Source organism: Toxotes jaculatrix, chromosome 12 (assembly GCF_017976425.1).
Source record: "Toxotes jaculatrix isolate fToxJac2 chromosome 12, fToxJac2.pri, whole genome shotgun sequence".
Classification (NCBI taxonomy): domain Eukaryota; kingdom Metazoa; phylum Chordata; class Actinopteri; family Toxotidae; genus Toxotes; species Toxotes jaculatrix.
This window is the reverse complement of record NC_054405.1, coordinates 16,897,892-17,042,070: the sequence shown is the minus strand read 5'-3', so window position 1 is coordinate 17,042,070 and position 144,179 is coordinate 16,897,892. Positions and strand designations below refer to the sequence as shown.

The 144,179-nt window shown below is 40.1% G+C and overlaps 3 protein-coding genes across 4 annotated transcripts; 2 read left to right on the top strand and 1 right to left on the bottom strand.

The window, feature by feature from the left end:
• The first annotated feature begins 60,707 nt into the window (after positions 1 to 60,707).
• LOC121191018 (leukocyte cell-derived chemotaxin-2-like) lies at positions 60,708 to 65,384 on the top strand. Its single transcript, XM_041052068.1, has 5 exons — positions 60,708 to 60,765; positions 61,335 to 61,646; positions 62,116 to 62,206; positions 63,076 to 63,221; positions 65,218 to 65,384. Exons 1-5 carry the CDS (start codon positions 60,708 to 60,710, stop codon positions 65,382 to 65,384), a joined length of 774 nt encoding a protein of 257 aa, XP_040908002.1.
• Positions 65,385 to 67,284: 1,900 nt separating this feature from the next.
• Positions 67,285 to 104,009, top strand: sh3pxd2b (SH3 and PX domains 2B). 2 transcript variants are annotated; one of them, XM_041051767.1, is made up of 14 exons: positions 67,285 to 67,602; positions 70,818 to 70,898; positions 80,113 to 80,188; positions 85,480 to 85,556; positions 90,429 to 90,520; positions 94,801 to 94,826; positions 95,258 to 95,293; positions 96,765 to 96,896; positions 97,174 to 97,275; positions 99,188 to 99,305; positions 99,587 to 99,801; positions 100,211 to 100,257; positions 100,366 to 100,491; positions 100,676 to 104,009. In XM_041051767.1, exons 1-14 carry the CDS (start codon positions 67,531 to 67,533, stop codon positions 102,218 to 102,220), a joined length of 2,745 nt encoding a protein of 914 aa, XP_040907701.1. In that variant the 5' UTR covers positions 67,285 to 67,530; the 3' UTR covers positions 102,221 to 104,009. The 2 variants fall into 2 exon arrangements, with proteins under 2 accessions (XP_040907701.1, XP_040907702.1); XM_041051768.1 differs by lacking the exon at positions 95,258 to 95,293.
• Positions 104,010 to 105,112: 1,103 nt separating this feature from the next.
• Positions 105,113 to 143,469, bottom strand: stk10 (serine/threonine kinase 10). Its single transcript, XM_041051313.1, has 20 exons — positions 142,970 to 143,469; positions 133,556 to 133,720; positions 126,880 to 126,928; positions 125,897 to 126,046; positions 123,113 to 123,185; positions 121,876 to 122,070; positions 121,182 to 121,263; positions 116,450 to 116,584; positions 113,722 to 114,072; positions 113,038 to 113,466; positions 110,406 to 110,530; positions 109,494 to 109,617; positions 108,952 to 109,131; positions 108,618 to 108,710; positions 108,326 to 108,455; positions 108,043 to 108,167; positions 107,672 to 107,860; positions 107,464 to 107,589; positions 107,186 to 107,299; positions 105,113 to 107,023 (listed from the first exon to the last, which is right to left on the bottom strand). The coding sequence occupies exons 1-20, from the start codon at positions 143,126 to 143,128 to the stop codon at positions 106,883 to 106,885; spliced, it is 3,135 nt and encodes a 1,044-aa protein (XP_040907247.1). The 5' UTR covers positions 143,129 to 143,469; the 3' UTR covers positions 105,113 to 106,882.
• Positions 143,470 to 144,179: the final 710 nt, after the last annotated feature.

Below are 144,179 nucleotides of genomic sequence, written 5' to 3'. Positions count from 1 at the left end.
ATAACTGCTGGGCATACACACAGAAGCACAGCAGAGACTCAGGAGTGTCATACCTTATTACCTTGAACAAGGCATGCATATGGATGAAAGAGCAAGACCGAGACATAGGGCTGACATTGACAAGCAACTAGAAATGGGGAAGAGAAGGGTAGAGGAAAAAAAAAACGATTTCAACAAATCTCCTTATTCCTTTGACAACTAGTCTCATTCATGACCAGTGATAGTGTTTATCTTTCCTGCATTGAGAGGAGCAACACAGCATTTTTGGGATGTTGTCGCTGATTGACTTTGACAAGGAGCTCTTATAGTGGTGAGCAATGATATGGAGAAAAACACAGCAGAAGACAGACAAGGAAGATTAGGTCTTTTTTTTCATTAACTGTTATTGTGCCATGTATTTGTTGGTCTCAAACACATGAACCACAGTGCTGAGAAAGACAAACTGAAAATGTAGAGAAAGAAAATATGAGGGACGTTTATTCCTGTTACCTTTTACAACCCAAATACATAGACTGACAGACAAATGGATGGCTGCAGGAGTCAGAAGCAGAGTGTCAGAAAAAGACCTGGGACATGTACACTCTCAGGGTGTCAACTGAAAATGCAAGCATCTGCCAGCCAGTCTCGTGTCTGTCTGTCTCCTTTATCCAGGGAGAGGTATTATTTATGAATGCCGGAGTTGTTTATGCACTGCAAAATAACTTCCCATGTAGGTCAAAATGAAACCTGCACGGGAGACTGTGGTGGGTGCTGTATTATTTTCATTACATTTGCTGAAGCCTGAGCTGTAGCTGGCAAAGAAAGCAATGTGAAGTGAGACAAACACTATCAGCGATTCACATTAAACTGCTTGAACACGCTGTTCTTTGACACAGGTCATATTAGTTATACGACTGCAAAATTGTGGCTTTAGAGCTGTGAGTTCTTGCATAATTGCCAATAAAATTATATGACTTTGTTGGTTTCTGAAAGATCACTCTCCCCTGGTTTTCTCACCTTTCCACGGAGGTCAGGACAGTTTTAGCTGCAGACGCATCTTGTATAGCCACACTTCCACCATAAATGATCCATGTCTGCAGAAATTCTTGACAGAAATGTGCGATAATGAGATACTACCTAGCCAAAGGCAAAAGAGTGACAGGCTGTGAGTTTGAAAGGGGATTCTTGCAATTGCTCCAGGAAGTGGCAGCTATGGTTGGCTTATTTTCCAAGATAAATATGCTCCTATAACACAAAAATATACCAGCTCTCTGATGCAAACTTACATTTGCGTTTTCATGAAAAACAGCTTTAAAACCTCTCCATCTCACTGGCATTTCAATTAAATTTTATTTAAATGCTGTGACATTTGACATATGTCTTTGAAATCCCTTGCTTAAAGTGTTAATCCTGGCATTTTTCTACTGGCTTGAACTAAAGCGTTTGGACTCTGCCTTCCCATTTCTATTTATTCTGCGTCCTGACAAGGCCCATGTTACGGTGGACAACACATTCCATTATGTTGCTTCTGTCATTGCAAAGGGTACAGGTGTTGTGATTTTGTCAGGGTTTTCTCGGTCGTCTTGCTTGTACTTAACCTCAGTTGCTCCATGTGTGTTTCACTCTGTGTCCATACAATCATCTCACTCAGATTTGTGTGCCTTGGTTCACATCAAATCAAAATGTGATTGTTAACATAACTGGAATGATTTGATACTAATCTATGGTTGAAGTAAAAGTGTTATTATAATTTATTCATTATTGCCCTATAGAATGTATCTAACAGACTTTGTAAACATTTTCGATGACTTACATGATGCTAAAAACAAAACTATATATGGATTTCACAGTCTTGGAGTTCACACTGTGTAGAGTTTGTTGAAATAACATGGAAATAACCACAAATCTAAATCTATCTTTCCCAAAGGAATGAGGTCCAAATGGTGCCCCTATCTGCGGATTGCAATTCTATCTATTCAGCTATGCACACACACACACACATACACAGGCATGTATAGATATACACACAAACATACTCATTTACACACACAGATGAGCATCTAATTCAGAATGGACTATTTTCACAGTGCAGCAAAGCCTCTATTACTGCCAGAGCGGGCATCTTGATTATTCAGTCTATTACAGCGGCACAGCGTGGCACCTCTCACCATTGCTCCCAATGGACCACTTATTATCATGCGGTACTCTACCGCCAGTTCAACTGGCCTGGTCCCGACTGCAAAGATGATTGCAGTGCTTCATTGCATAGAATGACAATAAAATCTGCTGTTTTTGTTTCTTTCATTGCTGTTTTTCCGTTAGAGAAAGTGACAGTAATGAATCAGGACACATTGCAGAGGTCAACGGTCACATTTGCCCTCTTTCCAGTGAATTTTTCTATTGGATAAGAGAACCGTGCTTTTCATTTGCCCAAAATGTCAAGTCAAGTTTCAATCAAATTTTCAGTTAAACTTGAAGAAAATGTTGTGGATCTTTGCCAGCTAACCAGCTAAACCTTTTCAATCATGTCTATGTTAGTTATTAGTTTGTATTTCATATTTGATTATCTGATAGCCCAGCTCGTGATTCAATGCTTTTCAGCTGCCAGTTCTTAATTTTCAGATGTCAGAGCTTTATACAGAGCTATTTGAGCCTTTGGCAGGTCTTGCACTGTGTGCTGGTTGCACAAAAAAACTGGTAGTGAAAAAGAACACTTGTTACACTAAATGCATATGCGAAGGATGGAATAATGTGCATCTCTAATAGTAAGGAAGACCCAGTAGTAATTGGAGTATATTCTGGTATTGGAGAATAAAAATGTGCAGCACTATCCCATTTCTCTGTGACAGCAAGCTTTTCACTTCACTTCCAGTGTGGCCAAACTAGTTCTGTTGAAGCATAACCTAACCCCTAGCTGCTCCTGGTCCAAGTCTAAATGCAGCCCTGCGATAAATTCTACCTTCATGAAATAGTTATGGCCACTTTTTGTTTGAACTCATTTAAAGAGGTGTTAGTTCAACTTTATGGCCATTGTGCAGGCTGTACAGTAGTTTGTGCAGCTGTTGAATTTTATTATGTTAGGCTGAGGTGTTTATAATGTTTGGCCCACCACATTTTTAACTTTGAGGGTAGACTCAGAATTAGAAACACATCCTCATCATAACACGCCATGCCATGACCTCCTGCTCACTTCAGAGATGAAATTGCTGTATGTTGTACTTCCGTGCGTGAGTGGCATAAGAAAGAAGTTTTAAAAATGCCTTTCTATTAATTATTCTGTAAACTATAGATTACAGTCCTGCAACAGAAGAATTCAGACAGGTTATCAATTCTTGTTAACTTGCCACTGAACCATGCTATGGGAGTTCAGAGTGTCTTTCAAAACATGCACATTGTTCATCTCCATATGGTCCGGCAGTTTGGCCTTAGCAGCTGACCACAGGATCAGGGCTCTGTGGCGCAGCCCCCCCTCAGTCTGGGCATATGGTCTCACTGGCTCCACTGGGCTCAATGATACACTAGCCACTGCCGCCATCCAGCTCACTGCCAGGAAACACCCACCCACAGACACTGAGGGTTTTGATAGCATGGAAACTGTGGTTGTTTTTGAGCAGTTTTGGCTCATGCAGTTTCTGTCATGTTTTCGTTTATTGGCCTCAGGCGTCATCCCCGCAGCAGGTTGTGCAAATGGTGTGAAACACTGTATGACGGAGACGCACTCTATGACGCACTACAGGACAGCAACACAAGCATCTGTGTTCTTTTCAGGTGAAATCACTCAGCCTTTCAGTAAAGGAAAGAAACTTCTCAAGAACAGACATATAATCACCAGTGCTCTTTTTAACCTTTGCCACATTATTTGGCCTATTGTTTACCAAGCCTGAACAAAATTCTTCTACTGACTCCAGCAATTTGAAATCAGTCATGAATTATGACTTAAATGGGCTGTATTGTGTAACCGCTCTGTCAACTCTATGAGTCAGACAAGTATTAAAAATAGTAATTTAGTCATTTTTCTTTTAATCAAAGATTTATGGGGTATAAGGCATCTGTTAAAAATAAACATACAATAAACATACATATAACACTGGATGTGTTTTTGATTTTCTTCATTGGAGGAATGTATAATGATCTTTATGGTAGCCCTGCCCTGCAGGCTCTTAGCTAATTACTGACACATCACAGCAGGAGGACTGGTCGAAAGGTCAATAAAGCCATGGACATGTGCTGTAGTGTGCCAAAGTTAAAATAAACATTATACATAGCAAAGGTATAAGTAGCATATAGCTACCGGTGTATCGCTTTTATTCATCTCTCATACTGTGAGATGAAGCCTCAAGCTGTTCTCCTTGTGTCAGTCATTGTTTCTAATTAGTGCACATTTAGAGGATGTCCTGACACACTTTGGCTGAGCCCACGCTGTGCCTTTTGATTACAAACAGACAGCGCTGATTGTGATGATAAAAGAGACTTGACCCATCAGTGCCCTTCTCTCAGTTGAGCTCGCTTACACCTTGCCAGACTTTCTGTGGATGTTTGTGGAGGTAATGAGGAGGCTTCAGCAGAGGCATTTAGTGAGACTGTAATAACAAGCACCGACTCTGCCACTGCTAAGGCTTCTAATGCCTCTAATTCAGTTAATTAGTGTGAACTTGAATGAGTAATACCCAATTAACTCTGGAGCAGAATCAATAGAGCCAATGAGTTATCAATATGATTAACTCTTAACCTTTCAGTTTAGAGGTCAGGGAGGCTTAGTGCAGAATCAATGAGAGCGCATGCGTGAGGTTTGTGAATGTGAGCATGTAGGTTTTATGTTAGCATGTTCTTTCAGTTTGTTTTGAAAAACTAATAGGTGTCATAATGTTTTTCTGAATTGGGCAGCAGCCACAGTGATGAGCAGGTTTTACTTTGGTGTGTGCAATCACCCATTCCCACACCTGTATTTAACCTTTCTCTCTTATGCCTGACTAATTGTCATTGTTGCCATAAAACACATATGATTAAAGACATAAAATGTTTTACTTCAGTGACACTGATAAATATGAAGCTGTACTCCAACACAAAACATAATGTATTAGAAAACATTTTGGAACCAACATTTTATTGTGACATTTAACCTGGTTGATAATAGTGTCTGTTTTCAGGGAGCTTAAAGCACTTGAACCAGACATTGTTCTCAAATTGCCAACTTTAAATCGTTCGTTTCAGATTCTCTTTCCTGGATACTGAAATTGGATTTCACTTCAACTGACGTTTACGTGTAAAGTCACTTTGAAACATTTTTACAAGTGGAAGATAAACATTATTGCAATCCAACAATGTCATGGCAGAGTTGGAGCTGGAACTCTGCTACAGAGGCGTATGAGTGAGTAACTGCATGATAGTGTCTCAAGCTATGATTAAAACATCTAAAAATAATTTAGTTTATGTTATTGCTGTTTGCCATCAGTTCATTCAACATGACTGCCACTGTAAATGAATGTCCTCTGAGTTCTTTGAAGTGCTTCTTCATAAGAGGTTCTTATTTCAGAGCTGTGAAGGGAGTGATCAGAGAACCTAAAAATCAAAGTGAATGAGATGACTGTTGTTTGGTTCTTTCTCTCTCCATCTAATCTTGTAAAGTAATTAAAAGAGCACTACACAAAATATGGTATGCACACACATTCAAACACACACACAAAATCAATCACTGCACATGTCCAAGGCCAGACAGAGGCAGATTTTTAAAGTTTTTAGACATATCATTTCCACTGACAAATTAAAGTACAATTTTAACAGGACTGAAGAACAATGAAAAACATTCACACAAACATGGTAACATGTTTTCATCGACCAAAACACTACCAAACATAGAAACATTCTAAACCATAATGCATAAGGCCTCTCTCATGTCCAGTATGCTTAGTTTGTTCCAAAACTACTATAATAAAGTGACTGAATATACTGTTTCTGTCAGTCCCTTGTTAATGAGCAATCATGCTCAAAAGAATGATTGCCTCAGGAGTAAGGAACAAATGGAGGCATAACTTTTTAATAGCATCATTTTTTATCTTTGGATTTGGGGAGGACATCAAGTCATTTCAAGTCAAAAAGCTAAAGTCAGAGTGAGGTCATAAGTCTTTGGAGTTAAAGTGAAGTTCCAGCTGACTGGTGTCAAAATCACATGACCCTGGTCCACGTGTGTGCACACAAACACACATGCACATGAATTTGGCAGAGATGGAGTCTGGTCACGTCCTGTAGTGGCAGCAGTTCAAAGAGATGTAACTGGCTTTGCTTGCTGTGCATGTCTCACTTCGTGCTCCACCTGTTCCTTTGCCCTGACACCACACTACGTTGGCACAGCATCCATGTACACAAGCACACACAAACATGTACTTGCACGCACACACACGCAGCATGCACGTACAATGACACACATGTGCATTAGCAAACACCTACATATGCTCACGTAGACCTTACATAGGCACTGTGTGCACACCCAAACACACACACACACAAAGTTCCCCTCTCCAACCTCCAACAGCTGCGACAACAGGAGGTTAGGGGAGTAAAATAAATGAACAACATCTGCAGACTGCAGATTAATGGGAGAAATCATCTGTAAATTAGGCATGGAGCTTATTCATCTGCTCACTCATGCATTGAGGAGAGAGAAAGAGAGAGGGAGAGAGGGAGAGAGAGAGAGAGAGAGAGAGAGAGAGAGAGAGAGAGAGAGAGAGAGAGAGAGAGAGAGAGAGAGATGCAAGTCACAACAAGGCAGCCAGCTCATCTTCTGGAATATTTGGAGAGTGTTAATTTTTCAGAGGCATTTTTAATGGTTTTAATGTCTCATAAATTCTGATTTGTTTTCCCATGAAGTGGAAATTTTCTCTCAGAGCTGCTTAAGCTGACTTATATATGAATATTCTTTCACTGTGATTGAAAGTGCTTTGAGAATGTGCAACAACAGATGATTTTTTTGATCTTCTGATCTTATTCAAAGTATTCTGCCTTAAAGGGCACACACAGTGGGTGAACAGTGTGATATAATTCACTTGAGGATGTGCTAAAATGAATGCACTGATATTCGGCTTAGCACACACATCTGCAATGATATTCAAGAGCGGCAATTCTCCAAGCAACTCCACTGCCTTAATATGTACAGTCATTTCAAAACTGTCCTCCAGCTTTTCATATCAGTAAATACAAATAGACACATTTTTGAAAAGTATTTTTTTGGGTACACTTATATTACCACCACCATTTGTCCTAGTCTGTTTATGTCTTAGACATTTTAATAAATAATAATAAGAATAAGAATAAAGTAGATCTGATTCTGGATACCATCAGATGCCAGTTAGGAGGCTGATCTGCTGTACACAATTATTTGTATAACAAGGTAAATGAATTTCAATAAACGTCTTTTGATGGCTGCACTCAGCAGCTTATCGGTTAATTATGCTTTAAGAATCTTAATCTAGAGACATTCATTACTGACTGTTGTCATAGTGTCATAGTGAGAACTGGGGGTTTCACTAAAGAATGTGTTCATCTGGGGATCTTGGAAGTCAGGGGGAAATGTGTGCCAAACCATGGTGAATGTCCATGATCACTATAAAATGTAGTACCATAAGCATCAATATGTGTTGTGTAAGAACAACACAATCAATCAATCAGACTTGGGTTGATTGACTGAGGTAATGCTAAAACAAACTCATAAAGTTTGTTAAGCACTGTAGAACAAATATAGAAAAGTGTGGAAGACGAATGCAGACAAATAAATAGATATTTGACTAACCTGTGAAAAAAAGGTCAAAAAAAGTCAAATAAAACCAATAAAACAGATAAAAGGCAACAAACACGATAAAAGTTGAAAATGAAATTATGGCTGTAGAAAATTAAAAGCAAAAACCAACTGTCAGAGCCCAGCTCAAGGCTGGATAAACCCAGGAGAATGAGCTGTAACTCAGTTATTTTAAAAACTTTAATTTACATAACCAAAAGAGAAATTAACTGAAGACAAAAATAATTTCAACAAAACCAAACAGGAAGCCAGGGGAGTGAGAGCAAGTGGCTGACCTAGGGTCTGTCTCAATAACCACATTTGTGGTCTTGAGCACTTAAGTCACACGTCACACCAAACATTACAACTAACTTTTAAAACACACACAAAAAAAACAAAGTTTAACTTCCACTTCCATTATTTGATTTCAAAGGACTATATTAATAAAAATGAAATACCATATCGAACAGATTTCTGACATTTAAAGTAAAAGACAGTGTGTATGGAGAGAAAATCCTGTAGCTGCTCTACAATAGGTTGAGGATTAACTGGATGAAAGTGAATTAAACTCTGTGAGAAAGTTATGAGAAAACAAAGTAGAAGAACAAAAACGGCAGTGTTGTTTCTCTTTTGATTAAAAGTTAGTGGGCAGTTGTGGCCCTCAGCAAAGATCATCTTCTGAGAAGAACCAATAATTGCCTCAATGCTGGAGGTCAAAAGAGCAGACCAAATAATGGAAGATAAAATGAGTTACTTCCAGGATCGAGACAAAGGACCTGTAGAATCTGTCCGAGTCTAACTTTTATTTCAGTACTTAAGAAAACATAACTTTAATTAAATACTGTCAGGCCAGCTCCAGTTTGTTTTGAGAAGCCCACCAAAAATTACTTCTTCCTGTCATTATACTTTTGTTATGAGACAAAAAAAATGATAAAATAATGAGTGTCTGTCCAGTGTAAGTCCCTTTGGGAGCTAGACTAAAGTATGAAAGTGACACTAACAAGCATTAATTAAAATTTCATACTAAGAGACATTGCCTGATGAAAGTAAAAAAATAAAATAAAATACATAATACAAAAATAAAAATACAGAGAGCAGTTTTGAAATAGAGCTAACAGGGAAAGCAATGATTTTCCCTTTATATTCAAAGTTCTGCTCTCCAACTTGTCAAAAAGAACCTACTTCTTTGGAATAAGGACTGCCAATTTAAACCATAACAACACCTACATGTCAATGTCATGTAAAGCAAATGATCCACATATGTGTGTACATATGTAAACTGTAAGATTGATTTCATACTCAAATCAAGATCTCACTGAGAGGCTGTGTGTGCACTTATATGAACAGGACAATACGATATCTAACACAGTATGTTGATTATTGTAAAGTGAAGGATACTGTGCCTTAGCCATTTGTCTCTGCTATTGAACAGTCAGTTCTGTTTTCAAGTTACATATTGGTGAGCAATTTACATTTTCAGAAAATATGCCAGCATAGAGATGTCAGTAGTTTATTTATTCATTCGAGGTAGATGGTTTCAAAGAATGATGGACGTAATAAAAATGAACGTAACAGGCCAAATTCCTTATTAAGTCCCTCATTACAAGTTTTCTCACATAAAAATTGAAAAATATGATGTATGATCTGGTAAATTGTATGTTTTAACAATGTCTGTAGGCAACCTATTTCTTCGCTGTTATTTATTACATTAATTTTATGTAAATGGATTGAGGAAAAAACCCAGAAGAAGTTGGTCCTAGAAAGCAGGGGCTGAAAAATTCTCATTAAACCTGAGGTGACATGTTGACAACTGAATTAAAATGGTACTGAACATGTAAAAGTAGGCATCACCTCCCACTCAAAGTCACTGTAAACTCTCCCAACTTCTAATTTTTGCCGTTCACACCCCCAGCCATACTTGTGCTCAAGAAAAATTGACAGGCAAAGAGGGCCGAAACTCCTAATAGCACAGTGACTCAGCCTACATATTAAACTTTCACCCTAAAGAATTGAAATCTGCTATGCAAATCTCACATATTAGCATATGCACTTGAAAATAAGAACAGCTGTGATGCTTATAACTGAAAATTCAGTATGATATGTCTGCAAATCCATCAGCACATTTGTAAAAGTTGATTGAGGTCACACTGTCCCACAGTAATGCATATTCAAATACAGCCATTTGTCCAATTTTATTGATTCTGCTGTGGCACCTAGACTCTTTATTAGTTGGCACATAATGTTCCCCCTGGCTTGGCCTTCGAAAATGAGCTACAAGCTTAGCAATGGCCCGTGGCCAGTCCCCGCCTTCATGAAGAATAGGCAAGTAGCAAGGGGCCAAGCCATTACCATAGCACAAATTGACTTTGCTTGACAAAATCATTTTAAATTGAACACTGTAAGAGATTTTTTTGAGCCAAATGAAAACACTGTCGGTGAGAATTTGAATGGATGGATGGCCGAATGGAAGGAACAATGATCACACAGATATATTGTGCACTAAGAATAATTTCAGCTAGTGTGACAAGGTTTTAATTGTAACATTGTACTTATAATGCATCCTCCTTAGCGGGCTGACACCCATCGACTGTAGTCATGCAGAGCCAATTATATCTGTGGGTCATTCATGACACGCTACAAAGGTCAACATCATCAGTGTATTCCAACCTGTTCATCTACCCATCTCAGCATGAGTCTGGCCTTTAATACAAGTATGCTGTCATCATTAAGTAGAGACTGCCACAGAACATGAGCCAACGTCTATTTTGATAGTGTCCTAAAGCATGCCATCAATGGCAATTATTACTGCTGTAGGTCCTTGGGATGAAAATGGTAAGGGCCAAGCTAATTATATGGAGCCTGAGCATATTGATCCAGTGGGACAAGCTTTCTAATCATTGGCCTCATGCTGATAAAGTGTACACGGCTGCTGAAGTCAGTCTGTCAATTCCATTTCAGGTAATATGCTGCACCAATGAGCTCTCCTTAGGTGTCTTCCTGCAGCAGGAATCTTATTTTAAAGGACGTATGCTCCACACATTTTAGAGACTTGAGCTGGATCATGTTCTAAAAAATGTCATCTTTATTTAAATCTGGTCTGTTTCATTGTAATGAAGAGTGGTTTTACAACGTTCCCTTGTTCCAGCTGCTAATGAGAATACATGGGGGAAGTAGTGAAAAACTTTTGTCCTTCAAGCACGAAGCTGAGAAGATTCACATTAATTCACATAAAAATGCATGTAAGGAGTGTTCCGCCTTCTTACTCTGTCTTGCTGACCTTTATTAAATTCTGTCTGCTGTTGCTCTGTCAGCTCTGCTCATTATTTGTCTTTCCTAACTTTGCCCTCATTTTTCACTGACGTGCACTTTCAAATCAAGTTTACTTTGAATGAATTGTTTGATGCTAATAAACCATCACAAGACTTTGATGAAAAGGAGGAAACTGAGTAACTCTGTATTCCCTCTGAGCTCAAAGCTAAATGCCTTTTAATTGATTGCTCTTAGCTTGAATGCAGCTTGTTTCACTGTCGCGTTTGTGTTAGTCTGAAACACCCTGACTTGGTGGGTATTGAGATTTTATTGTATTTTTGCTTTATTTTAGAGCAAACGCAGAGGAGACATTCACATTCAGGATAGTTTGCATGGTAACAAATCAATTTATGTTTCATGCATTTGTTTTCATTTCCCATGATCATCCAGTACCCTAGAGAGTTAGAGTTCACCCTATCATAGTTTTTTTATCTGGACAGTAGACAGTAGATGCTTAAAAAATATAAGTTTTTATATCTTAGGTACATCTTACATCAAATCATTTTATATAAATAAGGTGTCTACCTCATTTGATGCAACAGCAGCTAGTCTCATCCATCATTGAACATATGAGAAAAACAGCAGTCCAGTACCCATGACAGAGCATTCAGAGCTAACCTTAGTAAGCACCGCTAGTTAAATTATTGTTGCATCAACGTTTGTGCACTTTCGGGAGACCTTATTAGCCCACTACAGCTTGTAAGACAGGTATCAAGTGGAGAATCAACCAAGCACTACAGCTAGCGAGCTAATGGTTAGCAACTGGTCGACCACCACCGATATTTGAGACCATCAATAGCCATGTGTTTCACCAGTAAATGATTACATTAACTCAAGAAACGTTTAATGAAAATTTAGCTTGCTGCTGTGGATAATGGAAGGCCAGCAGTCAGGTTGGTTAACAAACCCTTTCATTTTCCTGTGAAAAGTTGGGGATTTTACTAACTTTCATGGACAGTTGTGTTTCCAGCTTTTCCACAGATGACCTAGTTCCAGATCAGGCTTTACAGTAAAAGTAGCCAGGTTAACCTAGCAAACACAAAGTATCCCACCAAAGCATTTTCCTGCTTCCATCAGTGCCCCCCTGCCCTGTTCGGATGACAGTCTCCAGTGTCACTGCCCTGCCTGGCCATTAGCATAGAACAAAGTTTTTTTGAACAAATGAACTGAATTTTACTGAAATCAAAGACAATCCAATTTTCTTTTCCTCTCTTGCAGTTTTTGCCCTCATGCTTCAGTCACACAACTTTCTTTAATCTGTGCATTCGTGCTGCTCAAACTGTATCCTACATTAGTAATGCCTCCTTCCCTTCCTTGTGTGCTTGTATTTGTCTGTGGTTTGCAGTATATCTGTTTGGCGAACTGCATGTGTGATCAGATATGTCTCAGCATACTGTAGTGCCCTGTGTGAGCATCTACAAGTTTGTTATATATATATATGCATATGTGTATGTCTAGGCGGACCCTGCCCCTGTCTCAGCAGGTCACTGGTACACTGGCTCCAGTGTCTGGTGGCAGCTGTCTCTCTGTGTGCCCCCGTTTCAGGTGACAGTGTGGCTCTTCATGTCATATCATTGTACTGCCTCAGAGCTTAGACACCAGTCTTCTGGCTCAGCTGCTCACTGTGAGACTGGGTAGCTCTCCCTAAAGAAGGAAGGTGCTCCAGAGATAAAAAAGCACAATGCTTATTCACACGCCAGAGAGATGCTGAATGTGTCTGTATGTGTTCATGTAGGGGTATGCATGTTCTTTACTGTGTCATCCCTCCAGTATTTTGGGATAGAGGTTTCCAAAGCTCACAGCTCACAGTAGGATGAGCCAGAAGAGACATTCACTTCTGTTTGTATATTATGTTACCCAGGGGCATACTGATATAATGAATACATCCTTATCTGGAGTGAGCAGTACACTTGCTGATACTTTTTGCTAAGTGTACTTAGACGATTTCACATTTAAAAACGTGCAGTCCTCCCTTTGTACACTGCAGTAGTAAATCTGTGGCCCTCTGAATTTTGTCTGAGGAGTAAAACTATGTCAAGGTAATGTGAGTCTGTCCATCCGTAATGTGAGTCTGTCCATCTGAGGATGTCAGTGTGTCTGTGTTGTTAAACAAAGAGAAAACAGTGAAAAACTTTTAAATTCTTTTTGACAGTCATATCAAGGCCTATTCATTGATTTTAAAAAATGAGGGCTTCACTTACCCCTGTACACAGACAAATTTTGGTCATCTCTTACTATTGTGGATTTAGAGAGAGGGCACTTGAGATTAGAAAAAAACGCATTTGCAGGTGATGGCCTTGGTACTGCAGACACATTCAGGGTTCCACATCGCCCAAGAAAAAAATTCCATGATGTCTGCCCTGCACGCAGCTTTGCTTCTCAGTTTGTATTCAATTACTACACTTTTGCTCACTGGCCCACAAGACCAAACTACAGTCTCTACTTTATATGGTCAGTTTACTTTTGAAATTGTTTATTTCTCTGCTCCTAACTTTTCCACAAAATGCAGACCTTATCTTGAGACACAGAATGTCTATTTCCATACAAATTAAAGTTTGACAAAGGCTTTTCAAAGCAAAATAGAGGTATGTTTGAGGGAGGCAATGAGGGAGGGGGCGGGGGGGCTAAGCCTCTGAGAAACTGGCCCTGTGGGAGGGAGAGGACTAGAGAGTAGGACACCAGGCAATTCATCAGTGACTGAGAAAGCTGTGATCCATTGCAACCACCAGCATACTAATGTTCTTCTCCTGACTGGATATGTCACTCTCCTTCCTGATGTCAGTGCATGAGGGTGCCAGTTTAATCTCATATAACAGATGTTCGGAGGAAATCTGTCGAATTTAACTTTCACTGTGGCGTTGATGAAAAATTCATTCTGACAGGTTTATTCCACATCAGTAAAAACAGTTGCACAATTGATGTCTTCATGCAAAAAGCACATAAAGGTAGCTCTCTGAAGAAGACTGTTGGTTTTCATTATCTGATCAGTCATAACCTCGGGCTAAAACCACAAAATGCACTTTTTCGCACTTTTTTTCACAGACAGACGCACTTAACGGGCATGTAGCCTACCTGTGAAGTCTGGAGTGCCAACTGGGGTCCTGCTGTTGACGTCAAAGCCTCAAACAGCTGCCATTCTGCTAGTGTTATCAAGGAAATTTCCACTGTGCCAGACACGGGATGTACAAAAAAAATCTCATGAGCAGAAAAGAGAGATTTAGATTTGAGACCAAGATTAATGGATATCACTAATTAAAAGTGAAGGAGGGGCCGTTGTTTGGGTTAAACTTGGAGCTGATGGAGATCTCAATGCTTTGCAGAGATCATGTTCTAAACGATGACTCATACTTTCAAAAGATAACTGTAGACATAAGCTGTTTTGAAACAGATTTGTTATAAAAGGTGAAACTTGTACAGTGCAGTACAGTACAGCGAGTAGTAAAACAGACTATTTTTGAAGTTACTACTGTAACTTTAGTTCATATGTTGACTGTTTATTTCAGGCACCAATCCTTGTGCAATCATGATTATACTGAACAGTGCCTGTGACCAGTGTCTTTATTGATACGAAATTATGGCCATTTGAAGCCTGCAGCAGAATAGCTAATTAAGAAAGAGACAGACTCAGACTCATTGTGTAGCTGATGTTACTGAACTCATATGGATATGAACAAGTGGACACGTCAGTAGTCGGTTGTCATATACTGTAGGGGAGATGCCTGTTCACCAATTCACATAAATGCGTGACCACAGATGGATACATTCACTGTTATGTGAGACACGGTGTCAGAGGTTGACAGACATCTGAAATCTTGTCTCATAGCACATTTTATACCCTCAGACTTGATGCAACATGTGCTCTTCATAAATGTCATACTACATTCAGCTTGTGTCTCACATGGCTACAAAGTCAAACGGTCTAAAACATCCACACAAGACAGCAACGGCGTTCTGAACACCACGATTCTGATTGCCTGAAGAACTATAAACACTTGAAATTTTCTCCACTTGACATCTACCTCTCCTCTATTTTGTCATGGCCTTGTACCCCACATGAGTGCGAATAGTAATCAAACACAAGCTTGCAATCCACATTTCCAAAACACCCATCAACCCCCTGGTGTTCAGTATCAGCACGCATTATGATTGGTTGAAGAAAACAAACAATCAGAATTTTTTTCTGAAGCCTCTGTTGGTGCTTTATTGTTCCTTCATCTCTCCTCATCCAGTTATACTGATGGTACTTGAAGTTTTTTTTTCCTTAATCAAAAGGCCTCTCTCATTTCTCCTTCATGTTTCAGGAGCTTACACCAGGCAGGTGCAGTTCAAATCTGGCATTTCCATGTCAAAAGAAGAGTTCGTACATAGACGGTGTTTTCTCTCAAGACAGCTTCAATTAAAGTTGTGTTAACTAATGTACTGGTTCTGATACTGTAAAGGCATTGCTAATTGCTATACTCAACCTTGCACTGATGACACTTGCCTGGATTCTACTTTTCATGTTAAATTAATTCATCTGCAGATGCATTTTTGAGTCCCAAGGTGCACTGGGCTTTGTACATATCTACAGAGGCCTCTAGACACATCACCAGTGGTGTTCCTGGAATCATTGTGTGCTTTGGGCTTACAACACCATATGCCCTCCTATTGGTGACCCAGCCATGGCTGATCATAGCCCAGCTTGTGTCCAGCTGGGGTCTGACTCCACGGCTCTCCCCTTTTTGGGACACAGCCATCTTGAAGCCTACTCTATCGCATCAGTGGTACTGCAAATTGCTCTCCTCTTCCTCTCTGCCTTGATGTCCAAATTGCTGAAGGCTCTGGCTAACAAATGGCCTGCAAATCCCCTGCACCCACCTCGCTCTCCACCCAGCCTGTAGGCAATTACTGACCAGTACTGTGTTGCGGGTCCAAAGACCAGTCCCACAGTAACAATACAGAATTCTATTAAATACAGAAGACAGGTAAGCAGCAATAAAGAGAGAGAGTTATCTGTGCGTCATCCAGGTTGCTTATTTCTATTTTACAGCAAAACACATAAACACATTTACACAATTCCACTGAGTGTCAGTTTCTGTTTCAGTCCATAACTATAGTTCAAGTGCATGAAACATCCAAAAATACCAGTGCCACAATATTACTACACAGAATCTATTCACAGTCATAGTTATCTCACATTTCTGGGGTAAATGTGTTTTCTACCACACACAACATTCCCATACACATTGTCACCTACAAATAAGTGAATCAAAACTACTGTAACAATATAGTGCAAGTCACTACAGTACCAAACTGTATCTATGCCAAGCAATCACTCATTTTCCATATTCTGGATGTGCACAATTAATAAACAGCTTTCACTCCCAGAGGAATATTCAACCTTTCCAATGTAACTACCATATTTTATAGTATTCTTCACAAAACTGCATCTCTGTAGCTTTAAAATACTTAACCATGAAACACTTTAATTTTCCTTTAAACTGCCACAGCTTTCTTCACGTACAGGAAACCAAATAAAATAGTTTGCAAAACAAATAAATCTTTAAACCTTAGCGACCTGCCAGTAAGACAAGGTAAAGGGTGAAATAGACCCGCAGCGCAGCGTCTGCAAACCGAACAGCTTTGAACCTGCCGCCTCGGCTCTGGCGGGATTCTTCAGTTCTTAAAGTTCAACAAAATGCTCTAATGACATTCAAGCGTCCTTGTAACAACTGCCAACGTGAAGCAAAGCTCTAGCGAAGTGATATTGGCGCATTTTACCGAGTACTGACCTATAGAATCCAGAAGAAAGCTGAGCAGCAATGAAGAGGTGGCGATATCTGGGCGTCGTCCAGGTTGCTTCTGGGGTGTGGGCGGAAGTTCCCCCCCTTAGACGAACCTGGGCGCAACAGTTCCCCTGCCAAAAGTTCCACCTGCCCCGCTCATAGATGCCACAAGTGCGCAACAAGACGCCACCGCTTCGCCGTGATTATGGAGGCTTGAACTTCTCAACAGCATGCGAATTTCTTATTAGAGATTTCAGCGAAATCTACCCTAAGTGGACTTAACTGGCCAAGATAGTTTCTCTCTGCAGAACCGCATCAAAACAGCGCCCATGGGATAATGCGCATTGCAAGTTGCGGAGAGACACTGCATACTTAATTTTAATTCAGCTGCAGTAGCCTACAATACACTACAGCAAAAAAAAATGCATTAAAAAGCCTGAGACATGTCAAGGGATCTTTTTCAGTTTGTTAATATAGTTTTTATTGCATATATATGCTATTTGAAAACGTATATAGCGAACTTTTTTTTATTTCAAGTTGGCAGCACGCCGCCTTATTAAAATAGTATGAGCCAGTCCAGATGGGGTTTTTTTTTCAAATTGTTTTATCCGAGAATACTTTCTTTATATTCATGTTAAAAGAGCGCAGCTTTGTGCAATATGTATTTTAGAAGTTACGCATGGGAGTCAATTGACGGCACTTATTTTATTTGATACAGCCTATACTTTTCAATAAAAAGATTCTAAATTGACATGCTTTGATATCATTCTCATATATCCCGCATATCATTTCTCATCTTAAAATCAATAAATTTAGATAATAGAAACATTTAATAAAAACATTTGTCCTGCCGGTCACGTTGCCCGGTGCCACGTTTTTCTAGTGGAAACCCTGAATTAAAAATTATGAACGTGAGGCTCAGACGGCGTCACCAAAGTGTCGGCTTGTGCCTACACCGTTCATAAACTGAACTGTAAGGACGTCACATTCATAAACGTCTCCAAAATGAGTGTCCCCCTCTGTTGCCTCCGGCTATTGCCGAACTATGCCCACGTGACCCAAACTTAGTGCATCACCATGGTGACCAGACAAAACCAGTCGATAAACCAACAATCACCAAAAAAGAATATGGCTCCTACAGATGGTATTGAAACTGGTACCATTTCTGTTTTTTAAGACCCCGGGGTATACCATATTACCATCCAACCCCAGTGCCTATCACCATATTATTAAAGATATAAAAATATGTCTGTCTGTTTAGTTACTTAAATTAAATAATACAAAAGCGGTTGCACAATTTTGTGGCGTACCACAACCGCATACTTGGAAAGCTTCCTTTCAAAGGCCTCTTAAAAGCAATCTTCCCATGTGACTGTCACCTCTAGCAGTACATCTTGCTCAGTGTTCTCAGACACTAGGGCAATGTCTAGTGGCACGGTGGTGGCTGCAGTATGGTTGAAGAACAGCTACTGTTCGAGGTCCATTAACAGCTGCCAGTCTTTCCTGAGGTCAGGATTCCTGTAGATTTTTGGAGTTTTGGCTGCTCCCCATCTCAGACAAAGGCGATGGCCTGCTGGGAGTGTCAGGACCGCTTTGCCCACTGGTTTTGTTATCAGGTAATTTGTTGGGATTGGAAATGCTTACACTTTTGGTTTCACCTCAGCTCTTTCGTTGCAACATGTTTGGTATTCTATCCAAGTCTGAGTGAGGAATTGAGGATGCAGAGGGCAAACACAAGGCAGGATTTATGAGAATTTAGTACATTGCATCACTTGTTTACTCAACTGCTATGCAATTATGCAAACCTGTAGGAGCTTTAGAAAACACAGTGCCAGTGTTTTGGCCTAGAGCGACAAATGAGCAGAGAAATAAAGCACTTGCACAATACACTGATATTTTGCAAGGATGATTGTTATTGGTATTATTATTTTTTGCTTCTTTGATTCTAGTTTTAAAAAGCAACAACATTGAATGCAGCATAGCAGTAAATTTGTGCAGAAAAAATATCAACTGAGATTTTGTCTCTATTACATTAATTTTTTTGTCTTTATTAGGTTTATACATTTTCAAGCTTATCATTCTGTTGCACCATTGTTGCCCTCCAGTCTACTGTTCCTATGTCTATGACTTGTTTGTTTTTGTATGCTCACTGATTTATGTTTATTTGTGCATATTTTAAGTATGTGCTGCACTGCTTCTTTTATTTTTAGTGGCAGCCACAAAGCAAGTTTCCTTTGAAGGAACAATAAAGAAAAGCGATGTGACATGACACAATGCAACATGAAGTCTTTTGCTGAAACACAAATAAAGATTTAAAGACATCTTAAGAAGGATAGCATAGTGGTGTATATCTGATGCTTGAATGAGCTATGACCGTGCGCATGTGTTATTCCACATTTTATGTAACCTGGATTTTCACTTCATTCAGTTGTATGGATCCAGAGTAAATGAGGACTAGGAGTAATCAGATGGTTCAACCTTTCCTATTAAATGATAAGAAGGCCATCTGCTGACAGGTCTGCATGTTAAGAGACTTGCCACTGACAAATACAACACAGTCAATCCAATTTCTCTCTTCTGCGTCGTTGTTCATCAAAGGCAGCCCAGGGGTGAAGGTTACAAGGGAGAAAGTCTAATGATGTGTGGACCAAATCAATCTATTTCCACTCCACAGTGGCTTTTCTCAACAATATAAATTGAGCGGGCTTCTATTTCCCATCTGTACTCCACATGTGTTAATGTGTTAAGCAAGGTTTAGTCAGTGAGTGAGGTAAAAACTCTGATAATGAGACTTATACACTGAAGGTGTTGCTGCCACATTTTCAGTTGTCTGTCTGATACTGTGGTTCACGGGTATTCACTCGTCACGCTCACAACTGTGACCCTGCTAAACTTCTTTTAAAATATGGTGCATCAACCGTATTGCTGCAGTATAGTGGTGGCGGTGGAGGAGGAGTATTACTTGGACATATCCAGTGTTCACATTATTAGCTCATGCTTGATTATTCCATATAAAGTCCTTTACACTAAAATGAATACATTTTTAACATGCACAGCTGCAGCGTTAGTGTGAATTCACACCAGAAGACATGAGCTCCCATCCATTCAACCCACGCCAACTCCAACCTTGGATATGAACTGTCACTGTCCTAAGAACCAGCTGTCCTGTCAGCAGCACAGCTCCTGTTGAGCTGACAGGACAGCCGGTGACCAAACTGTCCCTACCAGGCTGACTAATTTCAGAATTCGGCTTCATTAAGAGTATGCAGGAGGGAAATTGCTTTTTATTGTTATTAGTATTGCTATATCTAGTGTTTTTCACTGTAGCTCTACTGTACATGACCATAGTGAAACTAGGTAGCTTATGCTGACTGACACAGTTCTCAACATAGAGATAGCAGGTAATTTGCGTGATTTGAACGGCTGCCTCTGGCTTCACCAAGTGCATTGGAGGAAAAAAAAAATAGACTGAGTGCAAAATGCCAAGAGCCACATGAGGCATGTCACACTTGCTTATCTGTCAGAGTCAGTGTGGACTGTTACATTTAATAAAATATAAGGGTATCTGTTCCATTGGGGGGACGACTGATCTGGTACTTCAAAATAAAGAAAATGTGCCCACTGTAGCCTTTTAGTCACACTATGACTGAATACAGAGAATGTACAATGCATATGTGTATATAGCCAAAAACTCCAGTATATTTGTCAGTATTTATGTTACTTTAAAAGATGAGGTTGGCAAGATTCTAGATATTAAATTTTTAGCCAAGAAATCCCACGGAAAGACCAAAACCAACAATGATTTGATCTTACTAACAACTGTTGTCTCTGTAACCAAAGCCTGATAAAGCTTACTCCTCTGTGCCAAAGTGCTCCGGTGTCCAAAAACTATTAGAAGTGCATTAATGAGCCACACTGTGACACTGGGTGGCACGTTCTTCCATTACCATGAAAAATGGGCTCTGTAGTTTGAAATGAGTCAATCCCATATTCCTCATCATCCTGTTGTAAACGCCAAACATATTAATCAGCTATATAAAAACTGTTTTAGGAAGTCATTTTTTTCAGTGAAGCTATTTTGAACTGTAAGAGGTACATCTTACTTACATTTTAATAAGCAGGTATTTTTATATACCTTTTTTGTGCCCTGCTGAAAAATTTATGTTCATAAATTCTGCTGTATAATTTGTTGATTTCTAGATGTTTGTTGGGCTTCAGTACAGGTTAAGAGGTTAAGATGACCAATCTTGAGAATTGTCAAAACTGTGGCTCATTAGGGCAGCTGTAGGCAGCAGCTGTGGCTTGACTATGAGCTGAAGGACACATCCTTGGTTTTAAGGTCAGCAGCCCTGTTAGTCTGTCGGTCTTAATCACCTTTCACATTAGCATGTGGGCACGGCTGGGGATCGATCGTCTTCCCACACTCTCCATGTGTTCTGGCCTTTGTTCAATCACACTTGTCTGATTCGAATCAACTATAATTTATTTGTCTTACAAGTGGAGGAGACGCATACCAACCCAACTTAATCAGTGTTGGAAAGGAGAAGGCTGGTAACGATCGATCCCTTTTTCTCCCATCACAGCCTTGGCCTTCGGGTTAGGCAGCACACCAGCCAGAGACAGATATACTTAGCAACCATGCATTGTTTTTAATTACATGTCTCCAACAAATAAAAACTACAGACTTTATGATATCAGTGTGTTTGTTTAAAATCCAACCACACTGTCTATGTTGATGGACAATATAGACAGTGTGGGGTGTTGGGAAGCATGAACAACATGTCAGAAGGCAGAAAGAAAAGGACAGGTTTGCTCACCTACATTAGATGGAGAAGAGGTAAAATCCTTTTTTCTGTATATCTCATACACTTGTGAGTGTGTAGTGCAGCATGGCTTTGTGTAACTGTTATAGACGACCACCCAATAGATATTTAGTTGGACAAGTTAAGCATGAGACAATGTTTGTATATTAAGATCCTGGATTATGCGGTTTGAAAACGTGTAATTACTTGAAGAATTCCTTGAGGATTCTTTTACAAAGTGCTCTTTTATACCACCACAGATTCTTTGGCTTCAATTTTGATGGTATCAGTGTCTTAAAGTTCCCATATGAATGTCTTACCATCTGCTGTGTCTCAGCTCTGTAACTCAGCCTACATATATCCACCTGTTAGACCTGTGCAGTGTTTTGAGAGGCTGCCTGATTTATTCTCATATGGCGTAATTCCTAGAAAATTGTTTTCACTTTACTGCAGAGAAATGGGTCAGACAGTTGAAGGATTTATAAAGCTATGACTATATAAAATGTTGCATGTTGTATGCTCTCCCGAATTTACAATCATAATTGTGATAAAGTTTACTCTTACCATGTGACATTCATGTTTTTATGTGGATGTTTTACATAATTGTCTTTGTGTTGCACTTTGCACCGCCCAGTGGTTTCCAATAGAGAAGTCTTTCACACAAAGATACTGAATAATTTTTTTCCTGAAATTTTTTTGTAAATACATTTTGCACTAGAGCTGCCAACAAGTACAGCATACAAATAAGCTTAGCACTTTAATGAGATGAGAGTGGAGTTCAATAAACATATATATATATATATATATATATATATATATATATATACACACACACAGACATGATTCAAATGTCGCCAGGCCAGTTTGGTGTCAGTTTCACTAAAAATGTGATACTGAACCCTAGCTTGCATTCAGCAGCATTTTTCCTTGCATACAAACAGCACGTACAATGTGTTTGCTCTTATGGGTACAGTATGTGTCAAGTGTAGTGTGTGTGTTTGTGTGTGTGATTAAAATTAACTGGCATGGTTGGATGTAGTAAGTGATGGCAATATGGGATGCATGGAAGCATCAGTGTTCCCTGTAGAGAACCAATTAGATGGAAGCCTTGGGAACCCTCACAGCCATACGTTAGCTTGCCAGCATGTTATAGGCCAAATGTAGGGAGGGGGCCTTACTTTCCACACACACACAACAGCACACACTCTCACAAGCACACATACATAATAAACAGCACAGACACACAGAGATACAAACAAGAGCACATATGCAGCAGCCATAAACAAATTGCCATTTCTAAGTTTCACTGCAACTGTTTTTCAAGTGGTGACTTGAAGTGAATCACATTCTCAAGCTGCTCTTTTCATCCCTTTATGTTTTGATGTTTGAGGGCTGCTTAAAATGTCAAAAGCACTCAAGAACAAAGTATTCAACACTCAAGAGTTGTGTCAGACGACGTGGATCTGAAAGAAGGATGCAAACAAGGAAAAAGTTATTAAACGCAGTTTGCTTTACTTTGTACTTCAGTATTTCTTCTTGTATAAAGACTACTCTTATGGAATTGGTGCATAGTATGGAATTCAGTAGAATGAGTAACATCTATCTAGCATTACAGATTCATCTACAGATCATTTGCAACATGCATGTATAATGCTGTTTGATTGGATATGTAGCCTACATAGGCCATCAATACTGGCTTCAGTCACCTGGGCCCACTAAGCCACTGCTTCCGGCAATCCATTCAAATGATCAATATCACTGGTGCTCTGTTGTAGCTAGCAGCTGTTCTTGGTGTGTATAGGATTTTGTCTCAAAGCCCGCACAAATTAACATCATTTAGTTCAGTTCTTTACATGCACACACACATTTAAGGAAAAAAAAAAAGCTAACTAATGTTGGTGTAACTATACGTTCCCCTCTCTGTCTTCCATGCATGCTGAGTTGGTATGTGGTGGGATGGTAATTAGTCAAGCAGGTGGGAAGTCATTAAGGAACAGACGCTCTGTTCTCACCAGAGGAGAAACCTGAGCAACAGAAAATAAGTTACTGTTGTATGGAAGATGTATAATGTAGTTACGTGTGGTATCCATTGTTTTGGAAACTGTATTTATTGAGGAACTATCAAACCATAAAACACTCTGGCAAGTGCTATCTGTAATCCAAAAATAAACATAGCTGTTCAGGCCAAAATTGATTTGGAGAGGATAATCATCTCATGCAAGACAATTCAGTTAGCACTGGGAGCAGTCATAGATAGATTTTAATGGTTGCCTCACTGGGAATGGGGTGTCAAGGAAATCAGTGCTACAATAATCCAAATTAACCTTTCCTCATATAATACTGCAAAACACTTTCAGCTTTTAAAGTAGTAATAATAGATATTTTTTGCCACTTGGGGGCAATGAAACAAATTTTCAACACAACACTGATTAACACCTTTTAAAGCTGAACATGCTAGAAAATCAGTTGTTTATTTATACATTGAGCAGAGACAGATCATCATTATCATTTGAGAGTCCAACAATCACTCTCCTTTTAGCTCTGGTTTGGTTTCCAGCTCTTTAGCTGCTTAATGATCCAACACTTTCACCAGCTAGTTGTGAACATGCTGAGTAGTCTGCAGTGGATTTATCAGAGGTTTTTCACTGAAAACAGCTGCCTGCTGCTGCTGCTGCAAATAAGGTTGAAGAGAGCAGTGAGACTGAACTAAACTGTATGACTGCAAGTTGCTGACTTAAAAAAGGAGATAAAAAAAAAAACTAGACAATTCCCCTGAGGGAAATCACGAGAGTGGTGCGGTGTGCTGTGCTGTTACTGTAAAGCAGAAACCAAAATATATTCATGACCTTTGTAAATGAAAGAATGATAGAAGAGGGGGTGGGAGAAGAAGAAGAGAGGGAGCGTAGGATGGATAGAAAAGGGTCTGATTCACAGAGGGGAGAGGAATTATAAAAATGGGCTAGTATGGAAAATCACTCTAGGAAGGAAGGGAGGACAGAAGCAGGAGAGTGTTTGTCCTCTCATTTCAACACTAAAAAACAGGTGAGTTTGATCTTCATCACAGCTCTGAGATCAGTCTGACTGAAGCCTGCAAATCATTGCCTCTGATTTCAGAGAAGCCTCAGTCCTTCACGCAAATCACTGGTCTGTCATTCTCTCATTTTATTGCAGTTTGATGCATAGTTCCTGACGACCCCGTGCTGTGTTCTGCTTCACAGTCAGACTCTGGACCCTAACACGGTGTTGAACTCAGGTTTATTTCTGGTTTGAGTCCAAAGAGAACAAAACCGTTTCTGGCTTCACAACAACAGGTCTCTCACAGTCAAGTTCAACTCAGACCAACTCAAAAGATTTAAATAAATTTCAATAAAATATGAACACATTACTTTGGGTCTCTAATTACATCACATTCAGTTATATCATGAACATACTTATCGCAGTTCAACACAGACTGACCAGAGACTGGAAAAGACACAGAGCATCAGCTAACAATAGGAGAGAGCAGAGCTAACTGAAATTCATTCATAAAAAAACACACTTGGTAAATATACAGCTTTAAGACAGAGTCAGAAACAGTCTAAATGAACAATAATTACTTACAACAGCACTATGTCATATGAATCACCTCATTTTGACCTTATTCACTATACATTGGAGAAGTTCTGGCCTGTTAATGACACCAAATTACTGCCAAAATGTGAGAACTAAATAAAAGACAATACAAAGAATGAAACACTAAAAAGTACAAGATTTTCTTCATCCAAGTGACAAAATTAAATGAGAAACATACGAGAAAAGGGACAAAAAAATCATTTGACTTCTTTGACATTTCCTTTAAAAAAAAAAAAAAAAAAAAGTAGACAAATACCAGCACATGTTCAGACAGCTTCTCCAGGGTTTGGATTCAGGTGTTCAACTTCAAGCATGTCACAAGCACATAGCTCAGTAGGAGCAAATTAATCATTATTGTTCAACCTAGTAAACTTGACACATCTATTAGGGTTTCACAGTGGTCACTGCATTCATCATCACCACTAGATGGAAAATGAAGCAAATATACCCAAACTGGGTGCATCTTTACAGTCATCTGAGCTATCTGAGTCGTCTCTCTGCCAGGCTTTCTTCCCTTACCCTATCCACCACGCAATTAAAAAAAAAAAAAAAAATGTACAAACCCACCTACACTTAAACCTGACCCAAATAACCCCACATCGCTTGATACTGCAGTAAATCTTGTCCGTAATTGACCGTACGTAGCGCTTTACAGGGGCGGATAAATTCCCCTGCCGGGAGGCCTCCCTATGTGCCGACGCCAAAAAACATAAGAATCGCAAAACTTTTCCTCATTGCACCTAACTTCAACCCAGAAAGGTCCTACTCCAGTCTCCCCTTGGAACGAAACTTGGCAGAGCGAGACGAGCCAGTGCTTGACCTCAAAGTCCAACTCACCCTCTCTGTACAATACAGCTTCTATCAAAATTTGGCTGGTGATGATGGACGGCAGTGCAACTATGCTAAATCAATAAATTCCATTTAAACCAGTCATCAGTCTGCTTGCTCACACTGTACCTTTTTACATTAACAGTAATCACTTCTATAAACAAAACAGACTTTGATGTACATATGTAAATAAAATATGTATGTAACATGTTTTTATTTTTTTTCTGATTTTGGGGTATATGCATATTCTAAGGGATGGGTATTGTAGTTTTGTTTTTTTTGTTAATTCTATTTATTTTTAATTTAAATTTATCTAAAAAATGTTTTTGTCTTACTTCTGTCTTCCAACTCTTCTGCATACTACAATGCATTTTCTTCACTTTCCATTGGGAGTTTGATTGTAACTAAAGAATTTCCCTTCAGTGATTAATAAAGTTTCTCTGATTCTGACACATACAAAGAACATTGTGTTTGCTTTTGAATCTAACAAAAAACAAAAGAAAAAAAGCTGGAAACAGCCATGTCCTCTTGAGGCATCACAAGTGAAAAGCTGGAAAAACTTCGGTTCCTACAACAGAGTTAATAAATGGTCACAGTCTGTATTTAATCAGCACTTGAGCTTCACTACACAGAAAATCAGCCCACCCACCTCCTAGATGCAGCAAACTCACTTCCTGGTCATGTCCTGTAGTTTGAAAAGCAGCTTGCAGACTTGTGTGATGTGGACTGCAACAGTCCTTCAGAGGTGAGGTCCGGAGATCTAGGTGGTGTCCAGGGCTTGATGGATCATGTCAGGCCACAACATTCCCCTTCCAGCCTTCCTTAAAGTTGGAAATATGACTCCAACTGAGAAAAACAATCATTAGTAATAAGTAAAAAGCAAACAGACTAAACCAAACCTACGACATGACCTCAGATCTTACCTTTGGTTGCCGCTCTCCCTTCCTCTGACTCTGGTGTCTGCTGCTTTCACAGACTGCTGTGGAACAGTCCAGTGCATCCATCTCTGCAGGGTGGAAAGTGTGCTGGGAGTCTTCGAACTCATCTATCCATCAGTCCATGAACTCAAAACTTCATCACATTCCAGTTCTGTATTGCCGGTAGAACTCCTCCTCAGCATGTTCTGCCATGGTCTTGTGATTTTTGCAAACCCTTCCACAGAGGCTCAGCAGTATTTAGCAAGTCCAATGTCTTGACATACATGGAGACAGTCTGAAAAGACACAATTGTCTTCTGCTGCACTTTACACCTTTTGCAGACTAATCATATCAACAGGTTGACAGCTCTCTGTCTTGGGCTCAGAGACAGAAAAGGCCAAATGTAAAGCAAGAAATAAAAAAAATACAAACACGAAACACAAATTATCAAGCACTACAGAGTGCAAGGTTTTCTTCATCCAAGTGACAAAGTTAAATAAATTCACAATAACGGAAAAGGATAACTATGAAAACAAAAGAATGAAAAAAAAAACATGTAATGGTTTACACATATGTAAAGTCAAACTAAAATAAATAAGTGTAAGAAAAAAGTGCTAAAGGACAGAAAACTGACAACAAGGGAGTAATGTGTGCAATAGACAATAGCATGGATAAAGAGAATAACACCATCACTGGAGGTTCAGCCACAGAATAAGGCCTCAATTCACTCATAATCGAACTACAGCAGCCACAGAATCATTTAAGCAGAATTTATGGACTGTCCAAACTTCAACATGTCTTCGTCACTCTGTTCATTCAAGCACTGGAATGAAGCCTTAACTGTATCTTCCCCTCTAGTGTCTTTGACACATGACATTTGTTTATAAAGATTAATAATTCTATTTCAAGACAGAGCCTGTTATCCTTAAGTCCGTCTCTTCAATTCAGCCCATGACAATGTCTCATTTCAAGTATGTCAATAGCACGTAGCTCAGTAGGAGCAAAATAAATCATTATTGTTCAACCTGGTAAACTTGACACATGTATTAGATTTTCACAGTGGTCACTGCGTTCATCATCACCACTAGATGGAAAATGAAGCAAATATACCCAAACTGGGTGCATCTTTACAGTCATCTGAGCTATCTGAGTCGTCTCTCTGCCAGGCTTCCTTCCCTTACCCTGTCCACCACGCAATTAAAAAAAAAACAAAAAAAAAACCACAAAAGTTACGAACCCACCTACACTTAAACCTGATCCAAATAACCCCACATCGCTTGATATTGCAGTGAATCTTGTCCGCGATAGACCGTACATAACGCGTTACAGGGGCGGGAAAAATTCCCGTCGGGAGGCCTCCCTATGTGCCGACGCCAAAAAAACGTAAGAATCGCAAAACTTTGCCTCACCACACCTACTTCAACCCAGAAAGGTCCTACTCCAGTCACTGCTTGGAACGAAACTTGGCAGAGCGAGACGAGCCAGTGTTTGACCTCAAAGTCCAACTCACCCTCCCTGTACAATAAAGCTTCTATCAAAATTTGGGTGTTGATGATGGACGGCAATGCAACTATGCTCAGGACACAGGCTGAATACTATTAAAAAATAACTCTTACTTTAGAGAATCCTCAATCTACTTCAGACCTGAATGTGATCACAAATGTATATCAGATGCCAATACAGATTTTAAATGCATTCATAAAACATCATCCATGGGCTGAATAACTACTTGAGAAAGGTAACATCGCAAACACAATTACAAACATCGGGGTATATGGATATTCTTAGGGGTTGGAATTAGATTGTAACTAAAAAATTTCACTCCATGGATTAATAAAATTTCTGATTCTGATAGACAAAGAAGATTGTGTTTGTTTTTGAATCTAACAAAAAACAAAAACATAGCTGGACAATTCATTCATAGCATGTGACCTATGAGCTGAAAAACCACTTGAGAAAGCCAACATCACAGTTTCAGCTGTGTTTTATGTGCACTTTCCAGAGACCGTGTCCTCTTGAGGCATCACAAGTGAAGAGCTGGTAAAACTTCGGTTCCTACAACAGAGTTAATAAATGGTCACAGTCTGTATTTAATCAGCACTTGAGTTTCACTACACAGAAAATCAGCTCATCCACCTCCTAGATGCAGCACACTCACTTCCTGGTTGTGTCCTGTAGTTTGAAGAGCAACTTGCAGACTTGTCCAATGTGGGCTGCAACAGTCCTTCAGAGGTGAGGTCCGGAGATCTAGGTGGTGTCCAGGGCTTGATGGATCACGTCAGGCCACAACATTCCCCTTCCAGCCTTCTTTAAAGTTGGACATATGACTCAAACTGAGAAAAACAATCATTAGTAATAAGTAAAAAGCAAACAGACTAAACCAAACCTACGACATGACCTCAGATCTTACCTTTGGTTGCCGCTCTCCCTTCCTCTGACTCTGGTGTCTGCTGCTTTCACAGACTGCTGTGGAACAGTCCAGTGCATCCATCTCTGCAGGGTGGAAAGTGTGCTGGGAGTCTTCGAACTCATCTATCCATCAGTCCATGAACTCAAAACTTCATCACATTCCAGTTCTGTATTGCATGTAGAACTCCTCCTCAGCATGTTCTGCCATGGTCTTGTGATTTTTGCAAACCCTTCCACAGAGGCTCAGCAGTATTTAGCAAGTCCAATGTCCTAACATACATGGAGACAGTCTGAAAAGACACAATTGTCTTCTACTGCACTTTACACCTTTTGCAGACTAATCATATCAACAGGTTGACAGGTCTATGTCTTGGGCTCAGAGACAGAAAAGTCCAAATGTAAAGCAAGAAATTAAAAAAAACACAAAACACAAATTATCAAGCACTACAGAGTGCAAGGTTTTCCTCATCCAAGTGACAAAGTTAAATAAATTCACAGTAATAAAAAAGGAAAAGGATAACTATGAAAATAAAAGAATGAAAAAAAAAAAACACGTAATGGTTTACACATATGTAAAGTCAAACTAAAATAAATAACAAGTGTAATAAAAAAAGTGCTAAAGGACAGAAAACTGACAACAAGGGAGTAATGTGTGCAATAGACAATAGCATGGATAAAGAGAATAACACCATCACTGGAGGTTCAGCCACAGAATAAGGCCTCAATTCACTCATAATCGAACTACAGCAGCCACAGAATCATTTAAGCAGAATTTATGGACCGTCCAAATTTCAACATGTCTTCGTCACTCTGTTTATTCAAGCACTGGAATGAAGCCTTAACTGTGTCTTCCCCTCTAGTGTCTTTGACATGGTTTTTGAAAGACATAGAAAGGTTTTTCTACCGTCTGTAAACATCTTTTCAGGTTTGCCTTCTGAAATGGCTGTCACTCTGTTCACATTTGTTTATAAAGATTAGCAATTCTACTTCAAGACCGAGCCTGTTATCCTTAAGTCCGTCTCTTCAATTCAGCCCATGACAATGTCTCATTTCAATTATGTCAATAGCACGTAGCTCAGTAGGAGCAAAATAAATCATTATTGTTCAACCTGGTAAACTTGACACATGTATTAGATTTTCACAGTGGTCACTGCGTTCATCATCACCACTAGATGGAAAATGAAGCAAATATACCCAAACTGGGTGCATCTTTACAGTCATCTGAGCTATCCGAGTCGTCTCTCTGCCAGGCTTCCTTCCCTTACCCTGTCCACCACGCAATTAAAAAAAAAACAAAAAAAAAAACACAAAAGTTACGAACCCACCTACACTTAAACCTGATCCAAATAACCCCACATCGCTTGATATTGCAGTGAATCTTGTCCGCGATAGACCGTACATAACGCGTTACAGGGGCGGGAAAAATTCCCGTCGGGAGGCCTCCCTATGTGCCGACGCCAAAAAAACGTAAGAATCGCAAAACTTTGCCTCACCACACCTACTTCAACCCAGAAAGGTCCTACTCCAGTCACTGCTTGGAACGAAACTTGGCAGAGCGAGACGAGCCAGTGTTTGACCTCAAAGTCCAACTCACCCTCCCTGTACAATAAAGCTTCTATCAAAATTTGGGTGTTGATGATGGACGGCAATGCAACTATGCTCAGGACACAGGCTGAATACTATTAAAAAATAACTCTTACTTTAGAGAATCCTCAATCTACTTCAGACCTGAATGTGATCACAAATGTATATCAGATGCCAATACAGATTTTAAATGCATTCATAAAACATCATCCATGGGCTGAATAACTACTTGAGAAAGGTAACATCGCAAACACAATTACAAACATTGGGGTATATGGATATTCTTAGGGGTTGGAATTAGATTGTAACTAAAAAATTTCACTCCATGGATTAATAAAATTTCTGATTCTGATAGACAAAGAAGATTGTGTTTGTTTTTGAATCTAACAAAAAACAAAAACATAGCTGGACAATTCATTCATAGCATGTGACCTATGAGCTGAAAAACCACTTGAGAAAGCCAACATCACAGTTTCAGCTGTGTTTTATGTGCACTTTCCAGAGACCGTGTCCTCTTGAGGCATCACAAGTGAAGAGCTGGTAAAACTTCGGTTCCTACAACAGAGTTAATAAATGGTCACAGTCTGTATTTAATCAGCACTTGAGCTTCACTACACAGAAAATCAGCTCATCCACCTCCTAGATGCAGCACACTCACTTCCTGGTTGTGTCCTGTAGTTTGAAGAGCAACTTGCAGACTTGTCCAATGTGGGCTGCAACAGTCCTTCAGAGGTGAGGTCCGGAGATCTAGGTGGTGTCCAGGGCTTGATGGATCACGTCAGGCCACAACATTCCCCTTCCAGCCTTCTTTAAAGTTGGACATATGACTCAAACTGAGAAAAACAATCATTAGTAATAAGTAAAAAGCAAACAGACTAAACCAAACCTACGACATGACCTCAGATCTTACCTTTGGTTGCCGCTCTCCCTTCCTCTGACTCTGGTGTCTGCTGCTTTCACAGACTGCTGTGGAACAGTCCAGTGCATCCATCTCTGCAGGGTGGAAAGTGTGCTGGGAGTCTTCGAACTCATCTATCCATCAGTCCATGAACTCAAAACTTCATCACATTCCAGTTCTGTATTGCATGTAGAACTCCTCCTCAGCATGTTCTGCCATGGTCTTGTGATTTTTGCAAACCCTTCCACAGAGGCTCAGCAGTATTTAGCAAGTCCAATGTCCTAACATACATGGAGACAGTCTGAAAAGACACAATTGTCTTCTACTGCACTTTACACCTTTTGCAGACTAATCATATCAACAGGTTGACAGGTCTATGTCTTGGGCTCAGAGACAGAAAAGTCCAAATGTAAAGCAAGAAATTAAAAAAAACACAAAACACAAATTATCAAGCACTACAGAGTGCAAGGTTTTCCTCATCCAAGTGACAAAGTTAAATAAATTCACAGTAATAAAAAAGGAAAAGGATAACTATGAAAATAAAAGAATGAAAAAAAAAAAACACGTAATGGTTTACACATATGTAAAGTCAAACTAAAATAAATAACAAGTGTAATAAAAAAAGTGCTAAAGGACAGAAAACTGACAACAAGGGAGTAATGTGTGCAATAGACAATAGCATGGATAAAGAGAATAACACCATCACTGGAGGTTCAGCCACAGAATAAGGCCTCAATTCACTCATAATCGAACTACAGCAGCCACAGAATCATTTAAGCAGAATTTATGGACCGTCCAAATTTCAACATGTCTTCGTCACTCTGTTTATTCAAGCACTGGAATGAAGCCTTAACTGTGTCTTCCCCTCTAGTGTCTTTGACATGGTTTTTGAAAGACATAGAAAGGTTTTTCTACCGTCTGTAAACATCTTTTCAGGTTTGCCTTCTGAAATGGCTGTCACTCTGTTCACATTTGTTTATAAAGATTAGCAATTCTACTTCAAGACCGAGCCTGTTATCCTTAAGTCCGTCTCTTCAATTCAGCCCATGACAATGTCTCATTTCAATTATGTCAATAGCACGTAGCTCAGTAGGAGCAAAATAAATCATTATTGTTCAACCTGGTAAACTTGACACATGTATTAGATTTTCACAGTGGTCACTGCATTCATCATCACCACTAGATGGAAAATGAAGCAAATATACCCAAACTGGGTGCATCTTTACAGTCATCTGAGCTATCCGAGTCGTCTCTCTGCCAGGCTTCCTTCCCTTACCCTGTCCACCACGCAATTAAAAAAAAACAAAAAAAAAAAACACAAAAGTTACGAACCCACCTACACTTAAACCTGATCCAAATAACCCCACATCGCTTGATATTGCAGTGAATCTTGTCCGCGATAGACCGTACATAACGCGTTACAGGGGCGGGAAAAATTCCCGTCGGGAGGCCTCCCTATGTGCCGACGCCAAAAAAACGTAAGAATCGCAAAACTTTGCCTCACCACACCTACTTCAACCCAGAAAGGTCCTACTCCAGTCACTGCTTGGAACGAAACTTGGCAGAGCGAGACGAGCCAGTGTTTGACCTCAAAGTCCAACTCACCCTCCCTGTACAATAAAGCTTCTATCAAAATTTGGGTGTTGATGATGGACGGCAATGCAACTATGCTCAGGACACAGGCTGAATACTATTAAAAAATAACTCTTACTTTAGAGAATCCTCAATCTACTTCAGACCTGAATGTGATCACAAATGTATATCAGATGCCAATACAGATTTTAAATGCATTCATAAAACATCATCCATGGGCTGAATAACTACTTGAGAAAGGTAACATCGCAAACACAATTACAAACATTGGGGTATATGGATATTCTTAGGGGTTGGAATTAGATTGTAACTAAAAAATTTCACTCCATGGATTAATAAAATTTCTGATTCTGATAGACAAAGAAGATTGTGTTTGTTTTTGAATCTAACAAAAAACAAAAACATAGCTGGACAATTCATTCATAGCATGTGACCTATGAGCTGAAAAACCACTTGAGAAAGCCAACATCACAGTTTCAGCTGTGTTTTATGTGCACTTTCCAGAGACTGTGTCCTCTTGAGGCATCACAAGTGAAGAGCTGGTAAAACTTCGGTTCCTACAACAGAGTTAATAAATGGTCACAGTCTGTATTTAATCAGCACTTGAGCTTCACTACACAGAAAATCAGCTCATCCACCTCCTAGATGCAGCACACTCACTTCCTGGTTGTGTCCTGTAGTTTGAAGAGCAGCTTGCAGACTTGTCCAATGTGGGCTGCAACAGTCCTTCAGAGGTGAGGTCCGGAGATCTAGGTGGTGTCCAGGGCTTGGTGGATCAGGTCAGGCCACAGCATTCCCCTTCCAGCTTTCCTTAAGGTTGGACATATGACTCAAACAAAGAAAAAAAACCCAATCATTAGTAATAAGTAAAAAGCAAACAGACTAAAGCAAACCTTCAACATGACCTTAGATCTTACCTTTTGTTGCTGCTCTCTCACTTCCTCTGACTCTGGTGTCTGCTGCTTTCAGACTGTTGTGGAACAGTCCAGTGCATCCATCTCTGCAGGGTGGAAAGTCTGCTGGGAGTCTTCGAACTCATCTATCCACCAATCCATTAACTCAAAACTTCATCACATTCCAGTTCTGTATTACCTGTGGAACTCCTCTTCAGCATGTTCTGCTGTGGTCTTGTGGTCTTTGCAAACCCTTCCACAGAGGCTCAGCAGTAATTACAATGTCCAATATCCTGACGTACATGGAGACAGTCTGAGAAGACGCTATTGTCTCCTGCTGCACTTTACACCTTTTGCAGACTAATTTCAACAGGTTGACAGCTCCATGTCTTGGGCTCAGAGACAGAAAAGTCCAAATGTAAAGTAAGAAATTAAAAAAAAGAAAGAAAAAAACACACACAAATGATCAAGCACTACATAATACAAGGTTTTCTTCATCCAAGTTACAAAGTTAAATAAATTCACAATAACAAAAATTTTAAGAAAAAGGATAGCTTTAAAAACAAACAAAATAAAACACACATAAATATGTAAAGTTAAATTAAAATAAATAGCATGACAAGTATATGAGAGGTGCTAAAAGGCAGAAAACTGACAATTTGGGAGCAATGTGTGCGCAACAGACAATGTAAAAGTGAACAGCATGGATAAAGAAAGTAACACCATCACTGGAGGTTCAGCCACAGAATAAAGCCTCAGTTCACTCATAATCGAACTACAAAATATTTTAAGCAGAATTTATGGTCTGTCCAAAGTCCAACATGTCTTCCTCACTCTGTTCATTCAAGCACTGGAACAAGGCCTTAACTGTGTCTTCCCCTCTAGTGTTTTTGACATGGTTTTTAAAACATAGTGAAAGGTTTCTCTACATCTGTAAACATCTTTTCAGGTTTGCCTTCTGAAATGGCTGTCACTCTGTTCATATTTGTTTATAAAGATTAGCAATTCTACTTCAAGACAGAGCCTGTTATCCTTAAGACTTTCTCTTCAATTCAGCCCATGACAATGTCTCATTTCAAGTATGTCAATAGCACGTAGCTCAATAGAAGCAAAATAATCATTATTGTTCGACCTGGTGGACTTGACACATCTATTAGGTTTTCACAGTGGTCACTGTGTTCATCATCACCACTAGATAGAAAATGAAGCAAATATACCCAAACTGGGTGCATCTTTACAGTCATCTGAGCTGAGTCATCTCTCTGCCAGGCTTCCTTCCCTTACCCTGTCCACCACGCAATTAAAATAAATAAATAAATAAATAATAATAATAATACCCACACGAACCCACCTACACTTAAACCTGACCCAAATAACCCCACACCGCTTGATACTGGAGTGAATCTTGTCCGCGATTTACCGTGCATAGAGCTTTACAGGGGTGGGAAAAATTCCCCTGTCGGGAGGCCTCCCTATGTGATGACGCCAAAAAACCTAACAATTGCAAAAAATTTTCCTCACCACACCTACTTCAACCCAGAAAGGTCCTACTCCAGTCTCCCCTTAGAACGAAATTTGGCAGAGCGAGACAAGCCAGTGTTTGACCTCAAAGACAACAAACAATAAAGCTTCTATAAAAATTTGGGTGTTGATGATAGACAGCAGAGCAACTATGCTTAGGACAAGGGCTGAATACTATTTAAACAAAAAAAACAAGTACTACTTTGGACGATCGACATCACACCTGCCCATGTACCTCCACCATTTAATGATGGAAAACTTAACTTACTGGCCTAACAATGATTTTACTCAATATCAAAAAATGTGATCACAAATGTATCTCAGATGCCAATACAGATTTTAAATGCATTCAGAAAACGTCATCCATGGGCTGGAAAACTGCTTGAGAAAGCTAACATCAGAAACACATTTACAAGTCTTGGTCCTAATCAGTTATGACGATCTTAGAGACATTATCACCAGGAAATAACAAGGTTAATCAACAGATTAAAAGAATTTACAGGGAAGCAAATGTGGAGACAGTAAAAATAAATAAATAAATAAATTAATTAATTAAAACATTCAGATTCTGATTAAACTAAAATACAGCACCTACTTGGAAGAAACACCATCAGAGAATAAGGGACAGCCAGCACACCAACGAGGCAGCTGTAGATGCCTCCTTGCTCACATTCTACCTTTTACCTCAACAGTAATCACTTCTATATACAGTAGACCTATGACACACAAATTCTTGTCTTACTTTAGTTGTGAGGACACACTTAAGCATAGCACTTTAGCTCGTCACCCTAACCTGACCTTAACTATCCAAACTGAAAGTTGAAAGGAGGGTGGGACTTATCAAAATGCCTGATTGTTAATGTTTTTCTTTAAAAAAAAAAAAACAGCTACCTGTTTTTTGTCCTTCCAGAAGTTCATTTGTCTTATTTGAAGTTTTTGTCATGTGACATAACTGCTGATACATGTCACTGTATGTTCTGCCAATGATCTGTATGCTTTGGAAATTTGGTATTTAGGTTGATATGATCTGCCAATAAAGCTAATGGGGGGGGGCCTAAACAGCCCCAATGCTGGGCCCCCAGATCAACCCCTAGCAGGCTGATTAGAGGGAGGGAGAGAGAGAGACAGAGGTGTGAGTGTGAGTCTGTGTGTATGTGTGTGTGAGACTGAGAAAGAAGGACAGAGACTGGCACAGCAGCCCAGACAAGGTAAAGTGATGGTACGGTGGCTGAGCAAACATCAAATACCACATACTTCTTGAAGACTCGGACAGCAGCCAGGTTGGAAGGATGGACAGGAACAAATTCTGTAGGAGGAAAAGTTATGGCACGGCGGCCAGACATCCCAGCATCGAAGAACTGAAAGTCGTATACCTCGTATAGCCTCTTGATCCCACGTGGTCAAAATCGACGAGCAAACAACAATCAAACAAACAATAATCAATCAAACAAACTAACAACCGCCCGACCAACAGACCAATAGAGAAACAGCCGATGGCAGCCATATTGGATGGGCAGGAACAAATTCTGTAGGAGGAAAAGTTATGGCACGGCGGCCAGACATCCCAGCATCAAAGAAATGAAACTAATACCTCGTATAGCCTCTTCATCCAACGTTGTCAAAATCGACGCTAAAATGCTGAGAGAGGGTTAGAGTGCAAGAGAGTGTGCGTGGGAGAGAGAGTGACAGACAGGCAAACGGTCGGGCGGTCAAATAATTATGGCATGGTGGCAGTGTGTGAGACAGAAAGAAAAAGAGGGTGAGACAGATTGGCACAGTGGCCACATATGTGTGTGTGTGTGTGTGTGTGTGTGTGTATGTGTGTATGTGTGTATGTGTGTGTAAGAGACACACACACACACACAAACACACCCCAGCAGCAGAATAAAAACTTCACTTACAATTAGTTGATTTCTTGTTATGCTGATCTGTTTGTGGACCTGAAAGAAGAAGAAGAACCAGCTCAGTCTGAGTCTGCAGGTCAGAGCCAGCTCACCTGTGAAGACATGGAGTGGACTGATCCTGTCCAGCACTCACACTTTGTGGATATCAGTTCACTGAATTTAAATCCATCTGTGTGAAGTCTTATACACACCTCACACTGATCAGGGAATAATAATTTCTCCTGCTGTGATCGAGCTTATGGAACATTCCTGTCATAGTTATTGATCATATTGGAGACTGTGATGTGTGAGTGAGGATGACTGTGGTGAAGCTAAAAGATGAATATTTTCAGACTGACTGCAGGTGGTTTAGAGATCGGCAGCATGTTCTCTTCACTGAGCAGCCTTTCACAATCTTTAAATATTGTTTATTGATTAAATTCTGCTCGAGTAAAACGGAAAATCAACACTGCTCAAACTGATGATGGTATTTTACCGTCCGAGCTTCACTCAGAGCAAACCATGGGCCTCAGGTTCACCTTCACCCAGGCCGCTGCTACACCTGTGAGCCAAACCTGCAGGTGGGCTCCAGACAGCCACAATCTGAGCACACAGACCTGCAGTTCTGCACTCTAATATGACTAATAAATGTTTATGTGGGTAAAAACTCTGAGGACTTACAGGCCTGTCTCCACATAACCCTGATAATCTGAGCACATGGGAGGTGAAATGAGGGTTTACTAACGTGAACTGAGGAGGCCCCTGAGGCCTAATTATCTCTGTGCAGCTGCGCTGTCCCGCGTGTCATATTCAGCCATTATCTTTACCACATGAACCACATCACGGTCCAGAATTTAAATATGTCAAACCACCAAGACTTATTTACTACATATATAAAATATGAAATATTTACTACAGAACCAGGTGAGCTCCACCTTAAAACATAACCCCAGGTGGCACCAGCGCAACATGGCACCGAAAACTGTGACGACTGAAATCGTGGATTTAAATGTTGTGTGTACTCACTTTTCGTAAAAAGTCCATAAAGCCGTTTCCAAACCGTCTGTCCAAGCTGAGCAGTGCGATGGAGACGCGCACTGAGGCTGTGTGCGCGAGCGTGTGCGCGGGCGTGAGCACAAAGTGGCGTCTGTGGCTCACACAGGGAAAAGGCCTCTGTCGCAGCATCTGAAGTACAGAGATTCACAGGCTGATACACCTGGTCTGTTTCCCTCAGTATGCTCACACTGTCTCCATACTCACTCGGAAACTCGGCGGAAGTCTGCGTTCCGCGCACACGCGCTCCCCTCTCCTCCAAACCGGTGCGGTAATGGCGGACTCGGTAGATCGCGTGGTGGTCGCAGTAGTACCGTGGTTTAGCTGAAATACGAGCTGAAACCAGCTCCAACACACGGCTCAGCGTCCGCTTTTATCAGGTTACACTTTGACTCAAAGTCCCGGATCTTCACCTGATGAACAACAGTATCTCACAGATTTGAATGAACTCACAAGCAGCATCTCCATGTCCACCTGTTTTAGGCAGCCTGGCGGCATGCACCTACCGCTTTTAAGTCCCACCCCTCTAACAACCAGGTGGGTCGTCATCTCTGATTGGCTAATGATTGGCCAGTGATAATTGAGCCAGACCATAGTATCACAGGTCATGTATTACGAAACAAAACATAGAAACCAATAGAGGTGTGCCATACTGCAAAATTTGGTATGATCAGATACCAAGTAAATACAGGCCCAGTACTGTGTGTGTGTATATATATATATAGTTATATAGTTATAGTTATAGTAACACTATAAAAATCTAACAAAAAATTTGCTTGCATTACACACAATTGTTTGTGAAAAATAAAATGGGCAAATAAAAAAGTGCAAATAACCAAACAAAGGCAAAAACCTACTATTGACTGTCATTCACCACCTTTGGCTAAGGTCCCCTTTAAAAACATCTGAAACCAAATATTGACAGACTATAGCAGACTGAAGCTGACTGCTCAGCATGACGACGTGAATTTAAAAGGATTCAGCACCGTGAGGCTGCATAAGGGGACTAGAAAGGACAGGCAGTCTTTACTCCTTTGTTGCTATGGATACTACTGGTGTAAAATCTCAGACACTTATCAAATGTGCACTGTCACCATAAACATATTGATCCCTTTATGCATTTAATACACACTTGGGGTTAGATCTGATTTACTGAGGCAGCAGCTCATTACAAAATCAGCTCGTGGACTGCACCTGGGACAGACCTGCAGATGCATCTTTCTCAGTTTAGCTCAGTTCAGATGTGAGATTTGTCTATGTTCATCTGCTTTTAAGAACCGGAGAATTTTCCACGCAAAATTAAGCATTGTTCATTGTATCGTAAATCCAGGCGATTACAGAATCATCCTCTGTTAAAGGCATATACAGCAAGTAAAGAGATGCACTTTGCAAACACTTGCTAAAAAGACAAACTGCATACACTGCATGTGTGTAGGCCAAACCTGCCTTTGCAGACAGGTATAAATATAGAAGTAAATCTGACCATTGATGTTGTTAGAGGCAGGTTTACCATCCTGTCCCACAAGTGCTACCAATATACAAAGCAGAAACAGTTTTTGTAAGTCATAAAGTAATTAACAACAGGTAATAGTTCCTTAAAAGTCTGCAGTTATTTGAAAAAAAGGACAAACCTTCATGACAAACCTCCACATTAAAGCTGTTTTGCTGGCCCATTAAAGATCAGATGGGGAAAAGAATTAAACCAAAATAAAACCCATATTTGGAAACAGTGTTGCTCATAACACAGCCAGATAAACACTCAAATGCACCACTGTGACCCATTCCAACTCATTTACACTTTATTTAACAACTGCAGTCTACTGTTGAGTAAATGTGATTACCATAATAATGTGCCTCTGTGTGAAAGACACAGACTAAAAAAAAAGAATTTGGCAGAGACATTTTGAGGATTTGGCAAGCCTTCGTGAATTCATTAATTATATTCAGTGTAATAGAAAACTGATGTTAGATTTGTTTTGTGGTATCAGAGAGCATCACCTCTGTCAGCAAAGTGTTTGTCTGCGAGCTCTGTAGCCATGAAGTGGAAACACTGCTCTGAGCAACATGACATTCAACTGTCCTGCCTGGAAAAACAAGTTATGTCAAAATTTAATTCACAGGTTCCATCCGCTCATCTGACCCCCAAAGCGAGTTAAGCAATAGTTTGGGAGCATTCTCTGGAAGATTAAATTCCCCTGTAGCTAAATCTCCTTGTATCCTATTTGATTCCCGGGGCTGAGAAGAGAGAGACATAACCACCTGCTCAAATACTGCGCTCCATTCCTGCCAGGACTTGGTTTTGGTGATCTAAAACGTGTGTGGTAATGCCAGAAGAAGTCTCATTTTTGTGGACTGAATTCACTGAGCTGTAAACACAACACTGACACATTATCACCAAATAAAAATTATTATGGCTAAAATGTTAACAAAGAGCTGCATACTCGCATGTCCAGCTTACATGGAGCAATTGTTAAAAAGGCAAACTTAATATTATAAAATGAGATAGCTTGAAATCAAAGCAAACTATCTTCTAGGTTTTCAGGTTGAAAAAAAACTTTTAAAACTTTTACCAATCGATATGATCCTCATAATTATTGGGTATGTTAATGATATATATTACTGTATATAATAATATACTGTTTATTCTTTTCGTTCGCCTAAACCATTAACAATGTATCATTCTCTTCAAGATTAAAAATGGTTGTTTCTTCATTGGCCATTTCAGAGACCATTAACTTTTAAAATGGCTATTGTTCCGCCTGTGCACGGTGATCCTGACACCTGAGGACATCATACAATTAAGTACAACAATAGAGAAAGGGAAGAAAGGAGCTCTCAATGGCTCCATCTAATAAATCAACACTTTGCTGACAGAGCTAATGCCATGATCCCTGACATTTCTTTGGTCCATCTCAAAGCACTGGTGGACCAAAACATTTCACCAAGGGATGGTTCCTTGTAAAATATTCCTTTGGGCAGTAATAGAGAATTTTGTCTGTTCTGTCTGCACAAAGCTTATAGTATGGGTCAGTATGGTTGCTATCATATTCAATCCCGAAAGAGAACAGTGTTATTCATTTCATTAAATGTTTAAATAGGTCAAAACAGTGCATAGCTCCTTTTTATTTTTTACATTTGTTTTTCTGTTTTGTTTAGATTATTTCATTGCATTCCAGTGCATCTGATGCTCATGCAATATTCTGTGTAAAATGTGGATCCTTATCACCTCAGAGGCAATTTGCCCTCAGCGTCCTTCAAGAGCAGTGCAACATCAGAGATTAACTGCACTCATATCTATCAGAACCCCTCAAGATAATATATTCTGGTTTCCTTGCCTTAAGTTAGCCCTGACATTGGGCCTCTGAAATGTAACAGCCCGTGGTCACCAAACTCCCCAGTAATCAGCTAACAAAAGAGGTGAACTGAAGGATCAATGTGAGTTAGTGTTATCTCCCTTAGTGCCTGCAGCTCGTAACACAAGCAGGAAAAGTCAGCGAGGTAAACTGATTCACATTCAGAGTTGGAACATTGGTACGAGCTGCAGCATCTACAGTGTGTGCAGTTCTGAGAAGGATTCAGTGCCGATACTGTGAAGGTTCAAGCCTTCACCAACCAGAGGAGTATCTGCATTGGATCATTATCAAAAGGTACTGTGCTGTAATTCAGTCTATGAAATCCTACAAAGTGGATGTCAAAAGTTTGCCTGGAACACATGTTGACCTTGATCTGCCAGGTGCGATTTATGACCACCAAACATCCCAGCTGTTCATTAGTTTAAAAAGTACTGCGTGAACGAGTTAACCTACATAGAGAATGAATATGATGTATGATGACATTTGATGATGATGTTGTGTCTGTGTCAGGCTAAGCAAGATGGTCAAGTGAAGTCAAATTTATTTAATTTAAATTGTGTCATACAATCAAGTTGTCCTTCTGTCCAGTCACATCCTTGGGCTCTTCCTGTATCCTGAGGTGTTTCCAGGCCAGGTAGGATATCCCTTTCAGAGTGTCATGGGCCCACCCTATAGTCTTTGGATGCACCCGGAATACCAGGTGGATCTTCATCATTCTATTGAGATTGTATGCAAGTGTGCCTCTTCTGACATTTGCTTCAGTCTGGACACTCTTTGAGAATACGCCCGGACACCTGTGGTTGTGTCCACTTTTATCTGCTCATTCTTATTCTCATTTTCATTATCTCATTCTTTCAGTGACTACCTAAAGACCACAGGGCCAGAACATGATCACCTGGTAAATCAAAAGCTTTCTGTTCGGGGTCTCCCTCTTCACTGCACCAGCCTGGCATGGCTGCATAATTGCAGATATGAATGTGTTATTGGCTGCTCTGCCCTCCCTTCCCCCTCACCATGACCGCCTCACTGCATACACACTCAAAAACACAGTCACATTTCTCAATCCCAACGCTAGTCTGTTACAATGGCTCAAGAGACTCTCCTCAGGCCTTTGTTATACCCACTTACTATGTCAGAAGCAGTGCTCACTGCAATCTGTCTTTCAAGATGCACAATGACAGCTTCTCCTGTCTGCTCTGGACAATGTTCCCTGTAATGTGAGAGTGAAGAAGGTGGAGAAGTGCCAGGGTAAAGGAGTAGAGAGAGAGAGAGAGAGAGAGAGATGGTGTGAGACAACAGATACTGCGAGACAGAGATGGAGGTTGGGTGCGACAACACAGTCCTCTATCTGTTAAAAAAACGTGAAGGGGAATAAATGTTGAACATCACAAGGCTGTATGTCACATCAGCAATACATGTCTTGGCACAAAGCAATGTGAGGCAAAGGGATATTTTTCTTTTCCTGGGGAGAAGAGGTTTATGGTCTTGGTGTTTGACTGTGCTTTCAGCTGAGGAAATGGGAGAGATACTGGACTCACTTCCAGCCTTTTGCTTGAAAGATGTGACTAAGAGACTGAAAAGATTATGGGGTCCAAAACAGTGTGACAGTAAAATTTCAGTGGTTTAAACTGAAGACATTACAGAAAAATGTGGTGATGTATGGCGTGACAGAGGGAAAGCATTTTATAGGATAATTCTGGCTTGTTACAGCTTTAGTTCTATTTTCCACTTGACCTCCTGGATTCCAAGTCCCACACAGTATATAGTGTAAATAAAAATAGAGTAGTAAAAAAGATGTGTGCATGAGGTACAGGTGCAAAACAAAAGCAACAGATAAAATTAAAGACAAAAAGCACAACAATTCATTCTTTTTTCTCTTAAACTGAATTGAAACTCCATAATAAAGGCCCAACAAAATAAAAGGCCCAACAAAATAAAACAAAAATAAATGTCCAGTGGTCATTTTCATGCTCATTTTATCCTGTGTAGTGTGTTACAGTGGAAGACAACAGAGGTCAGGAACATTTTACCCAAGGAGTCATTCCTATAGGTGTCTAACCTAACATAGATCATCACAGTCTTTTTACTGGCATTTGGTTACATATCTTCTCAAAAGTCACAATGCGCACCTCTCCCATGAAAAGGTCAAAGCCAAGTACTGTACTGACAGACATTGTGGATGATAAATACAGGATTACAGCATACATAAGATTAAATGGGAACTGAAGGGCAGATTTGTAAATGAGGGATTATAGGGCAAAGAGGAAACGAGAAAAAGAAACCATGAGGGAGGGAGAAAGAAGCTGAGGAGAGAACAGAAACGAGGGGTCTTTATCAGAAAGGAGAAGAGGGGGTTTTAAGGACAGGGAAAAGGAAAACAAAAAGAACATCACTAGAGAACATATATCAAGATGGAGGTATAGTTGACTATAGAGATGTGTAAACCAAGAGACTAAGAATGGAAAAGGAGTCAGAACCATTTGTTCCGTGTCCTCAGCAAGTGATGAAAGTCATTTCAATTTTACAGCCATGATGACATGTTCCCCAATGTCCACTGTCAAATCGATGAATGTGTGCGTGACTGCACAAGAGTGTGGTTATGTGTGAATGTAACCCATTTACAGTCTGTGACCGCCCTTGGAGTTTTGAAATGTAGGCAGTAAGTATTTTTGACTACTAGTGTCTCCAGATCTTCTTCTCTGCACAGGGGTGACAACAAGCTCCACCAATCAATGGCCTGCCTGACAGCCAAAGCTCAGGGGCCAAAATGATTCCATCAAACACTGGCTGACACTTGTTGACACTGATTGCCCTGAGTGTAAAGGTTATAATTAAGGCAATGTAAATCTTGAGCTTATGATCATTTGTAAACTCACACAACCCATAACATAAAGTTGGGGTGTGTGTTGGGGTTAGAGAATGAATGCAAGTCGACAAATGTTTGCCTATTTAAAAAGGCTGCGACCAGCCTTGGACTATGTATTTTTGTATCTGTATATCTACTTGTCTACCAGGGTAGACAGTGTTCTTTCCTTCTTGTATGTGTCTTGTGTGTGCACCATTCTGTTTTGTTTGTTTTTTTATGTGTGAATGCACTTACCATGTCCCAGGCAGCCTCCAGTGAGCAAAGCCAAGGAGAGGATCTTCCTTGTCTCTTGATTTTTTTTTTTTTTTTTTTTTACCTTTGGTCTTCCCCAGTGTCTGGTGAAAGGGGTGACATGACTGTCATGCCTGTCACTCTGCTCCCTACTGCTGAACATGCACCTCCAGAAGAGTTCAAACACACCTCAAGGTTCACGAGTCACTCAAAGGGACATACACACAACACAAGGATGCACATTTGTGTGTACAGAAGTGACATTCACACATGAAGCAATACAAGAAGACACACTGACAAGGGTACTTGTTAAGGTGTGTGCAGACATCGACACACAGACAGATACATTCACATACAAACCAGTGGGGCCACCGGTGCCTGCATGGGACAAAATTAGTGCAGTGTTGTTGGTAGACAGTGAGATTTCTGACTGACAGGTTGCCTTGCTGACAGCTCTCATCATTCAATACATCCTCAGGACTCACACCCTGGCTTGTTTTGACTAGTGAGCATCTGTGGCATATTCACTCATTTAGTGGAAATAGAGCTCACTTGACTTTCCTTGGATAAAAGTTGCCATCATCAAACCATGTATCAATTTTCTTGGAAAACCTGCACTCTCAGGTACAGAAAGTGATGTGTTTTAACCTGCAGCGTGTCTTTTGGTGTACCCTTCCAATTTGTCTTGGCCAGGCCACATCCAAAGGGAGGAATCCAGGGACATCCCCACAAAATCTCTGTGTGAAGGAGCAGCAACTTGCCTCACCATGACATCTCAGTTGTTACTTAGGCCACAATTAAATGGAGTCATCTAACTTTTTTATATGATAATTGTGTCTCTCCTCTTAATTGTGTCTCTCCTCAAAAGTTTATTTTGCAGCAAAACTTTTCAAAACTTACTGCCAACTAGTAGAATTCTTCTGTTGAATATAGGCTCATTTCCTGCTACTTACAGTGTAACAGCATCTATTTATGTCAACAAGTAAACAAAGACGGCCACTGAACTGGAACTTTCAGTACAAGCTGTGATTCACATTGTCAGATTTTTCTTTTGGGATAATCACAAACTTAGTAATGAGAACTAAGTTATTATTAGCAATTGCTTGCACCCAATTCTTTATTCACACAGTAGGGTTGCACTATAAGCACTCTGAAGCACTCAACACATCAACATTTTAACATGTGCAAAAAATTTGACAACATCACACTACATTATTTCAGTCATTCTCAAAGGGAATAGCACTCACAGTGTGTCTGTAGTGCATGGCACCAGATTTGACCCCTTTTATTTGGTGACAAGGATTTCAGGGTCAAAGAATTTCCATCTAGCATCTCTGGATAGCGAAGTCACAGAATAAAAGGCATCATAAAGTGCTCATAAGGTGAAAAGGACAATTTGCATACACCTAACTGTTGATGTAGCAATTCCCTTGAGAGACCATGAACGTACATTTACAGGCATTCATTCAGTCATGCTCACCTATTTTCCTTTTCCATCATTTTTCTTTTGTTTCCTGGAATACATTTAAAATGTTCACCTATCAAGCAGCGAGGTGCTCAATTCATATTCGGAAGGAACACCAACTTTGGGAGTATATGGGAGTATATGTATATGGGAGTATATGTATACTGTAAGGGGGGTATTGCAATATTTTTACTTGATTTTCATTTTTCTCTTACTACACACTCTATGTGCAATTTTCCTCTTTTCTTCATTTTCAATTGGGAGTTGTAAGTAAGAACAGTAAGAATTTCCCTACGGGGATTAATAAAGTTTTTCTGATTCTGATTCTGATTCTGATTTACAACTTTAAATAGAACTAGAGAAAAGACTGTCTTTTATAGAAGCATTATAGAAGCATGAAGAGAAAAATTAAAAAATACACAGAAAAATGGATACATAAATAAAATAAATATGTTTTTTCGATAAGAAATCCTTCTAACTCCCCTTACACATTCCATATTTTGTGATTATTTGAACTACCTACCAGCAGGTTGTAACTTGTGTGCTGAGAAGCTTTTGTTCCACGCAGGCTGACAGACCCTGAGGGAGACTGAGCTCAGAAGGCCTCCACATAGCCAGAGAGGTATCAAAACTAGACTTAGATGCAGAACTGCGGCATACTGTTACACCTCTTGGGACAAAACATAAAGTTGCAGGTCCTACTTCTGACTCACGAACTAAGCTGCTTCCTCTATGAAGTGTCCCTTAGGCTGATGGCACAGGACACAGTCCTACACCCGTCCTGCTTTGCCATTACATAAAATTGAAAAGCCTGAGGAGGAAAAAAAAAACATGTTATCATTTCAACACATTTATTTGTGTTTCTGCCTCTTCAGACTCTCTTTGTGACTTTCTCTCTGAGAAAAAAAAGAGAAAACAAAGTTAGGGTTTGGCTCTTTCACACTGTTATATAGTTTTCATCTACTGTAAATTTCAGTGTGTGGAAAAATACAAGATACTTTAATTGCATTTATGGCATAGCCTTTATTTGGTGTAGGCTGATACTTACCAATAATGCCCTTTTACAACTATTTTCTAAGCTGAAGTGTTTTCCTGAAGATGGCTTCTGTGTTAAAGAACTTCATTATTTCAGTATTATTCTTACATGTTGCATATTTCTTAAATTATTCTGTGTTTAATAAAAAAACACAGAATAAACTTGGGGCCAGGTAGACTGAAGTCCTGTTTTTAATGACACAACAACAACCTGGATAGCCCTTCTGCAGTCACACAAAAGAGGCAGGTCCACTGTCAGAGTAGACAAGCTTTATAGCCTCAGATGAAGGCAGGACATAGAGGAGAGACAGAGGAGTTATAGAAGGAGTAGTTGGTCCTTCTCTTCTATAGGAAGGGGGTAAAAGAGGGGCAGGAGAAGGAGGTATGCTGTGTTTCTGCTATCTTGAAGTAGGCCACGTACACAGTGCTGCATTTGTCATAAGTGACAGCCCTATTAATCATGGAAGGGGCAGTGGCAATGCCCAATAGTTTTGCTCTGCAGGTGGGTTGTCCCTCTGGATGCCAGGGCTCCAACCTCAGTGTTCTACCCCTGTTCTCCCTACTTTCCCTCCCCTCTTATCCCTCAGTGCTCTGACGCTCTGAGATGACTTTCCTTGCATAACCTCTGTGTATCCAACTCTCACCTCCTTCTTTCAGTCTTCCTTCACCTCACTTTCTCTCGCTTTCTCCAACTCCAGTCCCCAATTTCCCTGCCCTTGGAGTTTTTTTCTAACTTTTAAGTCTTCCTATTAGTTTGTCTCTCTTCCTCTCTCCACCATCCAACCATTCTCCGCTTTTCCCCAGACAACGGCTCTGGTTTTAAGATACTCAGCAAGACCTGCATCAGCAATCAGCCAGTTAGCACTCCAGGCACTGACATGTTTGGGTTCCCAGGTGTCTTGACCAACCTTGTTCCACTCACACACCTGTCTCTTCATCCCATCTACTCCTTTCTGTGTGGAGAGTTGTTGGTACAGGCCTTAAGGGAGAGGGATGTTAAAGAGAGATTCCTGTCTGTCTGTTTGATTGCCTGACAAGTTGTCTGTATACTAACACATGCAGAAACATGGAATATGTGAGTCAAAAGTGATGTTACAAGAAAGGTGGAGAGTGAACCAAAACAATGAAGCTGGGGACCAGACAGCTAAGCAATTAATCAAAACTTGCCTGGGGAGGTGCAGATTAATAATTCTCTGTAAATGCATCCTACACATCACATTGTCATTGACATATTGTTATCATAAAAACATTGATTATCGCTTTTATAAGAGCTGTGTTGAGCAATAAAACACTGACAATGGCTCTATTAAGACAATCAAACCAGTTAACAGTGTGTTTCTACAACATCAAACCGTTACATTACTATGAAGATGAGAACAACAACAATACAATATATTCTACTCTAATAACACTTCGGTTCACAACTCTTTCATTGGGCAGTCTCTTCTGACACCGGCCTCTGTCTATGCATATTTGTGTGTGTGTGTGTGTGTGAGAAAGAGAGAATGGGTGTGCCCATCACTGCTGTTGATAGTGTTACATATTTCAGTCAGATTCCACGGTCATATATCTGGGTGCATTTGAGACCCGAGATAAGGAGGGATTTATGAAGGCAGCCCTCTGCTAAGTCAAGGTGAACACCAGAGATATGATGCTTGTGTGTGTGTGCGGGTGAGTGTGTGTGCGTAGGAGTGTGTGCGTCATTCAGTGTTTATGTGTATATGAGCACAAATGCAGGATAGGCTATTACTATCATGTGTGTGCGCCATACACACGCATGTCAGAGTGTGTGCTTCTGTGTGTGTATTCACCACTGACATAGAATTTTCAACTTGAAGCAGTATTAAGTGATTCTGGAGAACAATTATTGATATTTGAACTCGATAGCCGAAAAAACACACTCGTCTTCAGTGCTCCTTCAGAAGCTCCGCCCCCAAATTCATGGACATGCTTTTTACGTTTATCAGTTGCCAACTTCAGTTTATTTGAAAACAAGCTCCACCTTTTTTCAGGCATAGTTTTTTGTCCCACCATGCCCTCCAGCACAACAATCATGTATAGATCATTGTGACCTAATTCACTCACACAAGCATACGCTCTGAGGGGCTATGGCCGTGCAATAGCACATGGCCTAATAACCTAATTGTATGAAATTATGTTGCATTGTGTTGATTATTTTTGGTTAATGGTGTTAATTACATTTTGTTTTGCCCTAATCATTTACACATTATACATGATTTATCTCATCAGCTGTGAAAAACGTTGAAATCTTGGTTGACACTTGTCATTAGTGTTGCTGCTCAGCTTGTCATTGAATTGGCCAGTTTACAAAACACCTTGTCATGATCTGTTGCCCTGTTTATCTCCAGCCTTTCCTCACTGTTCCCAGGCCATGTTCCTCCCCTCATCTTTCCAGACGTACCTGGCCAATAGATTTTCTCAGACTTTCCCTCCTTCTCTCATCACCTGACTGCCCCACCCATCCACACACCTGTTCTCACTTCTCATCAGCCCTGCAGTCACCTGATCTCTTCCCACCGGTTCCCCGTTTCTAATCTGCTTTTCCCCATACACAGCAGTTAACTTTCCAGCACTGTATGTAATTATCTTACAGTGCTGGAATCAATATTTTTAATACTGACAATTGATCAAATGGCAACATGCAATATGAAAGGGCTCACTCATAGTCTTTTAGCTCATTGTTTTAGTCTTGGGGCTCATAACTTCACTTTTCTGATCCAAAAGCATAGTGTCATCACAGTTGTACATCATGTATTATTATTGCTTGTGACAATAGGATAGTACTTCAGGGAGAGTGAGGATGGGGTATTTGAGATGACTTTAAGTGATACCTCATTCTTGAAGGTCAGAGAGTCTAGGTCTTCAGATTCGGATTTTTTAAATGCTATTTTATTTTGTTGGGTAGGTGCTAACAGAAAAGTAAAATTTGGAAAACAGGATTGGGGATTTTGCTGCAGAGCAGAGTAGTGTTTGGGTGATGTGTGTCACTCCCTATTGGTTGTCTCTCTAGCCCTGCCACCCCATCTGATGGCACATTCCTAACTGAGGAGAATCAGACTGCACAGCATACAGGAGCCCCTGCCCCCTCGCATTTTGTCATTTCATCACAAAGTCTATCTCTTTTTGGACTTTTCTTTCAGCACTCTTGGATCCCCTTGTCTCCCCTGTCACATAACTTTCTTCTGTCTTCTTTCAACTTTATCCACCCCTCAGAAAGAACTCTAAAGCCTTTATCTACTTTCTGTACCACTCAATCATCATCACAAGGCAGTCTATGCAGAAAACTGGGACACAGAAAGAGAAAAGGGGTCTTTAACTGACTCCCATCTACATATAGATTTTGGTATGGTTTTGGTAGCTATAAGTTTAGTTTTGCTACTAAATTCATGATTATACATTATATAACACTAAATTGTTAAACACTATATATAAAACAGCTCACACAGTTGACAAATTAATTGATATCAAAATGTTCTTTGACCACAGAATACCTCAGGCCTGAGGTCACGTCACAACATGAGCACTGGAAAAAGGTACAACTTTACATCTATCTTTGTGATTGAGTTAAACTTTGCTTTATTAAGTGACAACCTCAGGAAGCAAGGCACATCTCCAAGAAATTATTCCTTCAAAAACATTATGTTCAGTGTTGTCACATTCATATCCTCTTATGGGGGATATGAATATAATATATATAGATCTACAACATATCACAAAATGAGTGCTTGAAGTACAGAAGTAGTTATATTGTGGCACTTCATGAGAACAGCATTGTCCTTCATCTGTCCCATGAGCAAAAACTGTCTGCAGGTCTCTAAAAACAGCTTTTTGTGTTCCTGTGTCACACTGTGTAAATTCTGCCTTCGAGGTGAAGTGCATCATCACACAATGGATTTTCCAACGCTACCATCCTGGAAAATATTCAAGCCACTGCTGATTGCAATGACAAAGTACCGTTTTTGTTCATGGGCATAAGGAAAGAACATCGCCACCATGGGAGTGCAGCATAATTGGGATACACTCTAGTACACACTCAGCTTCTTCACCAAGTTGGTCAACGCTTTCTGTGCTAAATGGGCAAAAAGGTACCCCTGTGTGTTCTTTATAGAATTTATGTCTGACTGTGGTGACACTAATGACTCCAGTTAACAATGTTCATGCATCTAGCCCATGGTTATAGTCTGTAGACCCATTAGCACATACTGCAGCTCACTCTCTCTTTTTCTACCTCTCTTCCTCATTTTGCCTTGTTCTTTCGATCTACGTATTTACAGACATAAATATGCACATGAACACAGAAACGCACAACACACAATATATTATACAATCTTCCAAACCAGCCTTGTAAAGCTGCCTGCTTTATATTTTTGTACTTTTTTCCTGTCCATCTTGTACTTTATAAACAGGTTTCATAATTGTATATGAAATATGACCAATTATAAATGTATAGACTACTGTGGATTTAGTACAGTGCATTAGTCCATTCTTACACCAATATCCATCGTGCACTATATCAACGCACTATATTAACATTTAGCACATTATGGGTTTGTTTTCATCACCATGGTATCTTTGAAAGCATGTGCTCTGCTACAGTCTTTTATTAGGATAGTCAAGATTGATTAAGCACAACAGATTCAATGTGACAAGGTCTATATCACCTTGTAGAACTGCTACCTCTCCATCACTCCATTTGAGACTTTGATTAGTTTTGTGGTTTTTAAGGGCGCTGCCTTATTGGCAGGTCAGGATGATGAAACTATATTTGCATTTCTATGTGCTGCTGCCTAAGACTAAATCTATAGAGCGACTGCATACTGTAGAGGGAGTTTATCGAGCAGTCACAAGGTTTTCAAAGCTTCAGCAGGAGAGTTTTTAAGATTTCATACACCCGCAGAGTCCTGTATTCACGGTAGGTTGAGACTGAAAAATGGTGTGGGAGCAGAACAAGTCGGAGAGAAAACTAAAATGTTACCCTTAAACAAACTGTATTTAATTTACCCCAACTTATGCCTTGACCTTAACTGTAAGTGTCAGCTAAAGTTGAACTGGTAAGATCAGCCACTGCGTGGACCCAGTTCACTTAATAACCCAAACTGTCTCACTCATGGAATTAAGTCTGAACTTGATGAATCCACCCACAAGCGACTAATTATGGAAGACACTGGCAGCCTGTGGCAGTCTCGTCATATTTGGTCTGGCAGCTGAGAGTAAACTCCTTAAGTTAATTTCACCTAATCAAACAACCTTGAAGCACCACTCCTCTCAATGACTCACATAGATGACAATCACTAATCACCAATGCCTTTATTCATCCAGTTCACTGCACCTGTTGTCAGCTGTTTCCGGCACATAATAAAAATACCAACCACCAACAAAAAAACTTCCCTACAGCCACAAGAGCTCATAACAAGATAGGGACACCAGTCTGTGTCTACACAACTAGTTTAGACCCAAAACTACTCTTCCCTGATTGAGCAAAGCTTTTCTTATTTTCTTGCATTAAATCTTTTTTTTTTTTCAGTTGTATGTAATGTACTTGCTCCACTTGTCCATAGTGGAAAAATCCTTTCCTAAATTGCATGTAATGGGGGGAAAAAATCCCCACCAAAAGGTTTTCCGAATGTTGCTGAAGGCTCCAGAGGCCTGAGTTAGATAAATCTTTTAGAAGGAAATTTCCTCTTATCTTTATACTGCAGCTCAGCGAGGAAACATTGTCTGTGGAAACACAAACAAAAGAACTAAAATGACTAATTTTGGAAGACTATTACCTCATTTGTATAACTTTAAAAGCCTCGTATTAGCTTCAGCTAAACTTAAAAATGCGTGCATAATGCATTTTTCTTGGTGCACGTGGTCTTCAGTTCAACAACATCAAATCTCCGTTCTTGTACTGTGTGTCAGTTCCAGTATTTCTTTAATTTTATAATGTCTAACAACAGGAGGCGTCTCATTCAGTCCATAGCATTGCTAGAAAAGTGCACTCAGGCTGTTTCACATCTGCTTAAGGTCACACTCCCTGTGCTGCCCCTTTGAGCAAGGCACAGAATCCACAACCTCATTTTGTGCTGTACAATGGATGATTCTGTAGCCTGACATCTCTATGTACAGTACTTGTTTGTTCTGTGTTTGAATGGGAAAAACCCCCACACATTTTAGTTCTTTCTCCCTCTCAAGATAGGTCAGTGGGAGTTTGTTGAAACTGGCCCACCAGATTTGTCAGGTCTTGTTTGCCATTATGTGGACAGTGATAGAAAAAGAGGCACTGAAAACTGTGATGGCACATTGAGAAGCTGTGTTCAGATTATTAGCAAGCAAACATGGTGACACAATTATTAGCAGACAAAATAAAAGATTTCTCTTTTTTCTCTGCCTGTCATCTCTCTCATGCACATTTTCTTTTTATCTGTCTCTCCTGATCTCTCTCTATGCTTCTATCCAGTTAGATACTATTTGAAAGATCACGTTCCCTGGCATGAGAGTGCTATGTAATTAACCTATGATATTCCTGCTGTTGCAACGTGCCTCTTGCCTGCCTCAGTGGCCTCCTCTGGTGGATTATTACTGCCATCTATAGGCTAAATATGAACCTGAAAATGTCTACTGTGAGAGAAAGCTCTGACAGAGGACACAGATGACATCTTCACCACCCAAGTATTTCTGAGATGACGGATTGCTGCCCAGTCAAAGGTCATCGACAGGGGACGATGCAAAATGCTCTCACCTTCCCTTTCTCTCCCCCTCCCTTCTTCTATCTTACCTCTCTGATGATTAGGGTCTGAGGGGGGAAATCTGACACTCTGAACTATAAATTAAAAAAAAAACAAACAGCTGTACAGCTGGGTTTTATTTATACATTTTCAGCGTTTTATTTATACGATACATTTAACAGTGAATCTACAAGAAAATCAGCCGTTTTAATATTCCTTCATTTTAATAAATAAATGTATTTGACAGCACAGACTGGTTTGCCATAAACCTCTGTTATTTTCTAAAAATACATCAATTAGCCACATGATTGCTGGACCCGATAGCTGTCATTACTGTGGAATCATCAGTAATTCCTTGGAAGCCCCTTCAATTCTTTGGGACCAGTTTCTTGCCTGGCATTTATATAAAATACAAGTACTCATCTTTGGCTATTTTTATTTCACAGATACATGATGGGGACGTTCTCCCAACCTCTCTGTTCAGCAGAGTATTATCCCAGCAGGATTTCACCATGTAGTATTCAGTTAAACAATAATCTCAGTGAAAAGGTTTATTTTGTGTCTCTGTAGACACTACTTTTTTTCTCTGCCTAGTAGACAGGTGTATTAGTATCAATTTCTCTCTAATTATGTGTGTAGTAGGTGCTTACTAAGGCTAATTATACACTGAAACAGCATTGAAGGAGTTTTATCTTGGAAGCATGATGTAAAAACACTGTAATTATAGATAATGTGGGTGTAATTAGGTACTTCTTAATGAACAGACTTTAAATGAGATGTTGCTTAGATGGGAGCAGGAGCTAGATAGGACAGAGAGACTGACTGAACTTACTTCTAATGTATTGTCCTCACTAACAGAGGTCTATTTCTCCAGAATGGGCTTGCAACAACAAATTTTGACATGAAAATGGGGGTCATGTGTGTTGTTCGCTCATCAGTGCAACCTCACAGCGCGGGTTAATCAATCTGCAGTGTCTGTACTCGTCGCATTTAACACCTGGGATACACTTCATGATGAACAGAATATCTTGGTCTCATTTCCACTTTTGCAGATAAATCTGCGACATTACAAAGAGCCAAACATTATTCTGCTGTCTGAAAAAGGAGAGTGTGAATCCTCAACTTAAAAATGAGATGACTTGAATCAAACTCTTTTTTCCAAAAAAGTGATTTAAAGTGGTTTAATGTCCACCTCTCTCTTTCTTTGCTCCCCAAGATGAAATCAGATACCAGCGAGGGTGACTCGGCTGACTGCCATGTTTCTCAGCTGTGACTTTGCTCTCTCCTAATTCATTTATTCCCCTGCTCCACCTCATCTTTGGCTACGTAAGTCTGCCTTCTTCCTCATCAAAGCGAAGGGATGTGATTTAGCCACCTTTCCCTCTGTGCTTGATATTCCCACTCTCCTCCGCACTGATCCATCAATCGTGAAACCATGCTTTGATCTGTACATGATTGGCCGTGACATTCGTCGGTCTTGGCCTATCACATTCACCGCTGCCATTATGTCCACTCCTGCACAGTTCAAAGGCTTCGGTCCTTAAAGTTTAAGCTCTCCCACTCTTACTCTCTCCCTCTCAGAATGAACTAGTTTTACTTTGTCCTCTGTCACTTCACTTTTTTCTCTCATTCACCCCCGTGTTTGCTGTATCAGGGTCTATTAATTCTCTCAGAATGAAGGTGATCCAACAACAACAACAAACGAAATGTTACAGGTTAAAGTGTCAAAAGGAGTCATTTGTTTGAACACAGTAGTTAAGATACACCTTTTTGCAAACGCTGTTCCAAATGCCCACTTCTGTTTCAACAAACAGCACCATTATAGGACAAAGCCATGGAGAAAAATAGACTTTGCTGAGTTTTAGGATCACATGACTTTTCCTTCTGTACTTTTTATACGTGTTGTTTTTACTTGTGGAAACAGCACTGTGTCAAATACAGACGTCCATAGGGGAATATCAGATTATTTAATACCCTAGAATAACATTGAAACAAGTCTTTCATCTGATGCTCGCCCATACCTTTGAGGTTGATGGGCCTTAAGATTCCAGTCACATTCAGTCTTTGTTGTCTTGCCGCTGCTCTGTTTCTCAGGTCGGCTTTTAACTTGTACTGTAGGTTCATGGGAATTCACAAGAGGGATGAAGGACATGGATTGACATTTGTATATTTTAAAGGATATGCTCGGCCTAACTGTTGTTTTTTTCCCCTGCAGACCAGGGGGAGAGAGACAGAGGCGTGTGACCAGACTTCAGTCCATCCACTAACGCCCTTTGAAAGCCCTCCCTTGGCAGACATTGAAATGCTTTTAGTAGAAAACATTATTCAGACTTTGGTGCCCCCTGTCTGCTGCCACAAGCATTGCAGACTGCATCTCCTGCCCTAAGGCACTCTGTCTGCTCAGGCGGGCTAAACACCCGCTCCCCAAGCTCCCCACAAATATGTTTATAAATCGACAGAGCCAAGTGGGTGTGACTGTGTTGAGAAAGAGGATTTAGATCCACAGAGCAGTTCCGATCCATCAAAAGACCACAGAACCCTTTCACAAGCCTGTTTGTGTGAGATGTTCCTTTCACCTGAGCTGCAGAAATGAAATGAAATGAAAGAGTAAAAGTCATGCTCATGCCCAGTAAATGCTCAGCTTGTAAATGGGTTAGATATTACTGCGTTCTTTCGATCCTGTGTCTGCCAACAGTTCTCAGTTGCAGTGCTGTCAACCTTCACAGGGAATAGCCTCACTGTGTGCTTTTTCTTTACAGATGACAGGGGCCTGAATGTCATCGGATGCAGGTTTGGCAGTTTGCTGAAGGGAACAGGAGGGAGAGTCAGGAGAATTAGAATGTATTTCAGGTCGGAAGCAAGTGGTGCATTGCTGCAACTGGTATCTCAGGGAAGGAGGGAGTTTTAAGGGGGGTGTGGGGGGTGTGGAGGAGAGCAGGAGGGAGGGGGAGGCTTTTGCAGCAAACTGTTGCTAGGAAACACTTGTGGCATCTCTTCTCCCTCTCCTTGAAATGCCAGAACTAACTGACAGAGAAGCTGGAGTGAAATGTCAGTCCTATCCTCCCAGGAGTATGAAGAATGTGGCGCGTGTTTCTATATAAGTAGCCATGTTTATCAAAGGGTTCTCAAAGAGTCAACACAAGCCTTTCTTCTGCCGGAGCAGAGTGTGTTTAGGATGCAGACTAGAGTGTGTACTGCCTCTTTCCCGTCTTCTTTTTGTCTGGTTGGCTTTCTGTCTTGCTTTATCTTTGTTTTTTTTTATTTCCATCTCATTCTGTCTTTCAAGATGTTTCTGCCACTGTTCTCACTGCTGCTCATTTCCTCCTCCGCCCTTCCTTCACTCCCTCACACACAGCTGAACGCCATTACTTTGTCTCTCATTATTCTCCCCTTTCTGTCTGTCTTCCATTGGTCTCCCTCACTCCTTAATTCCACCTCTCCTTTTCAAACCATATGGTCCATCAGTATAATCCTCTGCCCAGATATTTGATTATCAAAGATGTCTGGCTGCAAAAGCCTCAACTCTCCACCAGCCGGTATTCAGCCCACTCCCCTACACTCCGTACATTGTAATTCAGAGAGAGTAACCAGCTCAGAAGTAGAATAAAAGCATTCAATTTCTACAGTGACTTCATCTGCACCACAATACATCAGTAGAGTAACATACACTTGGACTTACAAATGAAAGAAACTTTACTAAGCAAACAGAAATCATATAACCTTTCATGTAGCTGTGGTGAAGGAATCCCACTTTTAATCCTAACATGAATTTAAAAAGAACAATAGTTGTGCAACTTCTGTAATACATGAATCATCTTTGTCCTCATGCCAGCTAGAACACAGTTTTTTTTTTTGTTTTCAACTATTTTGTGAGTGAGATGAAGATGTAGCATGCCTGAAATGAAGACTTCACTCAAGGTTTTAACTGGATTGTCATCCATGTGCCCTTGAAGAAATCTAATGTGCTATCTTTGGCTTTCACCATATACATAGCATCTAAAGCAGACTTTTAAATACCCACCCTCCACATGCTTTACAGAATTCATCCATGTACCTAGTTTTCACTCTCCCACAGGGAGAGGAGGAAATTCATACCATTGATTGACTTCCATTGCCTTGTGTGAGGCCTTAAAGCTAATTGTCTGATAATAGATGCTGGACTCATGCATGGAGAATAATGATTTTTTTTTTTTTTTTTTGGTCTCATTAGGGGAAAGAAGCCGTGGTTTGACAGCATGAGGGCACACACCAGCGAGAGACTTGATACACCAGTCCCATGCCTGCTGACTGCTCTACACATACTAATGGGTTTATATGGGGGGATATAATTGGAGTCATAGTCTTTTCTGCATGTTTGCTACACAGTAGCTGCACCCTCGGGTGAAATTATCAACATTTTGAAGAACTCCTACTGGCTTTGTGGACTTTTTGGATTGGCACAAAGAATGATAAAATAATTTTGACATTGTACAAACAGCCTAATGAGCCTGTGACTGTAATCCAGGCTGTGGTCATATTACCCAGCACCACATAACTGGGAAAAGAAACAAGGACAATATTAACATTATTTCAAGAAGACATGATGGACATAATGAAGACATAATAACATGAATGTAATAAAATGTCCCTCTATGTGAGATACACAATATGTTTTATTTATATATATATTTGTTCAAGACTTACTGCTCACTGCTTTTTCTCAGAGGCCAATAACTAGCTCTATATAACTCAGTATAGCAACAAAAAGTCAATAAAGTGAGCCTTTTCCAGCAAGTAAATGGATGTGTTTTCTAAAGGCCAATATCAATATTGACAGTGGGGGAACGTCCTGTGGCCCGGGCCTGCAGCTTCCACAGCAGGCTGGTTCTCTAACAGTCCCTGCTTTGTGTTTCTACCTGCTGCGTCTGCAGCCACACTACTCCTTGAGACTGGTGAGTATAGTTCCATTTTCTTACATAGTAGCCTGCTGCTTTTATATAAGAATGGCATCTACTTGACTAGATAAAACAAGTTTTCTGTTTTCTATCCTCATTGCACAGATTTTTGTGAGCTCTGACCTGATCCTCTGATCATGAGAGTGCTGTTGAGGGTCTGTCTCATTGCAGCTCTGCTAGTATGCTGTAAGTAGCCTCCTGTATGCAGACAATACAAGATACAGAGTTGTAACATGCGTCATAACATATAAACAGTTCAACATATAATGTCTAGAGTGTTAGTGCATCATCCACATACACAGAATGTCTACTCACAGCCGTGTAGTATAGTCATGCACATGCAGGCACACTCATATTTGCACACAGCAATTTGCCATCTAGACTGAATAATAAAGATGTCCTATAACAACAGCAATAAATGGTGCATAAATATCTACCTGCCCTTGGAGATTACCATGATCTGATTTTTGTGAATTTTGCTAAATCTGCATGGCCAGGGTGGAAGAATGATAAATATGCAAATAGAAAAATTTGGCTGTGTCTTGCAACCGGGAGCACACTAATTAAGTATGAAACATAAAAGTAGTGTTGCCCAGCTAGCACACTAACTATACACATAATATCACATGTGGTCTTGGCTATGTTAGAAATAATCAGTACAATGGTGAGAGACAGAGAAGGGGATTTGGTTTGAAGGTTTCAGCAGCTTAAAAAAAAGTGAGACTGATTTGCTTCAAAATGCCTTAACAATCACACAAAACACCCTCGCAGCCATCTAGCCAAACACCCAGAACATCAAATTTACTGCATCACAGCAAAATGACCTAACAGCCTACCCAAACAGAGACAAAGTGTATGGCATCCTAACAGCCTGACAGCCCCGTAATGTAGCAACCACCTAGCAATGCAATAACAACCATTTAGCAAAACACCAACAAAACCTTACTCCAAGCTAATTTTGCCAAGCCAACAAGCACCCTATCATTTTTGTCATGAAATTTTGCCCTTTCTAATTTTAACTTTCATGCTGCGGAAAATTGCTTTTCCACACCACAGTCAGCTATCCTACCCTACTGTCTCCCAATCATTAAGAACCTCTAGTGATAAGCAGCTTCTTTCAGTCACTGAGCCCAGTGTGTGTTCCTGTGCCAGGGCAGCGTGATTGAAATATTTTCTGTGCCTCTGAGGTTAATGGAGTTAATGAAGATCAAAGACTCATGTCTGGGCAGAATAATTAGTATGCTGTCAGAGTGAAAACACACTATGAATAACTGAACTATGGCTCTGTCTGTCTATATGGACGAGTATCACAGTTCTCAACAAGTGTGCCCAGACGGTGAGCTAAGGCATACCAAGAGTCTTAATTACAATGTTAAGAAAATGATAAATAACAGACAAAATCAATAGCAAGTTTTTCAGTCAACATCCCTCAGTTGTTATTGTGTGCTTTTCAGCTTTTATCTGTGTATTACAGTGTTTTTAATGCCACTTTAAAGCAATTAGCAGTTGTGCCTTTATGTGAATTCATTCCATTGGCTTCAGCATCAGAAAATTTTGGGGGAATAGTAATTTAATTTTCTTTGTTCTTTATTGTTTCTTGTGCTTGGCTGTTGCATGGTTTTTGAGCCTTCAAATGATTCACTTCACTGTAAAATCATCTTTATGTCCCTTAGAACTTTAGCTCAAGTTCTCATACACCATTATGTCAACAGTAAGGAAATCTATGGCTTCAAATTCTAAATACAAAGTACTAAATCAAGAATTGAAGGCATCCCAAATATAAATCCACAAAAGTTTGATTTAATCCTTAAACCAAGAAAGTTGTCTCAAGTCACATTCTCATGTTAATCCTCCCTTTTTAACTCTCTTATTTCTAACTCTCAGTGCCTTTCATCTCTCCTTAAGATGTCCTGTTAAGCTGGGCTTCAGAACATGAGAAGAGGAAAGGTGAAGCATTTCAAAACCTCAACAAGCTCGCCAACAGCAACATCAAGGTAAACAGAAACTACTCAATAACACATGACGGTAGATCTCAGGCTGGGAGTCCAAGACAGAAGGTCAAGAAGACAGGAAGTAAGAGAATTTCCATGGCACCAAGAAGTGACATCAGCTGCACCAGACTGGGAGGCATCTGCCAACCACACCGATACGTCTGCCAAGGCCGCTACCTAAAAGACAAGTGTTCAGGGGCCAAAATGCGGCAGTGTTGTATGCCAGGTATGGTGACAAAGAAACAAATATATATACATATATAACACACCTGTACACACTGTATGCAGATTTTAGAAATGCTGATTCTAAGTGAGAAATCTGTCCCACACTGCTCTTCTTTGCCAATAAGTATTAAAAGGGATTTGTTTCTTGTTTCTTCCAGTCTGAGTCATGAAAATTTGTTGTTGTTGGTGCGAGGTTGTACCAATGTCTGGCACACCACTCATATGAGAGACATCAATAAATGATATTCAAATAGTGTCTTTCTGCTGTAACTGACCATACTTCCACATGAATAGAACATGAGGTGACTCAGACTCAGCAGATTTTAAAATACCTTTTTAAAAATATCATTTTCATGCTTGTCCTTTTGGAATCAGCGGCCTTCAAATATGGTGTGTTTTTAGAAGAAATATATTGGACTTTTAAAAATATAACATCATTTATTTATTTATTTTTTAACCCATCTGTGTAGTTGGAGCCTGGAGTGTATTTTGCAATGGTCACCACAACAACAGAGTGAGGGCATGTGATGTGCACGGCTGTGGCGCTTTCAACTCCAAAAGGTGATTCTTCCTGATCTGTTTTTTATGCGATGGCCTCAGAAGATTACTGATTCTTGCAACATGAGAGTGTCACAGTGCAGATTAGTTGACAGTGGTTGTCAAAGGCAGCATTTCTAGTGTTGTGGTGTCATGTTGGCCTTCAAATGTGGATGAATGAGGAGACTCAAGTGGACATCTGTTCAACCCTTATGTGAACATTTATTGACGCCCCATTTGCAGCAGAGTGACAAGGGAACAACAGCTAGCCCTAGTGATGTTACATAAGAGGTTGAGGCTTCAAGCGTGTGTATTGTTGAGCATAGCGGAGCTTTTATGGTCGACACACACTTTGAAGTCTTGACCTTTCATGTAACACCATTGATGAGCATTGCTTAGTGTACCATCAAACAGCAAAAGACAGCAAAAGAAATGCAGACTAATGAATCCTATGTTGCACAGACATTAACACACACATAGCATGCTATACACCATGACGTGGAGGATAATTGCATTCACATGCATACTCACCAAAATTTTCCAGTGTGTGGCCTCTAATGTGCCTTGCTGTGTGACCAATCCGGTTGTCAGGACATTTGGCATGACAACAACCTGACATGACAGAGAAAATAGATTGAATTTTTCAATCATTTAAGGTGATGTCACTTCATAGCACAATGCACTTTTACCAACCAAATCTATAATAAATTGTCTATACTAAAAGGACAAGACAGATCAAAGATTTTGTTGGTTTTCTGTGAGCAGAGATGTGCTGTGCCCATAGACAGACATTAGATTTTCTGTTGGGAAAATTTAGTGAAACATTACTATTTGAAACAGGCCTTTTAAGATGGCTTTGTAATATATAATCTTTTCTGTCACTCCTCTTGCAGAGGTAATGGCCTCCATAAAGCAGTGGACCTGGTGTGTGATGACTATGGGATTGTCAACGCTCCATTTTCAGGAACTCTGGCGGGTCCAGTGAGTCAGAAAGACCCAGCAGGGAATCATTATGATGGGGTCAAACTTCTCAGTGATGGTAAGGAGGACAAGATGTTAATACACAACTTGAAAGTGAGCAGAGTACGTGAAAGAAACTTCTGAAGAATATTACTATTCAAAATTATAGGATCCAGTCTCTGAAAATGATATATCAACCAACACTGAAATGGATAAAGTGAAGACTTTTGAGTGTGTCCGTCGACTACATAAAACCAAAGAGTTTATTCTTACTTAACAATAACTGTTTTGATAAATCACCAAGACAAAGAAGCTACACTACTGGCTCTGTGAAGCTGTAATGCCCATTGTAAAGAAAACCAAACTGTTAGATAAATCATGATGGTGTTTCCAGTTTCCAGAGACCATGGATGTCTGCAAAAATCTGGATGGTAATCCATCCAACAGTTGTCAATACATTTCACTGAAACCACAAAAAGAGGAATATCTGTAACAAATGCAAGGAAGCAGAGGTAGAGATTTCACTTAGCACCACTGGTGATGCTAGACAAAAAGTCAGGAAATAACCAACTTCACTAGGATTCATTCCTCAGGGTACCATGAATATCTGTTACATGGCAAACATCCAATAGTTGTTGAAATATTTCACTTGGGAACAAATTCCATCAAGAGGGCACTCTGATTTCTGCTAAAACAGAAAATAATGAAAAGGCAGGTTTTGTTAAACCACTGAAATCTTGAACTGTTACCTCTGCAAGTTAATTCCTGTAATCTACACTGTGCGAGGCCATGGCCAGGTCAAAGGCGATGTTGGGTTATTATGGTGGAGGCATTAGACAGGGATGAAAATGAGACGTGATTTAGAAGGATTAGTCAAGGTGCTGGAGAGGAGTGCTGGGACTCCACTGAACTCCTGGTTGCCTCTAACACCAGGACCCAGCTGCATGTGAAACCCCATCAAAGGCTGTTCGTGAGTAATGACCCCCACTAAGGGCCATCATTACAGAACAAAGGCATGCATCAGCGTTTATGTGTCTGTATCGATGGAGCCTGCAAGAAGAGCACACACATGCCTTTGTAATGTACAGTATATTTGTGTATGTGTATTTGTATGTGCTTGTGAGTGTGTTTTGAGAGCATCCTGAGTTGATAAGACACTGGAGTGATGAGTAAACATCATTAGTCTTCATTCTGCCTCTACCCCTAATTGAACTGTATTATCAGAAGAACACATGTACTGTCAGCTCCTTTCATCTCCGGGTAAAGCACAGACATGATTAGACATCACAGAGACACATTACCTTGCCATGATACCCACATTAATGCTGAGACACTGATCATTAGGAGATCGTAGGATTTAATGATGGTGCTTCACTTGTTGTAGACTAGCCTACTTTTGGGTTGTTTGTTTCTAAGTTGGCAGCTTGTTTGTTTTTTGTCTGCAGCATAGTGAAAGGAAGATGCTAAGACGGTTCTTTTTCAGGGCATGGAGCCTATGCTGACCCATTTGGATTATAAATGAGCAATTTTAAGCCAGTTATCTCCACATTTCATATTTGTTGCGGGGCCTAGGAACATTTTCATCAACATGGGTCCACAATACATTTGTACAAAGTGTATGCAGCACATTAAATGGGATTCATAGCTTTTAAAAGGAGTTGCCCAAGGTGAAGGTGAACACTTTTTTTTTTTTTTTTTATCACTGACAAGCCATTAACTGATATTTTACACATCCATTCACCTGTGGGTTAGAAACAGCTTTCTCTTGAGATGTTCTTTCAACTCAGGTTCATCCACTCTTTCCAGTGTTTAGAGCTTGAAAAGCATAGTTCTGTTTCTTATGAAATCATTCTATGAAGGTGAAGTAATCATAACAACCTGACTTTACAGGTATAAATTAGCCTAAACTCCCTAAAATATTCTCATACGTGTCACTGATCTAAATTGGGTCACTCTTAGCATTTGCACAGTCTCTTTCCATCACAAAAATGGTAATATTATCCTCAAATTAAAAGGCATCTGCATTTAAAAACAAACAAACAAAATACACTATCATCTTTCTTTGTCTAATCCAGTGCACTGTGTGAAGATCTTCAACATCCGTCCTTATCGTTACATCGGCCCTGTGGCTCGGGGAGAAGCCATGGGTTATCTGTTGCCGCTGCAGGAACGCTTCTCTGGCATCACCTCACACTTGGAGCTGCAAATGTGTGATGGCACTGATCCTTCACCTTTTATATAAACCTGTAACTTTCAACTTTCATGAAACTTGTGACCCCTCACCCTGTGAAACACTTAACAACTGACTCATGACCTGTAAATTTTACCTCGGGTGCCTAATCATGATTATGATACCTTGTGCTAGTTCTTACATTTCTATGTGTTGAAAATGAGCACCTTTTAATTAACAAGCCTGACACACAAATTTTCATATTACACTTAACATCTAGCCTACGAAGCAACAGTCTTGATTCTTCAGTGTCTACCTAGTATAGCTGTACAAAATTTTGGTCTTGATAGCATTGGCATTTAAAAATGTCATCTTGAGAACAGCTTGAGAAATACATTGTTTTTTTTCCTCCCTTATGGCAGCAATTTACTTAAGTACATTGTTCTTACAAACTTGTGATGGACTCATAGTTCTTTAATTCCATTTCTTAATGTTTTTTTAACCTTTTGTATATTTTTATATTATAATTTTTCCACTGAAAGCCTTTTTTTTTGGTAACTGGAATAAGTTAACATTTGTAAGAATTATGACTCTTATATTCTTTTGTCTGCCTTCTTTATGAAAAATCTTCCACTCTTCTACATGGACTCATATAACCCATTTTACATAATCTCTTTATATTTGAATGATGCAATAAACTCTGGGTTTCATTTCTGCTTTTGATTAAAATGGTTCCTATTTCCATAACCCAGCTGGAAATAAATGTGGACTGTGACAACTTTAAACTGGAGAGTCTCACAACATCATCACTTGTCATAAAAAGAAAACGATTCTCTTTTTCTCCCTAATGCAGCCATCGAATCCACTGCATTTCTAAAGGGGCAGGCTTCTGCGGATAAGCGAGAACTGCCACATATACAGTATTAATGTAATGAGCACAACAGACCAAAAGATGGAGCTATTTTGCTACAAAAATGTCAGTAAAATCTCACAGTTGAACATTAGTCTTTACACATATCTTCAATGTAAGACATGCTACAAATGTAATTGTAAATACTTTGAGTTACTTATAAAATAATCAAAGCTAAATCTGAAACTACAGCATAAAACTGCGTGATATAAACAGGGCACAAATCACATTGTTACACTTGTGAAGCACCAAAATTAGCACACTGAATGACTGATAGACATTAACCACATACAGATGTGAGGGTAGCATGTGATGCAGCAGTGAGTCAAGCTTGACACTTCCTCTCTTTCACCCAAACTTTATATACAGTATATATACTGTTTATATATATATACAGTATATAATTTCAATTTTGCTCCATTGTAATGAATTAACAGGCTACCTACAGTAGAGACTTGCCCTGTTAACTAACTGTAAAGAGCAAACCTGTGGTGGACTTGGGCTGAAAATCAGGTAATGTTACTGTCCATATGTAATAGTGCAATCACTAGTCCAATGGTGAGCAAATGACAAAATTAGCCGTAATTCCCATCAAACATTTTAATCCAGTTTTCATGAAACTTGAAAGACATGCTGTTTCACTTTAAAGGATTAAAGTGGTCAGAGGTAATGGATACATTAAAATTAAATAGATAGAAACGTTATGGTCCTTGAGCATATGGCACTGCCTTTGAGTCTAGCCATTTTCTCTATCAGATGAATCCATAAAGATTTCCTCTCCATTTTCCCTTTTTGTTTTTTAATGAATGTGTGTCCTCTGCGGGTTACTGACATTGAAAGTGTTAGATACATCGATCAAAAATGTTCACACCCATGATACAAGCGTACTTGTGTGGATTGAACCCTCAGCTGCGTGATCCTGCAGCCTGTAGCTTTGCTCTGACGCTGTAGGGGTTGGTCCACTGAGCGTAATGGTCGTCCCAGTTGCTCAAGTGGGGGTGGGCGAGCTGGGATAGGCTGGGAGTGAGGTAGGGAGCCGTCAGCGGAACGGCACAAGGCACAAGAAGTGGAGGGGGAAAACGAAGAACCGACCGAGTATTAACTTCTGAATGCTGGACAGGAAATTTGACGTAGCCAGCTTTACGGAAAATAGCATTTATTGCGCTCAGAGGTCGAGGATCTGAGCGGCGCGGATGACAAAGAAGCGTCGCCGGGCAAACTTTCTCAGCTGGGTTTGATTGCTCGTAAAAACCCAAGGGTGGGAAATTCTGTTTTTCTTTTTAACGGAGACCTAAAGAAGCGGAGATCATGCCACGGCGCACCGTGCAAGAAGTAACAGTGCAAGATGTCCAGAAGCGAAGGAATCCGAACAAACATTACGTAAGTATTTATTATTATCATTATTGTTATTATTATTATTATTTTTTTAAAGCATCAAAACAACAGCACCTTGATGCTTGAATTGAGCACAAGACCGAGATTTTATTTTGCAGCTCCTCATCCTTTCCTGTCGGGTAAAGTAAAAACAAAGAGAGTATCAAATTACAGTTGGCCAAGCCAGCCGAAACGGGACAGAGGAACATTCACAACATAGGAATTTTTTGAAAACTTCAATGACAGATTGTTAGCACCACAATCAATAGAGAAACCGATTTGTTAGATCTCAACAGCCCGTACAGTGAAGGAAAAGACAATGAACAGAGAAGTTTGACACCCTTGAAGAGAGACACGGTCTCTTTAAAGTTGTTCCTTGGTGTTTTTCAACTTGACATTTCCTTACTGTTGAATCAGAGCGTAGAAAATAATGTTTGCTTTATCAGTTCTTTGTATATGGGTCAGAGATTTGACCAACAAACAAAAGTTTTTACTCCTCAGAGGATTTAGGGACAGTATTGTTGTTTTGGGTGCCATTAAGGAGCATCTGAGTGGATCTGGCTTATATAACCTATGACCCTCCCTCAGTCTACATATCTTCAAGTGACTCTCTGTAATTATGTATCACATGCATATATGTGAATATAAGCATTGTGCTACCAGAGCCAGCAATCTAACAGAATCTCCTTCAGGTCTGCTCATATTCCTACTGCCACGTGTGGGCCATCATAGAGGAAGGTCCCAGAAAACATCTTAATAGGCAAATGAGTCCAGTCTACAAACCATCCAGACTAATCCTCATGAGGATTCAGTTAAACGTGATTCATCCCAGCTTTGTCATGCCCCAGGCTTTCCAATTTAAAAAAAAAAAATACCTGCAGGCACTGATAACCAGGAGGGCGTGATGGCAGTACTCTGAAGGTCATCACAGTGAACCCAAGGCTATGTTTGAACAAGGGTAGGGCCTAAATATTACCATATGTCATGCTGCATTTGTAGTTTCATTATCTCAGTCTTGCGGTACAGGTACAAGGTTCTTACTTATACCAGTTTTTATTTTGATCAGACATTCCAACTGTATTAATAATTAAACTTTTGACGCATAACAGCTGTCAATTTGCAGTGTATAGCTGATGTCAACATTAAAAGTGGCAATATCGTCATGTCTGTAAAAGATAGAGAGAGTGATAGAGAGTAATAATGCTGTTATTATTAACTGTGTCTGTTGGCACAGTACAGTAATAGCAGATCTGTGTAGTATTACTATTGTCTCATTACTGTGTGTGTGGGGCAGGGAAAAAGTTGGTAGAGGAGAAGAATGTGTGGGTATTTTTCTTCTTTCAACAATCCTCCCACACTGGTACTGCAGAGCTTGAGTGGGAGACAAGAATGTCAAAAAGACAAAGACAGATTTTTCATTTTTGTGCAATACATAAACAATGGAGCTTTCATCATTTTTGTTTGAAAGTGTATAGTAAGGGGGGGGGGGGGGGGTTCATGTGGGTTAATTTGTCTGCAAACGTGCATTCAGCCGGTTAGAAGTAACACATATGACATCATATGATCCAGAGGGCCAACAGGGGAAGCCTCTGCCAAATCCATAGCAGGTGTTTGTGTTAGTTCCGTGTATACGGTGTGCGCCTGTGTGTGTGCCCTCATGTGCATATGTTGGTTTGCATCCATATATGTGTGGAAATGATGCCTGGGTCGAAGGACCAACAGACCTTACACCGCTGTGAGTGTTAGTGGTCAAGGACACAGAGTTCTCCAGGTCCTGTGTCTTCTCCATCTGTCTGTTTGCTCTCTGGTGCAGCCCATGTTGTTTTGTGCCACTATCTACACACACACACACACACACACACAGCCTGGACACCGTAAACTTCACAGAACCCTGAGGTGTGGTTTAGAGGACAAAAAGCAGCTTAAAGCTTATCTGAGTTGAGCCTTTCGCAAAGAGAGGAAGCTGAAAAATCACATTCGCAGGAGAATGGAATGAGAGGATTTTATCGCTAATATTGTTGTTTCATTGACCATAGCTAAAATTATAGCTTTCACCGTCTTCCTCTGACCTACGGCCTCAACCTCATTTGCCACTGTTGGTGTTGTAGTTTAAAGAGCTTATTTGTCTTGTATACAAACTGTAGCAAGGGGAAAAAAACTCATTATACATCTTTTTGCACGTAATGACTCTATAACGACTAATAGTTAAGAATTTGGTAAGTAGTGGTTGGCTACAGACAATGTCCTGAAAATAGTCCCTGTACTTAATGTGTGCAGATGACCCTCCTTTCATTTAAGTTTACACACACAAGGAATTTGGAATAAATATATAACGTTTTGGTATATAACTCTTTTTATTAAATGAAGTCAGATTCCCTGCTGGCCTATATAACTCTCATAGTTGGTCCATCCGTGGCCGTATTTGACTTAAGTGCCCTGAAAGAGAAAGTGAGGCCAAAGAAGGTCTGGGAATGGTGCCAACAGCATTCAGCCAGACACAGCGAGCCACCCGGGAGTTTCCAATCACCTCCCTGCCTCTTGTTCGTTTTTAGGGAAGAAAATAAAGAACTGTATCTGTTGCATACAGACTGCAGTGATTAGGCTAGATGCTTTTGGTTAAATGCTTCGTGATTTTTTACCGTTGATATGAGTTTGATGGAAGTTAAGGTTGGACACGTACGGGAGGATAATTTTCAACTTAACGTAGTGCAACAAATGATACAAAGGTAAAAAGAACTTATTCATGTATTCTAATGGTTTATACATTAAGTTTATGGCATTAGGCTTCACATCAAACATGTGGCCTGATGTTTACACTGGTGTGTTTACTACTCTGTTCTTGCTGGCAGTATCTGCTGCAGCAGTGTTTCCTAAACAGCTGCAATTTTGAGAAGACAGCATGGTCAAAACTGATGTGTCCATACAGGAAAATGACTTCCTCTTCAGCAGGAAGTGATGCAAAAGGACTGGGAAGTGAAATAATCGGATATCCCTGTTGCATTCATGTGAACGGATGATGACTGCTGGTGCTCGATGTTGCCTGACAAGCATGCTGTCTGCTTTTCCTCACGCTACCCTCTCCAGGAGTCACAGCACTGCCAATTACTGGCACTATGAGTCAGGAGTGATGCCCCACGGGGGTTTGGATCATCAAGTGGTGAACGATAATGGTTATTTGTTGGTTCAAATGTTCCAGTTATTTTTGTCTTTTGCTTTTCCAGGTTTACATCATCAAAGTGTCCTGGAGCGATGGCAGCACAGAAATCATTTACAGACGTTACAGCAAGTTCTTTGACCTACAGGTGAGTAAGTGTGTGTGAGCTGGTGCTTGTGAGATTGTATGTGAGTCTCTTTTCATACTGTAGATGTGTGTACAGTTGCGTGTTTTAGAGGGCATACCCTAGCATATGCTGGGAAGGGAAATGGAAGGACTCTCTCCATACAACACTATCCACCCATATGACACTGGTAATTATATTGTGCGAGAGGAGCCGGAAAATGTCCCAATGCAGTTAACAGAGGACAGCGATGAATGCGACGACCGCACAGATGACCACAGAAATGTCTGAATCATTCTCAAACGTCATTCTGTCAGTGTGTGTTGCAAGAGGAGGGAATCTTATTAGTCTCCCAGTTTCCTTTCCTCTTTGGAAGGTAATGGATCTTTGGCCCTGGCCACATCTGAGCTTAGAGAGCATAGACTCCAGGAAAGCCAGAAATGCAAACGCTTCTAATGAGCACATGGTCAATTTAGGCGAAGCATACTGTCATCCTAATTGGATTAAATGCCTTTTAATTGATTAGGATGGTCATAGCATGGGCAATGAAATAAAATATTATAATGGTCCACCGAGGTTTTCTGAGCCTTCAAATGTAATGTTAACAAGAAGAATGTAAACTATTTCATTACTAATTTCATTAGTTTGACTTAAGAATATAAAAGCTGCCCACACTCTTACTCATATCACATTCAAAGACCCCAATCCCCCTCCTTAATGAATTGTGGTCTACATGGACACAAATAATAAAGTGGCATCTTCATAAAAGAAACAAGAAAGATGGTACTCTAAAAGGGCACAAGGAGACGTGTAGTCAAGATCTTGTATATAAGTGGTATATAAATGATCTAAAAGTTCTACTGAGATCTGGCTAATATAATTACAGTTTGTATCACAGTGAATTGTCACATTTATCTCCATTGCTGAAAGTAACATTGTGTCTTTTTGTTGCTGTCGTGTGTGTGTGTATGTGCCTGTATATAGGACAGGATTAAGTAAATTGCTAAATTGCTAGATTGCTAGAATGAATAAATGACTGTACAAATCATCGTTTGTGTGCTAGGAAACAGTTGCCTCTTAAATATTGATAAAACACAGTTAACTGTCGCCGATTATCATTTCATGCTTAGTTCATCCATACATCCATTCATAAGCATTTTGCCAGCACAAATCACTAGTAACATCAAATACTGGCATGCAGTATTGTATCAATGCCGCTGAATCAGATGAGCATATATGAGATATTTTCAGCAGGGGCATTCCCAGCTGGTGTTCACCCCTACCATGCTGTCAGCTGCTTCCTGGTGTGTTGACAGCCTGTGGGTGGGCTCTCAGTGGTGAGGGAGATGTAGATAAACCCAAGCCAATGTCTTATCTCCTGTTAGGTTTGGCAATAATAAGTCACCCTGAGGCTGTGGTATTTCTAACAGAAAAGTGGCAAGTTGGAATGCTCAAAGTCTCATCAGCTCCACAAAGCTAAAGGGATTATACATGTTTTATGCGCACACGTTGTTGTTTTTCGTAATCTTATTTTCCACACTGGACTATTATGAGGAATAAGACAGTGGTTTGACATCATCAGCAGTGCTGGGATGTTTGAATGTTTTATATTTTAAACGGAGTGCAGACCTCTAAATATAGTTTGGGGCAACTAATATGCTGGAATTGAATGGAAATTTTAAAATAAGCTTCATTATCCTTCCAAATTACTAAGCAGCAGAATACATAAAGCTGATAAATCATTATTCATCAAATTACTTGACCTGTGTTGATGCTATATGTATATTTTTACCGCAAATAAAACTCTACCAACCAGTGTATATGTTGGATCGCGACAGTAGCAGAAATGAAAAGTAACCTGGAGTTGATAGAAGTATTTAAATCAAAATGCAAAACAATTATCAACACTAACAGGCAATAAAAGTTGTGCAACTTACCAAAACTGCAGCAGCGAGTCCCTCCAGAGCTCACAGGCAGCAGGAATCAGGAGGAATATCCATAGGCTTACAGGCACTGAGTCTACTGGCTCAGCAGTGAGTGCACACAGCTACGATAAAAACAGAGGGGAAAACGTGTGTCAGCCACTCGCTGCTTTAAGCAAGCCAAACTTCGTCACACACTTCTCAAGTGAGCTTTTAACATTGTTTAGTAATGCTTTCATTAGGCTGGCAGTTACTTTGGTAACATGTAAAGGGTGAGTAGGCAGGAGAAGGTGGAAGCTTTTGTAAGCGTCAGACTTAGAGTGTGGGCACTGCTATTTATTGGCAGCAGTACATACCAATGTAAACTTGATTTGCATGGAACTCACAAAAGATTAGCTGGTAGAAAAGATTAGTTGGTTCATTTTGGGCCAGCTTTAATTGTCAGTTGTCATCCCAGGTGCCTGGCCAGGATACTGACGTAGAGCTGAGTCACTCAGTTCCTGTCATTACCATTTCTTCATTTCCTGTCATCCTCTTTTGCTTTCCTCCACCGTATCCTGCTTTTTTCCCCCGTCTGCTCTGGTCATCTCTCATTCTGTAGCTTGACGCTGTTGTCTTGCCTTGTGATTCAGGAGGGGTTCCTATGAACAGAGCAAAGATGAACAGAGCAAAGATAAAACAACAACAACAACACAGTCCAAAGCCTGAGAAACAGACAGGAAGTGTTATTCACCACATCCCGTCACTACAGCTGGCCTAAACAGCTGATGTTTTAGTTCATCCAAGGCGACGTGTGCTGTTTGTGTGGTCACTGACCACAGACTGTTTATTCACAAGGTATGAGTTCAGTATGATTACAACATTTATTTAGGGGATTTTCCATCATCATTATTTCAATCCACATATACACATTTTATATTCAGATGGCACGTTATAGGTAACATTTCTTTTATAAAACAGGTAAAATCCAGACAGTGAGCCTGATGATAAGATGAAAAACACAGAGGATGTTACTAGATAGTTGTAATATTAATACTAATTTGCATTCCCTCACCTTTTTATAAGAAGTTCTGTTGCTTTAAGTCACCCAGTAATGATTCTCCTGCCAGAAGTATTTACCTGTTCATGGAGGTGATAAACAAAACAGCGTTAAGTCCACCATATCAAATACATGCTCTGGAGCAAGGCTTGCGTCATGGCTTATACATCTCTCTAATTACTGATGTCATGCATGTCTGATGACATACACTTCCTGAGAATACTTGATTTATAGCCAGACGTTCTTCTCACCTAAGATATTTCTGCTACTTCTCACCCAGATTTTTCCTGTAACACCCAAACCAGAGTGTCTGTGTAGTTGGGAGTTAAGTATCCCTTGTTGCCTGCGCTGACACATAAATGTATATAAAGCAACGTATATGTTTAGTCTTGTAAGCTGTTGAATGCAGAGCGAAAACACTGAGCAATTAGCATTTTAACACAAAACCTGTTTTTCCCTGTTTCAATGTGTTGAATTGTGAACAGAAATAGACTGAACTGTTGCTTCAGAGAGATGGAAAGTGCAGAGGTTTTTTTTTTTTTTTTTGCCATGGGGTCATCCTAGCGGCTTTGCAGTTTTATTTCCATGTCACTAAGAACAGTTTCCATGCTGCACACGTGTCCACTCAACTTCACAAGCTTAGTCTTCCAGCATACCCAGTCACTTTGGATACAGGATACACTTTTACTTTAAAGCTGTTGGGAAAAAATCCAATACATCACTACTTGTTTATTCAGAGTTGCACAGCTGTCACATATTTTCCATCTACAGTAATCTAGTAGCAAAACATTTTAAAGGGGTCCAGATTATTTTGCTTAGGGCAGTGGGGCTTCTTATTTCCTTCATATGCGAACTATGTACCTTTGGTCATTTACATAAAAATTTACTGTATGCAGCCTTAAGCAGTGCAGTGTTCCTGGAACAATGACAAAACCAAAAAACGTGTTTTTACTCAGGGAATGCTGAAAGATAGGTACACTATTTTTTTATAATTCAGTGAAATACACTTAATGTCCAAACATCCAAAGCTATAAATCATTATAGCACTCTTATTACATGTTCTTATTCGTATTTGTTTGTTTATGACTGCTGGGGATGGTCAAGTCTGACATGGGAGTTGTTTTTTGTTGTGCCACACTCTGGGTCCTCAGTCATTTGCGTTGATCTATATTTATTGGGATTGGCAAGCATTATTTGCAACTGTCTTTTAAATAACTATCCTTGGTTGGGTCCTGTTTTAGGGAAATGAGTTGTTGCAAATGACAGTTGATATTCTCACCACATGCATGTCTCCACCTTTTAGTGGCAAAAAAAAAACCAAACTGATTGAACCTCCATCTGCTGGTGCTACAAAATACCATAAGACTGGGATGTTGTGCTTCAGGCTTTGTGATAGGGTGGTGTCCATCGTGTATCCAGCCACTTGTCTAGTGCATGCTGGGTTAGTCTCCAAACCCAGTGGCCAACAATAGAATAAGTGAATACAGAATATCCATGGATAGATAGAAATTTTCCTTAGCAACAGGAGAGCAGGGTGGGACAGTATATGACACCAGAAGAATTGTGTCATATGCCTCTGAGGAGGGGGGAGCCCAAAATTACACTGACTAAACCCAGCCTGCTCAGTGTGACACTGACCCACCAAAAGAGTAACTCTTCCGAGCAGCTGATGATGCGCACAGGGTAAACAATGCCATGGTTCTGCAACTCAGTGGTTAGAGCATAACACTAAAGAGCCCAAGTTACACTGGTGCCAACTTTGCTGTAACAAGCTCAACGCTTCAAATGATACACAGCTTTGAAACAGTTAAATTATGCTTAAATTGGGGATCCAAGAGCCAAGCCACAGCCATACCCCTGGGTGCTGTTCTTAAGCTGACCCTCTGCTATGACCTCTCTGGAGGTGGTTATGTAGAAACAAAATGGCTCTACTGGGACTCACTAAAAGTATGACATTAAAATGATATAGACTATATCTTGATTGAACGTACCAGGCACTGATACCATCCATGTGTCCCCAGAAATTTGTCATGATGTTTACTATATGCTAACATTAGCATATAGGATTATATTTAGGCAACTTAGTATTAAAAAAAATGAGAAAACCTGTCTGAGGACAGGAACTTCATTCATGCATATAAGGGGAAAATGGATGTCAATTACTCATCTGTTCATTATCTATACCTGTTTATTCTGTGCTGTTTAGCCACCCAGGGAAAGTAGTTTGTATAGATTTTACTTAACTTCTGTCCTAGAAACAGCTGTCCAGCATATAGCCATCGATCAATTTAGCCTACCATTTCATTCCACTGCCACTGCAGTTGATAATAAGCCCATGGCATCAGTATGCAGTACAGTACACTGAGAGACACTCCCCATGGATGATGCCCTTGTTCTCACTACTTCATAAGTGGACTAACAGTTCAGTCTACCACAAATGTGGGGTTTTCCTTTGACAGTGCGGTTGTCTGCAAGGGGTTAAAAATGACCTCATACGTGAATCTACAGTGAATGAGCAGAAGAATCAGAGGACTACTGAGATAGGCATGTTACAAAGAGAGCAGCCATTGTTCTTGGACCTTTTTATACTCTCATTCAACAGTCTGGTGCTTCTCAGATCTTCTTTATTAGGCCTTTGTTTGAAGGCCGATGAAGTGGTTAAAGCGGATATGGACTAGACAAATTATAGCCCCTTGGAAGATTACTAAGATTAGTGTCTGATTCAGCAAGAATTTGTTAAATGAAATAACAGTGTTTAAAGGTTTACAGCATCATGGGTGTTTTAACAGACTGATGATGTGACGTGTTGACACTGGAAAGGCTTGTTCTTCCTCCTAACATCCTTGCACTAGGTCTTTTGGCCTAAATGTAGTCAATCAGTGACTGGAATGTGTCAAACAGTTTTTTTTTTAATTATTAGTGGTAAAGTCAACATTGACACATCACAGCACATTTAAGAGACTGTGTGTTGTAAACAGATTCTTAACAGTTTTTGTTCCAAGTAGTCACTCTTTCCATCATTCAATTTCCTGGCAGATTAAAGCTTTGCTGAGTGTTTCCTTTTATTGTGGAGAACCTAGATGTCTTCCAAGCATGGTCTAGAGTAATACGAATATCTCCTCATCAGGCTTTGGTGAATGAGAGAATGAGTCCAGGAGCTAATGGTACTTTCAAGTCAGTCAGTTGTGGAAAAAAAAGTGACATTGCATTGTATGAATTAAACTTTAGACAGAGATATTTTTAAATCTTCTGGCATTAATGACAAGTGACAGTGGCAAGATATAGTACATGTATAGAACTACTGAGGTCATAATGGTCATTTCTAAGACCACTGTTCAATTCTTTCTAACTGAAATGAAGATTGTGGTTTATCATTTAAAATAACATACTTCATAATAGCCTTGGAAAGTCTGGAAAGTCATGTGGAGCTTGACTGTGCTCCGCCTTGACTTGACATTCTCCTGACTGTAGAGCATGAATATTTGATGTTGGGCGCATGATGTAACTGGTATTTTGAAGAGACATCTTTACTCTGCAGATGGCTTTTCTTGTTTGAGTGGTTCTGATTACAGAGTAGATACAAGGTTTAGAGTAGACACAGAGTCTGGGTGTGCCTGCACTCAAAGTCAGACACATGGGAACAATTACAACGTGTGGGGTATTGGCTCTTCTGTGTTTGTCTCTCTCCTTCACTCTGCCTGTCTTTCTGTTTATACTATCTTTTTTAAGGAGGTTGTGTGTCAGTGGTGAGGCACCTCAATTTTAAGCCAAGCAGAGTGATGCTTTGTGAGCTTAGTGCCTTTTTCTCCATTTCAGAATTCCTTCTTTGCCTTTGGTTGTATCTTAAGAAACTAAAAGACTGAAGACTAAAGTGAACCGACTCACCTCTTTTATTTAACTTGCCTTTGTAGACAAAGAGGGTTCGTGGCTCACTTTTCTGCCCTCTTTCTTTTCATTGTTTTTTGTTTAACAGGGGAAATTGTGGCTTTAACTTTATGATGCTGAGCTTTAGCAGTCAGAGCCAGTGAGAAGTCATTTAAGTGCACAAGTATGTGGCTTCATATTCATGCCTGCAGGCCTGATCTTTGCCCTCGTAGCACGCAGTATAAAGCATGTTCCCACATAAATGTTTTTTTTTTTTTTTAACAACCAAATCCAAGCCAGATTTATGATTTGTTAAGAAATAAAACATCTTGTCAGAGTCACTAGGTTTGATTTTGTTCAGGTGTCTTAGATTAAATGAACACCAGAGCTCAGGTCTGTTAGATATGAAAGCAGAATGTTACCTGTTTATCTCTGGAATGCTTATATGTGGATGACATGTCAAAATGTCTTTGGTGTTATGTATTTAAGTTCTATCTGTATTTTCCTCAAAATATTAAAGTATTAAGCCCTGTTTAGCTAAGTAATTTCACACGGTTATGCCACACATTGTTTTATGGCAGCAATGCCTCTTTGGCACCTGACGACACTGAGACAGTCAATAAAACGTATTAAAAAATACGATTTGGCTCAGGTCTCCACCTTTTCCATAACCTCTCTATCACCTCACCTCCCCGTCTTTTTGTGTTAGTTTTGGCTCAGTCAATCACATTGTTTCTTTCAAATTTGCATTCAAAGCGCATTTTGAGGCAGCTTGACTCAACTTCATTTTTATTGCTCAGAAGCTTGCTATAAGAACTATTTCATTTGATCCCAACTATTAGCCTCAGTAAGTAATCAAAGGTTAAACCCAAAACAAAGTCTGGTGAGTAGATAAAATTCAGCAGCAACACACAATGGTGCACACTGTTTACATTTCAGTCAAATTGTAAAATTAGATTCAAGAGTAGGAGGATTGGAGGAGGCCGATCAATTATTTAATATTTTGAGTCTGTTATGGTTCATGCTCTCGGCAAGCTGGATGCTTCTCCTTGTCAAATTCAGGGTTCAGAGGGTTCACCAAACCAAACACAAAATCTGTCATTCTTAAAGCATCAAAAGTCAGTATTTACACTGAAATATTGAGGCTCGGAAAAGGCAAATCACACTTTCATTCACTGTAGGGTCTGAGCCATTGAGTTTAAACACAGAACAGTACAAACTCTAGGACTTTACATTTCTGTTTTGGGCCTTGGAACTGCATATTCTAGACATGATTCTCTCATTCAGGTCAAGGTTCAGAGATATTTAACAGTGTAGGGAATTAAATCATCCCTGGTTTAGATATTTGGTGGGCCAATTTGTTTTGGCCCTCAAATGCCTGTAGCGCAGCCTTGATAAATAAATCACTTTAGCTGGTTAACATTGAACAGACCACTGTCAGAAATGGTATTAATTTCATTATGTGTGAGCCCTGATACACATGGCCCAGACCAAACTGCATCTGCAGACCTTCTTAATCCTTAGCTTTATCTGTTATTTTTCTAGATTGGTAGCAGAAGACTGTACAATCTTGTATCACCCTGATTTCAGTTAATGCTCGACTTAGGAGCACATTGCGGAAGCGAGGAATTCTACATTTGTGAAATGTGTCAAGCAGTAACTCGCTAATAACAACATTAACATCAAAGTCTTCTGTGTCCACAGTAAATGATTCAATCCAGTGTTATACTTCTAATCCTCAGTCTTTTGAATAGGGGTTTGCAGGTGTCAGAAAGTGTGTTAGACAGAGAGAGTGAGAGAGAGCGAGAGAGTGCACTAGGAGTTCATTGGCCAGTGTGGCCAGGTGTCATTTTATGGGGCTCAGCTGTAGAGAGAAATGAAGAGCACTAAGAGTAATGGACAAAGAAGCCATGAGAGGATAAAATGATGGAACATAACCTATAGTTCATTGTGACAGAGAAAGAAAGGCAAGAAGTGTTGAAGTGGAAAAGACTGACTCTGAAGACAGAATGAGTTTTAAAAAAAGAAAGAATGATCAAGTGAAACTGAGAGAAATGGTGATCAGGAAATATAAGGAACCACTTCTCTCTGGCCTTTAAAAAAAAGTTATGGTAATAGAAATGTTCCACTATGTCAGTGGTGCCGTGCTGCTAACAGCCCCTTAGCTAGAGCAACACATGAAGCAGAGAGGAAAAACCATACCATCTGCTCAGTACATTCCTAATCATTGGCAGGCCTTCCTTTATTGGCCGAATTCCTTGTAGGAACTGCTGATTTGTAAAAACGTGAACCCTTCCTCTCCAGCCTCAGCTATCCTGTTGTGTGTGAAATGTGAAATGTATGTTTATACGAGTGTGTGTGAGTTTAAGTACTTTTGTGTGCTAATAAGTTTGAATTAATTGTGGGGTTTCAGATGGAACTGCTGGATAAATTCCCAGTGGAGGGAGGCCAGAAAGACCCGAAGCGCCGGATCATTCCATTCCTACCAGGTAAGAGTTAAACACACATTGTCCCCCAAAGCACGTTCACACACATAAGCATAACACACACACAAATGTGGACTGTGGGGAATAAACAGAAGGATTATTGTTTTGATAATGATAATAATAAGTAATATCAAGAAAAATGCCAAACACTTGTTGGCTCCAGCTTCTGAAATATGAAGATTTGCTTCTTTTATCAATACCTTTTGTGTTCTGGACTGATGATTAGACAAAACAGCCTAACAATTTCTGAAACCCAAGGCGTCAGCTTGGCACATTGTCGTGTCTTCATCTCATTCTTGCTCCTTTTGATTTCTCCATCAGAAACACTTGCACGCATTGGGTTAAAATGTGGACAGCAATGACTCACTGATAGACTGTAGATGAACTGTAGGAAAGCAGAATGTTTTGTTGGGTCTGCAAACTGCACACAAAAGAACTAACCAGAGTAATCTAAAGTAACCATAATTGGTAACCTCACTGCTCTGTGAACCAAGCAAGAATATATTTCTTCATCTGCTCTTGAAACATTCAGCTGATTCAGCTGTTCCTTCAGCATGTGGCCTATACACATACAGTATTAGACATGGCATGTAGATTAGGGTCGGAGCCTCTGGGTGACAAACTGAGCTTCTGCCACTGTTTCAATTAATAAAAAAACTAGACAGTCACAGTTAATAATGTTCATTATGAGTTGTTTTCTCTGGCTTAGCTGCACCATTGTGTGTGAAACCTGACTGTCCAAAATAATGGTTTCTTCTTTTTAGTTTCCATTACTTTCCTATAAGTTCAATTGGCAGTGAAGTTTGGAATAAGGGCTTTGGGTGTGCTCCGAAAACTTTTGAAATAGTTTTAAATTTAGATCCTTCTAAAAGTAATTCTTTATGAGAGTTTGAAAGAGAGCCTCACCCCAAGACCCCACCCACATCTCCCCTACCAGGCTTGGGACGGGTGGGGGATAGGATTATTTTTTGTGGCCATGCAGGTCTGGAACTCATTGAGAGAATACACACACACAGACTTACGCACACACTCTGAGACTGTTTGATGAACTCTGAGTAGGAGGGGAAGAGGGAAGAGAGATAGAAAAACAGCTTTTCATACTATCCCCTACTATTGCTTTATACAATCAGGCACAGTAGAATAGCATAGAATAGAAAGCATTTAGTGTCATTATACAGAATACAACAATATTAGGTGCACATTAAAAGATGGTGGGAAACAAAACAAGCACAGACAACAGCACAGTTTACTTCTGTTCCCCTCTATTTCCTTTCTGTTGTCACTGTTGGGGTCTGAAATTCAAGATTTCTTTTCTAAAAATTCCACTCTCCACTTTCTCTCTTCCTGTCTTCCTGCGAAGAGATGGTAGATTGTTTTCGATGGTAGAGAATTACCATTAGAGTTTCCCCAAGGAAGGCACTAAATCCCCAACTGCTCCTGCTAAGGCACCAAAAGTTAAAGACTGAGTGGACTCTACATGGCACCCTCTAGGCATGCCACTGTGGAGCTGTTTGCAGCTGTGGCAGGGTGCTGATAGGAAACATTATATAGGCTTAGTGCCTGAAATAATCGAGGTTTTAGAGAGTGAGTCTCAGATCCCAGATAAGGTCATACACCCCTTAAAGAAGGATTCTAAGTTAACACTTGCCTGATTTGCAGAAGAATTTTCCTGACAGCAAAAAAAAAAAAAAATCACTCACTTACAAAGCAAAAGTCTGGACTGTGGGCTGAGGCCAACCTAACAAGGCACGGAAGTGGTTTTCTCTTGGTTTGGTTTGTTCAAGGCCTCAAGATGTTTTTACTTCTTTGGTATCTCCACATCAGCAAAGTGGCTTGTCAGCGTGTGTGGATAGTGCAGAATTTCTGTTCTGCTTTTTGCCAGGTGTACAAACCAAAACGCTTAGCTACTGAATCCAGTTGTGAGTCCATCTTTCTTTTTTTTTTTTTTAATTTTTCTTACAGGAGTTGACAACTTTGCTATCTCAAGATAAGCCATCTGTCTTATGAAAGCCTCTCACAGTGCTAGATTTCTTTGACGGACATTGTGCATGACATTTAGATAAAAGTGATGAATTTGATCCGTTTACCCCAGACCTCTGAGCAATGCCCTTTAAGGCAGTGTCAGCAGGTCAGCCTTTGAAAAAGAGCTGACATGCTCTTGACCAATTATCTAAAGCTGGAGTTGTTAAACTATGCGTCAAAACCCAAGATGGAATGTGGGTCTGTTTCTTTAGGGCCCCTGCATGACAGAGGAGGTGATGTTTTTTCTTGAACTTGGATCCTAGAAGTAAACGATGAATTTGTAATTTTGTTTTACTTTTTTCCCCTTTTCCTTCTAATGATAGATCTATAGTACATACTTGTCTCAGGTACTCTGTTGTGATGGGGATCTCTCTGCCTGTCACAGTAGGAGGCAAAGTATGTTGGATAGGTCAAGCATGATTCTGTGGAGCTGAATAGCTCACATTCTCCAGTCGGTCCTCCTGTGGAGGCCAGATAAACACAAAATATTTGAACAATTACAATGACCTTGTTGTTTATGGCTCATTCATATCATGTCCATCTCTTGTCTGCAGGGGAAAATAATCACTGCTCTTGTCTTCTTGAGTATGTTGCATACGGTGTCCCAGTAACAGACCTGTGTTTTACAGCAGGTTATGCAGTCGTGCGTGCCCTTAGTCAGCAACTTGCCTAAGAGCGCAGTAATTACAACAGACACACTGCTTATTCTTTTAGCTTTAACCTAAAAGCTCCATGCGTGCACATTTGCAGTGTTAATGTGAAACCTTTGTGGCAAGTAAAAGTCAAGTGTCAAGTCATTTCAGACAAGTCTTAAGTCACGTCTCACACCAATCAATACAAGTTCAAGTCAGTTCTCAAGTTTTGTAACAAGTCTCAAGTCATGTGATAGCAGCTCTGAAATAAAGTCTCACTTGACTCAAGTCCAAGTCAAGTCTCAGGTTTGTACCAAGTCTCAACCAGGGCCTCAAGTTTTGTCACATCAAGTCTCAAGTCAAGTCTCAGCTTGTGTAATAATAAGTTTTAAGGCAAGTGTCAAGTCGTTCAAGATAAGTCAAAGCCAAGCCACAACTTTAGCATTCTGCAAGTTAAGTATTTCAGATCTGGCCAGGCCAGGTCATTTCGATGCATAGGCTTAATAATTAAATGCATGGGCCTTATATTTAAAAGTGTGTGCCCATAAATGCCTTCCTAATGCCAAATTTACCTTTTTTCTTTTAACTGGATTTTACAAGGTCAAAACGTGAAAACTTCTTCTCAAGCCCTCAAGTTTGACTGGAGTATTAAGAATTAGTATTAGATAAAAGTTCTAGCTATTCAAAATCACCCTGAAGAGGCAAAATATGGTGAATAAACGGGAGGGATTCATGCGTGGTGAGGCCAGTGATTAAGAACTGAGTGCTGAGAACAGCTCTTACTGTGTGTAAGGTGTGGAACAACAACCCTCTATATGTTTCCATCTCTATCTGTCTCTTCTGTCCCTCTACCTCCCTCGCTCTCCCCAGGACACAAAAGTTGTTTGATACCCTTGGTCATTGCTGGCTCTGAGACTTGCCATAAAGTCTACCCTGCCTCAGCCATGGCTCCAAGCAGTTTTCCTCCCCTCTCTCCTCCTTCCCCAAACAAGCCCTTTTCATCAGCTGCACCCATGAGCTGCCGTGCATACAGAGTGGGCAGTGTTGAGTCACTGCTTCTCTTCTGACCCCAGAGAGCTTTGGAAAACCGTCAAAAAAGCTTTTCTGTTTGAGGAGTGACGAGGGGAGTAGAGGAAGAAAGAGACATAGTGAGAGGAGGAAGAGAAGTAGGAGTCCGAGGGTTGACTTTCAAAACTCTTTAGTTTTCGAGAGTTGTCCAGACAGCGTGTCCTTTCGGTTGCTCTGCCAAAACCTGAGAGATTTTGAATGTCTTCTCTCATTCTTCATCTAGTCAGTCTTCTTTTTAATAGTCTGCATCGTGTCTTTAGTCACATACTATAAGTGTAATGAAAATCATTTCCTATATTTTTAGTCTCGGGGGGTTTTTTCACCCACCTGAGTCAACTAGTTGGTTTCCATCTAGTTGTGCAGGAGTGGATTATTTGGAAGTTTGGTGATGATGGTTGTGGTTCTTGTGAGAAATTTCTGAGACCTAGGGTCTTCTGAGGAAGTCACCACACATCTATCCACTCAGCAGTCTCCACCTCTTTACACATGCGTTGTTTTTTCTAGTTTCCTTTTTTTTCCATGTATCTTTATTTCACTCAGTCTGCACTCTGATTCACAGACAAGCAGTAACATGAGATATCCTATCTTTTTATCTGTCTTTTTGTGAACATATCATTCACCCACACACACACTAAGGAAGCAGAAAAAGACATTTTTAGAAAGAAGGGGGAAACGGTGGAGCTGTAGGTGGGTTAACAGTTCAGTGGCCATGTCCTGTGAGATGGTTTCATGGTTCAGCAAGTCTGCTTTAAATACACACACTAAACAAACACCTTAGTAACTAATAACTTCTCAAAACATGTCCCCTTTTTGAATTGAGGATCTTATTACAGCCTTGACTTCCTGCCCAGTTTATATGTTTGTATTAGAGCTGTCTCAGTGAATTTATTGGAGAAACTTCAGCAGCTGAAATAAGGAGAAAATAGATGCTGGCTCTGAAATTTCCTGCATACCGTTAAGTTAGAAGAGTGTTTTAAAAGGCCTATTTGTAGCCATTTCTTGTTATTGTTATGGCGACCCAGCTCGTCTAGTGCCTGTGGTTATTTGTGCCTGGAGATAAGAATGGGGGAGTAGCATTTAGGCCGTCATGCAGATATAATTTGCTTTCCCAAAATCATTTATTCATGACTTGAAAAGGCCAGCGATTCACCTAGCTCCTTACCCACCTCATTGTGCTGTCAGTGTTATTGATGACGCCACTGTATCTGCTTGCATGTGTATGCATGCTAATTCACTAACCATCTTTTCTAAAAGCCATTGTACAATATTGTCCTTCACTGGACGCCTAACTTTTTAATAGTTGCCAAATGAAAAAGCAATTCAGCGTTTTCTTTCATTGGGTAATGCCTTTGTGTACAGTATGTAACAGTAAATGTATATGTTACTTATAAAATGTAATTATTAGAATATATTACATAATTTTGCTGTTAGCGACACTGATTATGTCTCTTCCTAAGGTAACGTACATGCAAGTCTACTGTTTAAAAGTCTATATTGATAACTGATAAAGATTATAAGATTGTATTTTCTGTTCCATCAACTTCTAAGTCTGTTTTTCCTCCTACTTTCTAGGGAAGATCCTGTTTAGGAGGAGCCATATCAGAGATGTGGCCATGAAAAGGCTAAGGCCTATCAACGAGTACTGCAGGGTGAGTGCGTTGACCAGTATGTACTTTTAACCTGGAAATCTGCAACAGTCATATTTCTTGAATGTCCATGAAAGCTACACTGACCAGTGAGCATTTACACCCCCAGCACAAAGTACTAAAATCAAGGTAGAGAGTACAGTGGTCAGAGGATAAGAAAAACCACTATCCCACCCACACTGTATCATCTAGTTATGAACAGGAAAATGGAAAATAGTCTTTTCATGGCATACATACGTGTGGCCTCTGTGGATGTTTGAGCAAAATGAGAGGCTGTTTCTTTCAAAGCATTCAGAATTACGCTAAAGGACCAGACCATCTGGTTTCAAGAGAACCTATTTGTTGTTGAATGTATGTCTTGTTTTGTGATGTTTCTTGTGATAACTCCCAAGTCCCAAATTTGTCAAATTTGTATCCCATTACCTTCACCTATCAGATGTTCCAGATGTCAAACACACACACCAACACTGTAGTTGTAAAAAATTCCAACACATGGTTATATTCATTAAAATCAAGCTCATAGCCACACTGCAAGATTTACATAACAATGAGATTTATAGGATTACATTTTTCCAGGAACAGCTGTGTGAATAATGCCATCGACCTTGCATTCTAAATTGGCACTGCATGGTTTATGCCATACTGAACTCCCCTGAGCAAGCCTTTCTGACAGCAGGCATTCACCCCGCTGAGGTGCCCTAAAATCTCCCCAGGCGCTCTGTCGCTGACTCTGACCTCCCTGTAAAAGGAGACAAACTAAAGGAGAATTTCTCTCAAGGGATCAGTGGCGTATAAGCAAAAAATCTGTTGCTGTGAAGGGAAGATGTCATTGTAGCACACAGATGTTCAGTAACCCATCATGATCCTGCTGGGCAAAGGAATTTATAAATATACTTTGTATGTTTAGGCTGTTATTTTAGTGCCTTAGAGGAAAGACAGGATGGAGTCTACTTCTGTAGAGCATAAAAGTGTGATGTAATGTGTTGGTGGTGTCTGTTTTACCATTTGAAATACCAAAGCGCTTTCCAACAGTAAAAAAAAAAAAAAAAAAGATATTGTAAAACCTGTGCATTATCCAGCTCATTACATGGCTTTTTACCAAAGAGATAAATCACTTGGCCTCAAGAAAGGGGGGAAAATGCAACTGTACATTCTCAGGCTCCACTGTAGCAGAACTGTGACCATAAAACTGCCAATAGCCAGCAAATAATCACTTCAGTTTGTTAGAAATGTAACCACAACAACCTAAATGAATACATTACGATTGATGTTTAGCTTCTTAGCCACAAGGCAAAGTTTTGTGCCCTTGAAATCAGTTTAAAGCAATAGTTTAAAATTTTCCATTTCTCTACATTAGTTTGCCTGCTGTTTATCTGCACTAACCAAAGAGTGAGTCTCTCATCCATCCCAAGGTCATTACTGTTTATGGCCAGACATTTACAAAATGGATATCATGGCCACAGAGTCAAATGATTTAGTTGTGCTGGTGTATTTAGAAATGCCAGGAAGGATGAGCTGTTGTTGGATCTCATGTTGTGGTGGTTACTATCAGGAGAGAGTCGTGCCAAAAGCAAAGCGCTTGCTGATGCTGAGCTTGCTCCAGTCAGCACATCCACTGCCCATAGGCTATGTTTTTGTTCAGTTTTACAGGCTTTCTTTAGGGCCTCTAATCCATCCACACCTCCTTTCTCTCTGAGAGGGAAAATCTGAGGATGTTTTTACAAGTTAAGTCTGACTTAGCCCGTATTCATGCCTTCTTGTATTTTCACCTGCATAATTTTATCTCCATAACGAACCTCAAGAAACTTTCACTGTACAAATTAGTTTCTGATATGGTGCTGATAGGTTTTTTGTCACTATTTTCTTTCTGAATAAAAATATGGTTTTACAAGGCCTCAGAGTGAAGGCAAAAACTTTTGTGTATGATACTCCACCAAGTGTCATTGGGGGTTAAAGGAATGTACAGCTGGTGTAGGCAACATCTTTAACCACTTATGTGAAAAATAAGAGTTTGGGGGAGGAATGGGTAGAGTTGTTAGTTCATGCTTACGGGTGTGGATATTTATTGGAATAGTTTTACATCAGTGGTGTTGCTGCACTTAAAGTTATTATCGTGAAAATGGCTGAAAAGTTGTTTTTTTTTAATTGCATTTACCTGTTGAGGATTGTTTAGTTATAGAGTCAAATGGTCTTTGATTGACATCCACATTTTGTCAAAACTTTTTATGGTTTAGGGCAGAGTGAGGCTGATATTTTCATATCACAAAATAAAGTGACCAGAGGTGTGTGGGATTCCTGATTCCGAGGTCAGAACACCTCAGGGTTTGTGAAAGCATTATGTGGATTGAAAATGAATAAAATCCACTGCTTTTAAATTCTAGCTGTGGGAAGTCACAGCTCCTTAGCCAGTGCTTACTCACACATCAACACTGTCTATCACAGATAGCTGATAATGATTTAAAACACTACTCAACCCTTTGATAGCATCACACAGCTTAGACAGCAGAATTCAGCTTTGGCAGTGAATACTGGGTATTACAGTAACTGCTTAAACTGTAAGCACAAACATTGTATTTTCATCCACCCCGATGTGCATTCAGCCTGACAAGGTGGAACTTCATGTTTTTCTTTGCAAAGAGCTGAGTCAGCCCTTTTGTTGTACAGCTGAGGTTTTAACCTGACTCATGGAATTTCCCCGATTGTGAAGTCTTATGTTTTCATTCAAGTCAGGAAAAACAGTTGGATAAAAAAAAAAAAAAACAGAAAAAAACATGGAAACACGGACAGGGATTGTTTGCAAAAACCAAAAGTAAAACTGCTGAGTTAGTGTGACTGGCAAGATCACACAGCATGATGAAATGTATCACATTAAAAAGTCTACAAAGTAATAAAGCAATTTTCACCTGACCTTCATTTGTCATTCTTCAAACAATTTAAAAAGATAATCTGTTAAAGTAAAAATGGAAATTAAGATTTTTCATGAACTATTTCTCAAAATGTTCTTTATTCTGGGTCCAGAAAATAGCCCAGACAGTATTTTTTTTCTTTCAATTTTTAAAAATGGGCACATTTTTAGTGGATGATACTTAAGAGATGATATAATATAATATCTTAAACCTCCTTAGCTGTTGGATCTCTTTGCTGTACATGTCTACATGAAAAGCTATTGTACACAGATACAGTCTTATGGGAATGCATTTCCATTACCTATTTTCCCTTGGAGAAAACACACATGCACACACACATGCTCATGCACACACACACATTCAGGCACACACAATTTCCTTAATGCTGCCTGCTGTAAAGAACACCCATAAAGTCCATTTGCTGTAATGTACCCAGAGCCTCCCTCCCGTCTCCTCCCTGGGGAGAATTGTAATGAGTGAACGGGCCACAGGCTGACACAACCAGAGGAATAAATCCAAGGAGAGGATAGCTAGTTCTCTGACCTCAGACACAGCGTAGCATTCCGGGCTCCAGGGCTAGACGTTGTGGGGGGTCCTCTGGAGGTCACCAGTAAAAACTGTTAAGTCAGCTGCTGGGCTTCTGTGTCTCAGGATATGGATGAAGGTACTACAAAAAAAGGAGATTTTTTAGGTCATTTTGAAGCATAATAATTTAACATTATATGTGCCATGAATCAACAAACATAAATGGGGGCAAGCATGCACACACACACTCTTTATGACTTTGCAGCTAATGGAGAATACCTGATATACTTTTTTTGGCATGAACTTATGGTCATAAGTATGACAAGACAAATGTGACACATGGGACAAAGACACCTTGATTGGATCTTTGGCTTCCTTTCTGTATCCGTCAGTTGTGACGTTATATCAGTGTGTGTCAAAGAGAGGAAAGAGAAGACGGGGAAGGACAGAACTGAAACACTTAGGAGTATTAAAATCAGAGGTAGAGGCCAGCAGAGGAAGCTTGATGGATAGCACTGAGCTTTGCCTGCCAGCAAATGGAAGGAGGGTGATCCTCCACAGAGGCATAAGATGAGGGAGGAAGGTAGATGAGATGGATCATTTAACAGAGCTCAGGACCAGTGACAGAGAACAGAAGAGAACGTAAAATTATTATTCTGAAATCATCAAATTTTCTTTGCTCTTCATATTAGAAATTGAACACCAGCAGGGACAATAACACATATACATATCTCTGCACAATCATCTAAATGTGTCACTGTAATAAGAGAAAATGAATCTAGTCTTCATGTGGAATTGTGCAAAATTGGAAGAGAGTCGAACTCATATTGCCAGAGTTTTGTCCATACACAACATACTATCAAATTATGCACAAATCATTGGAAGTTGGTATGTTTGCTATCTGTAAGTTAAATTGTACAATTCTTTTATCGTTATTGCAGCTTATGTAATAAATACTACAATGTGGCACCAGAAGCAATATGGGATATTAAAAAATAAATGAAATTCCATTTCCAAAAATGAAAAAAGAATTTATAAGGCAGAAGCAGAACTGGAAAAAGTCCCCTTTTTCCTTTTCCAATGCAGCCACAGTTTATGAGGGCAAGGTAAAATTTGAAATCTGTTCTCTAGAAATCCCTAGAAAGCAAACAGAAAACATATGTGACCTAAAAATACTCTCCATGTCTATGAGGACAAACCAGTTCATTTGTTTGAAAAACAAAACCAATGAACATTAGATAAACCAGTTGCTTCTTGCCTTTTACTCAATATTCAAATACTCAAATACTATATGTAGTAATTGCTTGCTCTGTAGCTACATGGAGGCCAGACACTCAGTGAACACTATATTTAACCTCTGGTCAACTTCTTTATATACTGAAGTGATTGTAACTGTAACAGTTTGTGTGTTACCTAAGTTTCCTGTTATCCTTTGCGCCTGCAGGCCCTTATTCAGCTGCCGGTCTACATCTCCCAGTGCGAGGAGGTCAGAGTATTTTTTGAGACCAGACCTGAAGACCTCAACCCACCTAAGGAGTAAGTACCACACATGGACACACATACATCTTCTCAACTGTTCCTCAGGTTCACATACACACACACGGGAAACACCCGTCATTGTTCCTGTGACTGATGTCATGTCATGTCCCGTATGTATTTACCCCCAGTCTGCCAGTAATGAGCATTCATTACATCCTCTAATGGATATTTCATACTGTTGCACTACTTCCTGTTGGATTGCTCAAACAGAAACACACTTAGTGGGTCTATTTTTTTTTTAAATGCTGAGTTTACATTTAAGCATGTAGCTGCAGCTCAGTTCAGCCACCAGGCTCCAGACAGCTGAGACAGCATGGTTGCTCTGAAGGTCTGCAGATCTGCTCTGTTCTCTCTTGTAAACCTCACTTAACACATCAGCGTCATATCCAGCTCTGACAGTTACTGTGTGGTAAAGCTAAGACATCACTGGTCAATGAATGCCAACTTTCAACACACACAAGTACGTGTTGATATACACGTAACTTCACACACAGGTGTCGGTTGCAGATGTGTTGTTATTAAGGTTACCAGCACCTTCAGGGCAGTGGGGGTTGCGGGTGACTGATTTTATAGAGACCAAAATGTGGCACACCAACGTCTGTCAGCTGAGGCATTAGTTTGAACCCCTCTGTCATCACATACTGATGTGTGGCAACGGGTGTTAAGGAGTTGCCCCCGTCGGCAGGAAAATTAGTTGATAAGTCCTGAGATATGCCAGGAGTGCATGTTGGGAAATAAGTAAGGTAGCGTGTAAAGAAGGGAGTGGGGTTTTTAAGTTTTCAAGACATAGTTGTAAAATCTGGGTCACATAAATAAGTCTATCACTTTGTTCCAATCCTTTACTTAATACTATTCTACTGTACTACACTAATTATATGAATATAATAGGACTGTGCACTTCATCATCTTATACAATTAGCAAAATGTTTTTCAAAGTAATAAAGGCTTAAATCATTAGATATAAATCCTTTGCGATATCCATTGTGCATTATGTTGTTTGCATTGTGCGACAGTAGTGTCCACTCTCAGTTACTGTAATGCCCTCAAGCACTTACTCTGGCCTGCCTTGACATTTGAACTCAGTAAAACTGCTGAGCCAGTGAAACTGCAAAAATTTAGCTCCACCTAAGGATTCAGTTTTAATACTGTAGCTCCAGGTACATTTGACCCAAAACCACTGTGTGTTTTTATAGCATCTTTCAAAATGTTCTGCTTTTTGTTGGTACAAGAAACAATCCCTGTGATGTAGTCTGAGTTTCATTTCAGTCTTTCATTCACTGTGTGATCATTGTGTAGTGTAATTAACACATCTTGTGAGAGCAGCACAAAATTTACTTCTTATTTATTATTACTTACTATTCATATCCTGTATTTAGCTAATGCCCATTAGGAGTGACTTACACTGAGTGAGCAGCGAGGGGTTCTCGTTCAAGGACATTTAACAGGACACAGAGCTGTTATGGGGATTGAGTACGAGATGCGTACTTGCACCAGTCTGCCATATTGTCATCTATAATGTAGATGGATTTAACGTCACTTTGAAGTGTGCTGTGTTTTGCAGTCACATAGTTTACAGAGCTTGCTGTACTGCACAGGCCTGTGATGGTATAATCAGATTTTTGTGGACATGTCACTCTACAGAGATGCTTGTCTCATCTCAGCATTTTTATTTAGTGTTACTATCTTAACCCTCTGCAACTCTCCTATGACTGATGCTAAACTGCCCATTGTAGACCAGACTAAATGCTTGTACTGTTAACTATCACATACAGCGGTGGGAAGTGCATTTACACAGGAACTTACGCAAGACAAAACGTTACTTGCACATCTAATCAGTATACATAGTGAAGAAAAGTTCACATTTCCTACAGTATGCCGTCTTTGATGTCGAGCTGTAGTGGCTGTCTATCAGTTTTATATTAATCAGACATAGACAGATCTCTGAACTGGCATTGGTAATTGCTTGATGGTAAATGGGCAATATGTCTGAAAGAATCGAAGGTCTGTCAGCCGACTTTTGATCTGTATGTATAGTTCCTGACAGCTAGACCTTTAACTCTGTCTCCTTTCTCTTTCACTCTCTCTCTCTCACACACACACTTTGTCTTCTCTGTCCTCAGTGAGGTTGCCAAGGAGACATACCTCCTTACTCCTCATACAAAACCCCAAGCATGTGTTTGGAGAAGCAGGAAGGAGAGGGAGCAATTACTTGAGGTGGATGAATATAGGAAGGAAAGACCTTGGTTTGTCTTTATTGAAATTGGATTACTGCTTTCTGCTAGTGCAGCCTGTTGTTTGGCTGACTGACAACAGGGCTGGTGTACAGACACAGCAGCCACTGTGGGAGAAGATTTATCATGGCCTATAAATTTACTGCACTGAGAGGGGCATCTTAGACTTCCTCCATATGAGCGGCAAAGTTAGAGGAGAAGAAAAGAAACACTTGACTGTAAAGAGGAAGTAGAGAGTCTGGAAGAGAACCAGAAAGGATGGGTCAGAAGGGAAGGTGTCTGGAGAGAAGAGGAAGTGCAACAAGGATGGGGCAAGGGAAGTAAAAGGGAAAGTAGGAGAGAAGAAAATAGAATTAGTTGTGGACCAAGATGGAATTAGAGCTGGATGGAAAGAATGAAAGGGAGCTTGTATACGACTAGGACAGAGGGAGGTGAAGGGATGGGTTGAGGTGAACCAAGGAGGGAGGGAATAGAGGGAAAAATATGATGACATGGTGGCTTCATTAATCATTCAAATCAATATTGTACGAGTCCTCTGTAGTAGTGCATCTGTTTACTGAAAGGTTTGACTCCAGGAGTAGAAAACTTAATCGCTTTATTTTAATAGGTCTCCCACAATCAGAGCCCAGAGCGAGTATATGCATATCCTGTCCTGTATTAGAGGCTTTGATAGATGTCACTTTATTTATTTCTTTTCTCTGACCGCAAATCACCAAAGTGTGTTCTCATGACTTTTCTTTAGTTATAGTTTGTGCTCATGTCAGTGGCCGCCATATGACTCAGCGATGTTTGCCCGATATGAATTTTCCCATGAAAGTTGAAATTGGAGTTGGCCCTAATGGCAATTTTTTTTTGGTAATCCAGCCCCAGAGTAACATGAAAACTGGGAGGGAGCATGAGGATTCATTTGATTTGATACTCTAAAGTACTTAAAATAATCGTATTAGGCCAAGGGTCCAAATTACTGTCTATGTCTGGTATCTAACTAGACCATGGTTTCACTTCTGTTCAAAACAAGCAAACAAAGCATACACATACTGTACACAAACATTGCTCTTCTATAATAATCCAGATCACTGGTATTGCTATGGTTGGCCCAGGCAGGGATTTTTTTTTATAGAATGTTAATGGGTACACTTATGGGTAAAGATTTATCGAGACCTAAGCCTCCACAATTAACAGTTCTGCCGATTGAACGATGTGTGGCTGAGAGCATTCATGTTGATGCAGGGAAACGAACAAGGACTAGCTGCCAAGGAAAATGATTAAGGGAGATGAAGGACTGAGTTACGTAGACATGGAAGATGTGAGATGGAAAAAAGAAGGCGATGGAAGGCCATAAAGTAAGGGAGCGATATTTAGATAAAGAGGGAGAGACAGAGTGAGAGGAAGAGTAAAATGCTGCACATTAGCCACCATTGACTTTTCAGGGGAATCTGGACATTGAATCAGCTCCTGACTGCTGCTGTGGACCGATGGTCTATTTATCTGGCTAATGTCTAAACCAGACACAGCAGATGCTGTATTGAATTTAACATCAGGCTAAATTTCACAGATCAGCCATCTAGAGGCCCCTTACTCACACTGCCTTCAATCAGAGCGAGAAGAGGCAGAAAGACAAATCCTTATAGATCTCACAGATAAATATTAGCATTAATTCTTTGCTGTAGAAATCACTCCTCTGTCATGATGTCGCACCATGTCAAATTCATAAATCTTGTGAAACAAGAACTGATTAACTGTAGTTAATTCAAAGTTTATTTGAAAAGCATCATTAGTGCCAGATTGCTTTAAAGTTAATTGAAAACAGCACCAGAAATATACATAGTACTGGTAACAGCAGCAGTATAGGGTCATTCAAAGTATCGGTTAAAAGATAACAAATCAGTGACAGTAAAGAGTGAATAATTAGGGCTTTTTCAAATTTTAAGCTATTATGTGGCATCTGTGAGTTTATGTGACTTAAATACTCTAACTATTTAGAATAACATTTGGCAAGTTGACTTATTTTCTTGTAATAATGTGATGATTTCCTCTCATTACCAGGGAACCCATCGGAAAGAAGAAATCAGGTAAGGTGCAGCTTTGTTTGTGTATTTAAATGAAAATGGGGTTTGGTGGCCTTGATTATGGTGCGTAATTTTGTCTTTGGAAAAAAAAATGCAAAAATAGAATCAGGTATTTATTCTTACTCTTCTGTATGAATACGTGGCATTATCTCCATCTAGTGGTCACTGAGTTTAACACAGGTTAAAAAACCTTATTTCCAGCAGAACAGTTGTTCCTTCTTCATCAACAGGACATTTTCTGTCTACACTCATATAGTTTAAATGTTTTTTGTTTTTTTCTGAAGTTGACTATTACAGTACCAGTTACAAAGAAAGCACTTTTGACTTTGTTTCTTTTTATATCCTCTCTATCCTCTCCACTCATCTAATATTCTTAAGTTGCATCCATGTCATTTTTTTCAGTTTTCTTCTCCATTCATTTTCCTTTCCATCAGGGTTTGTGGAGAGAGCGACTACTTTCCTAAAGCGAGGTAGTAAAATGCACTGTCATGGTTGGTCGTGCTGTGTGTGTGACCCATCGGGTTGCTAGTGACCTGTTCCCCACTCTCCTTCCCTGGCCTGGGCAGGTGGGACGTGGCTCTGTTGAAGGCTTGGGGCTTGCATTGGTTCTGTAAAGGCAGCAAACAGTATTAACTGATGAACTTAGGACTCTGTATGGCTCATTTTTTGGATGTATATAAGTATGTTGTGTTGGAACAGAGTAGAAAAGACTGACGACAATGGCAGGATTTTTACCTTACACCTCCATAGTGGGATTTACTATATGCTGTGGATGCGATAGGGCCACATATTTTAGCTGAGCTACATTTTCAGCATCAGGCAAAATCAGCAAAAAGTACTAGGACATTTAGCATCACAAACTACCAACTTAAAAAATAAATGAATGCCAATATTGAATGGCATTGGAATGAATTTATAAGAATTTATGTTATTTTCATTCCATTTTGTTAATTCATATTATACAAGTTTTTCTTTAAGTTTTAAGTTAGCAAACTGGTTATTTCTTCTGTTTCTGATTTATAGAACTCAGAATCTATCTTTAATTAAACCCATTTACCTAGCTTTCTGCTCTTCACTGAAGGATGTTCATAGAAGGATAAGATGTGGTATTTTAAGTTAGAATTTACACTTGATGCAAAGGCATAAAGGTTAAAATCTCAACACATTATATGTCAACTAAAAGGTATTTTGTTCAGTTAATTTTCATGTGCAATGTACATTTCTGGTTGTATTGTGAGCCCTCACATGTTAAAAGCAGATTTTTCTCAGGCTAGCTTGGTGCTAACACTGGTGGTGGGTCTTAGCGGTGCTGATTTGTGTCTGCGTGGAAATCACAGCCATGTTGATGATTGACTTAACCCTTGACACTTTTTAACTTCCTCATTCTCCCATTCTCTAAGTCCCTCCTTCAGCTCGTTTCCCTCACGCCATCTCTCCAATCACATCCGCTATCTCCTCTGCTTCACGTCTGGGTCTGAATCACATCTGGGCCTGAATCTCCACACTGTAGATAAGCCTCCTCTCACTTAAACTTTGTTCTCATTGGCTTTTACAAAATTTCGACCTTGGAATTATTCTCGGCATTTTATCACAAATGAGTTGTTCACTCATTATAACCTTACAGATGCATTTTGGGTGTTCTGTTAAGGCTGTGTTTAAATTTGATTTTCAGTGAAGTTTTTTTAGTGTAAAGTGTGTGGAAAATGTGACATTTCAAAAACATTTGGTCAAGGAGATGCAAAAAAGCTCAGTATTTCAAAGCCACACAGGTGTAATCTTATGATTCCAAGTTCATGGACCAGAGATCCCCCAGTGAATAATAGGTAATGAGTCGAGGCTTTTTTTACATTATTGAGATTTAAGCCATAGCTTTGCCTAAGAAAGGAGCAGGAAGGCAAAAGAGCTAAAAGAGCCTCTGTTACAATTTGTTCTCCTTAACAGGGGATTCCACCTCAGCAGACCCTCTCCTCCTCGACCAGTATGTGGCAGTGACAGACTATGAAAAGCAGGAGAGCTCTGAGATCAGCCTGCATGTGGGTCAGGTGGTGGAGGTCATTGAGAAAAATGAGTCTGGTAAGTTCTATACAGCATCCAGTACAGTCTTTGATTATTTTTTCAAGCTTAGATTGTGCAAAGTTAGTTGGCTTAAATCGAAAAACCACTTGGGGCATTCTGGATAGTGAAAACTTCAGAAGCTCTTCCAGCAATCAGTAGTAGATAAACAGAGGCATGATTGGGAAAAAACAGGTATGACTAAATTAAATATTAAATAGAAAGGCCACTAATATTTGCCATGTATTATAACAGTTAATTACCATGAATCCACTATGTCAATGTGTATTCTGCTCAGGGTGGTGGTTTGTGAGCTCGGACGATGCCCAGGGCTGGGTTCCTGCCACCTGCCTTGAGGCACAGGATGACCCTGATGACTTCACTCTTCCAGGGGAAGAAGGTACTTAAACTTTCCCTCTGGGTGCTGTTGTTTGCATTCTGTATTGTTAGAGATGTTAAGAGGCCCTTTAGCATTTACTCTTAAACCCAACTGTTCATGCAGAGGTTAAACTGTATTCGTATGCAATTTTGACTAATATGTTTGGTGCCACTGTCTTTCTGTTGCCTTCTAAAGTGCAACACACCACATTTAGTGCCACATCATCTGGGAGACACCAGTTGACTCCTGCAGCACACACCACTAGACACTCCCTATAAACAGAAGAAGTATTCAGGGTCTGGTGGTGTGCATATCTGGCGAGTGAATGTGACAAAATTGCTGCTTTTTTAAGCACAGTTAATGTGTCTTGATGTGGGTGTTTTGATGCGCTTCATATTCTACCATTGTGTGTTGCCCTTTAAGAACAGCACTCCAAACGTGTAAATACCTGAATGATAGGGAATACATAAATACAGTAGCAATAAAATGCCATTTGTGGCATAAATTTGGGTAAGCTACTTAAAAAAGCGTGATGTAGATGTTAAAAGAATGATACTGTGCAGCACATTACTTGCAAAGCAAAAACGGGTGCCAAACCAATATGCATAGGTCACCAGCCTGAGAGGTATGTGGTTTTAAAGTGGACACTGAGCTGGCTGCCCTGTCGTTGCTGGGGAGGTCCCTCCTCAGAGATCTAGAATTGGAGAATCATTCAAATCTAACATCCACATTCACTGGCATTGTCACAGATGTCTAGAAAAAGTACAATACAAAAACTGAAGGGGAATACGTTAGCAATTGAGCATGTATAAAACAAAGTATGGTCCAGTCAGTGCTGGTGAGCATCAGTTTCACAAGTCTCTCAGGAATGAGAAAGATTTAATTAAGTAGTCCCCAAGTTCATGCTCAAGGCCAATATCAACTATTGTTAACCATGAACTATGTGGTCTATTACCTACTATTAAAAGAAGAACAAGTTATAAATAAAGCTAAGTTCTATAACAGGGAAAGAAAGAGTCTAGCTAGCGTGGATCTTTAGGTACCAAGCCTTGTAGTAGAACTTTGGTTACTTCAAGGTCCACCAATATTGACAATGCTTTAATTTAGGATGAAAAGATCATCAGGATGACATATGTAATGTTCACTTCCTATTTTGCCCCACTTACTGTGCTGGGATCAGTGCCTCGGAGATTCTGGTCACTGCCAAGGCACGTGGGTCGTCGCAGAACTTTAGGGGATCTATTCAGCACAGGCTTTGGGCAAGGTGGAGCGCACGCCTTTCTTTTCCCCCCTATTCTAAATGTGTGTGTGCACACACGCATACACAACTGTGTGCATGGTAGTCCATGTTTATGCATGATATGTATGCCGCATGAGAGACCCAAGCATGTAAATTAAATCCTTGCATGCAAAGTGGTTTCTGTATTTGTGTGTTATAAATTTAAAAAATAGATGAGAACAATATGCATCATTTCAATTAACCAGCATTAATCAAAACTTGATGGATCAGTACAGTAGATCTACATCTCTATAATATAGAATAATAGAAGAAATAATGATAAAAATTGTAGAAATGATTGCATTGCTAGTACAGTAACATGTTTGTCCTGTTTGTGTTCAATATTTGTGGAGGTTGTATATGTGTGTTTTGTGTGTTGTGTCTATCTTACATCTTTTCACTCCACAAGATGCTGCTCAAGCCTTGCCTCATTTAATCTGTTACCTAATGTAAAGCCAATGTACTTCTGTAGCAACTACAGTATCTCATCCTAAATTACAAAGGAAGAGGGCTGTGTTGGACAAAGTATCTTGAACTGTGTGCTTTGTCTCCCAGGTGTTTTGGTGTTTACCCATTTGTGAACCCATATGCAGTAATCTTCATAACAGACATTACGTTCTTATATTTTATAATACTGTCTTTTTCTGACTCTAGAAGAGAAGTATTCAGTGATTTACCCATACTCGGCCAGGGACCAGGATGAGATCGACCTGGAGAGAGGCATGATTGTCGAGGTGATTCAGAAGAATTTGGAGGGCTGGTGGAAGATTAGGTAATTCAAATCAGTGACATTAACTTGCCAAGATATCCTGTTCAAGATTTTGGGGATTCTCTTCAAAAAAAAAAAAAAAAAAAAGTAAAAATCATAAATGGAAAAAACCTGCATGTACTTTAATTTCTCTAAAAACCTGAATTGACATCAGATCTTAGATAATGATGAAAAAAAAAACACTTAACTGACTAATCTCATTGTACAGACTGCCAGATAGTCTGCCCAATCAGTGTTTTCAGTGTTGTATATCTCCACTGAGTGTACATCTCTCCTTCGACCAGGTACCAGGGCCGTGAGGGCTGGGCCCCAGCCTCCTACTTGAAGAAGGCGGACATTCAGAGCCAGAAGCAGTCAGCAGGTGCTGCTGCTCACGCCAGTACAAATGATCTAGACGGGTTTTCAAAACAGAACCAGCAAAACAATGCAGCTAGAGAGAGCCGAGACAACAGCCAGAAAGAAAACCGGCTCTCAATTTTCTCAGACAACAACAAAAGTAGTAAGTGAATTTAACAAAGGGTGCAGCTCTTGATTCCATCTTTCACGCATATCTTTTCTGCTAATGCAAAACTTGATGTCAAATTTCTTATTTTATTCATATTTCAAAAGGTATCTGTCTTTAGTGTAAATATTAATAAATCTAGGGTATGTGAAAACACTCAAAAGAAAGTATACAAAATATATTGCACATTAAGTGAGCAACTATACAACAATTGACAAAGAAGCGATTTGCTCTAGTCTAGACTTAATGCCCAGCTATAGTTCTGTACCCAGTAAAGTCAATTTCAAATGGAAATGAAAACACACATGCAAAATGTGTGAGGATTTCAGATGGGCACAGGCCACTGCTGCTTTATGAATGTACACCTAAACAAAATTATTGATTACATGTCTCTTTTCCTCCACAGAAGTGGGATCCAGACACAGACCTCCTCCACGCAGAGATCTTACCATTGTAAGATCTGACACAGCGAGGATTCCATTGTATTACAAGATAGCATTTTTTCTCAACAAAAAGTTTGTCATCAACTTAACCTTTGCACGTCTCTCTCATATCACACAGCCACGTGGTGCAAACCTACCCAAGCCACCGATTCCTCCTCAAGTTGAGGAAGAGTTCTACACCATAGCAGACTTCCAGACCACTATCCCTGATGGTATTAGCTTCCAGGCTGGAGTTAAAGTTGAGGTGAGCCAGGCACTCCTTAAAATCATATTGACATGAAGTATGAAAAAGGATTTTATAGTGAAACATTTGGCTTGAATGAAGGATTGTAAATTTAGTTTATTCATTTATTTTTGTGATTGATCTTTTTTGTGAATTTTGTGAATAATAAAGTAAAATTAAATGATTATTTTTTTTAACCTACCAGGTTATTGAGAAGAATGCAAGTGGTTGGTGGTACATCCAGATAGATGACAAAGAGGGCTGGGCCCCCGCCACCTTTATTGACAAGTACAAGAAGACCAGTAATGCCCTGCGACCTAATTTCCTTGCTCCTCTGCCCAATGAGATGGAGAAGCTGAGGCTGGAAGATGGCGGTTCTTCAAATGTTTCAGGCACAGATGATAGCTGGTCCAAGCCTTTACCAGATGAGCCAACCACAGCTAGTGAGTCCTGTACCCGGCCTAAGCTGAAAGACTGGAAGTCAAGTGCTAGCAAGGGGGCCTCTGCCTTCTCTGGGCCTTTGCCTCCAGCCCCAGCTGCCCCTCCAGCCGAGGAGAAACCAGCTCTGCCACCTCGAAGGGAGTCCATTAATAAGAGCTTTGAATTGGAGGTAACAGAGAAACCGAGATCTGATCATTCCAAGCTTTTGCCCCCAAAACCTCCAGCTCCAGGGGTCATCGTGCCACTGGTTACACCCAAGGCAGCCCCCTTCAAACCAGACAAACCACCAGAGGCCAAGAAAGAAGATAAGAGCAAAGCTCTTCACCTTCGTAATGAGATGGGTCTTGAATGTGGTCACAAGGTCTCTGCCAAAGAGGTGAAGAAGTTTAATCTGAAACCTGTACCTAAACAACCACCAAAACCCAAATCTGAAGTGCAAGAGGAAAAAACAGAGTCAGCTGGTCCATCAGTATTTATGAAGGCCAAGCCAGTGATCCGACCTAAACCTGTTCCAGCTGCCAAGCCAGATCCCCCAGCAGAGAACAAACTAGACATCACCAACCTGAGAAGCAAGCTGAGGCCATCAAAACCTGCAGATCCCGGCTCTACGTCAGCTGAGGTGAACCATCAGAATGACAACTCAGCAGCAGGAAATAGTTCTCACTCCAGTTCACCCTCTAGCTCTTCCCCCATGCATATTCCTACTCTTAACAATGGTAAGTACTGTGACGAGCCAAAAGTCCCCCCAAAACACATTAATGGTCATAGCCAAGAGAGCTCATCACCCCCTGCAAAACCAGGAGTGCCTCCCAATAAGGAACCCCCTCAGAGACCTCCTGCCATGGCTCCAAGAAGACCTCCTCCTCCAAAGAAGACTGACTCATCCAGTCCAACTGAGGTCAAACCTCCATCTGCTCTAAAAGAAGCCCAGGACATTCCCAAGGTCGGACCACCCCCACTGAGTAGACCCCCTCCCCCTAAACCCAAAGGGTTTGTTCAGGCACCTCCAAACAAAGAGAAAGAAGAGACCAAGGCTAATAAAGTCCCAATTCCTCCAAAGCCCCAGCTGAAGAGCGAGAAGCCTGGCCCGCCCAAGGACAAGCTTCCACCTTTACTCAAGGAGCCCAGTAAGGATGAGCTGTATCTAGCTGTGGCAGACTTTGAGGGGGATGAGCAAACATCTGGCTTCAAGGTGGGTACAGTATTTGAGGTGCTGGAAAAAAACAGCAGTGGCTGGTGGTTCTGTAAAAATGTAGGAGAAGAAGTCGAGGGCTGGATCCCCTCGAATTACCTGAACAAGAAACCTTAGAGTGAATTTGCTCTGAGAATCATTGCCAAATGAATAAATAAAAAACTAAACTAAGTAATTAAATGAACAAATTATCACTATTTTGTAGTTAATTAGCTCTTTTTTTATTTTATTTTTTTTTTTATTTATAGGTACCTTTTTTTAAATTGACACGTTTTTGTTACGTTTAATTTTTATAAGGATGTTCTACCTAAACTGAACCAGCAATAACACATGCCTTTATGGATTTTGTGATGTTTACTTGCTTTTGTTTTTATATAAATATTACATGAAATATTACGTAAAGTTTGCTTTCGTTGCCATGTGCTAGTTGCAGCCTGTGCCAGTCCTGCCATTACAAAGGCTGGACGTTATAACAGCGATAAATGTATCTACACCAATGCCTTCTATGATACGGTGCCTCAATATTATATGCAAAGTGCTTCAGTGCTTAATAAACTGTATGCAACTGTAGACATAGTCCTTGTTGGAATCTTAAAAAACTTTGACTAAAATCTAAAATCTACATCACAGGAGAATGCACTCGATGTTAAAATCCAGGCAGTCTTTCTCCAGCAGTAGACAAAAAAAAAAATCCTAAATCTCTTAGACAAAGGCTGCACATGAGCTCATTAGGAGAGTTCAGTGACTACATCTGGGCTTTCAAGTGCTATTAGCAATTACTAAAAGAAATGTCTTTGCCAAGTAGAAGTGCTGTTTATTATACTAGAAATGTGCATATTAGTTTTTGTGCTATTGTAATGCTTTTCTTCTTTGACTGCATAAATTAATGTTGCAGTGACATGTAAAAGATGTGCACTTTTTCAGTCATATCGTATGAGGTAAGTTTAAGGTTTGCACATGCTCAAGGAAGGGGAAGAATGCCACAGTGCATTTTAATTTACTTGTCATTGTCTTAGCCATATTTTTTTACTCACTGTAACAAAATAGCCACCAATGTAAAGATGAGGCTAGAACAATGAAACTGAGAAAGTGTGGAGGCTCTGTCAAAAGTATTTTAACATAATCTTGTTCTTTCGTACCCAAAAATAAGAATTGTGAAGTGTGACTTGCTGAGCACATCTGCATATCTGTACCAGGTGTCTGACCAGGCATAAGAAATTGGAGCTCTGCAGTGATTTGTGCAATGATTTACAGTATTTTAAATGTACAGTCTAGCGTTTGGTGCTCAAATAACAGCAAAGTATGACCATTGTATAAAAATAATGTTTTACATTAATGCTTGACTGGTCTCAAGCATGGTCAGTATAACAAATTATTTTTTATTGTACAGTAATGAGAGTCATATCTGAACTGTTATCACTTTTCTTTGATGGTCCATCTGTTAGGTCTTTTAGTCTGTACTAATGAAGGGATTAGAAGAAGAAAGAGCCGAGAGGGAATCTGGTTGGATTTTTTAAAAAAGAAAAGAAAAAATGTTTTAGACTTACAAAATAAAAAGCTAAAGTGGAAAATAAAAATATATGCTCATGGTTCTGGACATAATAAGACAAGGCTACAAGCTGTAACACCAATTCTGTTCTGCTTCTAGTCGCTTTAATGTTAAACCACCTTCCACCTGTCATTCATGCAGAAATGACAGTATCTTACCATCTAAAAAAAATCTGATTTAAATATACCTAAAATTGTATGTACAAAGGGCAGGAAGGTACTGCATAGTGCAAAGAAAATGTGTGGGTAGATGGTGTCATCGTTTCAGTATTGTAATCTTGTTACTTTTTTGCTATGTATTTTTCATTACATTGAGTCTCCTTTTACTCAAGTCAATAAAAATTTGATTTTTTTTTCAGTTCAGCTGTCACACTGTGTCTGAATTGGTATTTCAAAAAAATCATGAGAAAATACATGCTCACACACATCCTGCCATTGGTTTCATGTTTTTGTGCTGAGCTAGTAAACATGCATGCTAACAAGTATTATTAGCATCTGATCTACAGATGTTTCAGGATGAAGAAAATTCAAACTGTTTACTAGACCAAGGACACAAACAAAGCATTTTGGATGAAAACACTGAAGGTAAACACAACTTATATTTATCTGTGAGAAAACCACAGGTCACCAGTGGCTCAGATGACTACCTGTAGAACTTGGAGTGTTTCAGCCTTATTTTGCTCAGTGTTTTGGTTTTATGGCCTGCAATTTTACGGTTTTAGTCTCACCATTCTCATCATCCTTGTTTTCCAGCTGCAGCAGAGAGCTGTTTTCCTTAGAACACAAAAATAGCAGCTAGCTGTAGAGCACTGTAGACTGCTGTAGACTGCAGGCAGTTTAAGAGCCATGTTATTTAAAGAAGTTGGTGGAGTCCAAAACAGAGCTAAAACTGTGAGAATATCACTTACGTTTGTCAGGTAGACAGAAACATGACTCTATGTTTGGTGTTTCCAGCATTTCCTCTCTCACTGCCTCGGTCCAGTTCTTGCAGGTGTTGAGGGAACCAGTCATTTCTGCTACACTGAAGCAGGAGAACAAGCATGTGATTAGATATGGCAATAAAAAGGTCAGCGCAAATACTGCATGAAACTTAAAGTACTGTCCACTTACCTTTTCTTCAAGGTCCCACTTTTCTGTCAATCAAGTCCTTTACTTTCACATGGACCATGCTGGAGCATTCTGTATTTCATTATATTGTGACTCATACGGTGCTGACTTTATTTTCAGTTTTTTCTTGGTAGAGAATTTTGCCCGTCTCTTTTGTCCAAATTTTGCGATATCCAAATCAAACTGCCTTTGACTGAAAACCCAGATGTTTCAACTCCTAATCTTTACCAAGAGCTGAAACAAAATCCTGTCTAGATGCCATCACATCATGTTGCAGTTTTCATAACACAACATGACGTGATTTGATGGTGTTAACTGCCACTACTATTAGAAAGAGCCTCTGCCACAATCCAGTAATTAGAAAATCTGCATTTATTAAGAGTTATTTACAACAGTGGTTCCTTCTGATACAGTTTCATTCACACTCACAACCCCTCCATACAAACAATGTAAACTGAGGCAGAGAGGAAGACTTAGATGAAGCCATTAAATGTGACAGAAAATAATTTTTTTTACAATTTTAAACCTCTGAGACAGTGTGTGTGTGAGAGGGAGGGAGATTAAGCTGTACCTGATTACTGACCTGATCAACATACATCTGCAGGCCAAACTGCTCTTTCTCTCACTTAACAAGGCAACAATTTCCTCAGCTGCAAACATTAGGTTTCAGTTGAAGATTAAACATCTAGAAGAATCTTAGAGCAGGCTGAATTGTTGCACTCCCTTAAAAAAACAATATGAAGAGTTATGTTCCAAAATCAGATCAGTATTTGAAAAATGATACCCCAAGATTTCTGCTTGAAAAGTACTAAAAATTATGAAGATGAAATCATTTTAAGCAAAGTTCTTTCTTTCCACATCTGTTTTTGGTGAAACTCTTCATATTATTCCCCCTCTCAGTGCAAAGGAAGGCAATTTAAGAAGAAGAAGAAAAAAACCTCTTTAAGGTTAGCAAAGACATACATGTAATATTGCACTTTGGTTAGCAGGCAGTGCATCTACTGCACATTATATAACAACTATACACTTAATACCTTTTTTTTAAATTTAGATTCAAATCCCCCTGTTTAACATCCTTCAAAGAACATAACAGTAATTTGCTTTGGCTTTTGTCAGTTCCCATCCAGTGTGACTGATTTTACAGTAAAAACAGAAAAATAACAAATGTCCTTACACAACACAATCTGAATAACTATTAGTCTTCCCTTATCTGTTAAAATCTCATTCCTAAATAATCATTTAAAAGAAATTATAAATTCTGATAACTTTGGATTTAGCCTTATCCCCCATTTTAAACAAGATACAAAATAATGAGCACATCCTTCATACCATGGGTGTTGGTTAAAAAAAATATATTTAAATTAGCACTTACAGTGATAAATCTGGTTAAGGTTTTTCTTTATCAGTAAAAATAAATACAGGCAGACTTTGGCAGATATATAACATGCATCTGACTTAGGGACAAAGAGGCGAATAAGCCAAGACATAGAAAAATGGAAAAAATAGTAAATCATTTATATTTGGGTGTCTTTTTGGTCATATTTGGAAGACGGCACTGATGATTTGGGGTAAACAAAAAGTGCTTAGTTTTCTGGCTCACCAGCTTTCACAGAAACAAACATTCGTCCTCATCATGCAAAAAGAAATACAGGCTGGGTGCTTAGGACAACTACTATTACCCAACCAAAACGTTTTTTCCTCAGTTTTTACTTATTAAGACTCATAACTAGTTTGGTAACTCCAGCTCACCCAAACTAACAGTCACTGTATCATATTAACCTCAAGTTTCACTGGTGAGCTAAAATAAGTGGACAAAAAAAACCCCCAAAACACAGGAAATCAAAACACTGTATGGAAGCAGATACTAGGTACTGAGGAAGCACGTAATGAATTTTTAGTCAATCTGATTCTACAACACTGTCAAAGGAAAATTAGTTAAAACATAAATATTCACTAAAACAATAAAGGAACCTATTGGAGGGATAGGTATGCTGCCATTACTGGCAAAGCAAATTAAAACTGAGGCAGCAGAGAATTGTAACACCTGTGGGTGAGAGTGTGAACGGTTATGCTTAGGTGCTAACAATGGCCAGGAGATGTTGTGTGATATCACATCAGCTGTTTTTATGTGGTAGAAGAGTCTTGGTAAGGCACAAACTTGGAGAGTTTATGGGGAGAACTGGGGTTTGGGCAATCAGTAATCTCACTCATCTTGAAGAAAGCCTCCTGCTCCCTTTTCTTCATGTTTAGGTCCTCTTCAAGAGCCTAGGAAGGTTGGAAACCAATATACGTACAAACATTACTTTATTTATACTTGTCTAATGACATGCAGGAGGAACATTGCTAAAGCTAAACGGAGCGATTTTAATTTGGACTGACATTGTTGACTAATTAGGCTAATAATAACATTGTGAAAAAGAAATATACCATCTTTCTGGGTTTCAACTGATCCCTCCAGTCCTTCATCAGCTGGTTGTGTTGCTCATCCAAATGCTTGAGCCTCTGGGTCTCATTCTCAATCAACAGGTGACATTTTTCATTCTGGGGCACAAAACACACCGTTGTTAACAACTGCAAGTCATTTATCGTGCTCATTTAGTGTGCTGTCCTATAGAGTGGACAAAATAACTATTTGGCGTTGTGACAAAACCAAAGCAGAATAAACATGCAGATTAGTACAGTGTTATGTTTAAGAGGCGAGTCACCTGTAGCTGTTGCAGCTCTCTGATATTGCTTTCACACTGACCAATCATCTCTCTCATCTGGTTCTCGTGTTTCTGCTGCTGATGCAGCCTCTCTGCCTTCTGTCGCTTCTCCTCCTGCTGAGAAAACTAGAGAGAGAGACAAAAGCAGTGAGTCACTGAATCATTTGTTTATGCCTAAACATGGAGTGAGACAACACTTTCCCTCTACCTGTTTGATCTTCTCTCTGTCCTCTGAGGCGCTACCCATTGAGTTGATGCGCAGACTCTTCTTGAACATGGCCATGCGGGTCTTCGCTTCGCTACGCTGGATCTTAGGAAGCCTGTTCTTTTCCTGTTGCTGCCGAGCTTTCAGAATCTCAATCATTCGCTGATTGTAGCACTGCATCTGCTGCTGCTCCTGTATTGACATAGAAAATCGATATATAAGCGGACTATATGGTGGATAGCAGAGTATAAAATTGAGTTGGACCAGGAAAATCCAATGAGTATGAATTCCTAGGATTTGAGATTTGATTTTTACATCTGATTACATGATTTATTCACAACCAAAAATTAAATGTGCGCGATCCACTGGTTTACCTTTTCGTGCTTTTTGAGAAGCTGATGCCTCTGGAGGAAGTACTGATCTTTCAGCTGCTGCTTGAAAAGCTGGTGTTTCTCATAAAGATTTTTCTCCTCCATCTCCCATATTGTAGATTCACGTTCTAATCAAAGTCATTGGAACATAATATGTCAACACTCTACAAATGTAACATCTTACCACATCAGGGACTGACAAAGAACAACAAGACTTGGGGGTTGTAATTGTGATCAGGTATTGTGTGCTGGTCTCACTTGCCCCAGAACCTAACAGATACTGTACCTCTTATTAGGTTTTGCTTCTTGTTAAGGCATTCCCTCTCCATTTCTGCAATCTCTCTCTTATTGTTGGAGATAATTTGCTGTAGCGTGGTGTCCAGGTAGTTCTTCTGATCCGCAATGAATTTTTCCTCCTGAAACACAGAAAAGAAAAAAAAACATGGAGGGAGGGAGACATGGATTAAAGGGAGCTAAACTATTCAACAGGAGAAAAAAGTATTACGGCAATGGTCAAGGTGCCTTAACAAAAAGCAGAATGGAAAATGTGAAATAAGTTCTAAGACCAAACAGCCTACCCCCTTAATCTTCATTTCTTGGAAGGAACTCATCTTCTGCTTCAAGGTGTCTTTACGTTGATTTCTGGGCAGCTTATCGACAGATTGTTTTACCTAAAGAAGGCACATTTCAGGCATACGTACTAAATGTGACACAGGACTTAAAACTTAAACACACAGGTAAGCCAGCAAAGTATGTGAGGATGTACAGAAAAAGAAAACAGTGTGCAATTCATGTCTCATTAGGTTGAGGAGTAAAAGCTTTCTTTGAACTGTTTTCATGCCTTTGTCCAGATCCTGTTATGATTTAACTGAACTTAAGAAATGAAAGCAACACACATTATCTGAAAAGTACCTCCTTTTTCTTGTGTTTTATCTGATCCTGAAACTTGTGCCAGTCTCGTTCCTGCTCTGCTTTGATGCGTTTGGTCTCTTCTTTGAGTTTAACATTGTGGTCTGTCTCCATCTTCTCAATAGTCTGCTTCTGATGCTTCTCCAGGTTCTCGAGCTCCACATCGTAGTGCTTCTTCTTGGCCTGGGATGCACCAATAGGAAACAAGTACACTCTAAGCAAAGGATGTATGATATAAAACACTGCAGTGTTTTATTTTCAACAAAGTGTTGACCATTGTCATTAGAATAGAGAAAGGGAAAGTCAAAAAAGCACAAGTCCACCCTGCTCCTGCCAACCATCCTTTGAATAAAAAAAAAAAAAAAAAGTATATAATAAAGTAACAGCATCGCAAACTCAAGAACTACCATTGAGTTGAAGCAAAAAACAGTCACAACTGATAAACAAATAATGTTTATAATGGTAGCATTTATTGTAGGGCTGCAATATGGGATCACATATAGGTGTACCTAAGTGCCAGATTTGTGTGTGTGGCTGGAACTCACATTCATGTCCTGGTCAAAACGCTTCTGCATCTGATCTCTCTGTGTTTCCAGTTTAGCGTTTAGAACAGCCTGGGCACGATGCTCTTCCTTCTGCAGTAAACGGAGGTCCCGCAGCTCCTGACGTCTAAACACATAAATACAGAGAAGTGAAAAAAAAAGGGGGGGGGTACAATATTACAGATAAATGTAACCATTTGATGTGTTGTACCAGAGGTAGCTTAAAGCTTACCTTCAAAATCAAATGAATTCAAAACATACAATATGCATTTCTCCTGTTCGAACACTGAGCTTATGAGAAATAATTCTGTTCTTTTTACTGCAGTCCTAGATGCAATGTCATATTTCTACCACTAGATGGAAGGAGTAATGCACCAGGAACTATGTAGAGTTTAAAAGGCACTGCATGTTCTCTTACCTGTATAAATTGCTAACCTTAAAACCATAAAAAGCATAGAAAGTAAATTATGTATTAACAACATCTGGATTCCTTTCACAGTTAACCTAATCTTCACCCTTTTCTAAAAGTAACTTCAGAGACATTTTTCTTTTTTCTTTCAAACCATTACCTAAATAAGACTTTTTCCATAACAGTTTGGACATTTGTGTACTCGAATCCCAAAGGGCTCAACCCCAAAAGAGCAGGATGCCGAAAAATAGCACATGTAGTAAAACATCCAACAGGTCACTCATCACTGTACTGTTCAGTCTGAGCTAGGGAATGAACAGACCTCTGAGTTCACAGCCCCCATTTACTGATAATGAAAACAATTCCAGGAAAAGGAAGAAGGACCAAGAGGTGAAGACATGGACCTCATATATGTCCTTCTCTGCTTATCAAGATATTGATAATGAATTAGATACATTTAAGGTTTGCATACTGAGTGTGCGTTCTATAGAGAAACATCCGCATACCTCAAGAATCTCATCTCCTCATCTTTCTTCTCATCATCTCTGATGATCTTCGAGGTTGTCACACTCACCTCCACACCATCAATGACAAACTTCCTGGTTCGCTTCAGAGTCTTACTTGAAAAGTCCTGTGAAGCGGATACAGAGAGGAACAAGGTCAGATTTGAGACAGATCTTTGATTGCACTTGTTCAAGTGCATTACTAAATGTGTTTGACAGTAAACTTTGAGATTCCACTGAAACTTTATTGGGAGGTTATTCTAGTAGTTTAGTCTTTAGTAGTTTAGAGACATGTTGGGGGACAAAGTGTACATTTGTGTTAAGTAATTAAGTGACTTAATGTTACTTAAGTTACACTGTCAAACTCACAATGGACAGTTTCAAAAAAAGGTTTAAACTCTGCAGCAGAACACAAGGTATTGTCTTTTTTGTTGTACTCCCAAAGACCTTTAATCTGGAGAAAACAGAGGCAGCTGTGAATGTATGTGTGTTGACAAAGGCATTAATATTCCTGCCCATCAGGTTCTACTGTAACAAGCAGCAAGATGCTCCATCTGTCACTGCAGTGGGGAGCGCCATGCAGGAAGTAACTCAGTTTAATAACAGCAATGTTATTCATTGAATATGGCACAATGTGACCTGGGTTTTAAAGCTTCTTTAACTCTTTGTACCTCCACTGAAATACTGAGATTCAAGGTTTTAACCAAACAAGAGCAGTATTTTTCTTGGGCCTACCAAGAAAAGGCCTGTGTTTTACTTTGCTCCCAGATCAAAGTTGAACAAATTTAGGAGGCATGAATAAGACAGCACAGGCCAATAAAACACGGCACAGCTATGGATGTCACACTAAATAATACATTAAATGTTTACTATGAGTCACAGCATGATCACACCTTATAACTGAACCAACCAAATTGTTATGGCTGACTAAGCATGCGTTGTTAAATGGTAACATTTCCAGCGTCTCCTATCTCAATCAGCCTCCACTGCCAATATTTACTAGACTGATATGGCAGGGTTTACTCTGCAAACACTGGGCAGCTCAAACCCCGGATGTCGTCATTCCCTGGTTTATAAATAGTTTATATATGAAGAGAAGATGAAAGTGAGAGAGAGTGAAACAACACTAGAATAAAGGGAGAGCAAAAAAAGGAATTATGGAGGTAAAAGAACAAGGCTGCAAGGAAAGAAAGAACCAAGGAAGCTCTTCTCTATGCAGAGCAGGAATGAATCTGGTTTGTGTGAACTGAAGTCCACTCTGTCCAAGTTACCACATGGAGCCACTACAGCTGAGCAAATGAACTCCATATGAGTCCATGTCAGGTTACTGCTACAGGTGACGGCTACTGGACTTTACACTGTTCTGAATTGTTGACTCCATTTTTACATAACTACAAAAACAATAAATATACATGCTTGTTGTCTGAGCATGTTAAAAAGTGCACACTGGCACTATAATCACAGGACTTTCTGGTCATTCTGTAGCTTAACTGCGTTGTTTGTGTTTCAGGCCCTGCTGTTCATGACTCTGAGGACTTCCCATCACTCTTCATTCACAAAATGGCACACACAGTTCTCCTATACACACACACACACGAATTCACAAGCAAATGCACACACTGATGCTCTCAATCGTACACACTTCTGCAGAAACACACACTCACACTAATGCAATACAAAACAGACATGACTTAATTTGCCTGCCTGTCCTCCAATCCTAAAACAAAGATAGCCCATTCACTCTCACTGCAGGCTGCTGGCAGAGTCGCCTGCTGAATAATCTGTTCTGGAAGAACTTAACATCCCGCAAACAGACACGAAACCACGCACAGTCAATAGGATTTCAATCATGCTCAGTCCATAAGCCTCCAGAAGCAACTGAGTGACAATGAGCTGCACAGAAACTTCCATTCACAGTGATGAATACTGAACTGTGCCCACACAAAGGGCACTGTTGGTCCTGATGAATGGAAAATGTTGCATATTTTGCTTCAGAAAGGCTTGGTGTCTAAGGATAAAATGACCTCTGTTTTCAGCTTCCTTACATCCCCTCCTCACTAGGACTAAGGCACAAATTTGGTGATTGTTAAATTTATATAAATTGCCATATATGGGAAGAAAATTCTCCCTTTTAGCTTTCTAATAAACCTGAAGTTTTTTGTCTATAATTCACTAAATAAATTCATATTTTCCATAAATCGTAACCAAATAACCATTAACTAATATCATTCTCCGTATCCTCCCTAAATTTAATGTGTGGTGCGAGCCTAATCGAAGACAGGCTAGCCTCTGTTTCACATAGTTAACACCCACACCCCAAAACACAACACAATGCAGTTTCAGTTCCTCTGTGGGTGCCAAGAAATAGTTTTTCCAAGGAGGGGTTTTCCTACAGAGTCAGGGAGCCGAACTCTGTACCTCTCTTGCACTTCAATACTGGTCTTTTTCTCCGTAAAAACATGACCTGCTGAAACACGTGTGTGAATGAGGGATATGTTTGACTTCATTCATTTTCCCTGGAAATCGACAAACTATTATGTAAACAGCCATTTTCATCCGTCTAATTGGTATTTAAATAGACTGAAATGATACTCATACAGGACAAATGCAGGATGTTTGCTTCATGTTGACTCACCCTTGCAGACATTGAGATGCTCTCCTTGTGGATTGACATGTCCATGCTCTCAGATGCCATGCTGCCTGACAAAGAGTACCGTGTGTTGATAGGCCCTCCATTGAGAAAAGGTGTGACAGTCTCAGCATTTCCTCCTATCGATATCCGTTCTGGGGTATCCTTGGTTAGGCTGCCATTTGGCCCAGATCGGAGTATAGGGACTGGTGTAGGGGCAGAGGAGGGTGTGGGAGTCGGTGTAGGAGTGATAGTGGGACTTGGGCTTGGAGTTGGTAAGCCTCTCTCAGACACAACGCTGCTCTGCTCCTCGGTCATCTGGACCTTGGGCATCTCTGGGTCTGTGGAGTCTATGATGATGTCCACATGCTCCTCAGAGGCCTCGGCTTGGGGGAGAGATGGCGGCTGCTCCGTCTCTGGGGTCTCCACAGAAACCTTAGAAAATTAATTTTAGCACTATTACTATAATATATAATAATATGTAATCTATGAATACTTAACAGTTAAAACTTTAGGAACCAGAAGATACATCAGCAGGTATAGTATATTTTAAATTCTCAAAGCCTGAATAACTGAATTGGATTCACCTGATCAGCCCAGTTTATTAAAATACAAACTGGTCGGTGAGTACAGATATTTAATAAAGACTTACAATGCAATAGACAAAAAATGTAAAACTTTAAAGGGCACCTTTTCCTCCTCTGATGTGGGAGTACTCTTTCCATCCTCAATGCCTGAGTCTGAGCTGGAAGTCTTGGTTGAGGCCTCGCTCTCTGATTTTTCTGACTCCAGAGTGACTTCTTCAGCCAGTTTGTCACCCAACTCCTCTGGTTGTTTTGGTGGGAGATTATGCCGCGGCAGGGGAACAGGGACAACCATGACAGGGCCTGGCTGCTCTTCTGTTGGAGTCTCTGGCTCGTCCACCTTCCTGGGTAAAGGTATTGGTGTGGTTGGGGAGGGCGTGGTGGGGCTGGGGTTGTCCAGAGACTGGTCCCCTTCGAAACTGGCCTGACTGGTCTGGCATGGCTCCTTGCCTGGAGACTAAAGAAGCAAGGAGGAGTGAGAAGAGGGTGTTGTTATGCACTGAAGTGACAAAACATTTGATCTTTTTAGGCTTTAAGTCAGGGGTTTTCTCCCAAACGTTAATGTTTTCAACCTTTGATTTTAGCCCAGATGTTAATGGATAAAGTCCTTTGTGCCTCCCACCTTCAGTGAAGTAACTTTGACCTTTGCTTCAGTAGGAATGCAGCCATTCCTGCCTTATACTCCTGTGCCTCTACTTCTCACTGTGGCTGAGATAGCCATCTAATCTGTAATAAGTACACTAGTAATAACTGAGGTGAAAGACTTCTGCAGGGTTCACCAAGTTAAAGACATTTTTAAAACCACATTGAACCACATGAAATTTACAACCCATTTCACAGTCACACCAGCCAAAGTATTAAAGGCATCAATGAACACAAGTTGGGATGATAAGACTGAGAATAATTCACCAAGTGCTTGGATGCCTGACAGGACAGACGAACAACATATCACATAAGTCACAAATACTGTTTCCAAAAATGCAACTGCAAAATTGTAAATAAAACTGCCAAGAGGAATCTTTGTCTGTCAGCTGATTCACGTTCTAGAAACAGCCTAAAAATGACTAGGAATAAATAAATTAATCACACTAACTAAATAATTGACTAAAATACCCTAAAAATCAGTAACTAGAGGAGAAAGTAAGGCGTTTCTGCAGAAGTTATATAAATTAATGGAAACAGGCCATTTTCACAATTTTAAATCTAACTGCAGCAGGTTCTAGACATGTGTTAAACATGGGAATTCTGTAGGCTGCAATTACAGATACCACTGAAGACGATATTTAAGGATTATGTGCATAGCTATCTGTCACACTGAGTAGTTCTGCATTTTGAAATGCCACTACCACTAAAGGTAAACATTACCATCAGATATCTTTATGATCAGGCGCAGCTTTTCTAATATCGCAGCAGACATCTCAAACATGTCCGGCTCTGTATGATATACAGGAAGAGATAGACTGCCGGGTAACTGCTTGGCTGGCTTTCAGGGCCCTGTAACTGTATGTGTCAATATGTTGCTGAGTGCCTATTTTCACATTTGCATTACTTTTGATACATTGCATTTTAATATTTCCCTGTACATAAAATGACCAGACTAAAACAGCACAGTATTAATTAACTTCATAACATTAACATTAAATTTAACACCCTGATTGAGTTTTAAGTCCTGTTTTCAGTAAGCAGATCTGGATAAAGCAGAACTGGACACAAAAAGATAAATACCCTGACCTACAGAAATGCAGACTTAATCCAAACACTGACAATGTTTGATTACCAAGACATCTGGAAAAGTAGGTGGAAAAACACCACAGCACTGATCACTTAGCCAAGTTTCAAACTGCACTTCACTACACTGGAGCCAAGTTATTCATCTCAATAAATTCAGAGGCCATCACGCTAACTGACATTAGGGGAAGAAGAGGTAAGTGTACAAACATTCATCTTCAAGGAGAGAAAAACATCCCATCTAAACATATGATCAACACATTCATCTTGTCACAGCTTCCTGTTAACAAGAGTATTTCTAAGATCCTCTATACTTGGGGGGCCGCTGGTGTACAGGAAGCTGTCTGTCTTTTATTTAAGGGTCAAAGTATAGCCGCAGAACAATGTATGACCTTAAATAATTTACTCCATCAGGGGTCGTGAGGTGACAGTGCTTCTATACAGGAGCAATGCCAAAAGCAGAACTTATATTTAACCATGTGTGGGTGTGGGTGAATGCCCGTGTTCCGGTTTCTGTTCCTTTGTTTGTGCTAAGGGCAGGCGGTAAACTGCACTCTCGTACTATGTTCACTTTCTAATCTTGTGCCCTCTGAGGATTTATGAATGGCTTGTGCAGAACATACCCTCAGTGCTTTGGCAGGAAGACCATGTTTACCAAAAAAAAACCCAAAAAAACAACAAAAAAAGCTGTTCAAAGGGGTCAGCAAGTAAAGAACTTCAAACGTGAGGGAAGTGGACAGTTAAGGCAGAATGTGTGTGTGCTCTTTGAGGCACGGGTGCATGTTCAGGTAAGTACATGCCTTGGTGTCATTATGTGCACGAGTTTCCACTTAATTATATTGTCTGGTGACACTGAAACAAAGGCCTTTCTTTTTTTAAACTCCGACTCGCTTGTGTCAGCTTTGGACCACACATCTTCACTTATGTCAGTAAGGAAATGTAACTGTTATGTAAAATGTAGCTTAGTAATTTTTTTTTTTTAGACCCTACAGCTTAAAGCCACCAGACCTTTCAGAAAAGCTATTGAAGAACATGGACTGCCTAGTCTCCTTTTAGAAACAAACAATGACAGAGAAAAAAATGAAGGGATAGAAAAGGTTTGGTACCACAGTGAGCTCCATTGCGTCGTCCTCCTCTCCTTCCTCTCTATTGTCCTCTATTTCCTCCATGACCTCAGCTTTGGCCTCGGCCACCAGCTCCAGCAGTGGACGGTTAGACGTCACCGATCTCACAAAAGGGTGCTGTGGACACGAGATGGGTGTTGAGGTTAATTATCAGTCAGATGAAAGGCAGAGTGACTGGTATTTAAAACATAACTTTCTGACAAAAAAGACCTTTTCTTCCTTGTTGTTCATTTTAAGCATCATATCTTGAGCATAAACGAGCCTTTAAACACCTCCCTGAACATCAGCGCAGCATTTGGTTGGTGAAGGCGAGTTAGAGACTTCTGATGTGACTACTGGATAAACACCCATACCACCATTAAACAACATTTGCTGAACACATTATCCATGGATCTGAGTATCATTAGACCATGAAATTACTGCTTGAAGGATGCTGCAGGTGCTGGATTAAAAGTGACGAGGAAGCAGTTATATCCACATGTTGGCACCTCTTTGATTTCTGTCCTTTTAATCGGCCATTATTTTAGCTGTGAAGGTCTAGAGTGAAACAAGATGTGAAAGCCTTCAGTTAAGAGTGAGATGAAGTCAGGGAGCACAATGAAATAAACTTCTGGTGAAAAATAATATAATTGTAGTCTGCAAGAAACAAAAAGCACCGGAGGCAAGGCTACAGGAGACTTTCACCGCAAGGGGAAACTGCACTGTCTGCCACCTGCCAGTTCCCAAACAGCTACAACAATCCAACTCTCCCCATTAGTGGCACACCAGCGCAACAATGTTGAATCTAACATCACACCTTTAAAATAGAAATCCCTTTTTGGTCCTACAAAGTCCAAAGCGAAAATGTGTACTTTGCCAGGGTGCAAACAAGGCAATAATAAGTTGAGTGCAAGGAGTATAAAACACTAAATTAAAAGTTGAGTGCAGCAGGGATAAAAGACCATTCATCTATTATTCAGATGTTCAGCACTACTGTGTAATTTAATTGGAACAGCTGACAGAGGGAAAAAGGCTACAAGTGGTGCTGGACCATGAAGTGTGTGCATGAGCACACACCGACTTACACTTAAGTAATACACTTGAGATCATTTCCATAGATTCAGTTATATGTGTACTGGGTCTTGTCCTCGAGGACTGCAGCTTTTAACTCCTCCAGTGACAAACAACAGTCAGCTACTGTCCAATGAGTCAGGAAGGTGGTAATTGCCACTAAGTGCCGTCTAACTACTTCATCACAACTCAGTGGAAATAAGAATACATGGATCAGAGTATGAAAAATATCTATTTTTGAATATTTTTCCCAGTTGAAATTAAAGATACAAATGCATACTGTCTACAGTGGGACATCTTGTTTTTGTCAATGCTGCCCCATCTTACGGTGAGGGGGTGAGCGCTGATCAATGGAAGCAATCTCAAGTTTCATTTATAATTTACAATTCCTCCATTCAACCATCAAACAGATAAGAATAAAATACAATTCCTATTAACTGTTTCAAGTTCAAGGAAAAAGATATCCTGAAGAATATGGCACAATTAGAACATGAGCTCACAAAAAAGGAGGAAATGAATTGGCATTTAAAGAACAAGCTCAGCAACTGATGTAGAGGACAGCCACACTGGTAAATTCAAGAAATGCTAAGCATTCAGCTGAAATGATTCAGATGCTAACAACCACACCACCACTTCCTGAGCGTACAGCGAAAGGCTCAGAGATCAGCCATCAGACCGATAAAGCCATGCACACCTGAGTGAGATGAGGAAATGCTGGGACTTCAACATTTGCGGTTACATGCAATGCTCCAATTATACTTAAATACTGCTTCTGAATTCGTGACAGCTGAGCTGGTATTGTTTTGTTGTTATGTAAATTCTTTTAGTAAAGTTTTAGACATATTTTTAGGTTTTAGACATATATTTTTCTTTAGGTTTAAATTAAACTTAAACATTTAAACCTAAATATGATCCTTGATAATTTTTTACTCAGCTACCACTAGTGATCTAAGCCGTTACTGCAAATTAATCACTGGATTTATATTAATATTATCTGTGAATCTTTTCTCCTTTATCCTCAGGCTCCATTAGAGTATCTACAATAGTGAGAATCTGAGATTTCAGCTTCAAACTGTTTATTGTAACAACTGAACTCCTCAGACCTCCCATGCTCAAGCTAACCCCAGTTTCCCTGAGGCAAATCAAAGGGAGCAAAAAGGCAAATAGTGCCCTGTTAAATCTAGGCATGTGTTTTTTTGTTTCTTACTGCCATTATAGATTAAGATGTGGCTCAGTGGAGCTTATTTCCTCTCTTTTGGGTTTCACGTTGCTTTGGACCCAGAAAGCCTGGTGATTTTGGGTCTTACACACATGGCTGGGTGTAAAAAGGTTAAATGTGAACAATGTGGCCCAGTGGGGGACTAGAGCAGGACACTGCATGAGGGCACAATTACCTGTGCAGCAACTGTAACAGACTGTGTGTATTTGTACTTCTATCTCTGCAAGGACTAATTTGAATTTTAGCCACCGAGCAAGGGCATTAAGGTCAGTCCTCATTTCTTCAAAGGGTGGTTTGGAGGTTAAGACTTGTTTTTAAGATTAAGGTTATAATTAAGTTTAGGTTAAGTTTGGAGCAAGAGTTGGGATTACACAAGTAGTAATTTTGGTCTGCATAAATTAAACTGTCTTGACTTTTATTTGCCCAAATTTTGAAATATCAGTCTGCCTCACTTGTGGTGCTCATTATATTCTGTGTAATCCACAGACCTCACAGGAACTACTGAAAAACGGTCCTTATGAAAACTGTTGATACCTTGGTCTGTGGTTTATCCAGTGAAACAAGGAAATATCACTGGATTACTTAGATACTGAAGAAAACGTAAAAACATGGTGATTCTCAGGCGCGTTCTGGCTAATTAAGGATCTAGGGTTATAGATGTCTTTCTTTCTATGATTTCTAAGCAGTATTATGGAGCCCCCCCTCCCCCAAACACACAAAAAAATGGACTTTAACTGGGCATTAAAAATATTAGATAAAGGCTGGGCTTAGACATATAGTTGAGATGGTTAGTGTTACGGTTCAGGGCTAAGGAATGCATGATGTCAGTTAGGGTTCTCACAAGTATAAAAGTACAAATGACGATGTTGTGAAACCACTACAAAGCCCTGGCTCAGCGATAAACTAAGCCAAATACTCCCATGGTAAAACTACCCAACATACAAACACGCCGTGATCAGAAACAGAAACGCAAGCAATATTGTGCATGCATGGAAGCTAGGCAAAAAAAAAAAATACTGGGCAACTATGTGGGAGGAGTAGCTATATTCAGTATAATGACTACAAGTCATCCAGATGGTTTCCCGCCAGCCACACAACCACAGTGACAGATACTGTGTCATGTTGTTTTGTATACATTCCTTACAAGAACACATGTAGAACAAACAGAGGGGCAAGAGGGAGAGAGAGAGGAAGGTTCAAAGATGGTAAGAACTAATACCAAAACTTTTTTTCCTATGAAATGCTTGATGACAAAGACTTCATGAAGTTTTTTTCCCTTTCATTTCCTCTTGTTATACACACATACATACAGTGACACACAGCTCACAGTTTAAAACCCACATCCCTGAAACTCTATCTATGATTCATTATTATCTTTCTGTTCATTTACATCTGTTTCTGTGATCCATACATTCCAGTGAATACTTGCATTACAAAGTCTGGTCTAAAACTTGTCATGTACACTAATGGCAACTTTCAGTAAAATGACGTCATTCAACATCCACTGCACAGCAGAAGAATTTAATGCCATCATTGCACAGCTATCTACTGTAAATACTATCAGACAGCCGTTGGGAGCAGCAGGCATGATAAACATCTAAAACTTCCAGCACGGCACCAAAAACCGGACCGCACCCGTCTCCCCCCCCCAACCCCACACCCCACTGGAGAACACATGCAGAATTCCCAGTGGGCCCGGGTCTAGAATTTTCATCTCTGCCTCTCCTCTAATTGGCCAGAGGTGGCGAGCTCGTGGTAAATCCAGGCATACTATTGGCTGAGAACAGGAATGTAAATAGCTGACATTCCCTCAGCTGTGGGATACAGACAGGAAACTGTGGCTCTGAATTTTAATAGACACTGCTCTTGTGTTTTAATCCACACCCTGCTCACTTTTTCTCTCATTCTTCTTGCCCGAGATTCTGAGTTTGAGAAACAGTTGTCAGAGCTCATCCTCAGACAGAAGTTTTTTTTGTACTGCCAGAAGAACTGTCATCAGCCTCTCCCCGGTGCTCTTGCGGGGAAACAAAACATGAAAATGTTTTGAAATTTCTCAGATGGGGCTTCAAATGTGAACAACCGCTTCTAAAAGCCTAAAAAGTTTTTATTCACTTCTCTTAACTGCACCTTTCTTTTTCAGCTTTGACTTTCTTTCACTTAACTTTTTTCCTTTTTATACCATCCTACTCCTATGTCTGCTCCATTTCTTGCCCACTCTACATCCTCTATTCCTCTCCCAGTCACATGCCAGTGCCCTCGACGGGGCACCGCTCACTTCCCTGGCATAGATCACTCCATTCTGTTCTTAAAATAGAAGAATAAACGGCTCCATATATGTCTGTCGGTGCAAGATAAGGACAAAGCGAGGACAATGTTTCTTCATATATCTAAGTGCAGTACTGTATAACATTAGCCAGGCTATAATTGCACTGCGTCAGAGCCTACCTCCATGAGTTGTGCTGCAGTTGGACGAGTCTCTGGGTTTTTATCCAAAGCTTTTTTCAGGAAATCCTTAAACTCCCGCGACCTTGAATAAGGCAAGAAACAGTATTAATCAAAAAAAAAAAAAAAAACCAGCAATGAGGAGAGAGGGTGGGAAGGGACGAAGGAACGGTTACAACATAACAAAACATTTCCAGAAATGTGACGTTGGTGGATGTGGATCATCCTTGTGCACAGCTGTGTTTTGTAAAACAAAGCTTTCAGCAGTGATGATGAGTCAGCTCCCCATCCCAAGTCCCCCTTTCAGCACCTGAAGGCTTCACTTGTGCAGTATTAAATTTGCAGCTATGGAACATTCGGACTCATAAAACTGATATGGAAAAAGTTATAGTTTGGCACTCGCTTTTACGTCCTGCCTCCCTGCTGAGCTGTAGTTTTGGAAAGGGCAAAATGGACGGCCAGCACAGTGGGGGAGGACAGCGTGATGTATTGAGTGTCTATAGTAGATTACAGGACACTGAGTGTGCAAAAATTTGGTGATCCCATCAAAGTAAATGACCTTGTGAAATCTAGACATCACAATGAATCATGGGATATGAAAAAGTTGTACATACACTTTTTTTTTCTTTTCACATATTATATGATGCATTTATTGCACAACAGATGAAATTTAGATTTATTTTTAATGCACCCTCACCATTTGTGTGGCTGCTCCAGGGTGGGAGGCTCCGACTTGGCAATCTTCAACAGCACCCTCATGGGGTTGAGCTCATGGTGTGGGGGTTCGATCTGGGCGAGCTCGATCAGAGTGATCCCCAGAGACCAGATATCAGCCTTGTAGTCATAGGGAGCATCCTTCATTGTCTCACACATTACCACCTCTGGGGCCATCCTGTGTAAAAGACATAAAAGATATAACAAATACAGGGGCTATAACATAGTGTGGGACTCTGACTCTCAGTTAAGAGCAACCTGAATGTCGACAGTGGGTAAATGCTTAAATGGACAGTCTAGATTAAAGCCGATGAACAAGTCTTTAAAATCCTTCAGCTTTCTGTCTATGTCAAATGACTGGAACCTAAAATTAATTATGACATCATGTTGTAAAAATCTGGTCTTGCTAAATCAAATCAGTCCTAAAATGATTCAGTAGTTTCTGATATCATAAAGACACATTTAAAGCAGCAGCCTGCGACTAACTGATGATGACTGTACTGGGATAAGGACCGTTTCTGCTTTTTCATTATTTACTATTTTGCATGTGTCAACATTGAGCACACTTCTCCAGCCAGAGTGTGTTTGCGAACAATTTGCAAAGCGGCTCTCGCGACTCTAATCTCATCTCTTAGATTTACTCAAGAGCAAAGAAACTAATGTTTGCTCCCCGTTTCTTGTTGACTTTGCTTATCATTGCATTCAAGGGAAAGGTATACACCAAAACTACCTGCAATACTCTTTTCAACTCTAATTAGTATTGTGCAACAGGAAGGCACAACCATGTTTTCATTGAGCTGGCAGGGTATTCCTGATGGATGCTAACGTGTACTGGTCAATGGTTAACTGGCTCTGACTATATTCATATAGGAGTGAACACTATGGAACAAGGTTCACTGTGTGGAAACTTCAAAGGGAACCTTTCCAATTTGTTCAGGTATAGAGAGACGAGTGCACTGTTGTGACTACAATGAAGGATAAAAGCACAGAGTTGAGTATTGGGTTGAGGGTGTGTGTACATAACATTATGCTTTCTCAAGTATTATGGAGGTGTGGTGGGTAGCAGGAAATCTGTTTTCAACAAGCAATAATCCACCACTCACATAGTTCATCTAGGGATGGGTGAGATGGCTACAGTTAGAGATTTTGCTAAATGGTTTATACCAAGGTAACTGAAGTCCCTTAATGGTGCCCTGATATAGGGTCTATGTCTTACTCACCAGTATGGCGTTCCAATGAAAGAATCTCTTCTTTGTAGAGTTTTGCTGTTCTTTGCAGACACGCCAAAATCAGCTACAAGAATGAAGAGAGACAAAAAAAAGATGATGTGAGAGAGTTGAAAGACTTTCCCTAAAAACCTCATTTGGTAGACATACAGTACATAACTCATAAAGTGGTTATCAAATTGTCATGGGCAGAGACACAGAGTCAGAATCACTGTTCCCCAAACAAGCTGCTCCTGTTCAATGGCATGACCTTCAGGTTACAGGAGTGTTTTCACATTGATAGAACAAGTTTCCCTCTGCAAGTTAATATTACAAGTGGTAGGCCCAGGCTTGAGAAGATCTAGGATTATACTCACAAGGCTGCAGGCTGACTGCTTCAGTTACAAACTGCCACTTTCTATTACGGGGACTTAAGTTACTGCCTTGGCTTTGCAGACTACAATTCAAATTTCTTTGACTTCCCAGTCAAACATGTCATTTGGACTGTTGTAGTCTCAACTTTTGCACTAAAGAATTTTTTACTTCCTTCAAAGACAATGCCCTGCTGCTTTTCTTGTACATAAAATGAGAGTTTACACATTAATATACTGCAGGATCATAACATAGTCTAGTAAATACACTCCTTCCCTCCTAACTCTGCTCTGAAATCTGCTGTATCACTGGGTTTAACCTAGTTCCCTTCAACACTCAGTGACTAAGGGCATGTTTCTAAAGGCCCTCATAACACAAAATCAGGAACTAAGTGAGTGCACAATAAAAGGTGTTTTAGTGGGGAATCCCAAAAGATTCCAAGAATGGAAATAATAATATACAGTCACCACTAGGATTCAGTGTTTTGATCTTAAAACAGATAGTGAATTAAATCATGAGTGCTGTTGCTTGTTCTAAACTGACCTGCCTCTGTTATTGATCATTGCCGTGATAAAGCAGCAGGAAGAAAGAACAAGGAGGAAAAAAAAAATACTTATGTTTTTCGGTTTTCTAGACGTGTATGAAGCTCTTAAAATTGGTCTAATTTCCAAACACACCTAAAGATTCAATCAGCTCTAAAGAGTTCTATAAACATAAGCCAAAATGTTTACAGCAAGCTGTGCTGCATGGGGGAACATCATGTTTAATTCCATGTATCATAGGGAGAGATAATGCATTTGAGTGACCTCAAAGACAGTTAATTGCTACCTTGTTTGAATTAACATGTAGTTAGATAAGTTTGGAGACTGTAAATGAGTCAGTGTCATGACTTAATGAGTTTAAAGAGGCAACTCCCAGTGATTATATTGAGCTGTGGTGTCTTGGGGTAGAATGTACGGCAATGAAAAAAAAAAAGGGACTTTAACAAGAAATACAACTCCAGCTCAGGAAGCACAGAGGCAGACAAACTGTGTCATTTGAAAAGAAAAAAAAAAAGAAATAGAAAGAGAAACTGTAATAAAACCATGGACCAATAAACCATTTGGAATCCAGTTCCAGAAAGAATCAATACCCAAATACGAAGCTCTCTGCAGCCTACAGTTGCTCTGCACGCAGTGTATTTAAATACATATTAAAAGTAAAAATTATAGAAAGTAAAATATCATGCATGCAAAAGAGATCCAGATATTTGTGTTTCGTTTTTTTAAGTTGAATGTCTGAGGATCTTAATGTCAGGCAGCCAATTACAAAAATCAGCACTTCCTTAAGTGACACTTAGATAAAGCTCTGTGAAGCACATTTTACCTTTTCTGAAAAGCTTCACTTTAATCCAAACCATACTGACCATTGGGCTGGATCCTCAACTTCAGCTATGCAATGTGAAGAATGTGGAGAACTCTTCAAAAAGCCAATAAATGAAAATATGCAAAACTTCCCAGAATGCAGTTTTCCCACACAATACAATTATGATCCTCCTACAGCGCCACAGGAGGGGTACAGGGCCTCTTACTTGTGTGTGTGTGAGTGAGTGTGTGTGTGTGTGTGTGTGTGTGTGTGTGTGTGTGTGTGTGTGTGTGTGTGTGTGTGTATGTGTGTGTTGCATGTAAGCCAAAGAAAGCAGGGGTCTAGAGATAACCTGCAATGTGCAGCAAGAATGTGGGTTTTATCTGATAATTTGTTCCACTTGCATCACCTTGGCAGAGAAATGGTTTTCTCAGTGAATGATGGGATGTAAAGCGAGACAGATAACTCCAGACCTCAAAATGTGGTCCAAATCCAAATAATATGTTTAAACTTGTCACTTCCTCTTCTGCAGTAATCCCGTGATTCCTATTTTCCTAGATTTTTGTGAACTTATTGAAGCTTTTGTGATTTACATCCACTGTATGTACTGACCCTAAATAGGAACACGGCCACTTACTGAAGACTGCTGACTTCTTCCACACATGTATATGTATTTCTGACAGTGGATTTGTGGATTCAACCAAGTTAAAAGGATTCACTTTCTGTGTGACAGGATGTTCCCAAGTAACATGTTTTCACCCTGTTCTTTGAACAGCAAATGTGTATGACAGGCATCATTTTAGCATCAATCAAACTTCAAAGACTGAGTGTCCAGACTTGACCTCCATGACCTGCTCCAGCCTTTCAAAGGTCAAGCACTATAAATGAACACTGTGGAGCCAATCACTGTTTAAAGTCATAAAACATTATTTTAACCACCAGTCAGGATCCCAAAATGTCTCTAAATGTAGATTCAGTTGTGCACAAACATTTTTTTCCATTTGACATTATTGTCAGCACAAATACCGTAAGGGAAATATTATTGTCAGCATTGTTTTAAAGCAAATATATCTAAATCCTCACCAAGCTTGATGTCCCCATCCAGCATGAGGAGGATGTTACCGGCCTTCAGGTCTCTGTGGATGATCTTCATGCTGTGGAGGTAGTCCAGAGCCTCCAACATCTGGCGACAAACCACCTTAATCTGTGGCTCTGTCAGTCCACGATCCAGCTCTGATAAAGACAGGAGAAGCAGAGGAAGGAGAGGTTAAATACAGGATAGGGGACAAGTGTGAGGACAAGAACAGAATGGATGTGAGGGAGTAGATGAGATGGTTCAGAAGCCATGATGCACATCTTGCACATTCCACAATTAGAGTAAATACAATCAGGGCAAATGTCTTGAGGACTGATCTACTGTGTGAACCCCATGCGAGAAAACAGAAAAAGACTAATCTGTGATGGTATCAATCAAGTCTCTCAGATGGTGTTGATAGATAAGTAGTCCCAGATCAGAAAGGCTTTTGCGCATATCCAAGCTAACCCTGCAGACTTCATTCTACTGTGTCTGTGTTTGGTTAGCTGCAGAGGGGGTACAGACAGTTATGAGGATGTGGATTACCCAGTGAAAACAGACTAGGGGGATTTCCCACACAGGAGGACTCCACTATGTCTGACTGCTTTCTAAAGTATTGAAGGCCAGGTTGGTGAAGCTGCAGTGCACAATCACGGTTGAAGCTACTTAATAGTTCTCTGAGAAATATTTGTTTTCTCGATTTTTCCCTATAGAAAATAACCATGCTGAATTAAAACAACATAGATTGACGGCGCATGTTTGATCTTTTATCATGTCTCTATATTAAGTCACAACTGAAGGGCCAGGTGTCGGTGTCCACAGCACTGCCGCAGATACTGAATTTGAATGACATGGCAGGGAGGAAGCTGAAGCGCTTTTAAAGATAGAAAGAGAACAAAAAAAACAGAGAGAGAGAGAGAGAGAGAGAGAGAGAGAGAGAGAGAGAGAGAGAGAGAGAGAGAGAGAGAGAGAGAGAGAGACGGAGACCTACCTAGCATTGTTGCATCCACAGCACCTCCAGGGCAGAACTCGATCATGATCTGGGAAAAGAGGGTGAGGAGAGAAGGGGTGAATTTTAACTTGACTCAGCCTTTTGAATATGAAGCATAAGCAACTGACAGCTGCAAACTCATTTTTCTGGGATTTCAATGTAGCAGCAGGAAGGAAAGATCACTTTTCATCAGCAGCACATGCACAATGAGTATTTACATAACTAATGGGTATCTTTTAAATATCTTCTCGCACTAATCTATATCAACTCATCACTTCCACTAGCTGAACTATTGTATTTGATTCTATGACTAGCAATATTTGGCACGGATAGACCAGAAGGGTTTAGTGTTTGAACTTCAGAGGCATTTAGGAAAACCTTGAATTAAGAGTGGCAATAAAATGAGCTCAAGTTAATTAAAAACACAAATCACACTCAACCACTTGATAAGAAAAAAATGTATAAACAACAAACTGCTACAGCAGCGTAATATCCCAGTTACTACTATTCACCATATTTAAGCATCAGCCAAAAGAAGCACGAAAAACATACTATTTTCTTATTTACGGTAAAACAAACCAAATCAAAGTGTGGGGAGGACAGAGGACGATATGATCTGTTTTATGAGGTTTGACTCTGACTGTGACAGAGAGCATAGGCTCTTAGCAGACTGTTACTGTCTTATATTTTATAATAATAATAAATAATTGCTTTATTCATAGAAGAACAAACAATCTGAGTTCTATGTGTTTTAATTTGAGTTTCAAGAAAACTCACGGGTACGTCATTTGTTTTTGTTGCACTTAGTGGAAACTGAACATGTTTCTGACAGCAGTGAAATTTATACACTGTATGAACACACTGTAATATACCACAATACATTGAATAAGAATAATGCTTTCCTCAAACATCTGTTTAGTACCAAGTAGATGCATGAAGATTAAGAAGAGTGTTCACACTTGCTGCATGTGGCAGAAAAGAGGAATTTCAGCAGCTGTTTCATCAGCTGGTTTTTAATGTCAGTAAGAATCTCTGTCTGAATATGTTTGCAGCCTGCGCTGTTGACTGTTAATCATCACTACTCCCCCTGCTCTGCATCAGTCTACATCAAACTCTCTTTGGTGACAGTACAAGAATACACACACTTTGCAAAGTAGACAGCTGGATTCAGACTAAAGTGTGTGATAAATGATCAGGCCGTATACACACTTCCTGGAACATGCTGCCAAATATATAATACCAGTTCAGCAATGAAGCAAAAAACAGTAAAAGCACAGAGAGAGAGAGAGAGAGAGAGAGAGAGAGAGAGAGAGAGAGAGAGAGAGAGAGAGAGAGAGAGAGAGAGAGAGAGAGAGACAGAGAGAGAAAGAGAGACAGGAGAGCAAAAAATATTCTGACAACACACTCCCTAAATGGTGTCTTGCTGGCCAACAGCAACTTTCAACAATCACCTTTCATTTCCTCTCCTTACATAGTCTCTCTCTCTCTAACACACACACACACACACACACACACACACACACACACACACACACACACACACACACACACACACACACACACACACACACACACACACTAACCCTAACTGTCAGAAAAACATCCAAATTTTTCATTCAAGTAGAGTGGGACCACAGAAAATAGACATGATTGTGTACACACAACACTGTGTGTACACAATCATGTAGTGTACACACACTTTCAGGCAACTCATACACTATATATAGATATATTTAGTAAATAAGTAAATGCAGCATTGTCTGATGCAAAACCTTATTAAATTCTTATGATCTATTGATTTCCAATAGTCAAAGCCCAACCCTATGTACCGTGCATACCTTCTGTGTGATCTCATTCTTACTTAAGTCCTGCTCACTATGACAACACAGTCAAAGCATCAACCTGGTGCTGGACAGGGCGTGGAGTTTCAGCCCAAACAAAGCCATACAGAGTACAAAAGGTGCACGTGCACCAGGCACAGATCACACGCAGTCACATAAAAATGCACATTTATGGAATGCCTTTATGGAAAATCATAAGATGAGGAATGTCAATCTTGGCATGTGGCTCCAGGTGAAACAATGTTCCTCTGTGAAGTCTGGATTGACAAGCCCAGATACTTTAGGTTTTGTTACGCGTTATCAAGTATGTTGTCATTTGAACATGGTCTCTTTGAAAGACATCTTATCTTTCTTCTCAAAAGGCCAGACAACTGCTTCCACCCATACATTCTTGGTTTAAAAATTAACAGAAGTTTAACACTCAATACGTCTGCTAATTTCCTTTATTTGACCAATGAGTAACAAGAAATTACAGTACAGGTACGAGGTAATTCACAGTGTGTCCATGACCAAGTCTGTACTGACCGAAAAGCACTGATGATTTTATTTTTCTACTGTAAAATGTCCTCTCAGTATGTATCTTGGTCACAGTTAAAAAATATAAATAATCTGTATCAACATTGTTTATGTTAAAAATATATAAATATATGAATAAATAAATAAACAGTTATTGATAGATACCAGATATTATAGATTTTCCAGACTACTTTATATATAGTATATAATATTTTATTGTTGGATTTGTGACGCATCAGAAACTGAAAATACAGATTGTTCTTTGTGTACTGATATCTGCACTCTAATGTGAAAGCGAACTTAATTTGTGTATTTCATTAACACTACAGATGGAGGTTCACAGTACATTTCAGTAGAAACCACTTCCCTGTTTCTGCTCACCTCCTCTAACGCACTAACACTTTTTTTTTTTAATATAAAAACCACCTTCCTATCCTTCAGTAGTAACACACTCTGCAGTCCAGTCTAAACAGCTCTACATTACACTACTGTCGGAGGCAACTGGGTTGTGTTTTTCGTCAGTGTCTCATTTGCTTCTGGATGACTGGAATTCTGGATGACATGTTGTGCTGCAGTGAAAAATGTGCCCAGACTGGTCAAGCTGGATACAAAGCATACTCACTATGGGTTGAACACAGATGCAGCTTTCTTTATCACACACACTTACACACATGAAGACACAAAAATCCACTAAACAGACAGCCAGTGCATCATACACCACTTATTTGGAGAAGCCAGCATTTCGTTTTTATAGGAACTATCAAGCAGCTCATTAAGTTTATATATGTAAGAATTAATTTTTTATCTCTCCAGAGATGAATCTGATTTAAGGGAATTACTAAACCAGGGCAAGCTGGTGTCGTGCAATGTCTTCTAATCGATATTATCACCGTTTTATTTTCTAACTCTTTTCTTTTGAGACGTGCTGGAACAACTTAGATACAGTCTAGAAAACCTTGCTGACGCGGCAGTGTTCCTCCAGTTCACAGCTCTGTACTGTCACAATGATTTACCTCATTTCATCAAGGCCTAAAGAATGTAAAAAGGCCATTTGCCAACAAAGACCTGCTTCGAAACTGCAATCAGTCCTGAATAAGGAAATAAATACAACCTATTCAAACATGAATCACACAGACACACTCCTGTACTTTGCCATTCAGTGAACATGACTAATGCCTCAGTGATCTGTGTTTTCTCTAAGGTGTTTCTGAGAAGGTGCCAACAAAGACACCACACTGACTTGTACTGAGGCTCTGCAGTGTCATCAAAAGTTTCCTAGCAACCACAGTCAGCGTCATTATGTGGACCGCATTGTATGCAAATGGCAGCAAATACATGATAAAGATTATTGTCCTTGTCTCTGTAGCTAAAAGCACAGACCAGAATGACCACGAGAGCCCAATCATCTCTTCCTTCTTTGGCAGGCTAAAGGCTCTTAGAAAGAATTATTTATAGACTCTGGATACACAATAGGTAAATACACACAGAAAGACACATGGGCATGACACTAGACACTGCAGCTTAACTAAATCAAAATGTAGTTTTTAATCAGATGAGATATCTGGTTTTTAAAACCCGTGAAACTTTACTAAAAACACTGACCCATTGTAATGCTACACCTCCTCTGTGGACATTGCTGCAGGATCTCTACTCTGATTACCAGGTGAAAGCATTACTTTTAGTTATTTCCTGTCACTTAAAGGCCACAATAACTTAAGGAAGCAGGAGTATTGACGGTGTAGGACAAATCTATAAAAGGAACCAAGTTTTACTAATGGTTATTCAATTCCTGCTAATACTTGGTGTTACAGATGGATAAGGAAATCCTTCTGAGATTTCCACTTCCATGGAAAAACAACAGAGGAAATGGAATTTCGTGGTGTTCAAAACGAAATTTACATTTAATTTAAAAAATTCAACAGCAGAGCCCTGACTCCTCTGATCCATCAACAGGATGCATTGTCAGTTATTTCCATGGGAAGTACTTTCTATCAAAAAACACATTAGTTCCAATAAAAACTGCTGAGTGATGAGAATGGATGCAAATTCCTTTCACCTCCATTGTACTGGTGAGGCAGGATACATCCAAAAATAAAAAAAAACTTTCTGCATAGCTGGATACCACTAGTAAACAATTTTATTGTCACTTATGCCCTCCTGGTTAACTGTCCTCCCCTCTTCTCTCTTTCTCTGTCTCTCTCAGTGTGCTGATGTCAGCAGTCCCATCCCCATGTTAAAGGCCCTCTTTTTCTCACGCTGTAGGCCTGGCTGCCTCACTCGCCCCAAGACCAGATTGTTCTTGGGAGGGACCAAACAGGCCCTCTCTCTCTATATATATATTTCTTTCTTCCTCTATCCCTCTCTTACTCAGTAGAAAGCAGAACGGTTGGGTCGGCACTGGAATGCATCATCTCAACCCTGTCTTGTGTACCCAAGCAGAGGTTACTGAGGCTTGACCACCAACCGCTCAGCTCACTGTTGAGACTGAGAGGCAGGGCGCACACATGCACACACTTACAGCAATGACATGCAGTGCTTGTTCACTTTGACATGTATATAATTTTTCCCCTGCTGGTCAGATGCTCATTTGTCCCTTTTGGCTGCAACTTTCTACACTGATCCAGAAAAAACATGGCTGACAGATCGAGAATAAATGTTAGAGAATAGATAAGCATCTGAACGTAGCTTGGGAGTGAGATAGTAAAGTAAAAGCTGAGACTATGAAGCCAATCACACACACACACACACACACACACACACACACACACACACACACACACACACACACACACACACACACACACACACACACACACACACAGGAAGCATGTGGTCTGAATGATGCACACAGTCATGTCAGTACATTCGACTTATCAGCACAAACTAACACAGTCTCTCAGTCCCGCTTTGACTGATGAGGGAAGTTCACCTTCCAGGCTCAGGAATTCCAGCTATGGCCAACACAACTATGACCGGCTCTGGGACTGTGACACAGCTGTGTGTGTGTGTGGCAGAGGCCTTAGAACCCCTCTAGCTCTAAGTGGTTTGTTTGGTTTGAAGTGTGTGATATTTGTCTTACACTCAAAGAGTTTAATGTTCCTGGAGTTTTTGACACGAAGGATTCGCAGGAAACTGATGCAAAGGGCGAAACAGCATGGTGTAGTGGTAATGTAGTGGTGTAGTTTTTTTTTTTTTTTTTTTATTGTTAAGCAGTCTCAGGACACACACTGTGTCTGTCATTGAGGTTAGCAATGATGATGATCTATCTAGGAGCTATCTACAAAATATGGCAATGGTCATTTTCAGCATTTTTTGGTCAGAGAATCTTTTTTTTAATTTTTGGAAGGGAACAAGAATGAGAAGGGACAGTGAGCAGTTAGATGAAGAGATCTAATTTCTACACGTTGTGCTTATAGTAAAATCACAAGCAGAGGAGTGAAAAAAAAGAAAGAACACAACTATCTTTAGTCTGAACGGTGCCTTGTAATTCTTCACATATTGAAGGTTGTGCCCCAGCATGAGGTCACTATTATTTGTCTTGGCCAGATAGACTGGGAGATTACAGAGGGAGTTGAAACGTTTACACTTGACCCAGTGAGCGAACGTGGAGAAGAAAAATAACTTGAGAGCAGAAAACTCTGAGATGAAATTGATATTCATTTTTGCAATAGCATCAGGGTGAGGATTGGGTCATTTGTGATGTATTATGTCACCCTGGGGGTCTTCTGTCATTCCCATTTAGGCAATCCACTTTTCTTCTTATCTTTATTTTTCAACAGAGCTTTCATATGTGGGAGAAATGTACTCTAGATGAGATACTGTTGCAATAAAATAACAAGGCAATTGCAGATGAACATCCTATGAGCCTGCCAACAGACATGGTTAAAACCTTTGCAAAGATTGCAAAGAAAACTTGGTGGAGGGAGACGGAACCACCTCAACACAGTGAAAACAATATGTCTTGTGAGGACGGTAACAGTGTAGACAGCAGATAATGTCCCTTTGGTACACTATGCATCAGTTTAATACAACAGCAGTCATGATCACAGTGTTCCCAAGCAGCAGCACAGTGTGTGTTCATTTGAATAAACTGTGTGAGCTCTATGCAAAATCTGTGTTCATCTGTTATCTGTATTAATTGGTGGATAAAACAAGTAAAAACAAGTAAAAATTCAGCTTAACCGAGTCTATCAATTTGTTTTGTATTTGCTTTTCTTTGTTCAGTTTCAGTAAGATAAAACACAAAGAGTGAAGGGGTGTCAGGTCTATGCTTCACACGTGAAGCTAGCTGGCTTAACCTAGATACCTGTGTAACTTACCCACAATTTGTTGTCATGGTAAAATGCATCGAGCAGCTTGACAATGTAGCGGTGGTCACATTTAGCCAGGATGTCGATCTCAACCATGTAGTCCTCCAACTCCTCCTCAGACTTTGTCTCTATCACTTTGGCTGCGGCCAGAACTCCCGTCTCTTTGTTCCTGGCCTGAAAGACAATGAAACAGAACAATAAATTCAACATGCAAGAGATATGGCAGGTCTCATGATGTATTCTTGCATTTTACTACCTTTCTTTCTTCAATGGCAAAAGTAAGTCGTCTTTTTTTTTTCTTTCTTTATCATTTAAACTGCCACAGAAAATATGAATAGCAGGGGAGATATAGGGTGTGGTTGTGTGATATAAAGGGAAATGAAATGTACCACACTGTTGCTAAACATTTTAGTTATCTGCCAGACTAAAGTTGGAAAGCATAAAAACCAAACTGTATATAAATCTTTAAGAAAGACAGACATCCACTGCTAAGATTTTACTACTCTCAATTTGGTAAATTCACAGTTTCTTCTTGCACTCTGTGCTTGACTTTTCTGTCCCAGCTTTTGCCAAAGGGAATCTGAAATGGCAAGAAATGTGGGGCTGCAATTAAAATTTTGACTAACTTGCATTTAGAGACAAAACAGGATAGGAAGTTCTGCACCCTCCCCACACATCCGGGGAAATGGAGGAACCACAAAACCCATCAAGTGTCAGTGTGGCTAAACTAAGACACACACCCTGACATAGACTTCCTAGCAATTCTGAGTAATAAAAGGAAGCAAATGTAAACATGAGTAGATTGTTCAGTGCCGTTCTGGAAAGCATCAAAACACCGAAGCCATAGAGTGACTCAGAGGGAAGCACAATTCGCCTAAACACATGATGCTCATCCTTGTGTCGGAGACATAATGTTGTGAGTGCTGACTGATGGGACACTGTGGGTAAACACAACATTAATGTGCGCCTGCAGTCAGAACCACAGGTTCACTGCTATAATTGTGAGAGCATAACCGGAAACAAGCCAAGACTCAAGAATAGAGTTCAGTGGCTGTGATTCATGTTGCATCACCTCTACAAAAATATATTCACGCCATACATGTTTCATCATCAGTTAAACCACCTCATTATAGAAACAGAAGCTAGCAACACCTGAAGAATTGGGAGGCATGGTGTCAGAAAGTCGGTGCATGAATGAAAAAAAAAATATAACATATCCAGACAGTGGTATGTCATGATGGAGGAGATACCATTGTGTGTATTTCTGTGTGCATGCACGCGTGCACGTGTCGACCCAGTGACCTGCAGAAAGTCGACAGACTAAACAGCCTGGTGGGGTCTGATGCCTCCATGCTTTGCAGGGGCTGTGGGAAAACATCTGAATAAACAGAACAGGCTAACAGAAACACACACTCTTTAATTCATCTCAGTACACCATGACTGTGTATGTGTGTCTGTGCGTGTTTGCCAAACAGAGCTCCAGAGAAGCCCAACTGCCCCCCACCAGAGTAACCCACAGTGTGAGTCAACAGGACGTCTCCTACTGCCATCAAACCATCAGTCAGTGAGTTAACAAGCCTCGACAGTAAACACAGAGACACCAGACACTTTCACTCCTGTGCTAATATCTCAGCTCTCTGCTACTCGACACTGTCAGCTTAAAAAAAAACTCACCGTCTTTTTAAATACAATGGCTTAGTTTCCTTCTGTATACTGCCTCCTACTTTTTTCATATACACAGTATGAGATTTAGACAATTAGTTATCCTACAGAGAGTCAAACAACAATTTTGTGCTTTAATGCACATGGGTGATCACCTGTCTGTATTTTCCACCAGAACTGCAGCCTTACAGAAAACAGATATGTGTGGCTCCCAGCTCATCAAAAAGAGGCTGATGCAGTCGTGAAAAGCCCCAAATGTTTCATCATGATGAAATGAACAACATCAATTACTCACAAGTAAACAAGACACATAGGGAGTGGCAAGTCTGAGACTTTTTGTGCTTCTGTGGGTTTAACTTGTCAGGAGCCAACCTCCTGACCCAGCTTCACAAGGGCATTCACACACAAACACACACACCTTTACATCTCAGTGGGAACAAGGCTAAGGAATGTGCCTCTGGCCTTCAGATGGTTGGGGAGAGCGGATAAAGTAGGCAGACTGAGCCTAGCACATTTATGTTAGTGCCTTTTTGTGTAGTGTGGGGAATGCATTACGTCAGCGAAGGTCCTCAAGTATAGTATGCAAACATGTGTGTTTGTTTGTTTATGAGTGCACCTTACCAAATGTATACACTGCACAGAGAGGAAATTACACTGAAACACTTCATTCTGTCTCACATGGGACAACACAACTTTTTAGAAGTTAGCAATCACAGGTTGAGTATACATGAGTATACAACCAATGAGTATACAACCAATCTTGTGTAATTCTGCATCTTTACATCGTCTTTGAGTGATTATACTAGCACTAAAATTCTGTTTTTACATGGAAATATGATATCGCATACAACAACAGTAACATTTGAACAACATGTCAGAGGGAAAACATGTTTTTTGAGTGTGTAACATAATAGGATGCTGCCATCTTGGCAGAATTTCCACACTTTCAGCAGCTTTAACTGCTATACAACCCAGCTGATATATAGAGCAAATGAGTAGGTGACACATGTTGTTACCAGATGGCCAAGGCAGCGCCTACATCATTCTTACCATGTTTACATGTCACAAAATCAAATGACAAGAAAACAAAAGAAAACAAAAACACACAGACAGACACCAGATGTCAGAGTTCTGCAGAAAACACTGTAAATTATTACATAATAACAGTACACAACCACAGGACTGAGAGAGCAGGACTACACTTAACTACATACTGTAGCTGCTGTAACCATCCCAAGAGAAAACAACGCTGCACTGTTTCTAACCCACTGACTTCTCACTCTCTCCAACTCTCCTCCAGAGGAGAACAACAGTCTTTGGCTTTGTTTGGTCCTGGTTTCCATGGCGAGCAGAAGGACGTGTTTCTGCTCCGTCTTGGAGCTTGTTTCACTAGATCTCTCTCTGGATGTTGTTTTTTTTGTTTTTTGTTTTTTTTTCCTGTTCATTAGTGACTTGGCTTTCATGTAGGTTAAGTGCAAAAGGATTACCTGAAGGACTGAACCCAGCAGAAAAACACACACCACAAAAACTGTGATACAGATCACCTACAAACTATTACAGTGAAATCCTACAGACTCTAAAATAAGAAAAGTACAGGCAAATAACCTCTTACACCTCTTGCAGTGTGAAAGGCAGTTTTACACTGTTTGCTGCAACATTTGCAAATCCACCTATATTCTATATGTCTGATTCCACATTTTTTCCCTCCTTTTCTATCTGCATCCCTCTAAATCAATCTCCATCTCTAACATCCAACTTTTTTAAAACAACTTCTATCTTGTTTTTCCCATCTTTAATCCTTTTTCTGTACCATGTGTGCGCTTTTTACCACCCTGCCTCATTCATTGTCTGCCACACTGTATACCTTTTGTTCCCCTTACCTAATTTGTCTGTCACCCCTGCCTGTATAGTTCTCCCCATCTGTCACGTGTATTTATCCATCTGTTTTCAGTAACTGACTGTCTGAAGGCCACAACCCATGACCGAGAAGAAAGACCGGCTGCTGCTCAACAAAAGGTTTAGCTGTAAAAGCAGATGTTACTGACCCACTGCCGTACAAACACACTGTATGTAGTGGTAGACAAAGTAAACACATACACATAAAAGCACACACACCTATCCTTGTGTTTGTGTATCATTTTAGTATTGAGATGCATACAGTGCTTTCAAAATGAATCAGGCTGGGAATAATATTGTGTACTGTCGTTTCTGTGTTGACTAAGGTATCAATGATTACTGAGGGTGTGTAAGATTCAAAGCAGACCACTGGATCACACTCAGAATAGAAAAGAGGCCCAAAGCGAGCTACGATTTTGAGCCTAAAAGTAACCTGATTTTTTTTTTTTTTTTTTAAGAAAAAGAAGTAAATAAATTTGCCCATTTTTGCCTTTAAGCTGAAAAGAATATGGAATAATTGATCATAGTGTCAATGGACCAGATGACCTCACATAACTGATAACACACAGAGGACTTTCCCTCAGGTCATTCACCTCCATGGTTACATGTATTTTCAGTTTGCATTACGAACACACACACACACACACACACACACACACACACACACACACACACACACACACACACACACACACACACACACACACACAAACACACAACTGCCTTCAGGGGAATGTGTGTATGTTAGACCTTTGCCCCATCATAAACCTGTAGACTTGTGAACAGAAACGTGGTTCTTAGCTCCTACACAATAGTAGCAGCTAATAAAACCTCTCCTCTGACAGCAGACGCCTGTGGAGGTGATGATCTCTCCTTCGCTTGAACAAAGTGCACAAGCAAAGCACAGTGTTTAAGTTATTTTTTATTACATGATTAAAAAACTATTTTTTCTGTCACCAAACAACAAAAATACAAAAAGTTTTGCAAATGTGTCACTATATAATTTAACCATGTTGAGGGTCAAGAGTATATTTGACAGTGCAATCAAACTAAAGAATTCAGTTGTTTTCAGTGGGGGAACTGTCTTGGTTTACTTAAAACCTGTTCTTCAGTGAAGTGAGTGAAAAGCTGTTTCAAGATACTGCTTAGTCCAAAAAAGAGAAGGGATTTTAAGCGGAAGTTTCGAAAACGAGAATGAGGAATGTGTTGCTTTATCTACTCAGCAGAAAGATTATTCCTGTCTTAAACAACCCACTGACGGCGTGAAAGCATGAATTTCTGCATTTGCAGAACTGGGTGTGAAGCTCAAAACAGAGCAAGGCTCAAACTTTACACCCCTCATAGAAGCAATGGGTATTTTCAGGATGTGAAAGTCCTGAATATTGCAAAACGTCCCACATTCAAAACCTTGAACTGAATGCAAGTCACAAGAGCAAAGCAGGTCAGTGAGGCAGGAAATCATAACATAGCACAGAGAGCCTTGAAAGAGCACGACCCGCGCTTACACTTCTTTCTTCAATCATTCATACTCATGCAGGGCCTTGTATTTTATTTCTGAAGCATGAATCTGATGGCAGATGAGACACACTTCCTGACTGAAGCCTCCCCACGACAAGTAAGAACAGATTTGAGGGTTTGCACACTCATACTTAGAGCATACAGCAAAAACCAAGCTCAGACAGTTAGTGCAAGATGCGCCAGTAACAAAACCATCACGACGATGAAGGGGACTCCCAGCATTCTGACCCCACGCCCACACGGCAGGGCTCTTATCAGTCACCGTGCACCCAGCTGCCCCCTGAGATTAGACCCAGAAAACCCCAGATGACGACAGTCTCACTAAAAGCCCTTCAACATGTGTCTTGCTATCATAATCTAAATTAGAACAACAGCATTTCACGACACACTTGTAGCTTTCCAACCCAAAGAGGATGTTGCAACCTGTGCCCCCTCCCCCCTTGCTGATGACACCCAGTGTGTTTTGCTTTCACTTGACTGAGGAGGATAATCGCATTTGGAGTGATTTTTTTTTTTTCCCATAAGCCTTTCACTCGTTCCACCGTCTGTTATGTTACTCTAAACTAGACCAGCACAACACTTTTACTACTTTGTGCCATAAAGCAATCCAAACTTCTGGCCTGGTAAATAACCCCATTATTCAAACCTAATGTATATAAAATAAAAATGATTTTCAAAAAACAAACTGGTTTCAAAACAGTCCTTCATGCCCTTTCTAAACTGGACCCGGGGACAATTAGACATTGACACTGTCTATCTAACCTTCTTTCCTTCTACCTGTGTCAGATTTCATTTGCCAACTACTAACTGTTTTCTCATTTTTAAGATTGTGTACATAAGTCACAGTGCTGTTCATGAAGTATCTGAATAAACTGATCTGAGTGTATTTTAAACACTTGTGTGTGTGTGTGGGCAACTGCACAGGCAATTCCCCTACCACAGTTAAAGTCCAGTTTTTGAGCGCTGTCTTTTACATTACAGACCTTCGGGGATGAGATGGCCTATGGTTTTCATCCCACAATGGGAATTTGACGGAGCGTAACCTTGCAGCCTGCGCGTGTCTATGGAGACATTTCACTAGCGGCAGCAGGGCAATGTGCTCAGCAGCACGTGCCTCATTAATTAGTGAGGGGAACCATATAAGTCCTCTGTTTCATGCTTCAGTTGCAGCCACACACCTTTGTACATACACACTGAAAGTCTTTGAAACAAGTGCAAGCATGCATAGACAGACAAAACAACAAAAACATCCTATGACACACTGGATGGACAGGAAGCGAGACATTCTCTTGTCATGACCAGAAGCATGAATTAAGTGGTTATTCTGAGGATGGGGACCCTACTGGGAAACAAAAATTTATGGTATTAGATTACATTATTTGGGGGTGTGTGCACAACATAGAGCAACATTTATGGCAGCATGTAAAGGACTTACAACATGTACCAAAAAGGAATCAAACATGACAAATGTGATTAAATCAAACTGCAAACTAAATCTCAATTTTTCTCCCAACCTCTTGTCTCTTCAAGCCAAACACCAGTAGACTCTAGTAAAGTCGAAACATTTCTTGATCACACAGAAAACTTGACATGTAAACAACAGCTTGTTTGCGTACGTTTCTCCTTCTGTGTGGTCATATACTAAGCAATCTTTGCCTAATTAAAAGCCATACTATCCCCGACAAAGAATTTAAGTCTTTGAGACGTTAGAATTTAACTTAGAAGTCTTGAGGACGTGAACATGTCATACGTTAGATTGACAGCTCTGGCATGTGACCCTTTCACAAACAACTGAAATCAGGTCCAGCAGTTTAACCAAAAAAGCAATTTCATGTTAATAAGAATACATTTTAGAGGCCTAAAACCGTACAGTATTTTACAAAAAAAAAGACAATCATCACAGAAGTTTAGGAAAAATAAACCTAATTTTGTAAAGCTATTCTCTTCCTGGTCTTGTTCATTATTTCATGTCCCCTCCAACTGATCTTGTACCCGTCATTTGAAGCAGACTATGAACAATGGAAAAGTACTTTTGCACTTACAGCCTGAGACTCTGGAAATACAGCAGAATCTATTTGATAACCGAGGGATTATATTGCATTTTATGACATCCTTCTTTCACACTGTTCCTGCAATGTAAACACACACACACAGCTTGATTTGTCCTTAACACTCCCCTTAAGCAGCAAAGCGAGTGCTTATTCTCCCAGTGGTGACATTAACCTTTAGAGAGTCAGTGTGATAGGAGCACTCTGTACCCTCAGCCAATACTGTACATTTAAAGAGGCCTGTGCTTAATCTCAAAGACAGATGCTGGAAACAAAAGACGCTGCCTGAGCAGGGGTCCTTGCTACGTGCAAATGGCAAGAATTAAAACAGTCTTTTTATGAAGAGACAATCAGTACTGCCCTCCTGCTGCCTGTCACACATCCAACACCAGCTTTTTATACAACTCCTAACCCTTACGGTCTGATAAGCAACTGATCTCACTTGTGACAGAGATACTGAGCCTCCTCCCTTCACCCACTGATCTATCAAAGACTTTAACAACGGAAAACATGCGTGATTCACCACTTGAGGCCTTTCCCTCCCACAGACGAGATGATTATTCTGAGTTCTGGGAGCTGTGAGAGGAAGCTGTCCCCTGATGAAATCCCACGATTTCCTCTCTTGGCCATCATCTGCTCCCACCCCGCCTCCCTCCCCTCCATCTGACAGCTGCAGGTGTGGAGCTGTCCTCCTTCAACCCACTCAAGGAAAGGAAACAGAAGCCAACGCATAGGCTTGACATTTGTATAAGAAAAAGGCAAACATAGCGGGGGGACAAATTACTTTTCAGAAAGCCTGCCAACAATTTAAGCAGAATGATTTTCTGACACACTGATAAGCCACAAATCACCTGTGCCTATTAGTTTGGCTTTAGTTTCAACAGTGTTGGCTTAGCAGGTTCCTCAGCACTGTAACATTCAAATTGTGTGTGTGTTTACAGACTAACTGTTAAAGGCTTCTTCAAACTTAGTGCTCCTCATGTTTAGTCAGTCCCTTTGAAGGAAACTGAAAGCATTGTTTGTTTTCATGGTGCACTGATTGCTTCTCTTGTATTTTTGTGTTTTTTTCTCTGTGTTGTCAAAAGACTATCCACAGGACGTCTCACATGTTCACTCTGCTCAAAAGATACATTATAGGACATCTTACGTAAATGTAGCCACAAGTCTGAATGAAACAGTATTCTTTTCATTTTCATTGCAAACAAACAAACACATCCTAGTCCCATTTATAAGACATTTTTTGGATCTGAGTTAAGTGTAAGTGTGCCTAAATACCTAAATAAGAGTCCTCTAAAAAAAAAAAAAAAAGACTGCATTTTCTGTTCAGTGTAAGCATCACGCGAAAGCATCACTTCTTCCACTGAGGCCCCCGATGTGTCAAAGACTTTCACTGTGCTCCACTAGGCAGTGCAGACACAGAGGGCCTGTGCCATGCTTCACAGAGGGGACTGACCAGCAAACAGCTCCAGATTAAATAACTCCTCTGAGCCAAAAGTGCTGCTGCTGCTGAGGTTTGGGAGGAAGGAATGGACCAAACTAATGAAGAGTGCTTTCACTGTCCCTGTGGCCTGCTTCACAGCAAGGACTGGGGAAGGAAGGGAGGCAGGGGGGTCAGGAAGGTGATTAGAGATTTTTCTAAACAGTCTTTATGGTGGATGTTTGAAGAAGATCTTAAGAGAAGCAGGTGGTTTCTCTCTTTTCATGTCCTTTAGTAAACAAGAACTTAAAACTGTAAAAACTGAAGGATGAAAATACAAGTTGTAGGAGGAAGTGAACAATCTTAGACCAACATGATTTCCATGAATGATTATTTTTCTAAAAAGTAACCTCTGTCATTCACTGGTAGTCCTGGATCAAGCAAAACTGTACTGATACCCAAAGTCAAAGTACGGTGACTTCCTCAGCGTGTTTTACAGAGGTACTCTGGACAAGCGACATAGTTGAGATATTAGTCATAATCTCAGAAATGCTGGAATGGTGAAGCATCCACAGGTGACTGGAAGACGTTAACACCCTAGGCAATGTAGGCTATGGTCTAAGACAGAAGAGTATGGAACACGTACATCTAAATAACTACAGAAATCCTAACTTTGGTGTATGACATGTATGATTTACCATGTCATCTTAAAGTAATGTAGCCAAAGTGGTCAGAAAAAGTGTGAGTGTTGCTGAGCTGGCAGCCAACAGGTGAGCAAACTATCAATAAAGTTTGACAGCATTAAGGACCATAAACAAAAGTTTGTATCTACACTAGTGTGGTCCGTCTGCAGGTGCCTCGTGTTTCTGAAATCACACTTACCTTGTAGACCTTTCCAAAGGCGCCGTCGCCCAGTTCCCCAACAATCTCCCATAAGTCGTTGGGGTTGATGTCCCGGTGAACGTGTTCGTACTGCTTGACTTTCTTTTTAATTTCAAGATTGGAGAGACGAAGGATTCTGCTGAATCTAGCGAGTGCCATTATTTGCGATGCAACAAAATTAAGCTTTAAAAAATAAAATAAAATAAAATAAAAACTAACAAAAGGCTCGGATCTCTACACAAAGAGCACTACGCACGCAGAGGCGCGCAGTCCGACAAAAAAACACCTATCTACCAATTTACAATCTTCACTTTCCGCGTCCTTGAGAAAAGAAAAACAAAAAGAGAACTCAGCTGGTTCAAAGACGTTATTTTACTCCGTCCATTTAAACCCGGTAGTTGTGTGGGCTCTGAACTTAAAACATGTTATAATCCCATTCACAAGCTGCGGTGAGTGCTGGACGCGCGGTGACCACCTGCCGTCGGTAACACAGTCGAGTAGATGCCAGGCTGCTCGCCTGCTTTGGCAACTTGTTGCCTCAAACTGTGCGAGAAAGCCCCACCTCGTTACTCAACAGCCCTCCCACTCCCGTCATGGAAATGTAGTTTCTTTGAGAGAGCAGGCCGTCGCCATAATAACACCGATGAGGTAAAAGGACTTCATGTCCGGGTTGGTGCTGGGCGGGTCCTCTGACAGCGGCGGTGTCTCCCGCAGCTCGAACAGCTGGGTCATTAACCAAACTACTGAACTTCTATTGGACCACTGTGGAAAGCAGATATTCAGTTTATGACTGCTTTTATGAATGCTTTTCGCAATCCTAGTGCATCAGTATAATGTCTAATGTTGTTTGGTTAAAGGTTGACTTTTTTATAAGAGACCAAAATGAGTGAGATTCAGACTCTGGGTTGTTACGGTTTCGATTTTCTTTTTTTTTTTTTTAATTTAAAATCGTAAATACAAACCATTTCACCCGCTCCGTTTTCTAATACGGCTCCTTTCTCTTCTCTGAATGGTTCCAGATACCTCACATTCACCCGTAAGGCTGGTGCTACAGCGCCCCCTGGCGGCGACTTCGGCTCAGTGAACTCGTGCCAGTTAAGCACGTGGAGCATGAACACACTAAAGCAGACAAGCAAGGCAACTGTGAATATACAATTGGTTCTGGAATGATTCGTCATTAATCAATAAAACTGAATGAGAGACAATTAAA

What these genes read in the sequence shown, in the direction of transcription:
- LOC121191018 (XM_041052068.1), top strand. Translation starts at nt 60,708, where the DNA reads ATGGCTCTGTCTGTCTATATGGACGAGTATCACAGTTCTCAACAAGTG. An exon ending in GCGGCAGTGTTGTATGCCAG is followed by an intron (nt 61,647 to 62,115) that starts GTATGGTGACAA and finishes CCATCTGTGTAG; the next exon opens with TTGGAGCCTGGAGTGTATTT. An exon ending in GGTCAAACTTCTCAGTGATG is followed by an intron (nt 63,222 to 65,217) that starts GTAAGGAGGACA and finishes TGTCTAATCCAG; the next exon opens with TGCACTGTGTGAAGATCTTC.
- stk10 (XM_041051313.1), bottom strand. Translation starts at nt 143,128, where the DNA reads ATGGCACTCGCTAGATTCAGCAGAATCCTTCGTCTCTCCAATCTTGAA. An exon ending in CTGCAGCACAACTCATGGAG is followed by an intron (nt 116,585 to 121,181) that starts GTAGGCTCTGAC and finishes TCGTGTCCACAG; the next exon opens with CACCCTTTTGTGAGATCGGT. An exon ending in GAGAGCTGCAACAGCTACAG is followed by an intron (nt 107,300 to 107,463) that starts GTGACTCGCCTC and finishes TTTGTGCCCCAG; the next exon opens with AATGAAAAATGTCACCTGTT.
- sh3pxd2b (XM_041051767.1), top strand. Translation starts at nt 67,531, where the DNA reads ATGCCACGGCGCACCGTGCAAGAAGTAACAGTGCAAGATGTCCAGAAG. An exon ending in GATCATTCCATTCCTACCAG is followed by an intron (nt 80,189 to 85,479) that starts GTAAGAGTTAAA and finishes CCTACTTTCTAG; the next exon opens with GGAAGATCCTGTTTAGGAGG. An exon ending in CTCAGACAACAACAAAAGTA is followed by an intron (nt 99,802 to 100,210) that starts GTAAGTGAATTT and finishes TTTCCTCCACAG; the next exon opens with AAGTGGGATCCAGACACAGA.